General features: G+C 41.0%; 13 protein-coding genes across 15 annotated transcripts; 7 read left to right on the top strand and 6 right to left on the bottom strand.

The window, feature by feature from the left end:
- Positions 1–6,899: 6,899 nt before the first annotated feature.
- Positions 6,900–34,381, top strand: hibch (3-hydroxyisobutyryl-CoA hydrolase). Of its 2 annotated transcripts, none has more exons than XM_071528396.1 (14): positions 6,900–7,029; positions 7,445–7,487; positions 8,178–8,309; positions 9,228–9,312; positions 9,421–9,501; positions 9,659–9,711; positions 17,571–17,649; positions 27,003–27,148; positions 28,563–28,649; positions 28,930–28,988; positions 29,605–29,686; positions 31,063–31,188; positions 31,605–31,638; positions 32,454–34,381. In XM_071528396.1, exons 1-14 carry the CDS (start codon positions 6,998–7,000, stop codon positions 32,567–32,569), a joined length of 1,155 nt encoding a protein of 384 aa, XP_071384497.1. In that variant the 5' UTR covers positions 6,900–6,997; the 3' UTR covers positions 32,570–34,381. The 2 variants fall into 2 exon arrangements, with proteins under 2 accessions (XP_071384497.1, XP_071384496.1); XM_071528395.1 differs by having other exon boundaries at positions 31,063–31,182; positions 32,454–34,379.
- Positions 34,382–39,261: 4,880 nt separating this feature from the next.
- Positions 39,262–39,534, bottom strand: cunh2orf88 (chromosome unknown C2orf88 homolog). Its single transcript, XM_071528384.1, has one exon. It carries the CDS (start codon positions 39,532–39,534, stop codon positions 39,262–39,264), a length of 273 nt encoding a protein of 90 aa, XP_071384485.1.
- A 4,081-nt stretch (positions 39,535–43,615) lies between these two features.
- On the top strand, positions 43,616–47,611 carry mstnb (myostatin b). Its single transcript, XM_071528385.1, has 3 exons — positions 43,616–44,075; positions 44,535–44,905; positions 45,824–47,611. The coding sequence occupies exons 1-3, from the start codon at positions 43,697–43,699 to the stop codon at positions 46,202–46,204; spliced, it is 1,131 nt and encodes a 376-aa protein (XP_071384486.1). The 5' UTR covers positions 43,616–43,696; the 3' UTR covers positions 46,205–47,611.
- Positions 47,612–60,125: 12,514 nt separating this feature from the next.
- pms1 (PMS1 homolog 1, mismatch repair system component) lies at positions 60,126–77,376 on the bottom strand. The gene is made up of 13 exons (XM_071528386.1): positions 77,351–77,376; positions 76,278–76,421; positions 75,473–75,655; positions 75,110–75,212; positions 74,172–74,335; positions 70,085–70,201; positions 67,168–67,290; positions 66,877–67,023; positions 65,746–66,578; positions 63,345–63,824; positions 63,005–63,135; positions 60,621–60,781; positions 60,126–60,495 (listed from the first exon to the last, which is right to left on the bottom strand). Exons 2-13 carry the CDS (start codon positions 76,407–76,409, stop codon positions 60,295–60,297), a joined length of 2,775 nt encoding a protein of 924 aa, XP_071384487.1. The 5' UTR covers positions 76,410–76,421; positions 77,351–77,376; the 3' UTR covers positions 60,126–60,294.
- A 156-nt stretch (positions 77,377–77,532) lies between these two features.
- ormdl1 (ORMDL sphingolipid biosynthesis regulator 1) lies at positions 77,533–82,662 on the top strand. The gene is made up of 4 exons (XM_071528391.1): positions 77,533–77,637; positions 79,268–79,447; positions 80,521–80,672; positions 81,688–82,662. Exons 2-4 carry the CDS (start codon positions 79,274–79,276, stop codon positions 81,821–81,823), a joined length of 462 nt encoding a protein of 153 aa, XP_071384492.1. The 5' UTR covers positions 77,533–77,637; positions 79,268–79,273; the 3' UTR covers positions 81,824–82,662.
- A 499-nt stretch (positions 82,663–83,161) lies between these two features.
- Positions 83,162–88,171, bottom strand: adat3 (adenosine deaminase tRNA specific 3). 2 transcript variants are annotated; one of them, XM_071528387.1, is made up of 2 exons: positions 88,089–88,171; positions 83,162–84,504 (listed from the first exon to the last, which is right to left on the bottom strand). In XM_071528387.1, exons 1-2 carry the CDS (start codon positions 88,104–88,106, stop codon positions 83,416–83,418), a joined length of 1,107 nt encoding a protein of 368 aa, XP_071384488.1. In that variant the 5' UTR covers positions 88,107–88,171; the 3' UTR covers positions 83,162–83,415. The 2 variants fall into 2 exon arrangements, with proteins under 2 accessions (XP_071384488.1, XP_071384489.1); XM_071528388.1 differs by lacking the exon at positions 88,089–88,171 and adding an exon at positions 87,214–87,275.
- alkbh6 (alkB homolog 6) lies at positions 85,901–86,994 on the bottom strand. Its single transcript, XM_071528390.1, has one exon. It carries the CDS (start codon positions 86,988–86,990, stop codon positions 86,286–86,288), a length of 705 nt encoding a protein of 234 aa, XP_071384491.1. The 5' UTR covers positions 86,991–86,994; the 3' UTR covers positions 85,901–86,285.
- A 266-nt stretch (positions 88,172–88,437) lies between the features above and the next one.
- On the top strand, positions 88,438–93,419 carry osgepl1 (O-sialoglycoprotein endopeptidase-like 1). The gene is made up of 7 exons (XM_071528412.1): positions 88,438–88,857; positions 89,767–90,154; positions 90,827–91,031; positions 91,570–91,718; positions 92,128–92,258; positions 92,393–92,464; positions 93,247–93,419. The coding sequence occupies exons 1-7, from the start codon at positions 88,652–88,654 to the stop codon at positions 93,329–93,331; spliced, it is 1,236 nt and encodes a 411-aa protein (XP_071384513.1). The 5' UTR covers positions 88,438–88,651; the 3' UTR covers positions 93,332–93,419.
- A 438-nt stretch (positions 93,420–93,857) lies between these two features.
- Positions 93,858–111,358, top strand: sympk (symplekin). The gene is made up of 27 exons (XM_071528393.1): positions 93,858–93,994; positions 94,275–94,414; positions 95,327–95,392; positions 95,664–95,717; positions 95,922–95,995; positions 96,122–96,248; positions 96,843–97,092; positions 97,519–97,689; positions 98,370–98,609; positions 99,322–99,473; positions 99,575–99,725; positions 100,337–100,556; positions 101,107–101,257; positions 102,158–102,393; positions 102,786–102,867; positions 102,957–103,070; positions 103,194–103,341; positions 104,183–104,343; positions 105,035–105,143; positions 105,548–105,648; positions 106,085–106,175; positions 106,704–106,805; positions 107,246–107,433; positions 108,124–108,300; positions 109,730–109,819; positions 110,523–110,702; positions 110,950–111,358. Exons 2-27 carry the CDS (start codon positions 94,346–94,348, stop codon positions 111,118–111,120), a joined length of 3,675 nt encoding a protein of 1,224 aa, XP_071384494.1. The 5' UTR covers positions 93,858–93,994; positions 94,275–94,345; the 3' UTR covers positions 111,121–111,358.
- Positions 111,359–112,183: 825 nt separating this feature from the next.
- Positions 112,184–118,000, top strand: LOC139651477 (uncharacterized). Its single transcript, XM_071528400.1, has 8 exons — positions 112,184–112,482; positions 113,545–113,634; positions 115,222–115,301; positions 115,402–115,517; positions 116,367–116,464; positions 117,100–117,168; positions 117,268–117,326; positions 117,869–118,000. Exons 1-8 carry the CDS (start codon positions 112,291–112,293, stop codon positions 117,987–117,989), a joined length of 825 nt encoding a protein of 274 aa, XP_071384501.1. The 5' UTR covers positions 112,184–112,290; the 3' UTR covers positions 117,990–118,000.
- Positions 118,001–118,217: 217 nt separating this feature from the next.
- On the bottom strand, positions 118,218–121,173 carry asnsd1 (asparagine synthetase domain containing 1). Its single transcript, XM_071528399.1, has 3 exons — positions 119,761–121,173; positions 119,386–119,567; positions 118,218–118,464 (listed from the first exon to the last, which is right to left on the bottom strand). Exons 1-3 carry the CDS (start codon positions 121,171–121,173, stop codon positions 118,218–118,220), a joined length of 1,842 nt encoding a protein of 613 aa, XP_071384500.1.
- Positions 121,111–128,015, bottom strand: asdurf (ASNSD1 upstream open reading frame). Its single transcript, XM_071528401.1, has 5 exons — positions 127,959–128,015; positions 121,974–121,991; positions 121,677–121,730; positions 121,348–121,423; positions 121,111–121,248 (listed from the first exon to the last, which is right to left on the bottom strand). Exons 1-5 carry the CDS (start codon positions 128,013–128,015, stop codon positions 121,208–121,210), a joined length of 246 nt encoding a protein of 81 aa, XP_071384502.1. The 3' UTR covers positions 121,111–121,207.
- Positions 128,016–129,021: 1,006 nt separating this feature from the next.
- slc40a1 (solute carrier family 40 member 1) lies at positions 129,022–138,217 on the top strand. The gene is made up of 8 exons (XM_071528394.1): positions 129,022–129,252; positions 129,397–129,464; positions 129,864–130,023; positions 130,918–131,033; positions 132,701–132,827; positions 133,353–133,598; positions 133,846–134,496; positions 134,946–138,217. Exons 1-8 carry the CDS (start codon positions 129,219–129,221, stop codon positions 135,260–135,262), a joined length of 1,719 nt encoding a protein of 572 aa, XP_071384495.1. The 5' UTR covers positions 129,022–129,218; the 3' UTR covers positions 135,263–138,217.
- Positions 138,218–140,949: the final 2,732 nt, after the last annotated feature.

Genomic DNA, 140,949 nt, shown 5'->3' with positions numbered 1-140,949 from the left:
TATTAGACCATATATTCTGACTGGCATCTAAGCATATTCAGCCACATATGCATCACTTAAAAATATGTAGCCTATGGCTAAGATTAATTTCTCTTTCATTTTGAGATAGCCTACTTGTTTGAGGTCTGACCATTTTTTCTTCACCTAAATGTAAAGAATTGTGATACAAGCTATTATATTAGGCTACTATTTTTTTATACATATATAAATATATATATATATATATATATGTAGGGGATGTATAAATTAAATATTCAAACCTCAGCTGGAGTTCGATTGTCGACAGCAACGCTGTTGACCGCAGCAGTGATTTCTTTCCATACTGCATTTTTCCGACTTCTTTTGATGCCACTTTTCAGGCTGCCAAAGAGAACTAATTGGTTCAGTTGGACTTGAAGAAGACTTGAGAAGTTTCTCTTCTTGGACATATTACGCATCTCCATGTCGTGAACTCTGGGGGCGAGGCCTCTAAACCGAGAATATTTAGGGGCGTGATATTTAAATGACGATTGTTTTCAGACGCCACATTTATCAACGCCTGATCATTCTTACGCTGTGATTGGCGAGATACAAACGTTTCATGAATCACGCGTGAACCCTGTCGTAAGATGATTTCTGCGCTCGGATCTGCACTGGTTTCTACGTTAGACTGATAAATGAGGGCCATGGTGTCCTTCCACTGCTATGCAAACAACACCCAGCTTTACCTCACCTTGAAGCCCAGTGACCCCAGCTGTCTTGCCAGTCTCCATGAATGCCTTTCAGACATTAAGAGCTGGATGTCTGAGAACTTCCTCCAACTTAATGATTACATTTCAGAAATTGTTCTTTTCGGTTCTTTGAGAGCCTCAGCTGAGTTGGAGATGGTCGTTCATGCATTCCCACAATCTCGCTTCACACTGCCACAATCTCGCTTCATTCCCACAAGAAAGCATGCTATTGCAATCTGCTATTGGCTGATCCATGACAAACCATGACAAAACAGGTAACCTACATCACAGGTAATCAAGTTCAGAATATAGCAGTTGCAATAACATGCTTTTAACCAGTAGATGTCAGTCCAACCTGAAAAGTAGTCTCTGTGTTTGGTTTTACTTTAACTCCCTACAAGCCAGACCGCAGGCACCCTGACGTCCTGATCCACAGTCTAGACTGAAGACCAAAGGAGACTGAGTGTTCTCCATTAGAGCCCCTGTACTATGGAACAATCTGCCAGAGGAGCTAAGGCTAGCTAAATCAATTCAAAATTGCTTTCTGCAACAATTCTTGGAGTCTTAATTCTTTGTTCCTATTGATTGACTAATTTATTAGACTATTATTGTGCTGTTTTTTCATGTGTTGTCATTTCATGCTCTGTAAAGCGCTTTGTAAACTGTTTTTGAAAAGCAGCTATACAAATTTTTACTATTATTATCATCCATTTTGGAACAGATGTCAAGTCAGGCAGACGTTCTCCTAGAGAAAGTGGGTAATGCAGGTGTGATCACCCTGAACAGACCCAAAGTCCTGAACACTTTCAACCTGCCCATGATCCGACACATCTACTCCCAGCTCAAGGTATGATGGAGGGTTGGTTAACGCTAACTACCACTTTTTTACCACAGTTTTGTTTTTTGGTGAAGACTTCCTGTAGTTGAAGAAGTTGTTATCTTTGTTTTCTTTGATTAAAGAAATGGGAGAAAGACGATGAGACTGACATCGTCATTACCAAAGGAGCGGGTGGGAAAGCTTTTTGTGCTGGTGGAGACATCATATGTAAGCAGAAGCACTGGGTTTTTTTTACATGCAATAATATGACTTGTAGCGGAAATGTGTTGCTTCATTATTATTTTGCTGTTGTTGTTAATATTGGCATTTCCTCCTAGTGGTCACAGAAGCAGGGAAGGTTGGAGATCCTTATGCACAGGACGTTTTCCGTGAGGCATACATTATGAACAATGCTATAGGTATGCTCAATGCATGACAATTACACCAATTACAATAGGTTTCTAATAGTCCTTAAGCACATCCCATTTCTTTGGTGCTGAGCCAAACTGTATACCACAGGCATTTAATTTTGTAGAGGAACGGCTCGCGACTCTTGTTGAATGCTCCCAACAATTTTATTAAATTGACACATTTTATTAAATTGACAATCAATTTAATAAAATTATGGGAGCATTCAACTAGAGTTGCGAGCCGTTCCTCTACAAAATTACACCATTATTATCATTCATATCTGGTAGACATTGATGTTCATTCAAATATGCTCACGTATAGTTTCACCGTATAAAATTCCTTACAGTTATACTCTATCAGTTTGTATGTTTAGGATCACAGTTTATTTTCTTCTTGCTTTGATACACACGTCATTCTATTTTTCAAGGAACCTACAAAAAACCATATATTTCCCTTATTGATGCAATAACAATGGGAGGGGTGAGTACACAAATTTTTTGACAAGGTTTCTCCTTTTCTCCTTTCTCCTGTATGTATTTATAAAATGACCCACAGGCCTACATGCACAAACACACAGAGAGAGAAAGAGAGAGAGGGTGTGTGTGTGTGTGTGCAGCCTACTGTTGGCATAATACAGTATCAAGCAGTATAAATGGTGGATAGAGTTCTTTTCATAAGCCCCGCCCCCCCACCTGATCTGAATTTCCACTCCAAATGTCCAGGCTGTCCTGGTCCTTCTCAAAGCACCACGCTAGTCGTGGCTCATCGCAAATTATGTGCTTGTTTTCCTCCCAGTGTCAAACTCAACTCGGCATGAGGCAGCAAAACACAAAATAATTTATTTTTTAATCAAAATTGAGTTATCCACATATTCATTATTTTTGAATGTTGTGTGGTTGTGCTTGTGTGGTATTTAAAAGGGTAATCTGTGTGTAGAGGCGGAGTGGGGGGGGGGGTGTTGGTGGTGGGGGGTGCAGATAGGCAACTCTGCAGCAACAAAAAGTTAACAAAAGTAAGTGAGACCCAGGGTTGAAAAATTATTCAAAGGTTCAATTTATTATTGGGCTGCTAACAAAATATATTAAATAATCTAATTTTATTTTTATTTTTTTTAGTGTTAGGATTATTTACCTATCAGTTAAATATTGATTTTATGAGTCCAGAACCAGAAGCTCAGAAATGCAATCAAAGCCAACTCAAACCAGACACTATTTTGTATAAGAATGCACTCTGATAGGGACAGGTACTGACTCTGACTCTTCGGAGGGACAGGTAGACTCAGACTGCTACTATTATGTGTGTGTGTGCTATAAAAAGTTAAATGGAAAATTCACCAAAAACATGCATTGACATGTTCATTCCCACAAGAAAGATAGTCCAGTTTTCTTGGTTTGTGGACATGGGTAAGCCTCTCCCAAAGCTAAACATCAGAGAGACAATTAAAAGTACAATGGAGCGAATACAGGTTTTGTCTTGACAACATCACAGAGAGGAGCCTGCTTTGGTTCACTACAACCTGGCTATGGAAAACTGTAGATAGTTTTAAACAAACAGGTTTGTCACAAGGCGCTTTACAGAGAACAAGGGACATGTAAGGGACATATAAAGCATGGATAGTGGAAAGAGCAAGTACAACACAATCTCCAAGGTGTGTGTGTGTTTGTGTTAGATTGTAACCTGGGAGTAGATGCGCGATAACAAGGCAAGTCTGGGGTGCCCTGGTGGCTCACCGAGTAGGGCGCGTACCATTTGGCTCAGGCCTTCCCGCAGCGACCCGGGTTCGAATCCGACCCGTGGTCCTTTGCTGCATGTCCTCCCCTCGCTCTCTCTCCCATACCTTCCTGTCTCTCTCTCACTATATCTCTCAAATAAAGCATAAAATGCCAAAAATAAATCTTAAAAAAAAAAAAAACAAGGCAAGTCTAGTGGCATTTCTGTCATCAGTATTAGAAATAATGTGTAAATTATGTTTAAAGGTGGATATTTACTTTAAGAAACACAGAAAACAATATTCTTGTAGTTGAGGTTGTCACAAGGTCTCTTGACTGTGTGTTAAAGATTATACATGCCCACACACACACACACACACACACACACACCCTCATAGGTCATCAAACAAAGACTTGCTGATGGGCGTTTAGTTACTGCCCTCGATGATGGGCATTGGGCTGCTTCCACATGAGGTGTAGCTTCATATAAAAGGACGGACCTTGAGAGCCGACTGACTACTGCTGCTTTGGATCTGCACTCCAGCACACAGTAAGTTCACTTCTGAAATAATACTGAAGATCTGTGGCTCTCTAGGCATTATTAATAAAAAATATAAGTATATGGAAGTGTTGCACTGCCTGTTTTGGAACATTTAGCAAAGTACACTGCCATATCCAGTGTGGACTACAGTTGTTTTTTACTACATATATTGGCAGACAACATTTTCTATTCTACACCTGCTCATATCAGTGCAACGTTTTCAAGCAGTTGTGTGAAAAGTCATGTCTTTGCTTATGTTGAGATGGGATCTTCAACTGCAGGGTTTGGATCTGAAATTTGGAAATGTATCCCCATAACCAAGGTAATTAACAGAGTAGTTTTAATTGTTTTCTGTTCATCCTCCTTCTTCATATGTGTTGAATGCACATTATGTACTTAAGTCTGTGTAGATTAATTTCAGTCCTGTTAGTAAGATGTCCAAAAACAATATAAAAACAAACAGTTGTTCAGTTCATCAGAACTGATGAAGCCCCTTGGATAAGTGGTGAAACATCTTAAACTCTTCATTTTAAGTCCAGTGGAGGTTGTTTTTATATTCTTTTTGGCCATTATGTATTTAACATACACTTTTGCCAATTGCTGCACTATGGTGAATCATTTCTTTTAGGAAACCAACATCTCCCTGGCTACCCTAACCATCCTCAGCCCATGCCAGGGCCTCAATATCCACCAGGCACCGGCCCTCCTCAGCCCTATGGGCCCGCTGGAGGCCACGCTGGGGGCCACGCTGGGGGCCACGCTGGGTGCCACGCTGGGTGCCACGCTGGGGGCCACGCTGGGGGCCACGCTGGGGGGGGCCACGCTGGGGGCGGCCACGCTGGGGGCGGCCACGCTGGTGGCCACGCTGGTGGCCACGCTGGTGGCCACGCTGGTGGCCACGCTGGGGGCGGCCACGCTGGGGGCCACGCTGGGGGCCCGCCTTGTGGAGGCCATGGAGGCCATGACCACGGTCCTGGCCCTGGCTGCGGTCATGGTCAAGGACACGGTCATGGACACAAGCACAAGCACACGCATGACCATTGTCACAAGAAAGGAAAGAAGAGTCATGGGGTAAGATCCAAGTGTACAGGAATTAAAATACTGAAAACCTAAAGCATGGAAAGGTTGTCCTTGTTATTATTGTTTTACTTTTACTATTTGCATTTTTAATTGATTGCCGTTGAAATGTTGTTTCCCTGTTGTGTTTGTCCGTCCTGTAGTCCTCCAGCAGCTCCTGCAGCAGCGACTCTGACTAGATTAAGATTCCTGGATGGGAGGAGAGACGAGACATGGTGCCGCCTGGAAACCTTCATCCTTCTACCATATAATGATCAGTTTATCTAACCTCCTAAAGTTTTGGTATGTTCATATACTGTATATTCCTGAAAAATATCATTTATCACTCAAAATACATGTATATTTTTTACAAACATTAGGCCTTCAAATGTAGACCAGCCTTTTGTCCAAATATACATATATACTGTATATGGCCTTATATCAGGAACTAAGACAATACATTTGAAAGTAAAAATAATGTACTTTACCCATTAGAGATGGTGGATACCAACTACAAACTGCCAGTCTCTGACTCTCTTCTGACAGGTTAACAGTGATGTTGGATGTTTGCTAAAATAATTTTTTAGAAAATCCACTTTATGGCACTTATTTTACTCTCTCTGTTCACTTCAATTTGTTGACATGATTTAAGATTTTCATAATTTTTCTTAAGCAACAACCTTGTTTACCTGGTTATAGGTATCTTTTTGAAAAGTGCTATACAAATAAAGTTTATAATATTAGGCACAAACCATAATTGTATCTGTGATTGTGTTCCTGTGTGTATACAATCAAATTGATTTCTGTGAATAATAAATGCTACTAAACTAAACTGTGCAATGTCTTGCCTTTTTATTACATACTTCATATTTTGTCTCACTTACTGTACCCTTGGTTACTCTATATCTAATATATTTATTGTCTTAAAGTGTGCATTTGTTTCACCTTTATTTACAGAGGGAAGGTTGACTGGGCACATTTGCTCTGCCACGCCTTGCTCCACTCCAACAATTAGACAAATTCCCACCCTGCTGCCAAGAGCAATCACCCTAATCCTATTTTGATAGCCCACATATTCAAAAAAATCTTGTTATCTAATCTTTCATTAGATATTACAAGTTCACATGTCTTTGGAGGCCACTATTTTTTTGTTCTTGCAATCAAAATACCATTTAAACTTTAAAAATATACATAGGTAATGTACTCTACCAATATAAGCATGTGGATGAAACACCATGTTTTATTCTTGTTTACAGTTGTGTGATAATATGCATGTGACTATGCCTCTCACAAGTTCTGTGTATGGAAAGAAAAAAAATTAATCAGGATTAAAAATGTAAATACATTCATAGGATTGTTGGTCTGTTTAGTTGTGATGCAATTAATTTTCCCTTGGGGAAACAAGCTGAATTTATGTGTACTTTTTACATTTGCTTTTTTATGTTAAACGTTCTAAATACAATTTCTGGTCCCATGTGACGAAAGAAAACATAATGAACGTGGTTTTATTTTGAAACTATAAGACTGTGATTGGCTCCTTTCCTCAATACATGGCAGTGTGGGCAAAACAGAGCAGGAGCCGACTCAATTTTTCTTCGATGGTGCGTACGCCCACCTTTACGTCAGCGACACTGACCAATCAGTGGTCGCTTTGTGCCTCTTTCAGGAAGTAAACGTAAACTTGAGAGCAAGCAAGAAGGCAGCTGTGCCTCAAGTGCAGCCACTAAATACACAACTGAAGTAAAAACTAAAAATGTCCTTAACTATTTTGAAGTCTACTTACAGGTACGTGTCAAGAAAGACATCTTATCTGGCGAACTTCTAGGTTTAGTCCGGAATTCTTGTCGCACTCCGCAGTTTGCTAACGTTATCTAGAGTGTTTGAGTAAAGGTGAAGTCTCGTGCATGTCAGTTGGAGCTTGTTTGAAAGTGACAGACTGGAAACGATGCTTGAAAATCAACTGAATACCATTTTACGGATGATCTGATGATAGATGGTTGAACGGACAGATGGTCTAAAGCGAAATGGTGCCCTGTGTGTGTTGAATTGAATCGAATCCTAATTCAATTCAATGTGCTTTATCTAACGGTCATTGATTAGTTGATCGGTTCTCAGTGAAACCAAAGCATTTTCAGATGTTTAACCTCCAGCTTAATAGATTTAATATTTGTCACTATTCTCTCCGGGCTGTTTTCTACAGACTGAGGTCCCTCTGCAGATTGCAAAGGATTCAAGGGCACATGGTAAGTAAAACTATACAGTAAAGTAGTGGTTACTGCTTACTGATGGTCCTTGCTACAGTATTTCCCATCGTTTTTTTTTTTGTTTTTTTTTGTAGCAGTGGGTAGTGAGGGGTAGTTATGGTTCTGCGACTTGGCTTCACTCATGGTACCAAATCCTGTATCAAATCCAGTACTCTTTACAGGACTTAACTCATCTGTCATTTTTTTTAGCAGTGGGGGGATTTTTCCAGCATTGGTTAGCCATCTCTTCTGAATGGCTGTAAAAGAAACACTGACAATTACATTTTATTATAAATTCTGTTATGTAGCAGTTTCCCTATGTTATAAATGTAAGATTTATGTCATGTTACACATTTATATGACACTTCCTCAGCCTATTGGTACAGTTTTTTTTACAGTTTGATTTGGTTTGATTTTGTTGAATGAAGTTCTGTTTTATTCTACTTATTGTACTCTAGTCTAGCGTAACCTATCCAAGTCGATTCAAGTCTATTTGAGTCTGTTAGAGTGATGTTATTCTTTTTAAGTCTATACTATGTTATTCAAGTTTGTTCTGTTGATGTTATTCTATTCTATATGGTGTTATCCGAGTATGTGCTATTCAAGTCTATTGAAGTGACTCTGTTCTAGTCTATTTGAGTCTCTTCTATTGACTTATATTGATGTTGTCTGGAATCCATTTCTGAACAGATGTCAAGTCAGGCGGCTCCAGAGGTTCTCCTGGAGAACGTGGGTAATGCAGGTGTGATCACCCTGAACAGACCCAAAGTCCTGAACGCCCTCAACCTGCCCATGATCCGACACATCTACCCCCAGCTCAAGGTATGGTGGAGGGTTGGTTAACGCTAACTACCACTGGGACAAGTGTCAAGGACTTGAGCATGTCAAGTGCCATGTACTGCAGTGTGTGGCTGATCGTAAACGGCTGCAGATATCTCAGTTAGCTGACAACGAAGATTTTCCCATATTGTCAGGCAACCAAAACACTTAGTCTACATCCTGAAAGATTTATTATTCTATCATGCAGTTTTGACTCCTGTTAGAGTGACTAGGATTTGTCTGTTTTTTTTGAGGTGTGATGTTCAAGTCTGCCTGTGGGTGTCGGTAGATAAATGGCAACAGATATCTCTGTTAGCTGACAACAAAGTAAATGCTTCATACTGTTTGGCATTGTAAAGGTCTTGGAGTTATTGACAGTCAGGTAGTTTTGTAGTTAAACCTATTTGAGAACTTGCTAAAAGTGAAATACATAAAGTCTGTGTAAAAACTCTTTCACAGTCCAAATGCATCAGTCATTTTAGTTTCAAAAACTATTCCCACTTGACTATCAACCACATAAATTATTAGGGTAGCACTGCCACAATAGCAAACATAAATGGGCATTTCAACCATGATACATATGAACTCCATTTCAATGTAATTGACTATCCAAGTGAGGTTTTTGCCTGGTCTTTAGTTCATTTGATATGAAAAGCTTCTCACTGTGCAAATTATATAAGGCAATCATCTTTATTTTCACCATTTAGTAAGCTACATTTAACACTATAAGCTGTAAATTATGACAGATGACATTAAGAATTAACTCATTTACGGTCAGTAAATCTCAAACTCTCAAAATTATATTCAGGACCATTTTCAGATTTGACATGCATGTCAAATTAAAATAAAATTAAAATTCAGTTTTGTTTCTGGTGAAGACTTCCTGTGAATTTGCTTTGACTATGTTTTCTGTGATTGTAGAAATGGGAGAAAGACGATGAGACTGACATCGTCATTATCAAAGGAGCGGGTGGGAAAGCCTTTTGTGCTGGTGGAGACATCAGAGGTAAGAAATGTCATTCTAGATTTGTCATCCGGGTCTGGGGAGACTTGACATGCAATAGCGGAAATGTGTTGGTACGTTGTTGTTGTTAATGTTGTCATTTCCTCCTAGTGGTCACAGAAGCTGGGAAGGTCGGAGATCCTCTTGCACAGGACTTTTTCCACGAGGAATACCTTCTGAACAGTGTTATAGGTATGCTTATATGCTTATCATTCATATGTGGTATATATTGATGTTCATTCAAATTCATTAATGTATAGTTTCACCTTTTTGAAATTTCATCAGTTTGCATGTTTAGGATCACAGTTTATTATCTTGTTTTGACGCACATGTCATTCTATCTTTAAAGGAAATTACAAGAAACCATATATCGCCCTTATTGATGGAATAACAATGGGTGGGGTGAGTATGCTTATTTTTTGATGGTTCTTTTCTCCTTTCTACGCATATTTCTGATTTATTTATTGTTTATCTGTTTTTTTTCATGAGAGTTTATTATATGATGGTTGGGTTAATCTTACACGGCTTCTTTCTGAGCTCTGTGTGGTCTATTCGCATTGCAGAAGATTTTCACATATTGTCAGGCAACCAAGACACTTAGTCTACATCCTGAAAGATTGATTATTCTATCATGCAGTTTTGACTCCTGTTAGAGTGACTAGACTTTGTCCGTTTCTTTGATGTGTGATGTTCAAGTCTGCCTGTGGGTGTCGGTAGAGAGCTGTCTGCCCCTTTTACCTACCAGAAACCAGGTGGCCTCTGATTGGCTGAAATATGAAGTGACATAGCGCATGTTGCTGCCACTCTTTGTTTTTTTTTACTCCCAATGTCAAACTCAGCTGGAATTTGAATTGGTACCTTGCTCCACACTAAGCAAAATAACTAGAACTGTGATTCAGAGAGAGTGTGTTGCTAAAGTGCTCATTTATTGGACATCACTTTGATTGCAAAGGTCTATTAGTTATTATTGCTGTATTTATATGTTCTGTTCACCTGGTCGGAGTGGATGTTTTACTTCTGGACCAGTCTGTCCCTTTTACCGTGACCTTGAGTGTCATTTTTCTCCTGGGCTTCCACCAAGGTCACACACAGCCATCAGTGTCTACAGGGTCACTTTGGCTGGAGTGTGTGTGTATAATTCCAAGTTCACTTTGTGTTCAAGTTTTCTTCTTCAATTTTTAAATGCCAAGAGGTTGCAATTATTTTATTAGAGTGGTGAATGCTCCAATGGTACTTGTGCTGAACCCACCCTAAGTTAAATTGCACATTAAAAAAACATATTCAAACAGCAAATATTAAGCAACATCTCAGTTTTTGATTAAAATCGTTTCTTGTTTGCTGAAAAATATTGAAACATCTGTCTGTGTACTGTATTGCAATTTATCTCGCAACTGCAGTATTCAGCAAAATAATCACCATATGATTATTTGTCAAAGTTATGCAGCCCTACAGGGCACAAACAATGAGAGTTGGGTTTACCCCCAGCAGCGCTCATGAAAACAGAAAGTGTTCCCTTAACATGAAATGGTGTCCGGGGTCGCTTGCAGCCATACTTGGCCTAGTACGACATGCAAATTTATCTACATGTTTGCTGAGTCTGTTTGTGGAGGAGAAGAAAGCGGTCATGTAGAGGTTAGATGGCTGGTTTGGCTTTGACTGATTATGTTACACATTTGGGTGGATTGAAGAGGGCTGTGCTACACCTGCCCACATCCAATGGGACCTGATGAAAGTTCATGCAAACAGCTGCTCCTCAGCCTCGCCACCTGGAGTGGGCGGTTTATGCAATGCTAGTCTATGCCTAGCCTTGTTTTGTCAGTCCTGCTATAAATTGTGGTGAATAGATGAAGTGCACTGCTACTATGGGCTAAATAAAGAGTCGAAAAGATTTTGAGCTTGTAAAAAAGATTCCGAGCTTGTGAAATGATTTGATACTTGCAGTTGTATATCACCATTTGTGAACATGTGAACATTTTGCATGAATGTATTTGAATGTGTGAATGTATAAAAAAGATTTAAGCAAACAAAAATTATGTGTAAATGTGTAGAAAAGATTTGTAGTTGTAAACAACATTTTGTGAATGTGTAAATAACATTCGTGGACAAATGATTTCAAATGTGAGGTTGCAAAAAAAATCAGAGCAAACAGATATAGTTTTGTGAATGTGTAATGAAAGATTCAGAGCAGCAAACTCTGTGTGAAAAATGTCGCTCAAAGTTCAAGTCTGTTCATGTGACATCCAGGTTACAAGCACGGATTTTTGACCCTGTTTTGCGTCGGGAGTCTACATGAAACTTTATTGATCTTTGTGGTGAAATTACATCGTTGCAGCAGCAAAAGTAGTAGGATTCAGCAGGGAAAAGGAAATGGAAGAACACAACTAGATTTTGATTTGACTTTTTTTATTTTATTTTTGAGTGGCTTGCACCATTAACTAGAATATAAAAATAAGCAATAAAAACAGAAAAAATAAATAATAAACCGATAAAATCGATGAAGTAAAATATAAACAATTGCAGATTATGTAAACATAATCTGGCAACAATTTCAATATGTTAAGTAGGTTGTAAAAGTACAGGAGAGGAATGGGTTACTAACATTTATGGATTTACTTAGAATTGTTACTTACAGTCTCAATTATTTGCTTAAATATGTATTACTAAATATGAAACATTTGTTGCGTGTGTAGGTATAAGTTCCACAAATGTTTCATATTAACACGTTACTGTACTCACAGGGGAAAAATCCTAGAAGCTGTGGCATACAAAGAAATCATCAATCTTGTTTACTTGTCCTATCTGTTTGGACAGCCACGATGACGCCAGCAGACCCACTAACCCTCTTCCTTTCAAGGAGATAGAGTCAGGTTAATTCATTTGTGAGAGCAAGATTGAAGTAAAAAAAAAAAAAAATGACCAGGGAGGTAATTATTTTTAATGTATTTTTTAAACCAAACAAGCAGGTAACACCCAAATAAAGAGAGTATTTGCCTTGGTGATGAGGAGGATGCTGCACCATATGGTACGGTATATTGACTGGACGACTCATTTCAGTTCATTGTCCCAACGGGAAAACATAAAAGCAGTGATGTCCTATCTGTTCTGTCAGCACAGAGAGGACAGTAATGTTGACGTAAACCACCCCGGGGTGACGGCTGTTTGATGTGTGTAGTAATAGTAATAATAGGCTAATTCTATATATGGAATAGTCCGAGAGGCATTGTAGCCCCTGTTCCCCGATCTACTCTGTGCTGAGAGCAGAACTCCCACGTCGAGCGGGTATTTTTGCACTGGTAATAACAAACCACTGTTTAGGCATGTCATTAGCAGGTCAAAGACCACACACTCTCGCTCTCTGTCTCTCTCTCTCTCTCACTTTAATAGGATAATACCCGCATAATTCAGTATTCTTCAAGTAGGAAATTAGAATTAAAACCCAGAATACTGAAGTGTGATTATGTTATTAATCCATGTCTGCTGTGCTTTACATTTGAGCAACCATTGCTTTTTTTTGTTTTCTTCCCACAGTGTCTGAGTTCCCTCTTGAGATTTCAAACATTTACATAGTCGGACACCAGGCTCCTCACATTGACTGCAGACCAGAATGAACTGTTTGTAAGTCTCTCTGACAGGCTTGGCGTAGCGGCTGCTGACGAGTGATGGAGATTTGTCCGGGGTTATGTGTGTAATCTCTATCCCCTGGAGAAAAGAGCTCTTGTTTGCTAATGTCCATAACGCCTGACGAGAAGACAGGAGTGGGAGCCAAAAAGGACCTTAATGTGGATTTTGATCCCTGCATTAAGGTTCTCATCTTCCACGGCCCTTGCAACTCTTGCTTTGAAAGCCGATACTTTTGCAGAGGAGTAATGTGGAAAGTACTGCAGCTGTTCTACACAGGGAATAATTTTTCAAACAGATCCTACAGTTTCTTTTTAAGTGTTTATAACTACTATCAATCACTTTTCTCTTCGTTTCTCTTCTCACCTCAGAGGAGGCTTCCACACAAGCCACTCAGGCTTTTGTACTCTCGTACACACAGAAACATTTACTTCTATATGTGCAAAACATCACTCCTGTGCAAAACACCAAGGTATAATAATAATTTTATGGATAGGTAGCTAGATTTCACTTTTCTCCCTGCTTTTATCAGTTCAGGCCTGTTGGGAGTCTTGCAGAGCAGATTTGGTGCACAGGAGTGATGTGGAAAGCAATGTAACTGCTAAACACAGGGAATCTTTTTTTTAGTGGTAGATGGATTTCACCTTCTCCCTCATCTTTTATCGGTGGAAGACATCCAGTAAACCAAATATCCTAATGAGGGCTTTATGAAGCCTTCATTAACCCTCCATATACTTAACCTGTGTAAACTAACCTTGCTGGGTTGTAAATTTTGAAGCCTATTCTATTCGTAAACATGAGAGCTGTAAACAGGCTCCACTGCACACTTTTGTACATTTCCATTGTATACACCAGGTTCTGGAGACATGTTCTTATATGGAGCTTGGTGGTACCATACCAGCACATCACAATGTTCCACTACTTTTATGGTGATGAGTTCATCTTGAGGAATGTGTGATTAAACGCTTCCTCATTCCAACGGGTGCATCCCATCGTCGCTGCAAAAAAAAACTTCTTTGGATGAAGATTCTCCATCAAAACCTTTTTCTTTCCTTTTCTTTTGGTTTTTCTTTCTCTGTATTTCTTTCTGCTTTGTCTCTTCTTTTTCTTTGTTTCTTTCTTTTGTCTGTTTTTTTTTTCACAAACTCTGCTTTTCTACTCTTGTCTCCATGTTGTGTAGCATTTCTACACTTTGGAGAAAATGGCTGCTATGCTGTGTAACTTTCACTTTATACAGTATAAACTTGAGGACAGGAGGGATGCTGGGTATTGTAGCTAACAGGTATTGAATGTGTTGCATTAACCATTTGATCAGAAAGGAGATACCTTACACATAAAAACAATCTGTTCCATGTTAGATATCCAAATGTAAGGAACCTTATGAAATCACAAAGTTAATGCCAGGTCACTGGACAAAAACTGAATATCCTGTGATTTAGATTTCCTGTACATTAATCCTAAACTATGATGGGTTGAGGTTGTTGCTTTGGATGTCATAGGTTCATTTCTGGCCGATGACCTTTGTTGATCACCCCTCCTGTTTGTCTCCCATCTTTCCCTTCTCTCTCCAATGTGTGTTGTCTAATAAAGCATAAATGCCATTAAATAACAAAACGTCAACTCTGCATTTTGTCAGCATTAAAACAAGTCCTCCGCCCTACAGACTGCCCTTGTTTTGTTAGAAAATCAACCCAGCGGCTGTCTTAGCCCTGAGCCCGAGTGCTGACACGTTGACAGAGGATGATCATTCTGTATTTCAGCTCCTTGGCTGAGAAGTCACAGTCTGTGTCTCCTCTGTGTGCCTGTGTGTTTTTTTGTCGGGATCTGGCTCTTCCAGAACAGCAGCAAGTACAAACGTCGGCAGTGGTCTGTTCAGTCTCCGGCGATCAGATATTTTAATCCTCTGTGGTCATTTGTCACACAGCCCTAAGGCGAACCCAGCAGCACTGTTCTGTGGCTCTGTATGTGCTTCTTTTTGCTGTTTGCTAACAGTGAGGAGATGACGGCTTGTCTACTGTTATCACACAAACATAGCAGCCCAAGCGCTGCGTGATCGTTGACAGGGAGGCAGCCCACAACAGGTGCTCGTCAGGGTGGTGACAGCCTAAATTTATCTGTACAGCACATATTTCATGGTTTATAATCCATATTTAAAGGATAAGTTCAGCAATTTAGGACCTGTATATAATTTGTCTCTTACATACCTCTAGTACTTGGGCCTGCAGAGGATATTGGCTCCCAAGTCAACTGTCGGTTGGAATGGCAAGCTCAGTTACGGTCTTTTTTGCATCGTAGGTTTACATAACCCTACAAGTGTTGCCACTGTCTCCAAAAATATCTGCTGCCAGAAAGGTCGTTTTTTTTCTTGGTTCAAAATACAGAACTATTCCCATTTAAGGGGGTGATAAGTAAGGTTTTTACTGCCCCATAGCACAAAATGACTGTAATAGATCTGTGGGGGGTTGATAGGGGGATCAATACCAGTGACTCAATGATTAGGCTACTTTAGCAGGTACTGAGATTTCTGGCTTTCAGAAATTCCCTTTCCAGTTCAAACTTTGTTTTGGAGCAAAAGCTCCCTGTTCATTTTCAAGCCAAAAAACCAACCGAGAAAGAAGTATTATTATTATTCCATTACATATTTTGCATGGTGATATATTACCTCTTCACTAGACATTTCTGTTTGATCTCTGCTCTAATTAGCTAGCTTACTCGTTTCTATTGTGGAAATGTGACTTGTGTATGTGTATTGTTTCAATTACACGAGAGTTGGGGGCTGTACCAGAGACCTTACAATAAAATAGAAGCCAATAGAAGTCATTAGAAGTCATAGATTATTTAATGCACCTTTAAGGGTAGAGAAGTGACTTCATAACAGGAAGGTCACTAGTCACCAGCTGAGACAGTCTAGATGGATAAAGTGAATGGATAATACTCTCCACTTCCTCAGCAGCTACTGCCAAAGTTACTCTTGACCTTAAAGCACTTGCGGTCCTGTTCTTTCCTGAGGTTACCTTGTGCTCCTCAGCTTTATAACTGTCAGGAGTTCAGCTGTTCCAACAACCTCCAACAAGATATCTGAATTCATAGAAGCAATGAAGCGCCATTATTTTCCAGTATCCTTCCCATCCGTACTACAGAGCAGGGTCATTTACTGGTCAGGTCAGAGAAAAATCCAATAGGCCAATGATTGGTGGTGATAAAACATGACTGAGGAAGGCCACTGGATAAATCCCCAAAAGGCATTCACCATAAACTTTCAAAATATAATCCATCATAGCTGAATGATTACTTGAATACATTTCTAATCCATAACATAATCTTCCAGAATACTCAAGGTCAGTGAAGTAATACGATTTTCCCCCCCATTACTTTTGGATTACATTCCCTCCAGAAGCAAAATAATTTATTTTATCTCCTTTTTTTCCAAAAGTACCTATAATCAGTTTTTTGTAATCATATTACTACGTCTATCTACATCTATCTTACTACTATCTATCTGTCTGTCTGTCTGTTCATCTGTCTGTCTAGTCTGTTGCTGTATGGTTATCCTTTCATTTTATTTGTATGTTGATGCACCCCGCACTCTAAATTCATTGATTATTTTCCAGTCTGCATTTTTCCATTGTCTTGTCAGCAGGGTACCAACATATGAAAATGAGAGCTCACTCCCAATGAACCTCCTCCATTTAAATAAAGGATATTTTGATATATAAATAAATGAATTGAAAGCATTGTGTTATTGACATGAAGTGGTATACAGTGTCTCTGCTTATTCTACTGGTCTGGGGGACCATCATTGACTTACTGTGTTAACTATTTCCCTAGAGTAGGATAACTGTCATAGTGGAGCATTGTATGACCGCACACATAGCTAGCGCCAGACAATTAGTCAGCAGAAGATGCCGTTCTGTATGTGTGTGTTTGCGTGCATGCGTGTGGGTGTATTTCATTCAAGTTCATTCATGTTCACTGCACTCTTGACTCAAATAGGTCTATGTAGTGTCCAAAACTGTCATTAGAAAGCTTTTTCCACACTCAGAAGGATGACCAAAGCCGTAGACTGTGCAGAAATAATATTTTTAATTGTGTTTTTCATTACGATAACACATAAAGTGCAAGGTTATTCACCAAGAGCATTCAGGCAGTATAGTGTACAGATGTGTGTGTGTGTCTACATTATACTCTTGTATGCATATAAGTTTTTGTTGAGGATGTGTGCAAGGGGATGTTCCCATGGCAACCTTGCAGTCTGTCTTGTCTCTCTCTCTCTCTCTCTCTCTCTTACACACACACACAGAGAGAGAGAGAGATCACTAACAGTGTTGGAAATGTCCTCCGGCCAATACTCCTCATTAACCTTCACCTCTCTCCCTGTTGGCCTACCACACTCGTTAATCACACACATGCACTCACACGGTTAAAGGGCAGACCTGGTGTTATCCGGGACTTTCTTTCAGGCAGCATTTCCCGCCTTGAACTTCAGGTCACTCCTTCTCTCTGGACATGGCAGTTATTAATGTTTACTTCATGCCCTGCTCTTCCCCTCTCTGCCTTTTCTTTACTCCTGCTGGTCTTATTTTTCCAACCCTTTTGATCGGTGTATTGATTTCTCCTAACCCTTTTTCCTCCTCCCTCTGCAGGGTGTGGGCCTGTCAGTTCACGGACGGTTTCGCGTGGCCACTGAGAAGACGCTCTTCGCCATGCCAGAGACTGCCATCGGTAAGACTGCTCAGCTGCACTGGCCCCTCTCCCCCTCTGGGGAATGCCAGTTGGCCCACATTTTGATGAACGGGTATCCTTCCCATCAATTATGCAGGAGCAATCTCACTTAAAGTTCCAGGCGATTTCAGTTGCAGACCTGATTGGGTCAAACTCATAGACATGTGGTCTATCTTTGTGTGATGTTGAGAGAAATGCATCAAGGGATAGATGAGGTATACACAGTATATAGTATTGTCACTTTCTGGTGAAAACCTTGTATATCCAATTTTGGTGATTGTCATATTGTTACAATTGAAGGATTCCATGCTCCTCTATGGGTTGAGAAAATTCTTCAACCTCTTGGGCTCATGAAACTTTTTCAAAACCAATTGGATAAACGAAAAAAAAACAACAACTCAAAAATACATTGTCATCAAGGTTGTTTTTCTTCTTAAAAAGCTGACATTTTGGAGATACAAGGTTTTCAACTGATAGTGACAATTATGCAAAGGTCAGGATAGATGACCTCACTCTGATGCAATTGCATGCTACAGGGAACTGCCAAAACGGCCTGTATGCTAAAGTGGAAAAAGAATACCCAGCAGGCATTGCACTTTATGGTCTTGGCCCCTCTCCCAATCAAAAAGTTTTAGTCCACTCCAGTCTACATCTTTCCAGCACCGACTTGTGTCCAGTGAAAAGCTGATAATGTTAATGCATACACTGGCGTAACTACAGGATAGACACAAGATGGTGGTGAAATAGGAGGCCTGTAGATTTTTCTGATTAAGCTGCAGCTGTCTCATTGACCCAAATAAAAATAAAATCAATTCTTGCATCATCCAGAAGGTAGGACTTGACATCCAAAAGTAGGGGGATGTCAAGGGGTTGATTTTCCCAGAACCACTCACTAGTGACTGACGTATCCAGCCACCCGCGTATTTACCAACAATTGCAAAGACAACATATTGGTTAAGGGGGTGATTTCAACAAATATTATTCTGCTAAAATGGCAATGAAAAACCATTGCACGAAAAGTTCAAACTTTAGTCCTGCCCGCAAAGGTGCTGATTGGCTTGATTGTTTCTCAGAACACAAACAAACCGTTGACTAGAGCAACACCAGACTCTCTGAATCGCTCAACAAAATCTGAAAAGTGGGCGAGACGTGATTCAGGAGTCTGGAACCAGGCTAGATGTTATATGATGTTATATTTAATCTTAATATTTTATTTTTTAATATTTAAAAAAGTTGAACCAAATTAGTTTCAAAACTCAGTTCTAACAGGCAGAACAGTCATAAAACTGGAGCCTGAGTGGTCAACAACAGCAGCTCTTCTAATTTAAATGAGGTAAACCTGCTGACTGGAGGGTTTCCAGTTCAAGTGCTGTAAACTGGCCTGATTCAGAGGGATTTCAGTAATTCTTTAGTGAGGGAGCCAATCAGGATCAAATCCCAATGTGATGTGTTTACTGGAGTTAGTCTGAAACTGCCTGTAAACAAGGATGGATTTTTAAAAATGCAATCTCTTGAAATTTAACCACTCCGACAAAATCAAAGTTTAACAATGTCTTCATTAAAAAGTTTTGATCGTAAATGTGTGTGAATAAAGGAAAAGTTGAAATCCTATAATAAGGGGCCTTTAATACATTCATATGGAGAAAGAGGCAGAACAATAGGGTTATAACTGGTGTGAGCTGGATGGTTGATACCTGTGAAAGGTTATTTGCATACTCTGACAAAAGCACCACTCGCTCTCTTAAATCGTGCAATGGCACAATTGTACTGCATCAGTTATTAAATGACTTGTGCCTGGTGAAATCATCAAGAATTAATCTTTATATTATATAAGCCAATTACTCTAGAGTAAATGGTAATTTCCCAAGCACTAAGCTATAGTTTGCTCTTTAGCTAATTGACTAGTCTGGACAGATGGCCTTTTCCCGCGGCTCTGAGGAGATTAGTAACAAATCACTAACATCTAACTAATTACACTTGAAGTTATGGCATACAGTAGCTTGTTGTCACTTAAAAGCAGATGGCTCATCACAGTCCTTACAAGATGAAGATCTGCTGGCTAATTGTGGGGCTTTCTAACACCAGGGTCATAGGTCTGATACAGTGGGTGTTTTGATAACTGCTGAATGTCTGAGCCCTGACAACATATAGGTTCTTTTACAATTCCTAGTTATCTGCTTAAGCTATTTCTGAACTCCACACTACAGGTCCTTGGTATACAGATATCATGGGGTTGCACCAAGTCGGGTGTCTAATCATTTTAACTGCATTCAGGGATCTGAAAAGTGTGAAGCTTGTCAAGGCTACAGTTGTATTGACTGTTCCCCTACTGAGAAATAAGACATGGTAACACACAATTGTGTTTTAGTTTTAAGGGTCACAGAATAATTTACTTTTATGGGGGATCACATGCCAAGTGAAGGGGTGTAACCCTGCTTTAGGGCCCACAGTAGTCTTGGCACGGATGCAGGTGCCTAGTGGTGAAAGCAGGACCGGGGTTCAAACAGAGCCTGTCACCCCAGCCTCTGCTGGTTTACACCTGCTACTCAGGGAAGTGGGACTGGGAACAAACCAGCTGCCAGATAGCGCAGAGGGAGCTGCCACGAAGCAAAAAGTATGCAGATGATCATGCTGCCTGGTGCTACCTAAAAAGGAAGAATCGAAGGCTGGCTGTGCTGCCACAGTAAATCAGATGGCTGTTATGATATCTTGGGTCAGGTCTCCTGCAGAGCGCTGGGAGTCAGCCATTGGTCACAGACAGTTAATTCAGGTTTGTGTGTACCCATGTTGCCAGGTTTGGGGTTGCCGCATATGGAGGAGTGCCTTTCATTTTGTTTGTTTTATTAAATTTTTTTAGTTGACTTTTATTTCAGCTGGTTAGTCACGTTGCGAGTAACAGTCTCTCTTTCAAAGGAGACCTAGTCATGAAAGCAGAGTCAAGACAAACATAAATGTTGCAGGCAACAACATACAACAACGTATAAAATCAAAAAATGGTCAGTCACATAAAAAGGTAAAACCATCAAAATCACTTTTCCCCTATTTGCCTCATTGTGCTAATCTGAGATTCAGAGACTTTTGCTGTCATGACCGCAAATCATGTTATTAAATATAATTTATGTTATTAGCTAGGATAAGACCTGAATTTCAAATAGCTTTTTTTCTTTTTTTTTCAAAATTAAGTTTTAGAATAAAACCCTTCAGCCTTTATCCACCCCCATTCTTGAAGGACTGGCTGAATGCAAGCATGAAGGAAGTGAGCAATAGTTGTTCCAGCCATTGAGGACACTCAGAAGTAAATACTCTTCATCTCCTTTTCTTTGTTTGGGGAAGGGTTTCCTGTAGTAAGTCACAACGCCTTGGTCAGATAATATTTGCAAATACTTTTATAGTTTGTTTTAGCCTATTTTGGTGTTGAGTGGGATTGGCCAGATAAGACGCATACAATGTGAGCCAAGAAGTTGAGACGTTCACTGTAAAGTAGTTGAGAAGAAATTTAGCATACTTAATCACTGATGACAGTTTACTGCAGAGTATCTCAATTGTCCCGATGCAAGAAACCTCACCCTTTAAGTACTCAAATTACATTAAAACACTCCTAACAATTATTTGCAAAAAACTACTTTACTAAAGCATGAATCACACTGGTTTTGCAATGAGATGGAGCCAGTGGACTGACCAGACAGCTGATGTCCTCAGTCTCCCCAGTCAGTGTATTCACCCCATAAAGATGGATAATGGATTCTGAAGTGGTCCTCTTGCATTATTGATGACCAATTTGCAGCCCCTTGCCGGAGTTTCTGGCCAAAATTGTGTAATCATCCATCCTGTAATTCATTGCCTCTCAACCTGCTGTGGATTCATTGACATTTCATATTATATAACTGTCTTAACTCATTACAGCATTTTGTGGCTAGGGTCTGGTGACAAGCAGGGAATGTGAAATCCTATGAGAATCACAACCGTACAGATAAATGACTATCGTTTCACCTACAGGCAAAACTAGTATTATTCTATGGAGAAAAACACACTGTTCATCTGTGTTTTGTACAGTGCTAAGCGGTGTATCATCTCTCTGTTACTGAAGCACCTTGGAGGGACGGCAGCACCAGTCAAGCTCAGTACTGACAGTGCTACCATGGCCTTCATGTGAATCTGTTGCTTGTCTGATGGATTGACTGCACTCCCTCACACATACACACTTCAAGGACACTCACGTCATCCTCTGTTTGACACACACACACACTCACCAAGCTTATGCCGGTTCCTTCTGGGCTGTGAGTCCATCATAAATCTTCTAGTGACGCATTATACTGTGTAGTGTTGTAGGGCGGAGTATGACTGAGAATTTGACGGCAGTTGATAAACACTTGGGCCTGTACCCGAGAACAGGGAACAGCGAGGAAGAAGATTATGTTGTCAGTGGATAGGAAATTATTGTGGCAGAAAGAGAAGGCTATCTCATGGTGACACTGGGGTTGCAAACAGCAGTAGGATGTCTGGTTGATCCAGTCTGACTGCTGTGTGAGATTTCCTCCAACGCGGCTACAGAGAAAAGGTCAAAGGAAACGGAACAGTAATTAAATTGCACAGACTGAGGGCCGTCTGTTTGAGAGGGTTGATCCGTGTGTCTGTGTCTATCAGTCTGCAAGCTTTAATTCTTGTGTCCGTGTGCTTATTAGGTTACCACAGTGTCAGCAGTGGTAATTTATGTTTGTTATTATGTTTCTAGGGATTCCTAGTAGTAGTAGTAGTAGTAGTATTAGTAGTCTGTCTAATAACTCAGGCATAAATTGGTAACTTTATATAAGTGACTGATAACCTGGACACAAAGAATGGTACTGACTGGACCATAGGGGGCACTATAATAGGCCCTCAAAGTCAAAGGCTCAGCCTCGCTGCGCTGTTAGTCATACAGATCTGAAGGACCCATAATATCCACCAAAAATATTTGGCCGCTGTTCTGGATTTTTTCAAAAACCTTTAAAGTAAATTAACTGGTTATGCCTTAACTTAGTTTATGAAAAGCTAAGGGATTGGTCCAATAATGGCCAAGTTATTAACCTATCAATTTTTAAAAATTTGCACAAAAAGTTACAGTTAACAGTAAAATCATAACGTCAATCCACTTGAAATTCTACAGGTTGGCCAGAAACATTATTTTAATTATATCTGCTAAACGACGTGCTGATATGTTGAGATTTGAAGAAAATATAGCCATTTGAACTTCTGTTGTGTTGTTGTAATAACAAAGACTCTTAATACCCACAATGCCTTATGGAGCAATCAGAGAACTTTGTCGTAATGCTGTGGTAACCGGTTCATTGCTGCTATATTTAGAAGCTATATTTCTGTTTGATCTTTTTAATCCACATCTGTGTATGTGTGTATGTGCAAGTGAACTAGCACACAAAAACTAAATAAATAGATTCTGATTAGTCTTATGATTAATGCTAATAAACAGAACAAGAATCTCTCAGTATCATTAAAACTCTCCAATCACTGTGAAACCTTGGCAAGACACCTTGGCTAATCAGCTTTGGAGCTGCTCACGGTGTCACTTGAGACACTTGAGCTCCAGACCTCTGAGCCACAAACAGCCTCTGCAGTCAGAAACATTTCATTCACACCACACTGTTCCTGACAGAAAATAGCCTTTTTTTAGCCTTTACCCAGAGATCACGGCCGCCTCCGGACCCCACATGCTTATTTTTAGCCTTGATCCTGTGATCGAATCCTGTCAAGAGCCTCTCTTTGTTTGGGGCTAACTGTAAATGCAACACCCCAACTTCTGTTGCATTGTGTAGACAGGCTTTATCCGCCACAGTATACCAGCATTATAGTATTGAATAGCTCAGTTGGTGGACCCAGGGTTTGGGGTTAGTTTCCCACTGGAGATATTCATGCTAAAAATGTATTCACTCATTTAAGGCACTGAGGATAAAAGTGTCCACCCAGTGACATATGCTATAGTTTAATTTTGCTGCTCAGTGGCCCTCATTTACGAAATGAACGTACGACAGAAAACTGGGCGTACGGTCATTTCCACGCAAAGCTCGGCATTTATCAATTTGGACGTGAGCGGAGGCTACGATCAAATCTCACGTCAAGTCTCAACTCGTGTACGCAAGTTCTGGAGTCAGCATGGACTTGCGGTGCAGCAGAGTAAATCTGGCTGAGTCGGAGAACTGTTAGGATTAGACCATATAGTATTCTGACTGGCATCTAAGCATATGCAGCCACATATTCATCACTTAAAAATATGTAGCCTATGGCAAAATATTATATTTTGTAAAGGCCTACAGCGACTATGTGTCATATAGCCTATCCCTAACATAAATAGGTATTTTCAAATTGTTTGCAATTAACGGGGTTAACAATTTTCTGGTGTAAGATTAATTTGTCTTTCATTTTGAGATAGCCTACTTGTTTGAGGTCTGACCATTTTTTCTTCACCTAAATGTAAAGAATTGCGATACAAGCTATTATATTAGGCTACTATTATATATATATATATATAGGTTATACATATCACAGATGTATAAATTAAATATTCAAACCTCAGCTGGAATGTCGACGGCAACGCTGTTGACCGCAGCAGTGATTTCTTTCCATACTGCATTTTTCCGACTTCCTTTGATGCCACTTTTCAGGCTGCCATATAGAACTAATTGGTTCAATTGGACTTGGCGACGTTAGAGTTTCTATTTCGAGGTCGGAGAAGTTTCTCTTCTTGGACGTATTACGCCTCTCCATGTCGTAAACTCTGGGGGTGAGGCCTCTAAACCGAGAATATTTAGGGGCGTGATATTTAAATGACGATTGTTTTCAGCCTCCACATTTATCAACGCCCGATCATTCTTACGCTGGGATTGGCGAGATACAAACGTTTCATGAATCACACATGAACCCTGTCGTAAGATGATTTCTGCGCTCGGATCTGCACTGGTTTCTACATTAGATTGATAAATGAGGGCCAGTGTCCCTCAAAAGGATGTTATGTGAATTAATGAGATGGATAAAACTTGACATCATTAACCTGGAGGAAATGGAGAAAATGCATTCTGTATAGCTTTGAAGCAGCCAGGTATGAGTCTGAATAGCCAGTTCATCACTACAGTGACCTCTACATGACATAATAAATGTAGCAGAAGTGTGAAAGGAGCTTAAGATAATAGCCGCCTCCCCACCATGTGTTATCCTCAGACTAGATCATTGGCCCAGTGGATGTAACCCCCTGACCCCTGCCAAAACCCCCTCCCTTTTTACACTCCTACTGTATTATCTACTGAAACTGCTTATCCCTCCTCAGCAGAGACTGGGGTTCACTGAGCTCCCATAAAAATTTTTAAAAAGCTGTTCAAAAACATTCCCTTTTACCTCTCTCCTTAGTTTTTATTTTTTTATTTCATTTCCTTGCATTTCCCTCTTACATGATCTGTGATAGGACACTAGGGCTCTGACCCCTGCACTCCTTACTATTGGTTGCTTGAGATAATGATGATCCAGGTAATGGAGTTTATTTTATGTTTTTATGTACTCATTGTAAGTTAATAAGGGTTTCAGCTAAAATGTAACGGTAAAACATCTGTGCACATAAGGGTTAGGGTAGATAACAGTACATGCATCAGAAACGTACAGTATGCATGCCTACACAGTACAGGTCATTCATAATAATTTTCATGGTGCCAGAATCTAATCTTTTCAGTATGAATGCTCCACTTCATATACAGCTGAAACCCTGTATGTTCTACATTTCAAGCATTACTCAAAATCCAGAATTTACTGGTTTCAACAATGTTTAAGTCAGAACATTGAGTGATTGGATTCAGATTGAATGATTAGATGCAGATGCCACTGGCGCCATAGCTTGTACAACATCCTGCTATACTTTCTGTCTTAATGTGTTGCTCTGTGGTGAAGTTTCCCACAAAGGACTTTTACTGTCAAAAGCCGAAGTTCTGTGTGTGAGGGACTGGTGTTGTGGTGCAGTTAAAGAATTATAGATTGGAATTATAGATACCCATCTGTGTACTTGTAGCGTGCAGATGAGCTAACTTAACTAGCGATAACCAAAAAACTACCAGTGTCTCTTTTTACCTGTTAGCATAAGAGTCAGTGCTTACCATTTTACATTTTATGGACAGTGAAGACAGACGAACATGTAAAAGTCGTTGACATGGATAATATACTACTGTGTAATAACGGCCTAACAAAAGTACAATGTAAGTGATGGGCTTTTTGTCCATTTATTTCCAGGAGGCAATTTGATTCGGGGCAAAGATCCATCTGGGATTGTATAACAAGGATGCCCCTCCCCAATGCTACCATCACACACACACATATACGCACACACCAACACTTACCTCTTACATTCATGTACACACCATTCTCTCGCTCTCCCCTCTCTCACACGCACACTCACACACAAACACACTTGCACACCCTCTCTTGCTGATGTTAACCCCCTCGGCGGTGGGATTAACAGATTTAACCCAGTCCTGCTACCGTCCTGAACAGCAGCCATAATCTGCTGCATTTATGATATTACATTTTCAGCCTCAAATCAGGTCAGCCCATCTAAGCTCCTACTGAGCTCCAGTCACCGCCCCCCCCAGCCTCATGTCACGCTACGAAAGCCGTCGGCGAGAACCAACATTGACCAATGGCATCGTCAGTTTGCTAATTTCCCGTTAGGAGCACTGAAATTGAATGGAAACATTATTCAAAACATTTAATAAATTGTGTACAGATTAGGGCCGTGGTATGGATTGTGGTGAGCGGTTTTCTTAAATGCTCATAAACCTCATATGTAGGTTTCTGTTCAACAATAACGCTGCACTCCTTTTGTAGACAGTTGCACTTGAATCACCTGTGGAAAAAGTGATACTGCCTTCTGCCTTGTACATCCAGCAAAATAATGCCAAAGTAAGGTGCTTTAGAAAGTAGTTGGATGTAAATTAATTGTAGATTTTCTTGTCTTGTAGTTGCAATCACACTGTCTTTGAAGCGCCGGCCCAAGCATGCTTGTCATTGAATAACAGCCGCTAAATATGTTGTCATTCATCATTTAAATAATTAGTCATTTGTTATTTGTATTGTAGTTATGCCCAGATAAATTCACTCCTCATCTTGAAGAAACATTGCTAGGCTTTCGTTGACGTGATTAACTAAGGTCTTTCATTGGTGGTTGATTTGATTGAGGACTCATGAGCTTGAGGACCATACAGTGTGGGCTGTGAGAGAAAGTAATGTTTCATGAAGTGACATCTGCAGCTACATAGTACATGTGTACTAAAGCTGTAGTTGTCACAATGCGTTTCAACACCTGTCTTTCTGTTTCATTTTGACAGGGCTGTTCCCTGATGTGGGAGGTGGCTATTTCCTGCCGAGGCTCCAGGGAAAGCTGGGCCTCTTTCTGGCCCTGACAGGCTTCCGTCTCAAAGGACGTGACGTGCAGAGAGCTGGAGTGGCCAGTCACTTTGTAGAGTCTCAGAAGGTATCTCAAGCTGCTAAATAAAACCTTACACAAGAACAATCCCCACAACCTGGTCAGAGAAAGTGAATAAGAAACACTCTATCCTCCCTCAAGAGCTGCTCAGTGGCCAAATGCAGAGGATGGTGGTTGTACTGAGCAGCTGAATGTGTGCAGCTTTGAAAGAGAGTGTGTATGCTCAGTAAATATTTCCTGGATAAATAAAGGTTATAAAAGAAGCAGTAGTACTAACACACTGCAGTTCAGCTTGTTATCTAAACCACCTAACAGCCCATGCATGAAATGAGTGATATGGTGCTGCAGGGACGAGGGAAGGGCAGGAGTGGGGGGGGCGGTGGAGGTCAAGGCTCCACTGGAAAGCCGGATGCTGAGTCACTGGGTATCTCACTCTTGTTTATAGGTGCCAACATGGGCTAGCTGGCCCAAAAGCAATTTCTGTTTGTCCTGGCATGCCCTTGCTGTTGGCGTGAGGTCAGAACAGTGGGTGTTAGAGTTCATATAAGAGCACAACCTTGAATAGAAGTGATTTTCAGAACAGGCGAGCAGAGGGGTAGATTTAATTCTTTATTGTAGGTGAGATAAAAAACAAGATTATAAAAATATCTCGCCTTAATGGAAATGGGGAAATGACTCAGCGTAACAGCAACTAAATGAAAGCAAAATGTTTGATCCACAAAAAGCTTTTTTTACCTATTGACAAAACAAATAATTGAAGGAGAATAATGCTTTTAATTCAGAAAACTCCATTTTGGATGTGAATACTAAACTTCTTTTCACCCTTGTTTGTCTGTTTGTTTGTTTATTAGCAAGATATCTCCAAAAGATATGATGGCCTAAGGGTCAGTTGATTAGAATTTGGTAATGATCCAGATCTGGGATTTCCGCCATTAGATGATTATGATTTTTAGCCATATCCATTATGCTGCGTTCATGTGCTGGTGGGAAGGTCCGACATTCGGGACTTCCAAGTCCGCTGCTAAACAGGATTGCATTCACTTGCTACTTTGTCAGGAAATCAAACCCAGAAGACAAACAATAAACAAACACAGTGTAAACCGTTATGGAGACTGCAGCTTTGCAAGTTGGGGAATTGTTCAGCGTTGGCGGAAGTTTGCGCTCTACCGAATGCCTTCTGGTTATTAAAATTTGCACATAGTCCTATTGTGGGATGAAGGTAGATCTTTTCCTATTTCTTCTCAGTAGGGACTAACTTTTTGAAGAACCAGCAACTCTGGATCCAGAATTTCACCAGCCGATTTATTTTTTTCTCATGGGAAGTCGTTTTTAGAATGGTAAAGACTGAACATAGGCTGACTACCCGCCAAAGTAGCTAGTAGAATCAACAGACTTAGCAGCAGCCAAAATGTACAAGTATTTTTCTGTTGGCTAGTGCTAATTTAAAGCCCCTGCTCCCTAGATCCCAGCCCTGGAGAAAGAGTTGGTGGACTTGAAGTCTCCCTCTGCTGAAGATGTCTCCAGAGTGCTTGATTCATACCAGAACCAGGTAAGAAATTAAGAAAATAAATTATATATGCATATAGGCCATGCAACTAATGGTGAACCTTAAATGCTTTAAATATGGACTAGTGTTGATTGATAACTCATAATATTCATGTTTTCGTGGACGTCTGCAAGTGGGATATGGAGATACTTATAAACAGCTTATCCAAAATAAAACCTTACTGGGACATGACTGGACTGTTACTCGGAAATCGGTTTGCATGTAAATGCTCTCGGTGTCGTGTTTTTTGTGTCGATCAGAGTGTGTTGTTCTCTGTCCACAGAGCAGCCTGGATGCTCAGAAGCCTTTTGTCTTGGAGGAACACAGAGCTGACATTGACAGGTAGACTTTGAACCTCTTGTGTTCCCCACCACAGCACTCATCTGATATCTGCATCAAGAAAATTGTTAGACAGCCAGTCTGGCCAGTACTGTGGCGTCTTTTTCCTTGGATTTTCTTTTGATGAAGTTTTAGTTTTTGCAGGTGGCACTCTGTTCCTTGTCTGTTCAGCCATGGTGGCTATCGCTGCCCGTGCTAATTATCCAGTTCTTCTTCTGTTTATTCCAAAAAAAATGGAAACTGAAAACCTATCACTTCCTGTGCGGCAGAGGGGTTTTCCCTAGAGAGACCTAGCAGATACCAGATATTTAGAAAAGCAAATGTAAAAGCTTTCATGAACTGGGTGTAAGTAGAATCACTATTGCATTGTATCACTTGGTGATAGAAAATAGCAAAACAGACATTTATTTATATGAAAATGTCACTGATTATTGCTTTTTGTGATTTGGTATCTAGCCTGGTATGTCACCTGAGAAGTTGCTGTAATGCATTTCAACTTATTTTATTCAAGAGAGGATATACAGTATAATCCTCTTTTTTGGGTTTTTGATTTTTAAGAAAATCCACCTTCTGAATTGGTTAAACTAAAATTTGCATGTTGGCCTTTACTTCCCATCAGGCTGTTCAGCTCCAGCAGTGTGGAGGGCATCCTGCAGAACCTGAAGACAGATGGCTCACCGTTCGCTAAGAAACAAGCCGAGGTAGGTTCTTCACCTGTGGCTTAATCAGAACCACAGACATAATTCATTTACAGGAATCTGTCAGCATTTGTGCACAGGCATATTGACGACTTATACCTAGCAACACAGTTCGTACTGACACGTAGAACAAGGCCAGCGGGACCTTGAACAGTCTGTATGAACACTTTTATAATGGTGGTCATAGAAACCATTTAAAGGAACATTTATGTAGCCTAGACTACCTCTTTTCCTATCTGCAGTCTAGTTATCCCACCACCAGATGAAAACCTGTTGACAGTACTGGGATCCAGCCAGGGCATTATTTTGCGTTAGCAGTAGCTGTTAGTAATTAGTAACTGCCTCAGTTTAAGCACTGAATGGGGTTAGTAGTCTTGTGCCTTGTTGGCTGGACAAACATCCCTCATGTGAGATTTAAGAGCTCTTAGCAGAACAGAGTGGCTCCATTCCACAAATTTGCTCAATCCCTTTATAAAACTTAACTTCACTCCCTTCATGGATGTGACTCATTATATTGAGTTCCTCTCTCTGACTTTAACCTTGTTTATACCCAGACGGTCCAATCAGATCAGACCTGTGAAGGACAATGCACAACCTCATGAAATAGTGCACATGCCCTGGGTGCCTTGGGTTAGGCACACCTCTCTCTCCCCCCCCCCCCCCCCCCCCCCCCCCCTCATTTTCCTTTTCCTTCTCCTGATTGCTCGAAGTCCACTCTAGGGTAAACAGTATGGTACCACTAACACCAGCTCTTAACGTCTGCCTATGTTGAATGATAATTTCCTTATTATTTTGTATTCCTAAGGCCAAGCCACATGGTTTTTAGAATTTTAAAATGTGTTAACCTGAAAAGTTAACCACTATTGTTCGATGAATAATGGTGAACTAATGTAAGACTGAACAACTACTGTTCAGCTGTCTTTGATCTGTTGGTTACAACAGATAAACACCTCCCAAATGTGTCATAAGCCCTTGTTTATCACAAATATCCTCTGAAGCTGTTGAACTTCAAATTAGGGTTGTGCTGCTGCTGATTGTTTGGGGTTACAATCATGTGGCTGTAAGAGATTTAGTCTAGAGAATCAGATATTATCTGAGCCTCAGTCTGCCTAGTACATTAAAAATGCATGGCCGGGTTTCCTACTTGACATTTTACAGCATTTTCATCAGATAAGGTTACATTCTGAGATTATAGTATTGGAGGGTGAGATTGCATGTTTTTTATTTTGTAAAAGGAGAGTAGGCAGCCCACTCTCTGTAGATGAATTCAATCTGAGGCCCGCAGGAGTGCATTTGATTCCAGAGATAACTGTCTAAACCATCTTTGGACATGAGGGTTGTGTCTCTTAAACAGCAAAGCCCTGTATCCTCCTTTCCAGATCCTGTCCAGGATGTCGCCCACGTCGCTGAAGATCACATATAAGCAGCTGCAGGCAGGAGCCTCTCTGAGCCTGCAGGACGTGTTGGTGATGGAGTATCGACTCAGCCAGGCCTGCCTGGTAAAAGTCAACAGAACTAACTGGATTTTTGACCTCAGGACAAAATATTAACCCCCATTCTCTTAATTTGCTTACTTTTCACACTTTGGGTGTAATTGGACAGGAAAGTGATGATTTCTAAATTATTCTTCGGGTTGAGGAATCAAGATCCCAAGTAATGCAAAATATTGTCAACAGATTTCTCTGCTCTTTTCAGAAATTATAAGGCACCATTGTTCAGAAATGTATTTCTTGACATATTAACTTCCTCTCAAGCATTCCTCTCAAAGGTAAAACTGTAATCTCCAAGATAGAGTATAACTAATCTTTAAATCATCTAATATGTAGTAGTTCAGTTGTGACATATGTTAAAAAAAGTAAAATCTAAAACACTCATTAGGATGATGTCATCTCATGGGTTTGTTGTTTCTGTTGTTTTGCAGAGAGGCTGTGACTTCTATGAGGGTGTAAGAGCATGTAAGTTGTTCAAAATCAAAATGTCTGTTTTAAGTTTTTATGCTTTTGTGCAAATGAGCCAAGAGCTTTTGTATGTGGTCTACAGAATTGATATACGATTGGGCAACATTTTCAGGATATGGGAATGGGCAATATTGCCTTCAGGACGGATGTGAATTTGAATGATGTACCAAAATTATGGATTTCAGAAATACATGGATTGCATAGAGGGCTATAAGGAACCAAAATACAATGAAAAAGAAAATACTATTGATCGTAATTGTTGTTACAGGGGCAATAAGTAAATTTTTTATGGCCACATAGCACAAAATGACCATAATATATCTGCAGGGATGTGTTTGGGTTATTGATCAATGCGAGTGACTGAAAGATTACTTTTCCCCTCCAACACACTTGAGCTACGAAGGCTTATAAGCCTCATTCTCAAGTCAAAAAAGCAAATGACAAAGCAGTGTTACTATAACAGCATTTTGATCGTGATACATTACCTCTTCACGAGATATTTATGTTGAATCTCTGCTCTTAGTTAGCTTACTTGTCTCTATTGTGAAAATGTGACTTTATTTATATCAGAGACTTTTGTAGGAGGAGATAAGTTCTATCAGTGTTGTTGCAGTTCCTACTGGTTGCCCGAAAAGATCACAGCTTACTTAATACAATGTTAAATTACCAGTCAACATCACCGCAAAAATGTTGCCCGCGTATCACTCACATCGCCTGATGCCCCAGATCGTGTAGCAGCCTGCAGCGCTGCTCGGGTCGGACATGTGGAGCAGTTACTGACCTTTTTGTTGTCGATGTCTGTGTGTTGCCAGTGCTGGTTGACAAGGACCAGAGTCCCAAGTGGAACCCGTCATCACTGGAGGAGGTATCAGACCAGAGTGTGGAAGAATGCTTCTCCTCACTGGGAGAGAAGGACCTGCGTTTCTGAGTAACTCTGCTGCTTCCCACTTCACTCACTCACCGCCAAGCCTTTCCCAAAACGGCTGAATCCTAGTCAGCTTCCTGTCCTCTTGTCCCTCCATTCCCAGTCAGTCATATGAGAGGGCTCTAGCCTACTACTGAGGATGGGTGGTTATGAAGGAGACACAGGGTGTGTTTGGATAGTCTGTTATTATGTAACAAGTACACACTGTAAACGTACATCATGTTTAATATACTGATGCGATTTAATTCTAGACTGCTAAATAAAACTTTCTCTTCTTTCACTCTTCACCACTCTCATGGAGGTCAATGACATGTTACAAGAAAATTTACAGTTATAGGATGTTTCAGTGCAGCTGAGGAAAGGAAGTTCTGATTTTTGGTCACAGCCAGAAATAGGAAAAAGCGTGCAACTTTAATTTTTTTCATTTTTGAGTTTTGACAAAAGCCGTTCTTCCTATTGAAGTACACAGCCAGAAATAGAAAACAGTAGCAGTAGAGGCAGCTGAGAGACGCCCTGTATGTCACAGATATAAATATGTATGTGCTGTTAGTGTAAACTGTGTTGGAAGTGGAGTCTATTCTACACGTTATCCATATCTGAATACCCTGCAGCTTACTAAGGAGTGAACCACACAGCAGCATTGCATTAACAAGAGGACATGGGGGGAATATGATCTCACCACTGAGTGCTTTATTACATTTCCTGTGGATGATTGTTGATGTGAAATGTATCAATATCAACTGTACTTCTACTGTGCGCTCTGTTGTTTTAATGTAGGAAATGTATTGTTTTTGTTTCCTTCTTTCTCATCAGTGTTTTCCCCTTATAGACAGTTCCTCCATCAGTTTAGGTGTGTTGTCCAGAGTATCTCTAGTTTTGTAAACATGACATGGATAAAATGTATTTTCTGTCATATCCATCCATATATAGTATATATGGCTGGCTAGGTGACATGGACATAAACAACACTCCCAAGGTAAATGGCGGACTTGAAAGTATATCACTGTTTACACCCCATGCATCTACGTGTTTAGATTACACTGTATTTTAGAACAAATTTGATTTTAGCAGTCTATGAAACTCATTGCACCAGGGAACCATTTGGAGAAGCCTTTTTGATCAAACTCCCTCTCTAAACATTACTTCTCGATAGCTGCAGCATCTATGAGGCAACCAGAGACAGCGATGCTGAAACAAACGGCAATAAAAAGAGTTGGTAATATAACTTATTTTGTGTTTTTGATATATGTACATGCGTGCAGTACAGTTTCTTGGTGCTCATATATTTTGTGGTAGACAAGGAAGAGCTACAGTTGTTAAGGGTAGGACTTTTTATGTCCTGAGTATAAAGTGCTGCTGTTATAAATCTTTGGTAAATTACTTTCTTATCAGAGCATGAAAGCGCTGTGCTCCTGCCCAGATCTTAAGTCTAAAAAAAGTAAACACATTTTGTAAATTTTTTGTTGGCTTATACGTTTGTCTATTCTACCAGCCACTTTGGCAGATAACCTTGCATATTTTTATTTGACTGGAAAAACAGTTTAAAGGTAAAAAGTAATTTGTGAATTCTGCCAGCTGCTGTAGCCAAATGGATGAAAAGGCTTTTTTTTTCAGGCTGAAGAGGAATAAAGAATTAAAATTATCCACTTCTATAGATTGAGATGTACCACTACCAAATAATCCATAAATCAGTTTTCAGCATTATCATTACACTTATGAATGCTTGGCCATCCAGTGGGAGTGTCCCTTTTTTGACCTGTATTTATCCAGAGAAAGTTCTACTTTTTCAGCAACATCTTGCTTCACATTCATACAGTCTGACTTCAACACATTTCTGATTTCAGATGTAGCCTCTCAAAGTCTGTATATCATATTCACTGAGCAACACTTGTACTGCCAAATACACAGTTCCAAGTCTTCCACCGACCAGCTAAACGACTCGATGGCATGACCGCTACGTACTGTAAACAATAAGCTGCCATAAACACTTGAGAACACAGTCTGAGTATTTGTCTTGACGTCACAGATAAGCTCTCATGGTTTATGACTACAATTTTCTCTTTAAAAATGCACTGGCCAGGAGTCATTTGTAATTCCTTTTGTTTGCCCTTCATGCAACTGAACTTTTAACCCTCAGTCTGTGTAAACGCTTAAAGAGGATGTATAACTTCCAGCACATCTGTGTGTCAGTGTTTGAGGCAACACACATCTGTGTTACTGTTCAACACAATATATTAATAATATACTGTACGTTGTGTCAGTATGTGCCACTAACGTTTTGAAAAGTAACACAAATGTACTGTATGTTTGTCTCAAACACACCTGTTCAAGTCTAACATAAAAATCTAGTCAAAGACAAAAAAGTTCTCAAGTTGCGTATTCAAAGGCACAATATCAGATACTTCATTCATGATAGAAGGCATAAATCTCAGATTTATTGGCATTGTTTTTGTCAATCAGTTTTTACATATATGTACAGTTTGCAAGTGAAATGATTATTATACTATAGGATTATGCGACTTAAAATGGTCACTCATTTTATATTATTTTACAATGATATATTAGCTGGGGGGATGTGTCATCTTATGGAGCTGCTTCCCGGAAGCTAATTTACCTCAATCTACCCCTTTGGCAGCAGAAAAAACATGGAAATGGTGCAGGTGGATTCTGTCGCAGCTGTTCACCTGGCTCCTTTGACACGGTGTTTCTCACTCCATCAACCAGTCAGCGTCACAATTTTTACTGCTTGAACTTGCTCACTGACTGCTGCTTTTTCTGTGGGACAGTTTGACGGTCAGACAACCATCGTTAAATGGTGACATAAGAAATAAATACAGTCTCTGTTGTTGAAGCCAATTATCAGTACTATCGAGTTCTTGCAGCCATTCTCCTATGGCCTGTTCCTACCACATCAGTGACAATAATGTAACACTAGCATCATGTCTTTACCTGTTTTTTACAGTCTGATCTGTATTCATCCTCACCTGTCAGAAATAATATATCTACGGCTCAGTTTCTGCTAAGACAGTGGCACAGCAGTGAATTATGGGCTACTAGGCTAGTACCTGATTTTAAACCCTTAAGTTAACTGTGACAATGAAACGTAAAACTTCAAACAGGATCAGTTACATATAATACATTTTTGAAAACTGCAATGAAACTGAGGTAATTTGTACGTTTCCCAGCATTAGATTTGCAGTGGGGGGAAGAAAGGCCTAGTTGTTAGAGCAGTCTAACCAGAGGGGAACAGGTTTGATTCCCAGTGTGGCCACACCTGTCAAAGTATCCTTGAGCAAGACACTTAAACCTTACCCAGGGGCACCGCAGCCTGGCTGACCCAGCACCTCAACAAGAGGGCGAAAAGAGATTTTTCCCCCTTGGACAATGAATAAAGCATATCAAAAGTAGTGTGTGTTGAGTCTGGCCTCTACCGCAGCATCCCCCTTCTCTGTCCAAACACTCTCTTTCTACCCCCTGTTGTAAAATAATTTAAAATGTGTGACCAGTCCCTTGAAGTTGAGAAGAGTTCCCAAAAGGAAGCATTAGCAGCCTTTCAGTCAGTATCTGTGCTAAGTGCATTGATTGGAAGACACAGATGTTTGAATGAAGACGTAGATATTTACACAGGATCAAAAAAAATCTGATTTTTGAGTCTTTGTGAAACAGATATAGCCCCTTTTATAGCTGTATAATTAGAGAAATCAGATTCACTGTGATTGCTCCTTGTTTAGACAACCACAAAAAGATCTGATCTGTGCCAGAGTTCAAAAACGGATCTCTTGTGCCTGTGTAAATGCAAACACAGATGATACCATAATTTATATAATACCATTTTTTGTTCTGCTTTTCCCAGTGTTGACATCACATTGGAAATCCAACTTCATCATTCTGCACAGTATCCAAAAAGCAGAGTTCCTGACATTAGCATCAAGCTCATCTTTCTTCTTTGATGTACAGCCTAGAAAATCAATTGCTATTACCTGGATTGGAGTCAATTCACTTTCAGTTAAGTCAAAATGTAAAATGAAACAGACTAACCCTCCAGTATTTGAATAGTGAAGAAAATCTGCTTCCTTTTATTGAAGATTTTAAAATGAATTGACCCAAACCCTGGCTATCACATTCTTTTTGTGACAGTTTACACAGCATACAGTATCGATGTGGCAGTTCTCTCTTGTGCATAGTGAAACCTCCCTTTTGATTTCAAAACCTCAAGCTTCACAGAAAACAATTTTCAGAGAGACTGTGGCATTAGCTGGTCATTATTATTTTATCTGAAGCAAAACAAATGGCACCCAATTAAAAATTAGGAATGTGGCATGGGGGAGCATTGTGTCATCCCTAATCTTTTCATTGCATTTACACCATGTTTGGGAAGACCCTAAAAGATTAATCTCTCCACAGATTAGTGCAAGTTACGTTTTATGTGTTGATTTTAAATAATAAGTAATCGGCCGGGGAGTAGTGTTTTATAGCACACCGTCATATCACTTGCTCACAACAGCCCTTTTATCAGTCACCACCCAGCCCCCCTAAGCAATACAGTTTGTAAACTGAGGCTTTGAAATGCCACGACAACAATCTTAAGGTAATATTTTGAATGATGCTGCTCTTTACTAGTGGTGGGCAGATTTCTGTCAAAGGCCAAGCCCTGGGGAAGGCAAGTGGTGAGAATACCCTGCCATTGTTTTTTATGGCTTATCAGCTTGTGTGGTGAATTATTTTGATTGATACTGGTGCCCACAATTATTGTTTATCTATACAATAATGTAATTACGGCAACAATGTTGAAAGCATGTATTTTCAGAGCTGAGCAATTGTTGTTGTTTTTTTTAAAGACTTATTTTAGGCATTATTTGACAGAGATAGTGAGAGAGAGACAGGAAGGTATGGGAGAGAGAGAGAGGGGAGGACATGCAGCAAATGACCACGGGCCAGATTTGAACCCGGGTCGCTACGGGAAGGACTGAGCCTTATATGGTACGGGTCTACTCTGTGAGCCACCGGGGCGCCCCAGAGCTGAGCCATTGTAAAGGGTTGGGTGGCAGTTTTCCTTCACAGGTGAAGAGATTAAAGTGTGCCTCATCAATGCACTTGAGATTAGCTAACAATAGAGTTTAGCTAGCAATATGACTTGCAATTATGTGCAAATCCCAATGACATCAGTTTCAGTACCAGCACACACATTTGACTTTATTTAACTTTTGAGGCCCTGGCCTGTAGCCATACTCTCCTTCTGTCTGGTAAACAAAAAGCAGACCCTTCCCCGGATCATGAATCATATAAAACAATTAACAGGAGCCCCCTAAAATTTATTGTGCTTATAGTAACATTCATTAAGGACTTTGGCGGTTGTGATACCCTATTCCAAATATATCAACTCTCCCTCACTGGTGTGTTTATCTGGCCCTCTGTTATAAAACAGCACCACACTATTTTAAGGAGCCATATGCACTGGATTAAATTGTCATGGCCTTTGAGAGTTGCATATTTGTGCTGTTGTCCTCTATTGGGCAGATGGCAGTATTTCTTGGTTAGGCATTATACAATGACACAACATTGAAAAAAAAAACTAGGCCTACAACATTTTGGCCAGAATCAAAAGGGGTTTTCTAGGCCTACAACATTTTGGCCAGAATCAAAAGGGTTTTTTTGAAAGTCCAGCTCTGTTGAGGAGCCAAATCCTGTCAGAAAAGTATGTCAATCCTCTCTTATGCCCTGGTTTCTTTGTGGCTGAAAGACCAGCAGGCCTGGATGATCTGGGTCTTATTGTCATATTGTACGCAGAATATCCCAGAACTTTGTTGGCTATGGCGATATGGTATACACACCATTTCCGGAGCATCACTTAGTCAACGTGACCTACTTTGAGGTCCTTGTCTGCTGGATGGATGGCTGTGGTCGAGGCTGCCTAATGGGTGTGCTGGACAGAGCTGAAAGAGGTGCTGCTCATTGTGGCTGCACCACAGGATCTCCAGGGAGGCCATTAGACAAGACCTTCTGCCCGAGGAACCTTTTGTCGAGGAAGGAGGGCCGGGCAGCCGGGTGTGTTTCTGACCTGGTGACACCAGCAAAAGTTTTCAAGTGAGAGCCCTTGCCAAATGAAGGGGCCTATTAATAACTTCCTTGGTAAGAGGGGAGAAATTTGGCCCCAGGAGAGCATCAATGGACAGGATAGACTTTCACTGGCAGGGAAGAACATAACGATCCATAGCAGTATTTGCTAGAATTTTCTGCTTTGCATTCAGTTCTGCCACGGAGAGATAACATCCAGTGGGATCAGGGACAGATACGGTCCAAGAAAGATAATATCCAACTGGAAACATCTGCTTCAGCAATGCTCAAGCTTTGAAACAGAAATCGTAGGAACATGGCCAGGATCATAGTGCTTGGGTCCTTCAGGTCACTGGCTTTTGAGACGGGGCTTTTAGACTCACTCCAACTATAATCCAATCCAAATGTAGAGCACAACTGAATAATGGCAACAGACAATTAACTTCCAATTCTCGGCAGGCAGATGCTTGGCTGTGTTGGCGGTGGAGGGTTTCATCCTGAACCAAGGAACTGTATTGAGGAGAGACATCATTTGATCACACGTAGACCTGGAACCTCCAGTAAACGAAAAACAGACCCTTAATAACAACCTTCGTCCAGGTTGAAGGAGAGAGAGGGCAGACCCCCAGCGTGTCCCCGTCTCATGGCACGTCACATTCGATGTAGGGGATGTCGCTGTACCGGCTGTCTACCTCCACCCACTGCTGCACGGCCCGGGCCACGATCTCCTCGGACAGCCTCTGGGCGTACTCCAGCAGCACCGGGTTGACCTGGGGCGAGTCCTCCACCGAGCCCGTCTCCGAGTGGACCAAGTAGGCTTTCTCGCCCCGCGTCCTGGCTTTGCCGTCCGCCTTCTCCATCGAGTTTGCATTCTGGGCTGCTGAGTTGCTCCGCTTGGATTTGACGCACCCCATACTCTGGGAAGTGTAGCATTGATTTACTTTAGGGTGGGGTGGAGTGGGGAGGTTCAGTGGCGTTTAAGTGCAAGTGTCTTTGGTTCAATTTGTTTGTCGCTCATAAATCGAATGGGTTTTTTTGTTCACTTTGACTTTTCCATTTTGATTCTGGAAATGAGCAGTCAGTATGTCCCGAAGCCACGCCTTTCAGCTTCCTTGGTTCCCCCTCAACTTCTTTCTGTTGTTGTTTCTTTCGTACAGCTATCATCCACTCACTCTCTCACCCATGTCTGTATGTAAATATGACGGTTATGAGATACTATACGATAGAGGGTGGTGGTTCAGAGGGCATGGGGAGGCCACCGGCTAGGAGGTCCATCCCTGTCTGGGCCCTGCGGTGCTGAAACACTTCTGGTCAGTCCTGCTGCTTTGCTGCCTTGAACTCATCCCTTCCTTAACTGCAGAGAGAGAGAGAGAGAGACAGAGAGGGGGGGAGAGGGAGGATTTCAGTGATTTATTTTCCATCAGAGGCGGCCTAAAAATACCAGATGGTGGGGACGAGGAAAGGATTGTGAACGATTTTCACAGTAGCTGTGGCATCTACGTGACACAGGCTCCAGCGAATTGGGCGAGGCCTCGCTCGGCCCCTGTAGCTCTGCTGACCTCCTCGGGGTCACAGGGCCTCTTTTATTATTATTATGCGAGTGACTACTTTGCACATCAAGTGTGTTACTCACTCATCCCCTTTCTACGTCAGAGTGTTTTATGACTCACTCCCTCTGCCTATTTGGTATAACATGAAATAGAAAGGTCTCCTCTCTGGCCTGAATGCCCTGATGCTGTTTTGTTGTAAGCCTGTGTCTCCATCTGTTCCACTAGCCGAGCTGCACAGCCTGATTCAGTGTGACAGGTCATTTTCTAGGACTAGGCCTTGGTGCACAGGAAACATGTGCTTCATTCAAAAAGCTGCATACTGTAGCCCACAACACGCAAATTATGAATGATTTACGCAGAGTGGGGAGTCGGTCTATGTATGAAATAACGTTTGGATGTCCAAAGAGCATCAGACGCCAACAAGGAGAATTTGAACCCTGGCAGGACTGATGTTGTGTTAATGGGTTTAATGGTTGTAAACGATTATTATATTAATATGCATCAAACTGTGAATGCATCCATTAGCTGTCAGACTGATGGGATTTGGATTAAACCTGATACAGACTTTATAGTAACACAGTTTTGAGCTTTGAGGGTGCGTGGTCTCTGATCAGTTAAGCTTCAGTGGAAATACCAACGCAAATACATAAATTTAATATGTTTAAGTCAACAGCCTGTGTTGTGAACTCCTCGTCTGTAAGCCTACCCCATGATGTTATACATACTTTTAAGAGAGCAGAGTAACCGCGTCACGTTATTCTCCATTCCACCAAAAAATAATCCAGCGAGGAAAAAAAAAAAAAAAAAACCCAAGGTCGTTTAAGTAAATAATAATCCAGACATAAACGGGGGTCGCGTCGGTTCTCCAGGTCTCCTTGGCTCTTCAAACAGCATCCGACCACTTCAACTTTAAACTTAAAAGGTATCGATTGTAGGCAATGTATAGGAAACGAGGCAATGTCCAAGTTGCTGCTGATAGGTTTGGTTCCTGCAGGATGAACCGATGCGCACCAGGCTGTTTGAGAGCTGTAATTCCAAATAATCTGGGGAAAAATCACAGGCGAAAGGAGTCGGGTGGACGACAGATATTTCCCCTTTGCATTGCCGTTGCTCCACACCATGTATGAGCTCTTCAGCAGCCGGCAACATCGGAGGTTTGGACTGACTTCAGTGCAACGACACTCAACGGCAATTAACCGTGCTGCAACGGTCTGTAGGGGAGGCAAACGTGGATCAGACGGTGCGCATTGGACAGCGACTGTCCGCAGTTTGGCTTGTGCAATATCGCCCTCATGCGGTTTTCAAAGTAGGTATACAATTTTTAATTATCAAAAAACAAAGCTGCACAATTTTTTGTGTTTTTTTATTTTTTATTTTTTACCTCATTTAGTCATTTTAACAAAATAATTAACATTCAAAAGTCCGTAAATAATAGGAGTGCATAGAAACAGGAAAAATACTTATAATACAGTGAGTATTAATAATACAAAATGTATACTAACTTTTGAAACATCCAGAGTATGTTTCAAAAGTAGGTATACCATTTAATAATAATAACAAATAATAATAACAAAGTTGAATACATTTAGTCATTTCAACATCAAGTGTTAATTGCCATTATCACCATCATAACTAAATCATGAGTTCATGACTTGTGACTCAAAATTATGAGTTTAAGTAACATCTTGCCCAGTATTCACTTAAGTGATCATGTAACAGTTGAATAAGAAACATTGTTATCTTATTTGCAGACAACCCTTCCTCCTCCTTGTGTGAATAAAGTTACAGGATGGAGACTTGTTATGTACTATGTATGTTAGGTGAAAAATAGCTGATAACCATAATGATAACCATGATGAAATTAGTATCCAGTTCAATCCCTACCCCCAGTACTTTGCAAAATTTAGGAATACTGTTTAAGTAGGCTATCGTAAATTCACTCGGTGCTCTATCTATCTATCTATATATCTATCTATCTATCTATCTATCTATCTATCTATCTGGATTGCATTTAGAGTATTTGCACTTATAACAAGCATTCATTCATCAGGCCCCTGTAATACCAGTAAGGCAAGACTTTTATTGGCACAGTCCCTCAGTTGAAGGGATCCATCATCTTACGGCATGGAGGAGCAACATGAGATGAAAATGTATTAATCGACTTTACAAATTCTGACAAAGTAAGACGACTGTCACCACATGTAATGTTGAATACAATAACTTCAGAACAAAATTATGACGATTTTGAGTCTTTGATTTTACATTGGAGGACTTCTGATGTGATGCACGTCCAGGTAGGCTGATGGCCATATTGTGACTTTATTGTTTTTGTTTTACACTGCCTTGCATGCCTTTGGCTTGCTCACATCGCTGAGCAAGATGAGTTGACACCGTCTATTCGTGATCCTGGAGTCAAAACGCACAAAACTCAATGGCTTTGTAAAGTTCCCAGAGTTACAGCAGTCCTCTTGTCAGATAAACCCAAGGGCCAACGGACCTGCTGTATGCAATATGCAGTATGCTGTATGTATGTGCGTAAAGTTGGGCTGTTGATGTTTTGCCACAAGATGGCACTAAATATCTTCTCTTAAAAAGACATTTGTTCGAGTCAAGATAAACCTTATCGAATATCATTTTGTATTATCAATTCTGTGCTTAAATTGAACCTATACAATCCAGAATAGCTGTATGTAGGTAGGCCTACCTGAACTGCGCAGGCTACAGTAAGGGTTTTACTCTAAGCTCTACTCATTAGACTAGAGCTTTATTTGTCCTCAAGGAGGAGATTCATTTCCACAGAGATTCATCCATAAAACACCATTATTACTCGGGCACATGACTTGACACATCATGACAGAGGGAATGCAGACGTAACAAGAAGACATTTCACATTTGATGCACCCAGAATGCCTGCAGTTTGTACTGAATAAGTGAGGATGCAAGTTTAAGAAAAGTAACCTAAAAACTAACCTTTAAAACGCAGTCTTGTGAAATAGGCCTATTCAGAACCCAAGACAGACTGTAAATATTATTGTTTTATTTCAGTGATGGATTGGACAAAACGTTTTTGTTTCATGAATGTCTCGTGTTATTTTGTAGCTATTAATATACCCATTTGGGGTAGATATAGCTTGTTTATCCGAATATTACATACTACACCAATTAATTTTCGTGGCAGACAGGTCGCATGCCTGCGCTGATTTCGCAATCCCTGTCAGAAATATGAATTTATCCATCTGCAGACACGTTTAGCACATGCTTGCCGTCTCAACTGTTCCCAATCCCTTTATGGTTTGACAGCGAAAAAAAACTTTTCATGTCAGTCGGTTAAATTCATTGTTGCCAGTCCAGCCAATCATAGTATTTGACGACACAAAAGAGGCTAAAGTTGGAGTATATAAAGGTGTGCGCTAATAAAGTATGATGCCTATCAGTGTGGGACATTAATTCAAACCCAGTCCAGTCGCCTATCAACTCCAGCACACACCAAGGGATCCTTTTTAAAGCAAACTTCGCACCTTAGACAATGCATCTGTCTCAGATTGTGGTGTATCTTAGCTTGCTGATTGCTTTGGGTCCAGTGGGTTTGGGTGACCAAGCGACGCACCAGCAGCCCGCAGCCACCACAACAGAAGACACGGAGCAGTGCTCAACATGCGAGGTCCGGCAGCAGATTAAAACCATGAGATTAAACGCGATCAAGTCCCAAATTTTAAGCAAACTGCGACTGAAACAGGCTCCCAATATCAGCCGAGACGTAGTGAAGCAGCTCCTGCCCAAGGCGCCGCCGCTGCAGCAGCTTCTTGACCAGTACGACGTGCTTGGAGATGACAATGAGGATCGGACTATCGAGGACGACGACGAGCACGCCATTACGGAGACTATCATGATGATGGCCACTGAACGTAAGTTTTTTTTTTTTCAGTGTAATTTGTTTTCATTTTCCTCATTATCTGAATGGTGCAAAGGACGCGCCCTCCGGGAGCGCAATCGTCTCCAAAATAGGTTTTTACGCACGGGATACAGCGCACATGTTGACGTTTCCAAGCGTTTACACAAGATCGATAGACTATATTTTGACAACTCGTGGGTTTTAGTAGGTATTCATAGTGGAAATGTGCATATTGATAAGGTTTCAAATATTAGGGGTTCGTAGCCTACATGTGGTGCATTTTGCTAGACAGCATGCGTCATTACGCACAAACAAATTGCCGGATTTTGATTTTTCATTAGTTGTTATAGAATAGATAAAGTCACATCAGGGATGTCTTTATTTTTTAATCAGTTACTTTTGTTTGTGAAATGTCATATGCACAGGATCAGTAAACATCGGGGTCCTTCTTTTTCTCCCTGTCTCTCTCCAGCGGAATCCATCGTCCAAGTGGATCGGGTACCAAAGTGCTGCTTTTTCTCCTTTAGTCAAAAGCTTCAACCCAACCGCATAGTCCGGGCGCAACTCTGGGTGCATCTCCGGCCAGTGGATGAAGCGACCACAGTGTTCCTGCAAATCTCCCGCCTGATGCCGGTCACAGACGGGAGCAGACACATACGGATCCGGTCCCTGAAGATCGACGTGAATGCCGGAGTCGGCTCTTGGCAAAGTATAGACGTCAAACAAGTGTTGACTGTGTGGCTGCGGCAGCCGGAGACCAACTGGGGCATCGAGATTAATGCCTTCGATTCGAGGGGAAATGACTTGGCTGTGACCTCCGCAGAGCCGGGAGAGGAAGGACTGGTGAGCTGAACTTTATTTCGCATTAAATGGAATCGTTATGCTCATGTCTAAGAGTAGCTAGCAGAGTCGGAATTATTGTGCCACTTTAATTCAGCGATAAATGGATAGTAATAATTGTTTTGGTGACATTTATGCAGTAGTAGCCTGTTCACTGGTGTGCGGGTGAATGGGTTCAGTATAGGACTCCAATCCGACTCTTAGCAGACTGAAAAGGTCCTATTGGGCGATCATATAAGACACAAAAACTTTCAGACTCTCTAAAAGTCCTAAAGCTGTGGTTGCAAAATAACGGATTCCAACTGGATTCTCAAAAAACTCTATTGGATTCTCTATTGGACTGTATATGAGCTTTTGATTATGGGATTTGATAGGTTTTTATGTGCAGAGAGACTTTGCAGAGACAGCACAGGGGTACAACCTTTATGTATTTCACTGGAGGAAGAAGGAATCAACATTTAAAAGACCTATGAAAGTTGATAATAAGCACAGACTCCATGTAGGCGCTCACCTGCATTTGGACACATGCCCAGTCCACCAATAATCTCAAATCTTATTGCCTGATTACATAAAAGTTCACCTGCCCCGAATTCCTTAAAGTCTTATGTGTGACTGTGCAAATCAGAGTAATTGCCTGCACACACACACTGGTACTATCAGTGACCAACACATCAGACGGCTCAAATACTGGCACTGGGCTCTGAGGCAATTAGAATACTTAGACGGCTGTGGCTAACCAACCGTCAAATGATCTAATTTCTCCAAGTTTCATAATATTATCATGCTATGTTTGAAAACCAGTTCCCAAAGTTCAAGGGCAGCAGATTATGAGAGATGTAAATCAAATGCTTCCATATACTTCCTTTTGCAAACCAATCCGTGCTATTTTCAGTGTATTCACAAACACTCTTGTCTTTTCAGCAACCGTTCATGGAGGTGAAGATCTCAGAGGGCCCCAAGCGCTCCAGGAGAGACTCGGGCCTGGACTGCGACGAGAACTCGCCAGAGTCCCGCTGCTGCCGCTACCCGCTTACGGTGGACTTTGAAGACTTCGGCTGGGACTGGATTATTGCCCCCAAGCGCTACAAGGCCAACTATTGCTCCGGGGAGTGTGAGTACATGCACCTGCAGAAGTACCCGCACACCCACCTGGTGAACAAGGCGAACCCCAGAGGGTCCGCGGGCCCCTGCTGTACCCCCACCAAGATGTCGCCCATCAACATGCTCTACTTTAACCGCAAAGAGCAGATCATCTACGGCAAGATCCCCTCCATGGTCGTGGACCGTTGCGGCTGCTCGTGAGTCGGGACGGGGGCTTTGGCAAGGAGGCGGGGGCTGTGGCTCAGTCCACTCTCCAACTTCAGACTTGTTGACACAACCGATCCACCATTACCAGTGCTTTCCTGCAGAACATGGTGCAATAGAACCAGAGTAGAGGCAACAAACAGCCTGACCTTCCCGCTGAGCAGCGCTTTCACAACCAACATATCGCATTCTGTTGTTTTTAGTTTTTGTTTTATTTTTCGTTCCTCCAGTAACATCTTAGCCATAGAGGCTTGAGGTCAGGTGGATGCAGGAACACAAACGCATGTTGGACTTGGGAGTGGATGTAGACAGGAATTATAAAGTTATCCAAAAACTCTTTAATCTGTCTCAATGTTCTGTGCTCTGTCCATTTATTCAAACATGCTGACAGAATATACTCAAACATGCACATACGCCGTCCACTCCTCACTTTCCCACTCCACCTTAACTGCTAACCCACTTCCAGGCTATTACACCTTTTGCTAAGCTATACGTTTGTGATAATCATTTTGAGAATTATGTTTTCAGAGTGAAACCAGGAATCCTCATGGACTTTTTGAAAGGGCTTGGAAAACCACAGCTGGAGACTCTTTAAAGTGATATTTCACACTGGTAGAACAATGACATTTTTAGTACACATACCTCTGTAGGAGTCCAAAATTCGCTGGGGAACCGTAGTCACCACCGCGTCATTGCTCTTATTTTGAAAACAGTCTAAAAATTGTAACCGTAACACATCAGGAAATTTGGAATATTTAACGCAGGTAATCTTTGTCATGTACTGGATCAAACTTTTAGAGTACTAACTTTGCCTGTTTTCAATTATTAATATTGAGAGCTGAGGAATTATATTATCCTTGATTGCTCCTAAACTTCTACGGAGGTTTGCACGCTGTAAAGTGAAAATGTTCTACCAATATGAAACATCACTCTAAGTCTTGACTGGTCTTCATGTACCGTGCCATACATACACACACCAACCAACATAACCAAGGAGCAATGTTGCTCAATCATAAAGCCTCTTCACTATCCAACAAAACAGCCTGACCTGCCCGATACACTTGAATTATTCTGATTGTAAATTCACATTACTGGACAGAAGGACTTGAACTGAAGGCACAATGAATGCAGTCTACACATGAAGATGTGTTTAAGACAGAGAAATGGATTATTGAGATCTATGAATGTTGAGATCATGCTTAAACTCTGTCTTACAAACAACACAGTTTGCACTATGGCACACCAATAGAAATAATTGGTTGCTACAAAAGTTGTAAAAACTGATTTTGATATGTTTGCTAATTTGTATTGTATACATATGCCATTTTTTCCATTAGCAGTTGCCTTTCTGAACCACTGTTGGTAAATGTATAAAACCACAAACTAGCAAGAAAAAAGATGTACAACAGCAACTCTATATACTTGTTTAACAAATAAAGTTTCTAGCTTATTTGTTAAGTTCTGTTTCTTTGAGTAGTTTTTTTTCTATTCTAAATCCTATGACCTACCAGTTGCACTTCACAAGAAACTAATGTTGCTCATTTTGTGTAAATCGTGGCTTTAAGACTGTTATCGTTACATAACTGTTCAAGTACATTTGGTCTCAAGCCAGGGTCATGTAAATAGAGTACAGAGCCAGCATGGTGTCCGCTGACTAACAGATCATAGCCAAACTTGATGTTTCATTATCACAACACAACAAGCAGCAGGAACCTTAACATGGTCACATCACAGCCGCATTTCACACTTCAGCAGCTGAGCCATCTTTATGTCTTCAACACATGGTGTAAACCGATGAGTTACATGAGCAATGTGTGAGTGTGCGCTGGGTGCGTGTGTGTGTCTGTGTGTGCAGGGAAGTAATGACAACACCTGATTACACCTGCACAATCCCATCATCGTAAGCCTATTTTATTGCAAGTGTAATTCGGCCCAATTTCCTTGACTTTGCTTTTTTCCAGTGAAAGGGTTTTTGGAGTCAGGGATGTTGAAAGCATTGCAGTCTAATGAGAGGATGTGAACTCTGGTGTGCTCTGACAGCATGACCTATTCGACTGACGGCTTCATGGAGGCTTGACTTCCGCCCAGTAGAGGGCGAACTGAGCACTGCCCCCGAAAGCCACTTCCTTTCCTGCTGGGAGCTGGAAAGCTGCCATGATGATTGGTCGCACCAGATCCAGGGTGAAGTGGATCCACAGAACTTCTTTTCCCTGGGGAAGGTTTTGAAATTCTACCCTTCTCCTGTTGCTGTCTCTGTCTGCTGGGGACGGTGTAAAATAACAAGTGAATGAAAAGCTCTGTACTCTACAGGGGAGTCTTGAGGAAAAGTAAAGGTTAAGTACTCTATGCAATATGACCTGGGTTAATTCTTGGAAGTGAAGCACATACAGTCACTTTAAACTTATATTGTGATAAACCAGTACCAATAGGTTTCCATACTGCTTTTATCATGATAAGACTGCATTCAAATCTGGGTGGCAGGCTAGCTGCATAAAAGGTTGCCGATTCGTTCTCTGGTACCAGCAGTGACCAGTACAGCCAAAGTGCCTCTGGGCAAAGGCACCTAACCCCTATGTAAATCTGCACTAACCTGCTCCAAAATAGGTTTTGAAAACTATGACCTTACCTAAACACAATGGGCAGCTGGTTACAATAAATCATTGTGGCTGTATCAGTCCTTTTAAGATCAAATTAAACTTTAACTTGTGCAGTGCCCATTCACTTTGAGCCCCGCTGCTGCACAGAGCACTGTCCGCTTGTTTATTCAAAGTTTATTAATATTGAACGTGTTGCGTGTCCAATCCGACACTGCACGTCCTTGAGTCCCCAGCAAAACACCCGCCAAGTGTGAAGTAGTTCGGACGAACGGTTCTCGAGATATGTAAAGGACACACATACAGACAGAGATTCCTTGCTTTATAGTATGATGATGGTCCTCCTGTGGAAATTTAGTGTAATTCGTAATACATATATATGACAAAATTGTGTGAAATGCAATGCATGCTTCTGAAACAGATAGATCCTCTGAACCACAACAAAAACATAGCAGCAAACTGGAATTCTCTATGAATCCTCTAGTTGGCAATTTTCAGTTATTTCAACTGGAGAAGTGACGTTACATCACAACTGTCCCTTCAACTATCAACCCTTCATATGCCTGTACACCTATAGGCATGATAATGTAATTAGCCTTTAGTCACATCTCAAATGACAGTAGATATTCCAAAGCTTGTGTGGATAGCAAATATGTGATGACAGGGAAAACTGGCTACTATGAGGCTTAAAACCACAACACTAGTGTGCAGGGGCATAACTTTCTGTCCCAAGGTTAGACCATATTGTTTTACATTGATTTTATATCATGTTATTTGTCATCAGAAACTGCAAATGATGTGCAATTCCATGGGGATTCAGATGCCACAAAGCTGGAAATGACCATTTTCAAAGGTTGTAAGGGCATGGGACAGAACCCTCTCACAATCTGTAATCTCTATCCTCTTTTCTCTATCTGCCTGCAACTGTGTTGTTTCCATTTGCAGTTTATCTGACATGCAAATTAACCCCAAATTAAGTCCTGTACAGGTGCATTTATATATGTCTTAAAAATCTTGGTAGAATATGAAAGCATCATTGTGTAATTTCCCATTTGACTGGTTATTAAGTGAGCTCCCAAGTCCAGCATGTACGTTACTCAGGTAAACTTCATGTCAACTTACAAATGTTGGATACCTGCCATGGTAGTGTACAAGAGAATGCTTTAGGAAATAAAACAAATTAACATTGTTTTCATGGCTTTCCAGAACTGACCTTTCGATTTCCCACATCTTTGTGAATGTACCTTAAGAGAGGCAGAATGAGACAAAGATAATGAGTTGAACTTGAACCCACAACATTGTAAACACATGGTATGCACCTTAGGCAACAGAGGCACCAAGACACCTGAAATCGTTTCCTTCAAAATCGTCCTTTTCACTGCGGCTGAAGGTACGGTTGTGGTTGTGGAAGCAGACTGGACCAGTGCAACCTGTTTTATGTCAGTGATGTTCAGCGCAGCAGGGTGCATCAGTTTGGTCCTGCAGTAATTGTTGCTGTCTGCTTGTTTCAGGCCTCTTCGTGAATAGGAGCTGGGAAACATTTTGACTGAGCATCACTACATCTGTCAAGAGTCAGACCCTGGAGAACTGTATCCGCCAACGACATTCCACCTCTGACAGGTGAGGAAGTGAGAGTGAGAGAACGGGAAGAAGGATGTTGGGGGCGGGAGGGGGTGGGGGAGTAGTCCAAGGCAGCTGGAGACCCCGTTATTGGACTGGATTCCTGTTGTGCAAGGTTCATAGAATCTGAATGGATAGAACCTGCACTCGTGTTAAAGTCCTCATTACTGACTGGTCATATAGCTGGCACACAATATGGCTGCCACAGAGTGTTTGATAATGTTGTCATGGCAAAGGACATGGAAAAACTGCATGAGACTCAGAGCTGATGTGTTACCAGGGGAAAAGCATTGTTTTACTGGACACTCCAGTTTCAGCTTGTTGAACTTTCCAAGTCTCATGCACATGAAACAATGTCATTTTCTTGACAAAGTTATTAGATATTCTATAGCAGCCATCGGGCTGGTAGGACGTCCGCCAGGAGCTGTCGGACGTCTGCCATAGAGTGAACACTCCCTTAAAAGTCAGTTGACCCTGCTACTGTCTGCACTGCGTTGCGTCCGATGGCAGCAACCGAAGAGCGTCTAGCCCCAAGATTCGCCTAGATCCAATTCCCGATGGCTGATGCTAGCATTCATTCCATTTTGTGAATGGGAAAGATTATCAAGTAAACAACAACACATTGTTTCTATTGGCATACAATTATTAAGCATATAGCCTACATGTAAATCCTAAGAAATTAACTTGAATTCAAATAGACTGGTTAATTGGTCAATATAAAATAATCTAGGATGCTGTCGGGGGCTGACAGCAAAGGTATATCCTCAAAATTCCCCAATCCTTGAAGGCCCCATGAAGTCAAATGTAATAAAAAGCCATTCAATTCATTCCCCAACTAGAAGGGCACTTGGAGAGCACAGACCTCCGCCAAGGCCAATAGTCCAGTCTGCTATGATATGCAAATTTCATGAGTCGGATCCGGATCCGCTCCAAAATGTAATGGGTTCTTCCTTGGCCATGCTACACCCTTCCACGAAGTTTCATGAAAATCGGCCCAGTAGTTTTTCCGTAATCCTGCTAACAGACAAATGGCACAGAAAACATAACCTCCTTGGCGGAGGTAATAATACAGGGTATGTACCTTAACTATTTTTTTAATGCTCAGTAATAAATTTAACTACTAATTAAATATAGCCGCTAGCGGCGATGGCTGGGTTCATGCCAGTACAGCAGCCAGAACTGAAACGTGGAAGTTTGCGTTAAGATTACTGTCGGTTTTGTCATATGAGGCTGTTGAGCCATCAGGCCCAAAGCTAACAAGTTCTGATACTGAAGAATGTGATAGCAAGTTAAAAGGTGTCAATATCCAACTTCATATTGGCTTTACTGTGTCTAGCTGTACACTCAAAATGATGCTGTTGGGCAAAATCCAGTCAGATCTGTATGGAAATTGGTGTGCATGTTCCACATAAAGGTTGGAACACGATTGCCAAGTTTCATAGTGATTAGTGAAATTCTGTTTGAGTTATAAGCCAAAATGTCATAGGCCATGCCCACAGATGGTCCTAGAGCATGTGTAGCGAATTTCGTGCAATTTCACCTATTGGATTAGGAGATACAATTTTCTGGCCTTTGTGGCGCCCCCTATTGGTCAATATTTGAATGGCTTTGCACACATGTTCATTCATTATATCTGAACATGTTGTCTAAGTTTCATGATGATTGGACCATCTATCACAAAGTTATAACAATTTAGCTTACAGGCCATGCCTCCTTCACAATTTTAAGAGTTAATATCTTCAAAACTACAGTAGATACCAACAATCTATTAACACAATTTTAAGAGCGTAGGACCATAGATGCTACTGACCGATTTTGGTGGTAATCGGTCAAACGGTGTAGGAGGAGATGTTAAAAATGTGTTTTTCAAATAATTCTAAATATCTCAAAAATTTTCTAGGCAGACATTGAGGGTCCTTATGGCAAATTTGCAGAGTACAGTTAGGTGGACATGTGTACCAAGTTTCAAGTAAATCGGACACACGGTGTGGGAGGTGCAGCCCTTTAAACTTTTTATTTTTGACCTTTAATTATAGCGCCACCATCAGGCCGATTCTAATCATAAACACATCGAAATCAATAGAGTTCTTTCGCTAGGGGTCATCAATGTCCATACCAAATTTTAAAAGATTCTTATAAAAACTGTTCAAGTTATCGCGTTCACACAAAGGATCTGCGGCGGATGACGGGGCGGACGCGGCGGTGGGGTGAATCCATAATATCCCCGAAACTTTTGGCATTTTAATTAGATGTCCACCCAAACCCATATAAGAGCCAAGTGCAATATATGTCTAGTATTTTCAGTTTTATGGTAATATGTAATTAACAAGCTAAATGTTAAATAACCTGTTGCCCAGATCATGATGATTTACATATAATGCATTCATATAATATTACTAAAGCATAATGAGTTGGGAATAGCCAGTGACATTAGGGCAATGGATAATCAGAAGGCTATGGCGTTGGTCGCTGTATTTAGCAGGTAGAGCATCACATCAGCACAGCGCTGATGGCAAGATGCACTCCCTCTGGTGTAGCTTCTCTGTTAGCTATACCATAGTGCTTCAGGAGCAACCTTTCTATCCCTTCTAATTCTACAGCAGGGCCTCAAGATTCCCCCCACATCTGGACAAAGGAGGGGGATGCCCTATCGTGAACGTGGTGCGAGGCCACGGGTAACGGGTGGGGAGGGGGAGAGGGGCTCGCCAGGTGCATTCAAAAACATCTGGAGCCTTGAACAGATGTGCGAACGATACCGTCTGTCTGGAGAAGTGCTGCTGCTGACAGATCCCTCTGCGGGAAAGGACTTCCTCGACAACAGCATGGTTCAAGAGTGATGGTGACAGATGAAGTTGTCAAACCACGAAGAGATTTGAAGTGGCATGACCAAGAGATTGCTGTAATCATAAACATCAACCCAAAGGACGCTTGAAGCAATAATCCGGTGAAGATCTTTTGCTGACCTTCTAAACAGTCTGAAGACAAGACAACTGCCACCTGTTACCAATTGTTGTGTACAACACTATCATGAGGTCAAAGACTCAAGCCTATGGCCTTCACTGGTGGAAAAATCATGGTTGTGATTTTAACCTGGAAGGCCAGAAGTTCCTGGTATGGGGGATGAAGATGAGGCTTACAGACAAAATGAGACTCTTTAATATAATATTGATTTTTCAGCCCTGCACCCAAATGTGAGAAATTTTGTGTCACACTGGCTCATTAAATCATTAAGTCATAGATTGGTCAGTGACCTATTTTAGGTCCTGAATTGTAGTTTAAGAAACACTCAAAAATGGGTTTTATCCACCTGTTACTAAGCCAGATAAATACATTTTGAAGTGCTTTTGACAAAATGTATTAATTTTAAAGGGTTTTGCAGAACAACAAATTATATATTTAACAAACAAATCACCATTTAAGGCAACATTTTGTGCTACCACCAATGTGAGATGAAGCTCGACAGTCAGCAGCTGAGATCCAGTTGTATTAATTGCATGTCTGATTCCTTTTAAATGCCTATACCATTGACCAGGGCAAACACAGTGCACACATTGCCCAGTGCCCACTTGAGCATTGTGCTTAGTAAATCAAATGTGTCCCTGGGAAGCCTTCTAATCTTATCAGCGCATGATGTTCAGGATACCTGTATGCACATTGTAATCACTTAAACAACCAGCAGAGGATGATCACCTCAGGCCAGATGACAGGTTGTTCATGAAAATCTCTCTTGGGTCCAAGGAAAGCAATGAAAAGTAATAAAATCAGCCAGTCTGGGACACGGTAAGGGCCAGATGGCCAGCTGTTGGATGCTACCTGTCTTCACTTCTCAAGTGATTTATCCCTCCCGTCTGCACTCCGCTTGCTTTTTCACTTAGGGATGAGGAATCACTATTCCTATCCTAAAAATGAAAGTGACCTCTGGGAAACTATCGTATGATTAATGACTTTCTAAAGCTACTGGAAGTTTGGACAGGACAAATTTGGTGTTCACTCCAGATATGTTTACAAAATGCCTCAATGTCAGTGTTTGTTTGGAAGGAGGGGTTAGTGACTAGCAAAAAATGTGGCCCCAAGCCATCCAAGGTCCAAGGCAATGAAGCATGGTCTCTCTGGGGACAGTGAGTTGACAGTGATGAAGAATAGATGTTCCTCCAAGGAGACGGAGGGAAGGCAGATTATGGAAACCTCCTGTCTCCCGGTGATGTGCCTATGCTCTTCCCACAGACGGATGTAGAGTAGTATCAGGTATGTGTCAGATGGCTGGATAGATTCTCACGTCTCAGAAATAATATTTATGGTACATTTTTACAGATTACTACACACAATTAATTTTACAAGAAGCTACGGGTTGAGTGACATTCATGCGGCAAGCAGGATTTTCCAGAATTAGGCCTTGGTGGATAAGTCCAGGCAGACTGTCTGGACACAGGTTTGACGTTTATTGATATGGAAGGAAATCCAACTTTTGAAAATGCCTCAAAATGTTTATGGCATGTTAATTTGAAAAGCAATCATTATCTTGGTATTAATACGAATAGAGTATTTGGTAGTACCATGAGTAGAGTAACTAGGGTGACAGGCTGGCCAAGTGGCTGGAAATCGTCCTTCAGCCAGAAAACCTGGGTTCAAGCCCCTGTGTCAACAAGCATCTGCTCTGCTGAAGTGTCCTTGAGCAAAACATTCAATCTCTACCAGCTCCAGGTTCTGTAGCTGGAAGGTGGCAAGCGAAAAGATTCGCTATGTGGTGGCGATCAATAAAATATCACATTATTATTAATTATTATTCGTAAGGACATACAGATTCATTGTTTCTCTTTCTCAAATACCCATTACAAACTGACAAACTGACTGCTGACATCAGAGTAAATGTCACTATGGATTATTTCTTGATGTTTTTTCTCATCTTCTCACAAAACAGTAACATTTTAGATGATTGAAGATTGAAATGGAGCCCTTTATTTTTCCCTTCTATCAAACCTAGCTCATGAGGCATGTGGCCATTTGGCCCTGGATCCATCAGTGTGATAGAAGTGGGAAGTAGTAGTCTGAAATTGCCAGCTCAGAATATCCTGTGTCACTGAATAATACTACATGAGCCAGATCAAGACTTTTCAAAGCTCACGATAAATAATAAATCAATGAAATTCACTGGAGGCTGTGTAAAATTTAGATTTCTAGGTTTGATTCTCTTGAAGGCTGGGAACACCCCATGACGGACAGGCATGCAGCTAAAGGAATACTCATGGCTTGCTAGAGGCATCCTAAGCTATTTGCCCTGTGAGTTTCATTGGTTCACTCTCAACCATACATGTGGTATTTTCTTCCCAGTAGCCCAAAATTCCTCTTTTCTCTAATTACCTAAAATGTATCCCCCCAAGAAGCATGCGGTGGAATATAACTTCAAAACTTGCTCTGGGAATTGTTGACAAGTGATTAATAATTAAAAACAGTAGACTTGATGACCCCGCTGTGGATGCCTTTGACCCATGAAATTGAATGTGGTGTGGCTGTAAATTCTCCTACACTTGCGAACCTGTGGCTTTTTAACACCCATCACATTAGTGTGTGCCTGAAGCCCATAAAAGGAACTAACTGGCTCTTCTGTGGTTGGCAAAAAAGTGTGCAGTCACAGCAAGGCACCACCAATTACCAGCTGAAAAAAAAAACTTAGATGCAACAAAGATTTTATAGTTGGTCCCATGTGGACCATGGTACGGTTTATGGTTTTAAGTTGCTTGATTAAGTCCTTGTGTGAAGTTTGGTGTTGATGGTCAATGTTGGGGTTTGGTGACAGATTTAAAGACCCTTGCTTCACATCTGATTCAAAGATTTTTTTGTCATTCTCTCAATTCAGAGAAAAATTAAGTATTTATAAGCTGGAATGGGTTTCAACAGAATGCAATGTCTGGTCAGATTTTTAGTAGAAGAGCTCAAGATTGTGTGGGATGGAGTGAAACTTTGTGAATGCGAGTGCAGCATTTGTGTACGATGTCATTGGTAGCATTTATGCTGGCATAGGAGAAACATTCATTCATCCGTTTTCTTTACCCACTTGTTTATTTTCAGGGTCTTGGGGGGCTGGAGCCTATCCCAGCATGCATTGGGCAGAAGGCAGGGAGACACCCTGGACAGGTAGGCAGTCTATCACTTCACATCACTCACTTTAACACCTATGGGCAATTTAGAGCATCCAATCCACCTGACCTGCATGTCTTTGGACTGTGGGAGGAAACCGGAACACGGGGAGAACATGCAAACTCCACACATTAAGGGATAGGAACCAAAACCCGGTCTTTCTTCCTGTGAAACCATTGTGAGCCATCATGCCGCTCCATATGAGATACAGTACATTATAAAAATAACCTATAGCATATGCCATTTGGTGGGCATTTTTATCCAAAGTACCTTACAGTGTCATGAATGCCATTCTGAGCATTAGTAGTTCCAACAGGAATCAAATCCCGAACCCTGGCAGTATTTGTGCCATACACTGAGCTTTGAACACTTATATTATTTTACATAGGGTATGCATACCACAGCCCATTAAATGTACTATCTTATATATTTACCAGATTATAGAAATCAGTGGGTCTGTGTGAATTTATGCCTATGATTATTATTATTTTTAACCAAATTTTCTTTTGAATGTGTTTTGAGATTTTTATGTCCTTTTCATATATTACGGTATTCTTGTTTTTATACCTTTTTGTAAAGCACTTATCTTAAACTCTGATTTAAGATAGATGCTACATAAATAAAAATGTTGTCATTCTCTACATCCAGTTTCCTATTTCTAAACAGAAACAGGTGGTGCACCAAGTTCTGGGAAAGGTACTGTATGTGACCACTTCTCATAGCAGATCCAAAAATAGAGTGGGAAGGGGGTTAAATATAGTTCATGTCATTTTATTTTGGATTTGATGAGTTTGTTAAAGTGCTGGGTTACTCTGCTGTGAGAGTGGTGTACAGTTGCCCTGGCTGCTGAATACGACCTGAGAAGCAGTGGCTTTGCACATTAGGGGAGTAATAGGAGAATAAACAACTATCTTGATGACGCTGTACCTGAAATGAGTATTCTTGTTATTCTTGTTATGGGGTCCTGATATTTGACATTCTACATACCATTCCACAATTGATCCATTTTCCATTATTCACACCGCATTAGCCATTAGCAAAGACCTCCATTCAGTTGCAGAAAATGTCAAAAACAGTGTGACAGGTGGTTTGAATGACAGCTGGGAAAATGAACCATTGCTGACCTTTTAAACAGTGTGGTCACATGGTCAAAAGATGATCATCAGTTAATCCTCCCCAATCACTCTGATATGCCCCCTGGGTGCCGAAGGCAGCACGTACAGAGCAGATTCTGCTGCCGCATGCATTTCTGGACACAGGCGCTTAAGGAGCGCATATCCAACAGCGAGAAGCACAGTTTCAAACAAGAGTCCATGCAGGAGATTGCAACCTGGAGGGGGATGGGGGGGTCTCACCGGCATTTATCCCCTCCCAGAGGCTCTTCACAGAATCTTGGCCCTGCGGCAATGCTGAAGCCATCTGTGGGCTCACAGCAGAGGCCATGAAAAACAAGACCTGTGCTGTGGGTTGACCTTTCACTGTCCTAACTATAATATTATCATAGGATGAGCGATCGGGTTGCACTTTTCCCTGCGGTGGGATTCAGTGTCCATATGAATAGGTGGTGAGTGATAACCTTGGGTGGCTATATGTATACTTGTTATCCAAATGTGATTCCATCAAAGTCAACAGTATTTCATAGAATGCATCGAATAAGAAATAATTAGGGTGAGAGGTGCAGTAAAAACAAGTCCGATTTGGCACACGGAGAACCATGCTTTGGACTGCACTGTCACCCAGTTACACAGGACTTTAGATGTTTTAATCTGTGCATGTGTACAGTACATTCTATACAATACATTTTCTGTCCTTAAAACCCTTGTTGAGGTGACACTATTCCTCATTGCATCATGTCTATTGAAAATGAACAAGAAATGACAGAGAAACAATCATTTGCCTGTCGACTACAACTGCTGTCAATCTTTTCCCCAACGCTTAAGGTTCAAGCAAAGCCTAAATCAATTTGTTTTTCCACAATAAACCCCAAGCATAGAGAGAATCTTGCTATAATGATTTAAATACTTACAACGTTGCAATCGATAGCAACACTGAACACCAGAATGACTCAGTAATGGGCTAATGTCTTTAGGAAGTGGCACCACTACAAGTTAGCACAGTGTCAAGGATTTGCTAAACTTTGTGGTTGGAATTACAGTGCAAATCTCTGAAGCATTTAATGCAGCCAGGGATTATATACAACTATCTGTCAATACTAAAGGCCGAGCAGCTGGCACTAATTGAGGGAAAGGAATTATGGGTAGTAGCTGGCACAGTGCACATCGCAGCTTTGGAGCTTGCCAACTAATACCCATTCCAAAAGTGCCACAATGAGGCTCAGGGGTAGTAAGATACTGTAGCTTTTGGACAGAAATCAAGTCAGGGAGTCAGATGTCACTCTGCAATTCAAAGAGCAAGAGGCATTTCTAAGACCGCTGTTGTTCATCCATGAAAAAGCTAACAACGCCAGATATGTAACAACAAAACCACATCACTGAATGTGTGGGCATGATTCAAACAGATGGGAGGAACAAATTTGCATATGGGAAAGACTGGCATCACTGTTCTTGTGAATCTAATTGAATCTCTTGTGAAGCAGGTTGATTTATTTGTGATTTATTTGTAATTTGAAACTAAAGAGTGACCTTATTTGCCACAGAAACATCGGAATGCCTGCCCAAAGTCAGACTACTGTGGGGCCAAAGCAAAACCCAGATTTCATCAAACTCCTTACTTTGCTGTTATCAGCGCTCTCAAACTTGGATTTATTTATGGAAGTGTTTTGCTGAGCATACATGCGCTTTCTCAGCACCGTTCTGCCTCACATTCACACCTGGGAGCTGCCCAGTGCAACCACAATCTATTAGCCACCGAGCAGCTACACTGGAGCAGCTGGGTGTTCAGTGCATTGCTCAAGGGCACCACAACAGTATAAACGGAGAGAAGGGCAGCGTTTCCCATTCACTTTCCTCACCCAAATTTTTCAAGCAAGTCTGGGGATTCTAGCCATCGATCTTCCAGAAATACTTTCCAAAGCTCAGCGAACCCCTTTCTTTTCATGCTCAGGACAGTTTCTAAATTGTGCTTAACATTTTACCAAAGAGCAACTATAATAGGTTTGGCTTGAGCTACATTATGTTTGGCTAGCGTTAAGAACAGACTTGTTAAAGGCCATTTGTGATCTGATTTAGCTTCTGGAAAATGTATGGTATTTTTAGCCTCTCAATTTAGCATCTTATGAGGCATAACTTTAAGCAAGCTGACAGCCAAAAGGTTATACAAATTTCTTTCTTCTTCAAATAGAACTAGACTTGAGATTTGATTTGGACTCGAGCATTAAGACTTGGACTTGAATGAAGTGATGATAAAAAGTCTGTAGATACACCGATTTAGGCCATTTATTAAATGAGTTCTACCCTCAAATCCATTTCTAAATTTGTTAGATTTATTATGACTCAGTAACATTTCATGATCTATTTTGTGTGCCATCAACTGTATTTACAAACATAACCCATTCAAAGTTTACAAAATGAGTTAAAAGCACATAATGTGAAAAAATAACATTTATTGTGTTAAGGTTGAAGCAAAGTTGAAAAGCAAAAGAGTGGATTAGTAGTAATTCAGGTAGCATAGTTTGAGAATAATCAACTGCTTAAAAACAAGTTGTTTCAAAATGGGTCATAGTTCATACATGACTGTTTCTGTACAGTAATTCTGAATTTCCATATATGTGTCTACTTTTCACAACTCCAAAGGCCTGAACAGAGCCTTAGCTTCCTGGTCTGTGGATGGGACGTCAGACAGGTGCTGGAGAAACGGCCGTCTGTGGATGCAGGTCTGGTCGCTCTCACCGAGCTGCTGCTCCATCCGTAGAAGGGTTTCCTCCACATCTTCCCTGGTCAAATTTGTAGGCAGCTGACGGGCAAGTCGAACAGCTTCACCCTTTGAGGGAACAGTCACAACACCATCGATCAATAAATGAAAGAAAATAATAGATACAGCAACACATTTTTTGCATGACCTCAAATCAGATGTCACTCTGGTGTTCAATATCTAACATTTCTCACTTGCAAGTAGTTTGTGACTTTGAGCGGCCGGCACTCCTGCACAGTCTTAGCCTTCCTGCGCAAAACTGCAGTCAGGATCTCCCTGAGGTCCTCCACGCCGAGGAAAGGCACGCAGTCTGCCATTGCTGTCACTTCCAGATGTCTCTCGGCTGACGGGAGGCCTGGCCAAAACAAGCAGAAAACAAGGATTAATATACTCCAGACACTATTACTATCTCCAGGAAAGAATAATAAATAAATATTGTGGTTTACGCCCGGACCGGTGACCAAGTTAAACAAGCGAAGGGCCAAATGGAGTGTTAAATGACTATTACAAGCCCTCAGCAGACTGGAAGGAAGTTGTCTTGTAGGGAGGGAGAATGATGGCTTCGCTCTTCATGAGGAATTACTGCAAATAGTGCACAATTCATACCTCTGATATATGACTTCGGATGCGAAATGAATTCAGAAAGGTATTAAAAAAATCTAGAGATGCGGAAACAGTTACAATATTTCTTGCATATTTTTCCTTCAGAGCAAGAATGATTTTGACGGCCTTGGTACTTACAGTGCTGCTGGCTATTTTGCCTGTGCTAGACCGCACAGTCCAGTACATTGCCTATGAAAATTCACGTGGAAATAAACTATGACAATATTATAACTGACGGTAACACATCTACTTAATATAATAACTGCATATTTAACTCCCTACAGAAATTTGCTGTTTTGTTTGTGATCTTCACTTTTATCGTATTTCATAGTCAAATAACATGTCAGAGAAATCCACACAACTGACCCCAATTTTCATGAATTTCTGCATTTTTGCCACAATAAGACATAAACATCTGTATAATCAAACCAAGTTTTGGAAAATCAACAGCAATACATCTGCAACATCACACATTTGCAGCAATCACTAGAAAAAGCCAGAGAAATTCAGCAGAGATTGTGCGATGAAACCATCTTACATAGTGTTACCTCCAGTCCCACGCACACCCACTGAGGTTGGCAGTGCCAACTGAAAATTCTTAGAATTTCCTAAAGGGCAACCATTCTCATCACCTGCACACTGGGGTACAAACCTACTGTGAGACCATATTGTCTGGCAGAGTGACAATGTCAACTGAGGTTACTCCTCCAGCACCAAAAACAACCAACATTCAGACGACCCTGTAAACCCTTTGCAAGCGAAAGGAGAAATAACGTCACTAAAGTGAGGAAAATAGCTGGCAAACACTTCAAGATTAGTTGCACTTATGTATAGTGACTGGCACTTATTCTGGCTCATGAGGACATTATGTCTATAATTTGCATTATCCTTGGTTTTCAGTCTATTTACCCCGTACAACATAGTTAAACTACTTTGATGCATATTCAGGCAGATATTAGTGCAACGAGTGTTCATGAAGTGCTAAGTCTTGAGAAAAGTTCTTACCAACACAAAGTATTCAGGTTGCCTCTGAATGATCCCCCCCACAATGATGGCTATTAGATATAATAATGAGAAAAGGAAACTTGTATAAATCACAAAACAATTTGTGATCAACCTTCTGCACTAATTTAACTGGTTGATTTACAAGGACACTGTTAAAGTAGGCAATTGTTGAATTAAAAATAGCTTTGTTCAAAAACAACTTTGCACTGTTTAATGAACCTTACATCTTGTATGTTGTATGTCCAAACAGAAATCCAATAGGTTTTCAAGAGTGTTGTAGTTGAAGTCTGTGATTTGTCATAAATTGTCATTTCATATTGGAGTAGTAATTAAAGTTGCCACAGTCTGCCAAAAGTAAGTAACATATCAAAAATTGTAAGAAAAAAAGAAAAAAATGAACTGAGAGACAATATAATATATCTTAAGCTTCTGTCTTATATCACAGTCCCTCAACATCTAAAGCTCTAGAAGATCTAAAGTCCCTCTTTCATTGTTCATTGTTTTTGCATTGTGGACAGGTTTTCAGAGAAAAAGGGATAATTTGTCTTATCCACAACTAATCCAATACTGACACAGCAACGCTATCAGAAATAATTGACTATAATCCGGTTACTCAAGACTGTACGTTTGACATTTCTAAATGATTGGTGAACTATGACATTAATGATGGCCAATGGCTCCAACCTTTGTAAAATAAAACTGGACAATCCATGAGACCTTTAAACAGCATGAATCAAGAAATAAGAAAGGCTTGTTTTCTCTCTGAACGATAGTGTGTGCTGTAGACTTGTATGTTGTACTGTTACATGTAAATAACGTACAACTATTTATCAAAAAGAACATGTCATACTGAAAAAGGATGGAAAAATATGCTAAAAATCAGCAGCTGAATGCTCGGTCAATCAAAAGCATATTGGACTGGCTCAAACCACAGGGGTGGGGTCACAAATTTAATTTCCCATTAATTTACCTGGAGTGAATCTGATTTTAAACCCATTCGCCACAAGCCTGGGATCAGAGAAGAAGGCCCCTCCGTTCAGCTCTGGGCTTTCTTTCTCCATGTTGCACAGAGCCTGAATATACTCAGGCCCTCCTAGAAGTCTAGAAAAGAGAGACCAACGTATGTTTAATATATTGTATGTTGGGAAATTAGATCAGATTAATAGAAACCTAGGATTAGGATTTACTTGTATCTAAAAAATCATCTCAAAAATCTATATGCATGTTAAAGAAATTGGATGAGCCTGCAATTCTATGCGACTGTCAGGATTGGCATTTTGCTGGTAGGTGAGAAGTGAGTGATATGTTACCCATCTGTTAACTGTATAGGGTTCTGCAGACTCACTGCTGGAAGTATATTATTCTCTAGAAGTCTCTTAAACAGCAAGGCCTCCTCCACCCGAAATGGATTTAACAACATGAGCTTTCGACCACATAAAACGACCCAGGCGCTCTGAGAGGCCAGCCGGTTTACAAGACGGAGGCCCCGCGGTGCCGGGCGGCTCTGGGATGAGAGGCGGCGGAGCTGCAGCCGAAGGGCAGCCACGCTGCAGGGGAGGGGGTGCGAGGGCTTGGGCGCGGGGCTCCTCGTCTTCTTCTGGGGCTGTGCAGTGAAGAGCTGGTCTAGCAGCTGCTGGTTGGAGAGCGGGGCCTTGCGTTTCTGGCCCTGCAGATGGCTCCTTTGGGTGCCAGCGCTCGGCTGCCTCTCGGGGGCTTGCACACCTTCAGCAGAGGCCAGCTTGGTCCGGTGGTCGTGGTTCTCCACGTGCTTTTTTGCCTTCTCCTCATACCTGCAGAGTTCAATCAATCAGTCATTAAGAGTGGCAATAACAGCGAATACCATCTTTCTTTGGAATTAAAGCTATTCCAATTTGTCATGTTAACCCTCCCTGATACTAGTTACAAACCCAAACGCCTTCATTTAAAAGAAGTCATTCAGACTGCTGACAGGCCAGACAGTTCTTGTTTCATATATTGTGCCTATTGATAACTAACTAGTCAGTTAGTTTCAGCAATTTCGTCTGTGTAGTACAGCTGCTAATCTATCTGTTGTCTGTTGTTGTCTAGTGACTATTTAAGTTTCAAAAAAAATTATTTAGCTACTGGGACCAACTTGTTAGCGTCATACTTGTTGCTTGAGAATCCGGCATACATAGGCTGCTCGGACACAATACTTTCCTGGGCAAAATAGGGATTTGCCAACTCATGCTTCCATAGATATTCATATGTTAAGCATTAAGGCTTACACTTCAGCACCCCATTATTCAACTGACCTGTTTCGTGAACTCGTGTAAGTATGATTCCTAGAAGTGGTGTGCCACTTAACAGTGGCGGTGAAAGGAGCCAAATATTTGCCGCATCTTATTTCATGTTTAAGACAGCAGTAACGCAAGGCAGGATTCTAAACAGATGTCTTTTTCCATACACTCTTCCATACCTTATATAAGGCCCAGAGTACTGCTGATACACATTTTCCACCCTTGCAATTACTTTAAATTGGTATGCAGTAATCTAACATAATTGGGTTGAAGTGCTTTCAGTGCAGTGTAATGGTGTTATTCCATGATGCTAGCTGAGTGGCTCGGTGGATAGAGATCAGAAGATAGCACAGTTTGTACTTTCTTTTACTGGCGTGTCTGTGTGCATCTGGATATTGTTAGAAGTTACTAATGACTGCGTGACAGGATTTACTTATAGGCCAATTTGATATATGGTTTTGATGCAATCCATAGAGTGAAAAGGTAAAGATGACTTGCTCATGCCCTGTGCATTGCACTATGCTCTCTGGTCTCCTCATATCATTTCATAAATATTTTGTTCCCAGCACAAGTGGATAAAATGCTTAGCTCTAAAAAAAAAAAAAAAAGCACACCTTGAACATGGAGAATGGATTGGCTAGGTTCCCTACAAAAACTGCATATCCATCTGATTGCCTGGGCATTTTTTTCCAATAACTCTTTTTCAATCCCTGTCTTATGTTCATTGATGTAAATCCTTTGACTTTGAAGGGAGCAGGGGTCAAACACAAATGCTCATTACCTCCATCTGTTCTGGGCCGATTCTGTTCTTGGCTAGCCAACTAGGTGCCATTCTTTGTATCACTTAAGAAGTAAACATAGGGGAGATTTCAGATGGACAAATAGTCATCTCATGTATGGAATTTTTTGGGTGTGACGAAAAATCACAGTAAGGTTAGAAAGGCAGTATGATTTAGGTGAAAAATCCACTTGTCGCTGTGCTCATCTAATGTACACGTACGTTGGATGAATTTGAAAATTGGGAGACATAGGATCATATCAATCAACTTCACATGAATCAGTATTTGTCTTCTTGGTGCCACTGTGAATGCCTTTACCTTTAGGAAACAAAGTAATCCTAATGGGTAGTTTTGGGGTTAAATGTTGAATGAATGTTAAATGAAACCAGCGATGAACGTAAGACTTGCGAACGCTCTGGATACATGGCATACTTTGGAAACAGGGAAGACATTTCATCATGCAGAATACCTGTTTTACTGTGGAAAATGTTGCCTACCTAACCTAATATTAGGCACAGTTGTCTGGAAAATAAAAACATAGCTCATATCAACAAAATTTCCAGGCTATGTTTTACACATGCAAATGACAGGTCAATCTTTTTTCCCCTCTCTCTGCCTTGCAAATAACAAGAAATGGAAACAACTGCTTGGAAGGCGAAGGTCTGGAAACTCACTTCTTACGGTCTTCCTCCCCCAGGTTTTTCCATCTCTCGTGAACGGCGGCGCTGATATCCTGGAGGCTGGCTGTGGGTTTCTCCCTCAGGACGTCCGCTCTGGCCTCTTTCTCGAATAGCGCGGCGGGGGACAGCGGTGCCCTCATGGCCCGGTTGCTGATCAGGTCGTAGGCCGTCAGAGCAGCCCGTTTCTCCGTTATGGCATTGAGCATCTTTTTGTTCAGGCTGCTGTGACCCTTGACCTCAGCCGAGTCAGAGTTATCGTGCCTGGAGGGTTGGTGGATTTTGACGGGCTGCAGGGTGTCTCCTGTTAAGGGGTCCGTCAACGCAGTCCCCCTGCTCCAGTCCTCAGCTGATATCTGGTCTTTGCTTGTGTCTGCGCCTAACTCCGCATTGTCCACGAGTCTCTCAGGAGACTTGCTTGCTGAACCTGTTTCTGTTGTGCCGCTCAGAGCCATTTCATCATCAAAGAGGGAGAAGTTACACTCCAGCCCTCCTGGGACCTGGTTGACAATCCAGTCCTCTGCTACAGAGGAAGACGAGCTGCTGTTTGTGGTCTGGTGGTCCAGTGATGCCTCAGTGCTCGTCCCTGTTGACAGAGCTGTGTCACAGCGTTTGGGCGCAGCTTTGACGACGTCCACATCATGTTCGGCGAGACTGTCGTCCCGCTCTGCACTTCCTCTGTTGGCTGCTAGTGAAGCCTCAGCCTGCAAGGGACTGGGTGGTGAGGAAGATGCATCATGGCGGAGTTGGTCCCCAGGTCGGGGCTCGGCGGTAGGCCGGTAGCCATAGAGAGAAACCAACAATGCCTCCACTGCAGTCAGCACAGCCTCCTGAATGGCAGACAGCAGACAGTTGGCAAGCAACATCTTGATGCTGAACAGAAGTTAATCTCCATTAACACGGTCTAGGCAAGGTTTTCGGTTCATTTTGCAAATGAAGATCAAGACTGTATCATGAGTGAAATGTTCCCTGTTGCTGAATTAATCAAAAAGTGCCTGAAATTTACATGGCATCCTACAGAGTCTGACCAAAAAAAATGACGTGTTCTTTTGATCAACATTTTGATTAACTATACTCACAGTATCATTTAAAACACTAGCCCTTAAGGTAGAAAATGATAATAGCTACCTTGTTGTGAAGAAGAACTTGGGTCTTGTCTGGTGTCAGATTGACGTCCACTGAGGAGGGTGGGACAGTGATTTTAAGCATGAGGTTGGGGTAGCGATTTCGGGTCGAGTCTGCCGGATACTGAGCCGTGTAGTGTTGACGCAACAGCTGATGATCAATCACAGAGTCAAATCAGGATGATAATTGTAGACGATAGGGAAACACCACAGAAAAGAATGGTATTAGGCTCTGTCAAAGCAAAATATTGTCTGTATCACATTTATTCTATTGATTTATCGACCATTATTCTACCTTCATTATGTCTTTCTGGTGGACAGGCCGGTTGTTGACAAATATGAATGTTTTGTCATGGCTAGTTGAGCTTGTAGAACAGTAATCCGCTCCAGGCTTGGGAAAGAAGCCATCTAACAAAATCTAAGAGAAAAAAAAAATTAATTAATAATACAGAAAACACGAGACAACCACAAGGTGTGTGTCAGGTATACAATACATAAAATTGTTGATTCAAATGTTGTGTCCCAAAGCTGTTTGGAAAATACACTATCTTTAGAGTAAGTATTATCCCTACTAACCAAGATTTATGACAAAATTATGTCTTCGGTCAAAATCCAAACCAATTAAACACACTGGCAAACTATTACACCCCATGCTAAAACGCTTGGAATAATGAATTTTAGGGGATTTTCTGAAATGAGAGCTTCAAATTACTCGATATAATACACAAAATGCACCGGGTAAACAAATTAACATGCTCAGCAGTCGGCTGGCACAGGAGGCGTCTAATTGGACTTTTAACGAACACTCTTAATTATTAGTTTTGAAACACTGGACAACAGGGGTTTACATTACGTACACTTTACCATTACAACATTTTCAATTAGAGTGACACGGTGGATCCAGTCCACTGACTGCACAGTCATGAATGAGGCCATTAATTCACTCAGCACTGGCAGCAGCATACAGTGCCACAGCATAATTAGGAGGAGCAGCTGAGGAGGAGCCGCGAAAACGTTCACTGCACTCATTTCATACATCTTTTGCTGACCAAATGTCAAGATTAATTTCATTGCTATTTCTGAAATATGACCAAGGAAAGACTGAAGTGTGATAACGTTGGAGAAAAGATGTTCACACACAATATGTATCATCTACATGCAGACTTCACACTGAACATGCCCAACCAGCTGCTGTTGAATATTTGTCTCTTAAGATTTGCATCTTACCTGATGACTGATCGCCTAGAATCACACCTGAGGCAGTTCTCATGAGCTATAATAGATGATTCGACATAAAACTGAACAATTTAACTGTTATAATGTCAATGACTGTTAAAAAACCATGAAGAATGTAAGCTAGTTTGAAATTATGGAAAGCTATTAACGTTCTACAGATTGTAGGGGGTGAATACCCGCACATTTTTTTTCACATGGCCCAGGGCTCATTATTAGCAGCAACGCAAGCCAATGAAGTTAATAAATGCTCTGCAGTTTCAGGTTGGGGCACATATGCTTCTCTCTATTTCTGCTCATTAGGGTCACTTTATGAGAGCACGAATGGCACCTTTGGCCCCGAAGGGCCGCGGCTATGTGTAGTCACGCTGCCAAAAAGGAGTGTCACATTTTGTTCTGCAGAGGAATGGCTCTTACAACAACTTTCCCCGAGCGAGGCCCCTGTGGGATTGTCAACCTGGATTCCGTGATCGCTAAGCTTCGGTCTTGGGGACGGAGAGGAGAAAAGTCCTCTTTCATTGCTACAGGGAGTAAGGGGAAAAGGTGAAAGGTTGTTCTCATAACTGGGCACCAAAGTGCTGCAGCAAAATAACAACAACAAAGAGAAAAAGGAGAGAGAAACGGGGTGAAAAGGGCTGCTCCATATCTGTCAGACCAGATTAGTTGGGAGCCTTGAGGCAGGTAACAGCCACATGACACCTACCGTGACCAAGCAGAAAGTTACCGCTCAACAGTAATTCAATTACGATCAGCACAGCAAAGCTTGGCTAAGAAAAATCACTCACTCCTCATCAGGAAAAAACACGAGAGAAAAGGGCAAGGAAATAGTTGGCTAGCCACCAACTGACCACATTTGCTGGCTTGAGACCAGGCGTTCATGATGAGGTTATTAGCTCACGGCCAAGTATAACTTGCGTGCTGATTTTCACTGCAAAAAATATCCAATATCCAAAGTCATTTAATCTAGTATCGACTCTTAAATTCTTATTTTTCTAAAATCAGTGAGACAAATCAGTTATCGGGGTGAGACCATTTAACTTATTTCCAATGCACATCAACTTGTTTCTTGTCATTTTCTTAATAATAGTGGCACACAATGTCAAAGATGTTGACACTAATTTCCAGAAAAGTCCTGAAACAAGTGAAAGTGCATTGGAATCAAGGGCAAATATATCACGCACTTGACAGAATTTAACCTGTTTAGGGTTTTAATGACTTATGATATAAGAATAAACAACATGTTACAATGGATTTTTTTTTGCAGTGAGCTTCCTATGAGGGATAAGACTGTCTTTGCTGCTGAATTGCCATAATACCTCCATAATGAAGGGCAAAAGGGCATGGGAGCAGTGAACACAACGGTATGGGAGCAAGGAGTGCAAGAGGTGTGTGTGTGCATAGGCAGGGAGGGGTAACATGTGGCTCTGTGCCAGGTCAGCAATGGTATGTGCCGATGACGCTCATCCATCAGAGTGCACTGCACTCCATGCGGTCTCTCCAAATTCACTGCATCATTCGTTACAATGTTCGAGGTGACTTTGTCCAGCTGAGTTATGGTCCATGTGAAACAATAAAAATAACAGATAAATATGAAACCTGATATAACAAATACCTGTCCAATCAAAAAAGAGAACCCTAAATACTGTTATATGACTGAACTCCAACTGAACTCCAACTGCTTTATATTGCATGGTAAACTATATCAAACTGGCCATGCATTTTCCTAAAATGTGAAATGATATTTTGACTAGGACTGCTGACCACCAGGAATTAATGAACAAGATTTTGTTATGGGATGTCCGAGATACTCCTTGCAAGCAGTTCTAGAATAGTTACACAAGCATGAAACGCTGACAAACTCTGATACTGTCCCTACACTTGAAAATATTTTGTTATTGATGAACAGTATTTTGACAAGAACTACCTAATAGAGCTGCTCCATGTTCTTTCTCATCTTGGCATTTTTCCCCTCAACTAACCTCTGGTTGCTCTTGGTGATGGTGGCAAGGGAGCAGGTTGGCAACAGCGCTGGGCCCCAGTGTAGCTATGAGGGCACTTCTGTGATCGGCCGCCTTGGCCTTCTGCCAAACCGCCACCTGGAACAATATGACACCAGTCAACTTCAATCAGTCCACATCAGGAAAACCAGATTGCATACCCACCTGTCAAGATAGCTAACTGGGCCACCAATCCTGGGCTCTGGGGTTCATACCTCGTCTGTGTAGAGACTCAGCAACATGTGGGCACGAGGCAGATTACTGTTTTAATGTTCAAAATGTTTCAGTACAAATCCCAGAAGTGAAATCTGAAATCATGTCCCATTTTATGTCCAAGCTTTACTAGACTATTTCAGAAACCCGGGCAAGGAACACCAGCAGAGATGTTGAGATGTCTTGTGATTCTGCAAGTATTCAACTTTATGCCCCTATCAGTAATTGAACATGCTATGTGTTTTCACATTTGTATATTGCTGTGAAAGTAGTTGAGATGACACATTCTAATGCTAAGAGACTCATGTCATTACAAACAGTGGCCCAAAAGTTCTACTTTGTACTCTCATTTGGTCCAGGCCTTGAAGAAAAAATCCCTCCCACTAAACGGTCTACTGGTAAATTATGTATTGAACATGGAGGGTTCAATACATACGGGTCAATAATGAAATATGCTGAAAGAAAGCAGTAGGCAGTGGCTAGAAAAAGATTGTCCTTATCACAGGATTTTACAATAAAGTTTTGTCCCAGAATGTGATAATTTTTTTAAAAGTGACATCTTTTGTAACAAAATGATCAGTGTCACAAAATTAAAACAAATTATGTTACTTTTTTTTTTAAGGACAGCAGGTAACTTAAGTCATGATTTTCTTCCAAAATGAATCTATCACGTTTTGGATAATCTTGCATATGTACCATTGAATATAAAAGCAATTTGACATCCTTAATACATGACAATTGTAATAACATTAACTTTCCAATCATGCTTGTGGAACTGCATGAATGTAATGATCCGGTCAGATCTGAAATAATTGAAGATATGAAAGCAGGACACATATTTTGACACCCATGGGTGGGCTTGTCGTTAGCGTCCACCAGTGAATATATCTCCCGGGTGTTGATTTCTGAAAGCATGCACTCTGTAGCAGGGCATGTCTCAGCTATGAAATATGCAATTTGGCGCATGTAAACGGATCACTCCTGTAAACAGTTCTTGAAGAAGCTGTGAAACACGACACAGGCCGAAGAGCAAAGTTCGAGATACAGGATAGGGGCGACCGAGTGCTGATGGTACAAAATGGGGGCACTATCCTCCCTTGACGAGCTCGAAATTGATTTCAATGAAAGTTATACGGTGGTCGTGTGCCCCCTCCCTGACTCACCCCTCAACTCGTCCCTCCTGTGACCCCCCACCTCACCCCACCCCACCCCCCCTATCCCCTTTTGTGTACAAACTGGCTGCAGCATGAAACAGAATCTGGGGCCGGTCTGCAGCTGCGTTCAGCAACTTACTCAGGCGTCATAATCTGCCAAATTCAAGTTCACAGTCAGCCATAGTTGTGCTGCGGACACCCAACAGTTAGCTGTGGGAATGGGCGTAAGGGATGGGAATTTCTAATTACTAACTAATTCCACTGCCGGTTAATCTAAAATTAGGTAACGGACCAAACAACTTGTCTAAAATGGGCCAAAAACAAGCATAACTGACAGCTTTTTTATTGTGTATACCAAAAGTACGCAACCCCTGTACAACCCTGATTTTTTCCCCTCGTAAAGTTAACAAATATAAAATCTCCTATTGTCGACTACCTCAGCCAGCAACTAATGGACTAGTCGTTTAACTGCTCCCATCGCTAATGGGCATCAACAAAAGCTCCTCAAGAGAAACACTTTGCAGTCCATGCTGTTCATTTGCAGACCTGTTTCTTTTCTCTGTATTCTCTTTTTCTCCTGTACAATTTTCTTCTACAATATGGAATTCATCGATACCTCAATGACTGCGAGCCGTCCAAGCCCTGAGGCAGCAAAGCAGCCCGAAACCATGATGCTTCATGGTTCAGATGAGGTTTTGGTGTTGGTATTCAGTCTTTTTTTTCTCCTCCAAATATAGCAATGTGTCTTTTTGCCAAAAAGTTAGAGAGCTAGATAGAGAGCAGTGGTTTCCTCCGTGATATCCTTCCATGAACACCACTCCAGTTCAGTGTTTTTCTTATAGTGGACTCATGAACACAGATATTAGCAAGTGCAAGAGATGCCCGCAGATCCACAGCCATTACCTCCCGGAGCATTGTACGGAGCGCCCGGTCCTAGGGAGAGTAGCTACAGTGCTGACTCTCTTCACTTTTTCTTCACTTTCCTCACTTCACTTTCTGCACTATCTGCCTGACTGCTGATCGACGGAGGCCCGGCCGAGTCGTTAGAGATCTTTTAACCCAGACCTGAATGTCATCACATTGGCTGAAATACCTGACTCCAATTACTTCCTTTCATAGAAGCATTATCCAAGAGGTTCATACGTTTTCCATCCTAGATTGTGAATGGTTAAACAATGTCTCTGATAAAGACATGAAAAAGCACAACTGTTTGTGTGTTATTTGTTTATTCAGACTGTGTTTATCTATTATTTGACTCAGCTGAAGATCAGACGTCATTTTAGGAGAAATTAATGCAGGAATCCAGGCAAGTCCAAAGGGTTCACAAACTCACAACTATATGTTCAGATGAGGTCATTAAAATCATTCAATTTGGTTTACAGGTTGAAAAAGCTGTATCAAATGTTTTTATAACTAGTTATAATAAAAGCTCCATATTGCTCTGAATATATTATTTATAGCTGATGAAATGTCAACAGCAAAACAAAGTAGAATTTGTTCTTATACTATCTGAAAATTGATGAATGTCTGCAAATGATCTGAGCTGCAGCGTGCATTCAAAATTAATTTACACACTATTTATGCAAGTAGATGTGGTCTCGAATTGTTGTACATTTTGTGTGCACCAAAGAAAAAATATGAATGTGTGTTTTATGACCAAACTTGTTTGTATGAATTAAATGATGTGATGATATGATGATTTTTGACTATTCCCCTCAAAAATCACGTCCACTCCCATTCAAACAGCCCTACAACCAATTTACAACTGTAGGTATATTTAATTGTGTGCATGTGATTTTTAGAGCAATGGTTTCATATCCCATTGACTTACATTAGCATTGCCAACACATGGTAACAAAGAGGCTGGTGACAATTTCTGAGGAAAAAAAAAACTGGCATGAAAATGTTTGGAATATAAATCCTCAACCTTTAATTTAAGGGGATTTATATAGAAAAGCACAGGTTTCTATATGGACGCTCACCCTAAAAAGCACAAGGAATCCTTTGTATTGTGTATTGGTAGATATAGGAGCACACTGGTTGCATTAGCAGTGCATTTACAAATATCAGTTTTATTACTGAGGTTACCACAAATGTGACGCTATATTGTAAACACTCCAGGCTTATCAACCGTAATTGAATGGGCTTTCAAGCCAATACTGGTGGGACATGAGACATCTGAAGACTGATGGGGACACCTTGTGGTTGCTGTATGAATATGTAGCAGACTGAACGCAAGCAGGGATAAAAGTCCTTTTTGAAAATGGATTTCAGGAACATTAAAACCTCATTCTATTCTTAAAATCATTAAAATCAATCTACAGGAAAGGAAAATAATTTGTTTTGTAATCCAAACAATTCAGTAGTAGACTAGCTGGTTGATTGCTGGGGGGTGTGCTAGTCGACAACAGAAATATTAGTCTTTACATTAAATTTGGAGTTGCCTAAATATTAATAACAGTTTGTAATTTATATTTATTACATTTGTTGGGGGAAAAAATGGGTTATACTTTGCCTCCTTGGTACAGGTTGTGTGTTCAGGGCTTACATAATAAAACAGCTGCCAATTACATCTGTTTTCATATTCTTCTATTTTTAGATAAGTTGGTTACATAACTTTCGATTAATCACCAATGAAAGAAATCTCCAGCTCACTAGGTAAGTCTGAAAACTGATGGGAGAGTTACTGACTGCCACTGTACCTTATTGTGAGTGAGTGTGAGCCGCAGGTCGGGCTTTATAACGGCGTAGGCCATCAGCAGGTCCTGCACTTTCTTCAGTTCCTCCTTGCACTTCTTTGTGCTGGCATAGTACTGCCGTCTCACTGGAAGATTCTTGAAAAGCTTCAGCACACCCACCGTGGTACCTGGAAAACACAAAGGGCAGCGATGGGCGACCTTTCCTGGTATGAGATTTACTTTTTCCTGGGACAAGGCTGCACAAATCTACCAATGCAGATTCAGTGAAAAGCATGACTATTCATAAACAAGGAGGAAAACGAGAGCCAAGCCACTCCAGAATGGGTTAAAAAGCCTTTATTCTATTTGGCTATTCATTATGAAAAGTTTAAAAACTGTGCCCTGAATAAAGGCTTTTTACTGTGCCTTGGTTGATCGGTTTTTCCTATTGATTAGAAGACCCTTCTTTCCACAGAGCACTCTAACCTACTATCTTTAACATCAGAAGATAAGAAGCTTTCCATTCTCCTATTCAAGATATTCATAAACAGTATTATGCAAGCATGAAATAATTCAATAACTTCATATTCATAATAAAGTAGAAATTCTGGCTATTGAAGGAGACAAGCATGATGCAAACTATCAGTGTCATGGCATCACATTTCCATAAATCATTACACACAATGAAACTTGCTATCAAAACATCCATGATGTCTCCAGCTGTGATGATTTCTACAGCTTTTGTTTATTTACACTTCACAAAGCAACGCATTCATTCATTTTGTTGCACATTGGTGCTATCATTTTTTAGCATGAGGGTGATGATTCAATCAGGGTGCCTCTGGCGTCCTGCTGGCTCAGTGATCTAATGTAACCACGTGTACCATGTAACCACAATCTAACCGGGATTTGAACCTTTGTCGCATGTCATCCCCTAATAATAAAAAAAAGGGGTGTCTTGCCTTGACCCAAGTGAGACGGCTTCTGAGAGACGATCTTCCCTGTGAAGTCAAGTGTGTACTGGGTGCTGATGTCATCCTCCTCTGTCTTCGTGGTGACAGCCACCTGAGGGAAAACCGCACAGTGAGACATCAGATCAACCTCACTGCTCTCTGTTTCAAGTCCAAGCTCCAAAGGGAAGAGAAATGAACAGATCGATCATTGCCCAACGCAATGCATTTAAAAAGTGAGTCAAGCAACATCGTAAAGCATCTATGAATTCGTATTTGAAACAGCTGGACCCTAGAACTGCCTGGAAAGCAGTGACAAATCATACTGCTGAGTTAACGGTCGTATAATAACTACAGTGAATGAACACTTCTGACCTCGGCCACGGCGCAGATGGAGCCCAGGGCTTCTCCCCGGAAGCCGTACGTCTCCAGCCGCTCCAGGTCGTCGTGGCTGCAGATCTTTGAGGTGAAATGTCTCACGGCCATCACAGGAGTATCTGCAGCTTTGATTCCATGGCCGTTGTCTCGTACTTCTATCCGGTCCAACCCGTAGTTCTCCTGCAATGTGAAATTCAACACAGAGAGAACAGTAACAGTAAAGTTTAAGATAACATGCTTCCAATTCAGTAGGAAGGGAAATTATTGAGTCTATCCTGTGCCTGAGTTGTGAAAAGCAAAATCTGGTCTGAGATTAAACTACAGTTTTACTTCACTGACCTGCAGGAACGATATGGTTTGTTTGTTTTCATTAATATCTTTACAATTATTTGTTATGTCACTACATGCTTTGATACAAAATGGGCCAGAAAACATATGGTCACATGGTCACACTTTCCTCTGCCAGTGTACAAACGATTAGCCATGGCATCTCCATCTACCTTATCAAATAACCTCAGATCTCAAGGTTTGTGGAGTGACCTTTTTATACTCATGCAGAAAGATCAGTTTCAAGAAATCACTAAATATTCTGACCAACTCCTCAGATGCAAAACAGTAAACAATAGATGTGCCCTGATGCATTTCTTGGGTATCAGCCTAAAGCCTAGACTAAAGCCCACCATCCACATTGATTTTAGCTCAGTTAGTCCTATCCCTACTACAGATAAAATTGTCTGTCTCCATTGCTTAAGAAATCTCAATTGTTCTAATGGGTAAATCTGTAGTCTGTAGGACACTTTACCAGTTTGATGTCAATGCTTGAAGCTCCAGCATCCATGGAATTCTCCATGAGCTCCTTCACAACATTCACCACAGAGGTGACGACCTGGGAGCTGGACAGAAGCCGCACGGTGTCTGGAGGCAGCTGTTTCATGATGCCAGGTTCCTGCTAAGGCAAACAGCCTGGTTTCAGTTTAGGACCGAGTGTGACATTTGGTCCACTGAATACAATCAGGGCCATGGCTCGAATAGGACCGGTAAGGGTGCAGTGAGAAATGTAAAGATTTTGAGCCGGTAGCTTCCCAGTCCAAAACCCGTCAATCAACCGCAATCTAGATTCTAGTGTACACACCATGCCATAAAATAGAAGGAAAACAATATTCAAACACATTCAGGTTTCCTGCTGGAGCCTAGGGATAATGGGCATATTAACAGTAGCACATGCTGTTAGGAAAAAAGTAATTCAGCACGGCACATTCGTTATTGTTTAGAGAATGAATTGGCAAAAATATGGAAAATGGTAAAGATGACTGTGAGCACACCCAGATGGATTTTCTGCATATATGAACACATTTCTGACGGGAAACTATGCAAATACAATCAGTGAGGCGACAAAATCTGTGGAGCGTCTCCAGATTTTACATCTTGATGTTGAAGTCACAGATACAAGTCTTGATTTCTGGCTTTAGGAGAATTCTTCATTGCACCAATACTGATTTACTACCGTAGATCTTAGAAATAACGTGAATTCCTAAAGTAAGGGCTTCCAGTTTAACTAATGAGCACGCATGCACTAGCAATGACACACTGACGCATCAACACCAATAGTTACATCTAGTAACTTTCATCTAGTTTGGATTAGAAGTTACGCTCTTTCAAACAAGCCAACTAAAAGGATCTCAGATGTCATATGTCATGTTGATAATGCCCTAATTCGGTTGCTGGGTGTTTTGGAGCAGCAGCTCAAGCTAGCTAGCTGCTCTGCAACTTATCTGACTTGGTTAAACTAGTTAGCTTACGAGCCCGTTTCACATAAACTGCTAGCTACATAGAGATTTACGAACCCAGATGATGATAAACTGTTAATTTACTGACTCGCTGGAGACTCTGAGGCGACGGCAGTCCTCGTGGGATCTTTCATCAACAAACAACACAGCGGAAACGACGTGAATTTCGCGCTTTACGCCCCTCGAATAATCCAAATCGGCGATTGGTTGGAAGTAATGTTGAGGCGGGTTCAGAACGTGTTGAACCCACGTCTACTTCCGTTTTTGACAGTCGGCGACGTGCTGTGCCTCGAACCACACACACATTAACAGGGGGATAGCTTTTCTTTGTAGCGGTTTGGTTCTAAAATACACCCAGTGCTCGCTGCTACTTGAGTAAGTATGAAACTCTGGGTTGTGTGGATTTCATTTTACACTATTAACGTTTGACGTAACGTTACTTATCCCCCTAATGCTGACCAACTTGGTTTGTGGATAGATAGTGGTGATTTGGCTCAGACTATGTCCTGGAAGCGAAAGCATTCCAATGGACGTCCCATGTCTGCACAGCTAGCAATGCGAGCTAGAGTATTCAAATGTACCAACTGTTTTAGATAACATCAGTTTGCATTATTTTACTTAAGGGTTTCATCATCTTAATTTCATGTTGTTGGAACAGGGCCACGTCAGTCTGCTGTAGCTACGCCAGTTAATCAGCAAATAGACTAAGCCCTGTGAGTTTTGGGGAGCTTGCTAGCCAGTGACAGCGGTTTGAACAATAACATATTAACGTATCTGTTTAGTAATCCTGTGAATTTTCCCCTGCAAGTGTCCACCAGCCAATGGCTGCGCAGTCGTCTACAAACGCCTATACTTTCTAAAAAGCAAATGACCCTATTATCAGATACCATGTTATCAGCACGAGACGAGTATATCTGCAACTTAATGTTGCAACTTTGAACTTTGAGTCTCCATCAGTCAACTGATCTGGGTACCAGTAGGCCAAATCTAGAAGTTGGCTTCATGTTACAGAGGATAGATAGTTTTCAATGCTAATTTGACAAGTGCAACTTTTGTACTGAACGTCATAGCTTGAAACTGTGTCTATGTGTATGGGTCTGGCTAGCAGCAGTATCACTATTAGAAGTATAACAAGGAGGATGTAAATGTACATCTGTACATCAAACTGTACATCTTCACTGAGGCTGGTGAATTTGTCTTATCTACCAGCATCTTCAGTCAGCTGTTATTTGGAGGTTGTTTTCTATTCCAAAATGCAGTTTGGCAGACGAATTTTGAATCATTCAACCCCTGTGGGTTAGGAATGGAAAATCTGTCATCATCACCGCCTTTAATTATTGCAAGCCTTGCTTGTTTTCATGAATCCAGTCTGCCAGCTGAAAGTGTGCCAGAGGGCAAAGTTGAACAAGATTGCACAAGGTGTTTTCATGTTGTTGGTCTTGGACGTGCAGTTGGGGCAAAGTTCTACAGTGCCACCATTGTAGTAGCATGTGCTTCTAAAAATACATGTAGGACACATAGAAAATTGAAAATGGTGCACCTTGGCAATTAAGATTCAAAGTAGGGATTGTCATTTGGAAATATTACACAGGGTAGGCTATGCTGCTACATTTGTTTTCTGTGCTCCTATTTTTCTTCTAGGATTCAGTGCCTTTTGAAAACTTATATTTTATAGTCATCTTCTGATGTTACTTGCCTCCCAGAGTGTGTGTTCACAACCAGTTTTCCAGCTTTTACAGACTCTGTTTTGCAGTTCTTACAAATGGGCACATTTGCTTTTTGGCACCGTGACACAGAACGTAGAAAAACTGGTATGGCTGATGGCAGTACAATTTCCAGATGCCTTCAAGTGAAATAGGTGTTACAATGTTATATCACCACTGATTACCGGGACAACCAATGATGGAAGAAGGAGAGGGAGAGAAGTTACAAAAGCTATAAATGTTACACCAAAGTGGAATATGGTTTTAACATGAATCAATAACTGTTCTCTTCTTGTCCACAGACCAAAATGAATGTGGGTGTGGCACACAGCGAGGTGAACCCAAACACTCGGGTCATGAACAGCCGAGGGATCTGGCTGACCTACGCTCTTGGTGTTGGAATGCTTCACATCGTGCTTTTGAGCATACCCTTCTTCAGTGTGCCTGTGGTGTGGACTCTCACTAACATCATACACAATTTTGTAAGTTACATTCTCACACTGACTGGGCCGGTTTTCCAAAACAAAATGGGCTTGTATTCCTGATCCAGATTATCGACAAATCCCGCTCCAAAACCTTTTACCGTTTTGATTTCAGAGTGTTTTAAAACAACATTTTAAACCACCAGTCTAGAATAAGAGGTTTGTTAGGGGTTAAGGTGTGATAAACCACTGCTTGTGCCCTTATTTATGATTATTACCATTTCTTCACTGCAGGTCTTGCCTAACAATCACCACCCAAATAAACTCATACCTCAGTAGATTACTTATGCACGCTTATCCTGCAGGCCGAAACACAGTCTGGTCTCTATTTCCCACTGCGGAGTCTTTGTTTTGCTGTGACTACTTGTTAAGAGTTACGCTCTATTTCTGGGAAGCGATCCTTGTGACAGCCTGACTGGTGACCCATTATGATGATTTCCTCGCTCCGCACCATGTCCGCACACAAGACTAGCCTTTCATTGTTATATGGATGGCCTCAAATAAAGAAACAAGGTCAACGTGCGTGACATCATTTACTAGCCCAGGCTTGAAGCACTTAGCAAGGATTGTGTATCGCAGCAATATGGAAGGCCATGAAAAGTAACAGCTAGAAGTGTGCTAGGTGAACTATAGCCGATTGTTTCCCACACAATATAACACCAGTGTGCTGATTATGCCTTGGCTGCATGTCAGCATTTTGAATTTCTCACTTTTCCCTCCCCATACTTCAGCCTTTCCATTTAAAAAATGAATCCCACAATGTTTTGCAAGTTTTCTATCTACACCTCTAATTACAAAGGAAAGAACTTAATTCACAAGCTAGCTAAATTAGTTTGCAATAATCTGTCATCCCACCCAAAATTAATTAGGCTCTTGTAGGTGTATTGTTAAAGATCTGGAGCTCAGAGACCACAAGTCCCAGAGCAGAGAGACGGAAACAAAAAGGCCCTTCCGCCTATTGATTGGCCAATCATAAAGCACAATCTAAATCCTCCATAGTTTTGCTTTCTGTACACAATGATTAGTGATGTGAACTTTGACCCCTTGCACTAATTACTGAATTGTCTTTACAGGGGATGTATGTGTTTATGCATGCAGTGAAAGGCACGCCTTTTGAGACCCCCGACCAAGGAAAAGCCAGACTTCTTACACACTGGGAACAGCTCGACTATGGCGTGCAGTTCACTTCATCCAGAAAGTTCTTCACCATCTCCCCAATTATTCTGTATGTATTAAATATATTATCATTTTCATTTTGCCTTAGATTTGACAGTCATTAAAGGATAATTCAGACCTTGGATATGCGCTGCAGGTGTAGATTACCAATCGCAAGCTTTGGGTGATTTACTATGACCACCAGGGCTCAAATCACAGATGAAGTGCAACAGCAAGAGAAAACAAAAAATGTAAAATGTAAAAATGATGATTATGCCAATCCCCTTATATGGTTTTATCTACCCAAATCGAGAACTGGGACATTCAAATCGACTACCTACAGAAAACCTAAAATTTCATCATCGATACTAACAAATGTTGATCATAGAAACTGTATTATATATCATGGAAAAGTCATAGAAATAGAAAAGCAGAGATGTTTAGGAACCTGTGCAGTAGGGCTGCAACTAACGATTATTTTCATTGTCGATTAATCTGTCGATTATTTTCTCGATTAATCGATTAGTTGTTTGGTCTATAAAATGTCAGAAAATTGTGAAAAATGTGGATCGGTGTTTCCCAAAGCCCAAGATGACGTCCTCAAATGTCTTGTTTTGTCCACAACCCAAAGATATTCAGTTTACTGTCATAGAGGAGTAAAGAAACCAGAAAATATTCACATTTAAGAAGCTGGAATCAGAGAATTTTGACTTATTTTTCTTAAAAAATTACTCTGGTGGCTCACCGAGTAGGGCGCGTACCGTTTGGCTCAGGCCTTCCCGCAGCGACCCGGGTTCGAATCCGACCCGTGGTCCTTTGCTGCATGTCCTCCCCTCGCTCTCTCTCCCATACCTTCCTGTCTCTCTCTCACTATATCCCTCAAATAAAGCATAAAATGCCAAAAATAAATCTTTAAAAAAAAAAAAATAGTTGGCGATTAATTTAATAGTTGACAACTAATCGATTAATCGTTGCAGCTCTACTGTGCAGTATATCAAAATAAAACCAAGGCCTGCATGTTAACCACTGGCAGGTACAGTATGTGTGGTCTTGAGGGATTTTAACTCCTCTGTTTTGCTCTACAGATATTTCCTGGCGAGTTTCTACACAAAGTATGACACGACGCACTTCGTCATAAACACTGCCTCACTTTTGAGCGTGCTGATCCCCAAGCTGCCACAACTACACGGAGTGAGGATCTTCGGCATCAACAAGTATTAAGATGAGTGTTATAAAGTGCTGTGCCTCCATAGCAAGATTAGTTAACCCCCTGTAATCTGTACCACCGACGTGTGTACTAAGCTGTTTTGTACAGTTTGTGTAAATGTCACTGTCGTCGTTTAGATATATCAGGTTTAAGGTGAGATGTTTAAAAAAAAAAAGAGGAGTAGATTTGTAGAAGACAGGATGCCATATGCATTACTAACTTAAGTGAATATTTAATGATGTTTTTTTGGTCTGCACAGACCTGGGCTGGCCCGGGTTTCAGCGGTGATGCTTTTGGTTGTTCGGTTGTTTTTTTTGTTTGCCCTCACTTCACACTGTGACACAGAGACTGAGTCCGAGTCACAATTTCTAGCCACGAAGATGTCCTAAATGTATTTTTAAAGATGTTTTCTTCCTAAGCGTAGGAGCCTATGGCTCATTGTGTATTGGTACACTCTCATTTTGTGATGGGTGTCAATCTTATTCATGCTGAGCGAAGAATGAAATCATACTCTTTATTTGCATGATTTCCTTGGTATGTGAATCATTTCTCATTTGTAACTCAATCAAATAGGGCAAGCATTTTTCATTGTACATAGTTTTTTTGGGACTGTTATGTCCTGTATGTTTAAAAAAAAGTCTTGTATGTAGAAATGGAGACAATTTATTGTTGCCAGATTAAGTGTTTACTGAGGCAGGTCTACAGTGTGTCTATTATGTACTTATATTCATGTAGCTGCTTTGTTTCGATTATGACCTTTTGCTATCAACAAGGCAGCTAGTCCTGTTTTGTTTGGCTATAGCTCATAGTAATCTTGAACCCTTTTGTTCCTAACCTCATTAAAACATTTTGTGCCCTCAAAGTGTTGCATCTCTTATGTGACGTGTCGCTCAGTTCCCACTGGTCATGGTGTTTCTGGAATATCATTGAATTTTCAGAGGTTTATTCCAGACAGAAAAGTCAGGGAATCTGATAAATTCTGTCAGGGAATATTGAGGAATTTTACAATTGTGCCACTTTACAGGAGTTTACTGTTGTAGAATGTGTTTTACAACTTGTTTCAAACATTCATTGCATTAAATGTTGGTTTTCAGCTATTTTTATACATTGTATGGACAGTTCTCCATAGCAAGCCCAACTGTAGTGGAAACCAGACTGTTTACCCCTTAAGAGATTTCCTGAGCTGAAAAACAACATTAACAAACCTGGGAAGCAAAACATTTTTAGGTCATAGAAGCACTGTGGCCTACTCGTGGAAAGTCAGGGCCACAGTGGGAATCTTGTCATTTGTACTCAATTATACACACGCTAGCAACATAGGAATAAAAGCTTTATTACATATGAATGGTGAATGAAGTTTAAAAAGTACAGCATATTCCTGCAGTGAAACGTTTGAAAATCAGATCCCCAAACTGTCTAGCTCATGTAATTACAAGTACCTGTTTCCAGGGGTGCTGCTAGGAATCCCCCTGACAAAAGTACACTTTAAACAAATGTACAACATAATATTAATTAAAACTGACAATAAGAATCTATAATCCCTGGTCCATGTCTGTTTCCAGGCCCACTGACCAAATGTAAAAGATAAACACTACAGCTTTTATTCTCAATTTCCCTGTAAACTTTCCTTCTCAATGTGGTTCTCCAGCCCGTTAAGATCCTCACACTGCTTTCCCAAGACTCCTTTAAAAACCTCAAAGCGATGATTCAGGTCTTTCTGGGTGTGGATTTTATATTTGGTCCCAAAGGCCCCGTCAGCAGAGGCGGTCCCATAGAAGACGCGACCGATCCGGGAGTGGACCAGAGCCATGGCGCACATGACACAGGGCTCCCGGGTCACGTAAAGGTCATAGCCGGTGCATATGTATGGCTGACCATCCTCCTTTGCAACAGGAACGTCTTGCAAAGTCTCTGAGTTTGGTGTAGAAGTGGAGCCGGGCGATGTGAACCGGCAAGCAGGGTATTTGTCAAAAGAGTACGCCCCGCCGCCCTGACCCCGAGCCACAAGGTCCACACAGACCATGACCGCGTGATGGAGCGGATGGTCGCTCCGGCAGTCGTGGCCCACGGCGACGACCCTCTCCGCCTTCGGGTCGACCACCACGGCCCCCACGGCCTCCGTCCCGCTCTCCCTCCCCGCTCCGGCAGCAGCCACGGCGGCCGCCATGTACTCTCCCATCCTGGCTTTCTGAGGCGGGCTGAAGAGCTCTCCTCTCAGGGCGACGGTCACCTGCTTGTCTTCGTGGAAGGAGGTGGGCCAGTGTTTGCTCGCCAGCTCAAACTGGGGTCTGGTCAGAGGAGGGCATGCTGGGACCTGAACCACAAAAGGCTGCCCTAACCCGTCACGTCTGACTCTACCTGCGGGCAGCAGGGAGTCGACGCTGACCGGCTTCTCGCTGTCCGGCGCGTCGCTGACGAGGCACACGATGACCTCCAGGGGGTGAGGGCCGGCCTTCTCCTTGCACGCCCGCACCCTCTTGATGTGCTGAAGGCCGGGTAACGGGTAGAGGGAGTTCAGCTCCTTCACGATACGAGAAGTCTGTTTCTTGTCAGTGATGGGCGCAGCAAACGCCTCGATCAGCTCCGTGTCTTGTGACTGCTCGTCCGACAGAACGGGATAGGCGACCCACGAGTCGGTGTCACCTTCTGACCCTTTCCTGCGTTTTGACTGCGGCTCCATTTCTGCGGCGTCCTCCTGTTGATGTTTGTTGTAAACCAAAGTGAAACAAAAGTCAGTATATTTACAGGACAAAAGCACATAGATCATAATGTCTTTTGGTTATGTGGATAACTGATAATGTCTGATCTGTATAAACAAAGCAGCTTTAGCCCACAGACCGTTGCAGTGCTGCTTTGCATATTTTTGTATTTCATTTTACATTTACATCAATTCACCCCGTAATTCATACAAAATCACCCTTAAAATGACTTCAGGGAGTCTTTAATGAAGAAAAAAGACCTGCTTACTTTCTAATATAATGAAAAATTCAGGGAGACAGAAACTTTCCTTTAAAAACTCATTAATAACCCTGTAAACCTGCACAAAAGGCATAAAAAAATCCCGTAATTACTAGTGTCTCCATGAATCAACCCACAAATAGATCCCTTAAAAACCCATGATAACTAACCCTTTGTTACAGCTGTTATTTTGAATGGATAATTCGTGTTTATGTAATGGAGAAATTAAGGACATTTCAGGGATAAAATTAAAGGGTTTGGTTTCGTAGTGTTTACAACCGTTTGTTGTTTGTTGATTTTACTGTCCCAACAGTTGTGGCAGATTTTATAATGCTAACATGAATTAATCAGTTGTCGGTTCAAGGGAACTTGTAACGGTGAACTTGAAATGAATCCTACACTATGGTTAATATGAAATTACATTGCGACGTTACTCATTTTTGTTGTGTTTGATGCATTTTAAGTTTGACTCATTCTGACCGATTTTCCAGCCATAAATTACAGTATAGGACTTTTTTGAATGGTATACCATCTTCTTTCCATGTAATCTCTAAAACACATTAAGAAGAACTAATGAACATCAAAATTGTGTATGCACTGTAACTGTAAACGCGGGTTGGGCTATAACAGTACCACAGACAACATCAACTGTGCCAAGTGTAGATTTCTAATAATCACCATTAAGTGAACAATGCATACAGCAAGCAATACCAATAGGCTAATCATTTGTGATTTAAGTTCTTCTCTCATCCTTGATCATGTCGAGAAAAGGCACTGCAGCTCCTGAGGTTAAACACTGAGGAACCACTGAGACTATTATATGGACATCCAGCTAAGAAACTGAACCAATTAATATAAACACACATGAAATAGTGAGTGTTTAGAGCGAAAGGGGCTAACTTCCTAATTTTATAGCAGAGCAAAACCAAAAACTTGAAATGACTGCATCTCTTCATTCAAGAGCTCAACAAGAGCTTTCAAGTCATATATAGTGATGGGACGATACGTTTATCTCACGATACGTTTCTATACGCCATATGGAGTTCATGATTAGATACAACCACGATACAATGTAATAAATAAAAGGTGACAAAGTCTGACTGTGCAGAATCATGTTTATTAATGGTTTTCTAGAAAGTAAACAATTTAAAAATGTCATTACAAAGTGCAAATAATATAATTGAGATGGAGAGCGTGTGAAATTGTCTCATTTGTGATTACAACAGCAGAATAAAACTGAGCTAATATTGCGATTGCGGGATTTTTCTGCCCCACGATACGTATATTGTCACATTTTTGTTTTGCAATATATTGAATTTCAATATTTTGTCCCACCCCTAATGATATATAATACTAACATTCAACAAAATGTCACTTCTGCACCAAACCCTCCATATCATTCTCACTGCAGCCTACTGACTGTCATTGACATTAAGCTTCATGGTGTCAGTGGAACCTGATCTTTACACACAGTATGTGATGTTATAACCTATCAGTCCGATAAGGCAACTTCTTTGTTCATTTCCTCCCTAGGAGGAGCTTTGCCTTCATGACTTTGGGCACATGCCGTACGGTGAGAGACACTCTGGTGCCTCGGGTCAGTGTTTCCCCCGGTAGCGCACCGGCAGCCGGCAGGTTCACCACCCTGTCAGTCAGGGTGTCCTGGTCGCAGGCCTGGATCCCGTGCAGGAGGTTCTGGTACGTTTCCTCCTGCAGGATCAGGAGGCTCCGTGGCCTCACCAGCAGAGAGAAGACATAGCGGCTCTCCTCCGTCTGCGGGGCGTCCCCCCCCTGGCTGCTGACGGGTCTGTAAAAGTCGAGGAGGGTGTGGGAGCCCAGGCTGACGGTGGTGACGGTGGGGTGGTACAGAGGCCCATCTTCGTGAGGCATAATCCCCTCTCCTTGCTTATACTCATTCACCAACACGTGATTGGCCGTTTTCCCACTGAACGCACCCAGAGAGGAAATTCTCTCACAGTACTGCTGAAGCCAATCAGGAATCTTCTCTGCCAGCATCCCCTTGGGGTGTGGCAGTCCTCCCCAGTTCTGCAGCCGTCTCCCCGATAACTGAGTCCATTTGGTTCTGGGTGACTTGTAAACCTGTTGTAAAAGATAGGCCTCCTCTTCCTCTGATATGAAATCTGGAATGTAATAGACTGTTGGTGGAGCATCTTTTAGGGCAAATTGTTGCAGTTCTTCCACAATACTAGCCGGCTGCTCCATGCCTCTTGGTGAAAAGTCATGAAATGCTTGTTAAAACTCAGGTTAGTAGATCAGGTGCTTCTTGGTAGTTTGCTAATGCAGGCTAAGCTACCCATCTGGTGGTGGCTAACAGTAAGTAAGTGGTACCACAGCCATCTTTTGAACTTGTAACACTATAAGTTTGAACGTAAACAACCAAGAACTTAAGTAAATACAACTTCTACAGTCTGCGATCAAAACTTACTGACTGAATACGGAGTTAGTAGTGAAAAAGCCGGGCTATCTGTTAGCAGCAGGACGTTTCTCCATCACCCGCAGTAGTCCTCTCCTCTACGTCATCGCTGCACTTCCTTGTTTTCCTGAGTTAGCTAGCAAGCTAGCAACATAGCATCTGGATCCTCCGACACCTCAAACACAACACAGTCAAGCTTTTTGGCGATTCATTTACATATCGACCAGAATGTAGGATCCATTACAAGTTCACTGACACCCTTTAGATGAGTATTGATTTGTCTTTTGCTGTTATAAAGCAGCTATAACATCTGCGACAGTAAAATCAATGGACGGAACGATGCCTTCAGGTGCTCCTCATCGGCTCCGACTTCTTACTTCTATAGTGGTAAATTCGACTTCTCGCACATTCTAGTGCTTTTAGTCGTAAATACTATCAAAACGGACCCTCTAACAAAACTATTGTTGGTGGCTGTTGTTTTCTGATATAAATCAACCAGCACATAGATAGGTTGTGCTGCAGTGACAAAAACAAGAGAAATGTACATCATGTAACTGATGAGGTTTTACTTCATCTAATAGCCAAATGTTGTGGTATATATCACTTTTACAATCAGTTGTTGATAGTAAAATGTACCGTGCCCCCTTATGTCGCATGTCGGCAACTCTGCCAACTTTCCCAGTTGTATTTAGTACATTGATGTGGGAAATCCGACATTTCTGATAGCACTGAAGGCAACTTAGCCCACAAACTGCATGGGAAACGCAAATTACAAAATGTGAAACAGCGCCACGCCTGTATTGTATTATAGTGTAAATTAAAGTCGCAAAAACCAAAACCAAAAATTGATTCAGTTTGTCAAAGAAATGTTAAAAACGCTCCATTACCTCTTTGTACAGCGACATCGATACTTAGACGAATATATCATTGAATTTCTCAGTAACGATTTGACTCCATGCTTACTTGAGTGTGCAACCGACTAAAACATCCCCTAAACTTGTGTCTATTCCTTTGACCCATGCATTATTTTCTTACCGATTCGCCAACGTATTCGCTATTCAGCACATAACTATTAAAGCCGATATTGCTAAATAATTTTACATGAAAAATGTACTCGTTTTTTCGGCAGTTTTCTACTATCTCTACTTCACGTTACCATTCTTTCTTTGCTGCTAGACGGAATTATTTACATGCGACACAGCCAGACAGCACTGCATGAAACAGAAAAGACAAGATTCAAAGTGACCTACCGCTTTCTGTTAGAAACTCAAGGGCTTCATATGTTGTCTATTACAGATGTGTTGCTCTGAAGCCCAATGTGACGCTGTGGTATGTTGGTATATTTGTCTTTATCGTGCTTTTTGGCGTGAATTCATATCAGAGGGAACTTGGTCAGGTTACCTCAAGTTATTAGACTCTTACACGGTTGGCAAACACAAGCCACTATACTATGTTGCCTTTAAGAGCTGTGAACCTGCACAGACTGCCACACTTCAGACTCAAACCTTCATGCACTTCTGCCTATGGAAAAGCCTCCTGCTCCAGACTGGTGCTGGGCATCGAGACGAGCTGTGATGACACCGGGGCTGCAGTGATGGACGAGGCCGGGCTGATCCTGGGAGAGTCTCTGCACTCCCAAAAAGAAGTGCATCTGAAGTAAGTCACAGACATAGGACTGGGCGATAATTCAATATTATCGTTTGTCGTCTTTCAGTAGAAACATATCGTCATGATATGGTGATTTTGGGATATCCTGACACACAATTCTGCTGTCTAAATTGATGATAACAAGCAACATTTTATTAAAAAACGGACAAAATTAGATATGGTAGGAATATTACCCTATTAGAAAATTTCATTTTTTTTATAATTTTAAAATAATATTACTTAAAATGTTTCCTACCCCACTTTGTCAGAGTTTTTAAATACAATTTGCTTGTTATCATCAATTTTGACAGCAAAAGTGTGTCAAGATATCCCAAAATCATATCATGATGATATGATTCCACTGAAAGACGATTAACGATAATGTTGTCCAGCCTTATATATAAGCTATATAAGTCTGGAGTTTTTCACTTTGTTTTAATATACTTATTACTGTATTTGTCACATTAATGCCTGTACATTATTTATATCAGGTCTGTTTGACGATAATATAATCGCTTCTTTTTTTAAAGTAATAAGATAACCTTCAAAAGTAAATTAAACATCAATAACTAAATTTAGAGATGGAAAAAACGGAACAAAACTGAAAAATAAGGAAAGTTTGAAAAACGTGGAAAAAAAGAAAAGGAAAGAGAAAAGAAACTTTTACAGAAGAGGATTAGGGCCACATGTGAAAAATGTATTTGAGTTCTGAGTTTAAAGTCAGAATTCTGAGTTTAAAGTCAGAATTCTGAGAAAAAAGTCAGAATTCTGACTTTAAACTCAGAACTCAAATACATTTTTCACATGTGGCCCTAATCCTCTTCTGTAGAAACTAAAATAACTAAAAAAAAAAAAAAAAAGAACAAAATATCAGTAAGTTTTTCACTTTGATTTCTGCTCTCCACTTGCATGTCGCAGGACCGGTGGCATCATCCCCACCGTGGCGCAGCAGCTGCACAGAGAAAACATCGGCCGCGTGGTGCAGGAGGCTTTGGAGCGGAGCGGCGTGAGCCCGGGCCAGCTGTCGGCCGTGGCCACCACCGTGAAGCCCGGCCTGGCCCTGAGCCTGGGCGTCGGCCTGGACTTCAGCCGGAGCTTCGTGAGGCGTCACAGCAAGCCCTTCATCCCCATTCACCACATGGAGGCCCACGCCCTGACCGTCAGGATGCTGCAGCCCGTCGCCTTCCCCTTCCTGGTCCTGCTGATCTCCGGCGGCCACTCGCTCCTCGCCGTGGCCAGAGGAGTCGACGACTTCCTGCTGCTGGGCCAAACGCTGGACGAAGCTCCGGGGGACACGATGGATAAAGTGAGAATGTTTAAACTAGGCCACTCTGCAAAGTTTCATGCATTTCAGTTCATGGGAAGGCAGTTTTACTCTAAAGAAAGAAAGAAGAAGAAAAAGAAGATGCAAGAGAAGAAGAGAAGAGAATACTTGAAACTTGACTTGACTTGGGTTCTGGTGACTTGGGACTTGAGTTTGACTTGTGCTTTGATGACTTGAAAAGGTTTCTAAAGTCTTGACTTGAGATCTTGTGTTTGTGTAAATGACTTGGATTGAAAGTGATGATTGAAGTTGAAACTGATTATAAAAATCAAACTCATGATGCTCTTACCAAGTTCTTATCCTATTAAAACCATATTGCATTGAAAAGTCCTAGATATTTAGTTTTCTTTAAGATATTAAATTGATACTGGACTCTTGATTTGTTCTGACTTGACTCGCTGTTCTACATTTAGACTTGAGACTTGACATTAATGACATGGACTTGACTTGGTAATCCACATTTAGACTTGGGACTTGATTTAAGACTTGTGCCTCAAGACTTGAAACTGACTTGGGACTCTTGCAAGTTGACTTGGTCAGACCTCTGGGATATAAGTATTCAGGGCCTTTAAACTTGGCTGTTGTTGCTTTTTTCTGGTTGTGATGTTCAGCTTGTGATCATAACTAAAATGAATCTTTGTTTTTCATTCACAGGTGGCAAGACGTTTGTCGCTCATCAAACACCCTCGCTGCTCCACCCTGAGCGGGGGACAAGCTATAGAGCTGCTGGCAGCGGACGGGGACAGGAGGAGGTTCCCCTTCAGGACGCCCATGGGACAAAACTATGACTGCTGCTTTTCTTTCGCTGGGCTGCGGAATCAGATTACAATGACTATAATGAAAACAGAGGCAGAGGAAGGTAAGAGGACAGTCGGTGTGCATGAAATGATTAATGCTCTCCTGAATGACAAACATAACCATGTAAGTCAGTGATTGTCACCATGGGGATTAAACATTAGATGTTTTTAGAACTTTATTTATTGTCTGATGTCTTTGGATGAGTAAGACACACTGAAATACCCAGTGCAAAACATTTTGAAAAAATTAAACAGGAATATTCAATTCAATACTGATTCAAAAACACTTTGCAGTCAAACAACTGGTACTGGTTGTGCATTAGGGCTGCAACTAATGTTTTGTTTCATTATCGATTAACTTATTGATTGAGATCGATTGAGATCCATTTCTATATGACCAACTTTTGATTTTGTGCCTCTGTATGGGAAACACTGCATCTCACAGTCAAAAACGCCCTTTAGAGGCCATCTGATGAAGCGCATCATCTCACTGAGTGTTACCTGACTGACTGACTGACTGACTGACCTGAATTCGCCTGGTGATGCCCTCGGCTGCGCAGTGGGACAGACTCACCCTCCGTGTGTTTTTCTTCTCCCCAGGTGTGCAGCAGGGGGCGCTGTTGTCCTGCGTGAGCGACATCGCAGCTGCCACTCAGCACTCCGTCGCCGCTCACCTGGCAAAGCGCACACATCGCGCCATCTTGTTCTGTAAAGCCAAAGGCCTTCTGCCAGCATGCAGTCCCACCTTGGTGAGCACGTTGCTTCTTATTTAATGAAATAAACTGATGTATTGTATTGTATTGTATTGTATTGTATTGTGTAGTCACATATCAAGAGAAGAGAATTCACTGTTGTTTTCCTTTTTTTAATTCATTTTGTTATTATTATTTCTGTTTATTTCCTGTTTGTTCAAACATTGATGAAGCCCTGATGGGTGAAACATCTGCCAAATTAACCAGACTTTTTAATCTGCATTTGAGAGTGCAGGTCTTCTCTTCTCTTGATAAGTGATATAGGAATTGAAATGTATTCTACTTGCATTAACTGTAACTTCAGCTAAAAGCCTAAGACCTAACTGTAACTGAGAACCTTTAAACCGGAAACACAGCATGTTTATATGTGAAGCTTTCATCAGAAACGTCTCTTCTTCTCTGGCAGGTCGTGTCTGGAGGAGTCGCTAGTAATCAATACATCCGGAAGGCTTTGACGATCATCACCGAGGCAACCGGACTGCATCTGCTCTGCCCTCCGGCCAAGTTCTGCACCGACAATGGAGTGATGATTGCATGGTGTGTATGTGTGTGTGTGTGTGTGTGTGTGTGTTGGCAAAAACATCAGTAAACAGTTTTGACACTGAATTCAGAGATTTTACCCGCTTTGGAATCATGTTCATTTAAGACAAACACATGTATGTATATTTTAGGAATGGTGTTGAGCGGCTGAGGGAAGGGAAGGGGATTCTGCCTCATGATGTGGATGTGAGCTACGAGCCAAAGTAAGTCAGAACTGAGTGAAGATTTCCATTTACAATTTCACAGGAAAGTGAATTGCAAACCATCAATTGTTCTGAAGTGGCTGATCAGAAAAGCATCACCTTCCTTCATAGAAATACTCAGGGTTCCCACTGGCCTAGAAAATAAGGCCTTTTGAAAATGAATGGATGGCCTTAAAAGTACTTGATTTTTTAAAATTATTATATAGCACCCAGATTCAGCAATGTGCCTCACATCTCTGGATCTTTCGGATCAATGAGGAAAACTCTGTGATGGAGATTCAATTTGTTTTAAAATGAAGGATTTCTCCAGGATTTCTTGAATTAACAAGATCAGGTGTAAAAAAAAAATGAAGCCTCTATGATGTCTATCTTGCACCAATGTCATGTCTTACACCAAAACATGACAATTTTGAGTCCTTTAATTTCACCAGATAAGACACCGAAAGTCATTGAAAACACCTTGAAGTTGATCTCCAAGTGAGTTTGGAAACCCTGAATAACTTGGTTGCCATTTTTCAATCTTCTCAAAGTACAAGTGTTAATCTAAATGACAGTTATTTTTCTCACAGACCAATTTATATTTCTCTGACATTATTTTTATGAGAATTTTATCCCTTCCATGAATTAGGCCTACAGAAGCCATTTCAGAAGAAGACATTTGGTGTTCTGTTGTGTGAAAATAGATGTTATGATCTATACAACACTGTCAGACTCTACTGTGTTCTGATGAATCTGCACTGCTGATTAAATCACCACTGGTTCACGTCGGTTTTGTGTTGTAGGGCTCCCTTGGGTGTCGACATTACAGCAGAGGTGAAGGCAGCGGCGATCAGGGTGCCACCGGTCAAGCTGAAGATAACCAACTGACAAACTGTTTCATATGTTTTGTCCTGTGTGAAAAAAAACCCTAAAATGTGTACATATTGTATACATACTGTATTTATGAAGCACATTACACAGCTATTTATTATTAAATCTTTTTTATTACATCTTAGCAGAGTATTTTTTCCAACATCCTGTGATTTTAATCTCAGCTTTCCTTTTCTGTCATCCTGATTTATTCAAGACACAGGGTTCCCACGGGCCTGGAAAATCCTTGAAAGTTTGTGGATTAGAATAGAGGAATAGAAAAGTAGGAATAGAAAATAAAGTATAAATAAAGGCCTAAATATTTGTGTATATATTGTGGTGTTACTTTTATCTTGTGGAACAGTTTAAACCACTGGATTTCCTGTCATTCATACCATCTAAAAGTGGCCAAAAATAATGTTATGGTTTCTGAAGCCGCAGAGAGGAGTTCATCCCCCCAGCAGGTGGCAGCACACAATCACATACTCACACATCATGCGGCGCACCAACGAAGAAGAAGAAAAAGAGGAACCGCTCTTTAGTTAAACATGGCTGCCTTCATGGCAAACAGAGTTGTTGTGCTCATTTAACAAGTGAAAAGTGATAGATTTGCAACTTCGTCACACCAGCCACGTTTGATGGTTTCCGTTACGACGAAATAAAAAGTCTGATTAGCGATAGGTATCGTAAATCTATCATAACTCTCCGGTGGCTTGTAAAGTCATGGACGCTACTGTTAGCTTTTGGCTAATGCGTTAGCTGACCTACATGTTTCTTAATTGTGATGATTGAGTTGTTATTTAAGTTTTTAACTAATATAATTGACTGTGCAACACGATAGACACGATAATAAACACTAACGTCAGTATGAATAATTACCCTCTTGGTAAATTATTGTAACGTTACGATATGTATCACAATGTTATAACACTAGCGTTTATACCGTTTATGTCTTATCCAGGTTCGTGTGTTTCCTGAGGTTTGAGGAGCATGTTATCCAGGTAGTGCAGCCGGGCCTGGACGAGCAGCAGCATGGAAACACATTTCTCCCCGGAGGAAGAGGAGGCGCCGCATGTCGTCGACATGACCACCAGTGAAAAGGTGACAGGCCCGCCGGGCAGGTGGCAGCTCCAGACAGACTGCAGGTGTCTGGAGGTGACATCATGCCTGCGTGGACCCAAATACAGTTGTGAAAAATGACTCTTTGCTTCATTGATAAACCTGCGTGTTGCGTGATATTTGAGAATTATACATATTACATTAGTGAATATCAGTTAAATTCAGAGGTGGAGACTCGAGTCACAGTTTTACTTGCCTGAGACTTGACTTGGTGTATGAAGACTTGGGTTCTGGTGCCTTGGGACTTGACTTTGACTTCTGTTTTGATGACTTGAAAAAGTTTCTAAAGTCTTGACAAAATATCATAGAAATCAAACTTGTGATGCTCTTACCAAGCTTTTATCCTATTAAAGCCATATTGCGTTAAAAAGTCCTAGATATTTAGTTGTCTTTAAGATATTAAATTGATATTGGTCTCTTGATTTGTTCTGACTTGACTTGGTAATCCACATTAAGACTTGAGATTGTACCTCAAGACTTGAGACTGATTTGGGACTTGAGCAAAGTTGACTTGGTCACATCAACAGTTAAGTTTACTCTTATTCCTGCCAAATTGTTTTATTGCAAAAGATCAGTGTGCACTATGGAGGGGGCAGTACACGGTTTTGAAGATGAAAAGTAAAAGCACGTAAAAATCGTATGCGTTATTTACAGTTAATCCCTGCAAGTGCACGATCTCCAGTTTTAAAAAGGTGTTTGTGTTGAGTAGCTAAACCGGCCACAGAGAAGCAAGATTCCTGGCAGGAATAACAGTGACCTATTACTCTCCTGTGAAATATATTAACATCACGGAGATTTAGGATAGGAGGCAACCAGGCCTCAAATTTCATGTAGTTACTATATAAATAAAAGTTTAAGGAGTAGCTCATGTTGTCTTTTGACTTCCTCTTACAGGTGGTGGATCTTCTGAATCAGGCCGCTCTGATCCCCACAGATGAAAAGCTGACGGTCCTCAAACAGGTTCGTAATCTGCTCTCTTCCAGTCCGGCTTTCCTACTCTGTTGTGTGAGATCCACAAGGAAATGTGAACAAAAAGCAGTTGGGAAATCATTTAAGAGTTTGTCTAAATACTAAAGGTTCTCTAAGCATCACTTTGTTATTTTGCGTTGTGATGGACTGTTTCCCTGCCTTCAGCCCAATGCATGCTGGGATATGATCCAGCCTCCTGCCACCATGAAAGGGATTGAGCAGGTAGAGAACAATGACTGACTGAACTTTATGCCATTTTCAGGTCCAGGAGCTTATCATCAACAAGGATCCTTCACTACTTGACAATTTCTTGGATGTAAGTAAGCATGAGAGCCACAGTCTCATACTAACTGTATCTTTATCTGGCCTGAAATACACTTGAATGTGAGGCTATACGGCCAAAGCAGTATTCAATATAAAGTAGCCCAATATGCAATTGTTTTCTTTATCTTTACATATTCATATATTAAAATTCTACTTCATAAAGCCTCTTTTTCACCCCACCCTGTTTGTCTTGTAGGAGATGATCGCTTTTCAAACTGACAAGTCTATGGAAGTGAGAAAGTTCGTCATTGGCTTCATAGAGGAAGCATGGTGGGTTATCAGACTGCAGTGTTTCCCATCAGCATCATGCATGATTGTAAATGTAAGGTGTGTGTGAAAGAAAACATTTTGCAGGTTTCTCAAACTTTTCATTTGTCATGTTTTTTTTTTTTCCAGTAAAAGGGACAACGAGCTGCTTCTCCGACTGATCGCTAACCTGAACATGTTGCTGAGGGATGAAAGTGTTAACGTGGTGAAGAAAGCCATCCTCACGCTCACTCAGCTGTACAAAGTCACTCTGCAGGTACAGAACTAGGTCAAATCCACAGGCCTCATTCATGAAAGGCTCTCAAGTACAAGCGTTGCACCCGGGATCAAATCCAAACCAAAATTGTGACTTACACTACCAGTCAAAAGTTTGGACACACCTGATTGAATGTACTATGTTTTTCATTCTCTTAAAGCCATTTTGATCTAAAGGCTTATGCTTAAATACTTGAAATTTGTTTCTTAGACAAATATAAATAGTGAAGTTGATGCCTGTGTATGAATTTCTGAAATTCTACTTTAAAGAATCTAAAATATACGATAGTTTTGATTTGTTTAACACTTTTTTGGTCACTGCATAATTCCATTTGTGTTTGATGTCTTTACTATTATTCTAAAATGTGGAAAATAGTAAAAATAAAGATAAAGAAAATTTGAATATTACATTAGTTTCCCCTGTTATTTTGTGATACATCCACAAAACATATTTCTGTCGTTATCCCAAAGAAAGAGAGTCAAATACGTTTTTATATAAACATGGCCCAACATAGACATGTCTTTTCAAACCTCGTGCACGGCTGGCTACCATGTGATTTTATTTATCCTCGATTATTCGTCTCTTTTATGCCAGTGGCTGGTGCGCTCCAAAGCCGTGTCAGAGATGCAGGAGGCATGCTGGGATATGGTCACGCAGATGAAAGGCGACGTTCTGGCCTTGTTGGACTCCGAAAACGACGGCGTGCGCACTCACGCCATCAAGTTCACCGAGTCGCTCATCATCACTCTGTCGCCGCGGACGTCAGACTCCGACATCCCCAAGCGGCAGGAGGGCGACATCAGCCTGGACAAAATACCCAGAGATCACTCCTACATCCGCTACGGTAACTGGGTTCATGTTCACTACAGCAGCTGAAGGAGGGCTGGGCAATAAGTCAGTATCATAGTTTATCGTCTTTAAATAGAATCAGAACGTGAGGAAATGATAATGTTGAGTTATCATGATGCACAATTCTGTTGTCTAAATTCACGATAAAACTAATTAAAATCTCACAAAATGAGATCTGAAACAAATTAGGGAATATATTTTTAGTTTTATCACACTTTATTTAGCCATGCAGTTAATGGGATCAACATCAGTTTGATTATTTAACATATGATTCTGCATATCTTAGCAGATGTTTTACATATTGATATTGAAAAAAGTCCTTACTTTTTTAATTTGTGTATGTGAAGTGTGAAGCTTCCCATATGAAGTACCGCCATCTGTGATTAGAGCTCATCTAATCGAACTGAATTGCCCTCCGTAGACGTTCTGTGTGAGGAGGGAAAGGCTGCGCTGGAGAAGCTGCTGAAGTTCATGGTCCACCCGGCCATTTCCAGCATCAACCTGACCACAGCGCTGGGCTCTCTGGCCACCATCGCCCGCCAGAGGCCCATGTTCATGTCGGAGGTGGTGCAGGCGTACGAGACGCTGCACGGTAAGTAAGACTGAGCCAGTGTTGTCTTGGGTCTCAGTGAAAATTCAAAAGTCAAGTCTCTAACCAGTTTGAGTCCCATTTGAGTCAGTATGTGTTGAAAACATACAAATAAATAGAGAGAGCCCATTGTGGTGTCAGTCTGCCATTGATCACAGTGGAAAAAATAAGTGGACAACAACACGTTTTGGCTCCAAACTCGTATTGTTTTGGATGTGAAATGACATTATGACTATGAGGTTACAGGTTAAGTCGCTGTAGCTTTAATGTGACTGAGAAAGAAATAATGACATCTTTTGTTGGTATCTTTTTTTAGTGCAACTCTATTATGGCCAAGTTCAGTTTGAGTCGTATACTGTTGACTCAAAGTCAAGTCATCTATTTTGAAAATTTAATCCAAACCAAGTCATGAGTTTGTATCCCACCCTCAGTCTCTTATTCTTTAAAAATTGAAAACACTTGTTTAATAAAAATTCACGAGGTGATAATAAAAATTTCACACTTCAACCTTTGATGTGATGTTTTTTGTTCTATTGATGTAATGTGATTTGTTTTTATTTGTTTTATTGATGTGATGTACATGGATGTGATGTTGTGTTTTAATTGGTGAGACCAAAACAATGTTCCTGCCTTGGTGGGACGATAAAGTTCTATTCTATTCTATTCTACTCTACTCTATTCAGCAAACCTGCCACCGACTCTGGCCAAGTCTCAGGTGAGCAGCGTGCGGAAGAACCTGAAGCTGCACCTGGTGGCGGTCCTGAAGCATCCCTGCTCCCTGGAGTTTCAGGGTCAGATCAGCACTCTGCTGCTGGACCTGGGAATGCCCCAGAGCGAAATAACCAGATCCACACCGGCGCCACGCGAGCAGCGCAAGAGACCGCGCCACGAACAGTACACAGAGGGCAAGAAGATCAAGATGGGTTAGTATGGTGATATCGCAGACATATTGACTTATTGTTTGTAGTCATTAGACCGGGAGACCAGGGTTCATACACAGATCTGGAAAGCATGGACACAAATGGAAACAAAATTTGGTAATTTCCAGGTTTTGATACATTTTTACATCAGATAAGAAAAGAAAAAAGGAACTTTAGCACACCTAAAAGTCTTTAAGTGACAGATGCATAGGACAGAGGCAGTTACTGAAAAATAAATCCTCCACACTGTCTACACTTGCATAGTGCTTTATTACCAATTATTGTATATCATTATTGTAATAAAGCACCATGCAAGTGTAGACAGTGTGTGGGATTATATTTCTTTTTCAGTAACTACGTAAGATAAGAAGAAAATTCACAAAAAAAGTGGAAAAAAAATAGGGAAAAATATTCCCGTACTGTTCTGATACACATACAGCTACACATTTTCTGGTTTTAAACCCATCTTCTATACTCTAATATTTCTTGCTGTGAAGAATAGTCTTTATCTATAGAAGCAATATGGCATAGTCATTAGGGTCAATCAGTATAAATCATACTGAACACCAAAATCTTCAAATGAAATCAAGAAATTAAGGTCTGGAACAAGTAGGAACCCAATGAGCCACATTTTTAAGTCCCAATGCCGTAAGACCTGCAGTTGCATACAGTAAACAACCAAGACCACCAACTGTATTCGTGTCTCTGTGTGCAGAGCCGACCCTGATGGAGGATGACGAAGACAAAGAGGAGCCGGCCCCGCTTTCAGTCTCTAAGCCCTCCACTGTGCCGGTGGCTCAGTCAGCGATCGACCTCACAGCTGAGTTCCTGCACCCGCTGCTCAGCCCCGAGAACGTGGCCAACCTGGTGAGCTGCAGCGGATGTTTTTTTTTTGGGACAAATCTCTCGCTTTGACCCCAACAGTACGACCGTTCAGCTCACGTCTCTGTTGTTCTCTCATCGTTTAGGTGCTGATCAGCATGGTGTATCTGCCGGACGTCATGCCAGCCTCCTTCCAGGCCACGTACACACCAGTCGAGTCGGCAGGCACCGATGCCCAAATTAAACATTTGGCTCGGCTGATGGCCACACAGATGACGGCAGCTGGGATTGGTCCAGGTCAGTAACAGAAACACGTGAGCGTCTACAACTCGAAGTAGGGCTGGGCAATATGGACCAAAAATCATATCTCTGTATTTTTAGGCTGAATGGCGATACACGATATATATCTCGTTATTTTCTACGAAGTGGGCTAAATGTTCAGTTGTAAGTAGGGCTGGGCGATATGGACAAAATCAAATATCACAATATTTTTGACCAAATACCTCGATATCAATATTGCGACAATATTGTAGGGATGACTATTGGTGCTTTCACAAAATATTTACACAATGAGATTTTTGATAAATAATCATCAGTAATGTGGATATAATGACTAAGTGGGTAAAGGCAAATAATAGAACAGCTAGAACAGTCTGGTAAGTTCAAAATTACATCACTTTACTGTAATGCAGCCTTTAAAACCATGAAAAGACAACACGTATCTAAAATCTAAGATGATATCTAGTCTCATATCACGATATCGATATAATATTGATATATTACCCAGCCCTAACTCGAAGGCTTGAAAATTTTGTACAGCATGCGTGATTTTTGCCACATTTTTTGTATTCACAGCAAATAGAAATGTTCTATTTCTGTCAACTAAAAACATATTCTTCCTCTCTTAGGACTCGAGCAGTGCCGAGCTCGAGAAGAAGACGCCGGCAAAGAGGAAGGCAACGATGACGACTCTGTCGCCAAAGATCTGCTCATCAAGCGCAAAGTGCCAGCCGTGATGCTGGGCCAGGCGATCTCTGTGGTGGGAGGTTACGCAGAGAAGGTTCAGGCCGCCGAGGCTCCGCTCGTCAAGAGGCTTCCTGAACCCATCCTTCCTTCTGCACCAACCAAGTGAGTTCAAGGCTCTGACACACAGGGCGACTTTTGGGCAGCTCAGAGCGGCAACGGTGCCCAAGGATTTGTGTTTATCACATATAGGAGCATCTTGTTGCTAGCTAGATGTTAATTTTCACAACATTGAACTAAAGTAATAACTTTAAGTTTTTTATATAAATAAATGCCTCTATTGCTGATTGATACTATACAATAGTGATTAAACCTATGACCAGTTCATGAACGCTTTTACATTTGCTGTTCTCGACACCTATGAGAGGGTCCTTCTTTGCCGGGAAACACCCTCCGCTGCACAGGAAGCGATGCGTTTTATGTTTACAGATGCAACAACAGTGGCTTGTTTGGCATAAATAAGAGAGGATAGAAGAAATATAAGAAGATGCACTCTACATTTAATATCTTTATTATTGCAGTATGTTGGGTCTGTGCCTACGCTGTGTGCAAAAGGCCAAAGCAAAAGCAACCCAATAATTGTTGTTTGTTTTGTTCTTTCCCCACTTTGGTCTAAACCCCATTTATTACCTTGTTTGTTTTCTTTCTCTTCCAGAATGGCAGGGGCAAGCGGGAGAAAAAAAGTGTTTCGTTTGTCAGATGTCGTCCAGCCTTTATCGGACACCCAGATTGAGAAGTTAACCTCCTTGTCAGTCAAACGCATCCTGCATTCAGAAAAGGCGATTGCACAGAGCGGCATGTCCCATGTAAGTAAACCAAGCCATGACACATATCTCACTGAAATCCAAGATGGCGTAATACTTGACTCAGAAGAGCACTGGGAGGCATCTTACATGGATTTAATGCATGTAAGAAACGCAAATGCACTCTTCTCGCATAAGAACTGCATCAGAAATATTACCCTCATTATAATACCCTATGACATAAGTCACAAATACTAAATGGAAATTTTCCCTGCTGTAAATATTTGGTAGAGGGAGAAATTCACTGGCACCTGGATAGAGTTCTGCTTGAAGCTGATTGGCTTTTGCTTTACTGCATCATGTGAATTTCTCACTCTAGTTGAAAAATTTCAACACAAGTGATCGCCTCTTCGCCTCAGTTGGTGCTTAGAAGTTGCAAAGTTGCATCCATCGCACTGTGTTTGCCTCCTTCCATTGACTTAGTATGTGTTTGTGGCGCCTATACATTTTTGTTCTCTCTAAATGTAGAGTTACTGCACAGTGTTTAAATCAAGGTCTCATTGTGCTTATAATGAGCTTTTGTTGCCTTAAAATGACTCTGAATAGCACTTGAAGTTCAGTTATACTGGAGATAGTTAAATAATAACAGGCAAAAGAGGGAATGAAGCTCATTGTTTGTGGTTAAGAAGGCTGACCTCTCCAAAAGAATATTCCAAGGCACACTTCTTTGTTGAAAAGGTTAAAAAGCCTTTAATATATGGGCTACACCTACACTACACTAGCAACTATACAGTCTTCATCAGGGCATGAACTATGAACGCAGTTAAATAATACTTCTACTACTACTCATAATAACCTTTATTTGTGTAACACATTTCAAAACGGAGCTATAAAAAGCGTGCATGCTCAAACCAAGTGCCTGTTCCATAAGGATAAGTTAACCGCAGTGAACCTGTGCTGCAGGTCAGAGTGAAGCTCCTGTCCCGGCTGGTGACGCAGTTCGAGGGGATGATGAAGGAGGACGTGCTGGAGTTCATCCTGGAGGACATCAGGACCAGGAGCGACCTGGCGTTTTCTCTCCTCTACCAAGAGTACAACACCTACCTCAGCCAGCTGCCCACCGGGCTGCTGGACAGCTACGACCACTGTCTCTACACGCTGCTGTCCGGCCTGCAGGAGAAGCCGGAGCAGAGGGACGGGTGAGGGTTTTCCTTTACGTTCCCTTTACCTCACGTTCTTAAGGTTTATGAGTAGACAATGAGCAGAAAGGATTGAAATGTGTTTTATTATGACTGAAAACTGGAAAAGTGCTTATAGTATTGTAGCATTAGTACGCATTATCAACTTAAAATAAGTAAGTATAACATATATAACATATATATAACAAGTGTTTTCTGTACTGCCAAACAAACCCTGTAATACAGACTCCAAGCTTGAATTTCAACCTCTCGGCCTTGGCCCTGCTTTTTAAGTTTTTCATATTCAAAGATATGGACTTGACTGGCCGTAGAAGTAACAAGCCACAGGAATGACATGTTGTATAAATCTGAGTGCTGAGTGCTGTTTTGTTTTAACTTCCCATCTCTTCCAGGCTTTTCACAAAGCTGGTACTGGAGGCTCCCATAATAACAGAATCAGCGCTGGAAGTAATACGGCGTTACTGTGAGGACGAGGTAAACAAACAGGATCAAATTGCGTCTTGAATAGCGCTTGGTCGTAACACCTGCTTGACTCGACTTTAATGTTCTAACCTGCGTTTCAGTCTCGGGTGTATTTGGGCATGACGACTCTTAAGGAGCTCATCGTCAAACGTCCCTCAAGGCAGTTTCAGTATCTCCATGTGCTTCTGGACCTCAGCTCACATGAAAAGGAGAAGGTGATGAATATTGATTATCCATATCTCTCAGCGTATCTATCGTATGTGCAATACGCACAATCACAGTTTGCTGAAGTGATTTTCTAGATTCTCATATTTTTCACACGTGTTTTTTATTTTCAGGTGCGCACCACTGCCTTGGCTTTTCTGAAGCGCATGTACGAGAAGGACCAGCTCAGAGACTACATCGAGAAGTTTGCGCTGAACTACATGCAGCTTCTGGTCCATCCCAACCCTCCGTCTCTGCTCTTCGGGGCCGACAAAGACACAGGTTCGGCTTATGTGTGGATGGCAATAAAATTACTTTTTTTCCCACTTACCTAAAATCCCCAAACAAAGCACCCAGAAGTACTAGTATCTGTCACTTATGCACTTTCTATCATGTGTTTTACCTTTTATTTATCCAGTGAAGGTTTTGCTTAGCAAGTGTGTATATTTTCAGCAACAACCTGCTACACACTCACATTTACACATTACTTGCACACCCCACCTTGACTGTAAAACCCTAAAAAAATATTGAAAACTCCAATATTTGAGTTGATTTTCATTGAGACCAGAGCCATGTTGAACACAGGGTTCAACCGCAACGTCACATTGTGCAAATAATTGTTGCAACTTCAGCCAATGTTAAAGGCATAATATCAGCATGCCCTGTCCAAAACGTTGGTATTTTGGTCCATTAGAAAGTAAGTCAGCTAGCAACCTGTTTCCTTCCTCAAATAATTTCCTTCCCATTTTTTGCGCTGCCTTCCTCTCTGCATTTACTGCTGTATTTCTTTAGCAAACAAGTAAACTGACACCAATTTTACTTTTCAAATGCAATTCAAAACTAATCAAGTTTATTTCCTCTTGTATATTAAACAGAAATGCCACATAGAAAACGTGCAGTGTGCACATTATTTAGGTATTCAGGTCAGTCAGCTCCTACTTTGACTAACATGTTTTCTGTGGGAAACGCTGGTAGTTGTTGAGGGAGGGGAGGCCAGTTCTCATTCACTTTCCCTGCACAGATTTTCCCAACCAGTCCAAGGATTCAAACTGGCAGCCTCCCAGTTATAAGTCCATTTCTCTGACCCTGAGTTGTTGTGTGTTTGTGCTGTTTGTTGGCACAGAGGTGGCGGCTCCCTGGACTGAGGAGACGGTGCGACAGTGTCTGTTCCTCTACCTCTCCCTCCTGCCTCTGAACCACCGGCTGGTCCATGAACTGGCCTCTGTCTACACCGAGGCCATCGCTGACATCAAACGCAGCGTGCTTCGAGTGATAGAGCAGCCTGTAAGTCATTCTTCACTATCAGCATATCATCCTCTCTTTGTCGGGAGTTCCCCTCAATATTTGTTCCTCAGTTTAAGAAGTCATAGTTTGTTATTCGTATGGTCTAAAACATTGTTTGTTTGTGAACATGGAAAAACTCCCCTAAAACAACTAGGAACAAACCAGAGAACTATGGGTGATTTCACACTAAGCATGTTTGGAGCAGTTTATTATTTATTAAACTCTGGAGTGTTTTACTCCTATAGTTCGGTTCATTTGTGCAGGTGAGAACAATGCCATTCAAACTCAGGAGGCACCAAAAATAAGGATAAGGGATAAGGAGACGAATGTGGACATCTGATAGCCAGCAGTTATGCATGCATGGAAATCCTAGCATAACAAAATGAACTGAGGGCAAACTGCAGTCTGGACTGATGCTCATCATCTTCATGTGATCTTACCGAGAGGAAAATGAACTGAAGGTTCGCACCCTCAGACTCAAACCTGTAATATCATCAGAATTTTTAAATCTCTGGTTTCTGGGTTTGTGGGAGAATTGTTCATGTTCACAAAATATTGAATGGACACTTACAAGATAGGAATAACATATACAGATTCTTAAATGTAGTGGTGTTCTATATTAAACTGTGTGTAGATGCTTGTATGTTTGATCGTCACTCAGCATTCATTAAATCTGTCACCACTATTTTAGATCCGTGGAATGGGGATGAACTCTCCTGACCTGCTGCTCCTGGTTGAAAACTGCCCTAAAGGAGCAGAGACTCTTGTCACTCGCTGCCTGCACATTCTGACAGATAAAGGTAAAATAAATAAATAAATAAATATGGCATGTCTGTAATTTTGGTCTGTACAGTAAGATTAGATTTGACTTTATTGTCCACCATAGTAGAAATTTGCCTTTGGCTTCCCCCACATACAAAATCCATAAAAACAATAACACATACAATAGTATAATACACAAAAGTGTATTGTAGTCAACCAGTGCATAAATAAAATAATTGCCACAGTGAATGAGTATTTTCAAATTTGAACTGCAGTTCACATACATAGTAATGATAGTGCTCTCATTCTCTATAATATGTATATAGGAGATTTCCAGTTATTGAATTTTGAAGAAAACTACTTCTTGAATTGATTCACTTCTGTACTGTACTATAGAAGACACCGAGATGAAAAGAGTGTTTTCCTCTCTTCTCCTCTTCAGTGCCTCCTTCTCCAGAGCTGGTGGAGAGAGTGCGAGACCTTTACCACAAACGAGTGCCGGATGTTCGTTTCCTAATCCCTGTCATAAACGGCCTGGAAAAGGTAATGATCAGAAACTCGCCTCAATAGTCTAATAAAGGTAATAGATTGTGCTTAATTTTGCATTTAGAGCATTTACATGGAGACGGTACTCTCTGTATCCCCGTTAAGATCTTATGTTGATTAAGATACTGCCTTTGTACCACAAGTATCACACTTTACATGAATACACAGAATATTCTGAATATCACAAACAAAGCTTATGCAGATGGAAAAATTCAACAGAAAACCCAACAAGGCAGTATCTCGACTATTGGTGTATCCCAGCTATCGTATTCATGTTTCATAATCATAATGAGAGCTTTATCAAAAGCTCTCATTATGAAAAATGGGGTATATAGTTCACCTGAAGATTAACAGGTTACTGTTGTACATGAAACCACACTCACTGTTGTAATGTGTCATACCTGACCCTTTGTTCTTCTTTCTTCTTCTACAGAAAGAAGTCATCCTGGCTCTGCCCAAGCTGATAAAACTCAATCCGATTGTAGTGAAGGAAGTGTTCAACCGTCTCTTGGGCACTCAGCACAGTAAGACACAGTCATATCTTCCACTGTTGGATGTCAGGTGTGCTTTTGACACAAGAGGGTTTCCTCAATGTTATTGTTTTCTTTTACATTAAGGACTTCCAAACAGACATCTGACCACATACCCACTTTTGATTAAAATTTTCTCTTAGGGACCCCAATCTGAGAAGACATTTGTCATTGGATATGAGTTGCATAATAAATACATTAAGAGCTAACACTGGGGAATAAGAAACTTGTGATACAAATTCACTATTTTGATCATATATATTCACTATTTTGATCATATATATGATCATTCTTATTTCCCACTGTTATTCAACTAGTCAACATTTATTATATGACTGTTTACCTTTTGTCATTGTGGAAACCTGTGTCTATAAAGCCTTTAGTGCAGTCTAGAGACCTCAAGTGGTCCTAAGGGGCCACCAGCAAAATGAGAAATGGCTTAACATCATTATTATTTAATTCACTGGATTTTTGGTCAGTTTAGACCTCTCATGTATTTGCATTGTTGTGTGTTTCTTTCAGGTGAGGGAAGTTCATCAGTGTCGCCTCTCACCCCAGGAGAGCTGCTCATTGCCTTACACAACATAGACTCAACCAAATGTGACATGAAGTCTATCATAAAAGGTTAGTATTCCTCTTCAAGCCCAAAGCCACCCTAAAACAGAATGTATATTCCTTATTTTTGCTCTTAGGCAGCCTTTCTGAACATCAATGATTTGTCAAAGCTAGAAACAGTAGAGTCGTGGCTGTAACCTTGTGCTCTCGGCAACCTTTTTTGTGGTATATCCTTTTTTTTTTTTTTGTCTTACATTAAAATGTGTTTAAAAAACAGAAATGTCTTGTGATTGATATGATAAATTATTTTTCTAAGTAATTAAAGCATATTACAGTACTGTTTTTAAGGTTTTCAGTTTTCATCTTATTAATAAATATTGGGATAATATTGTATATCGAGATAATTTTGACCAAGATAATCGTACTAATGAAGTTTTCATATCGGCACAGGCCTTTTCTACATGTACCTGAGCTGACGTTCAAATTCTCTCCCTGTCTCTGCGCTGCAGCTACCAACCTGTGCTTCGGGGAGAAGAACGTTTACACATCGGAGGTGCTGGCGGTGGTGATGCAGCAGCTGATGGAGCAGAGTCCGCTCCCCATGCTGCTGATGAGAACCGTCATCCAGTCGCTCACCATGTATCCCCGCCTGGGCGGCTTCGTCATGAACATCCTGTCCCGCCTCATCGTCAAGCAGGTCGGCATCCAAATCCAGACAGACATTCATAGTTCCTACAGGCATTGACGTCCTGGATTAGTCATGGAATTTTGATTGTTTTTTCCACACCTGGAAATGTTGTGGGAAATTATCCATATCTTCAAAATTTTGAAAAAATGTTATGAATTTTTTTTTCAGAATCTCATTTTCGACCTGTCAAATTGCTCTTGGTAGATAGATTACCTTTGAAAGAATTAAAAAAATGCACAAATTTATGAATACTATTACTGTTAATACTAATTATAAAGCTAATAATAAACACCTTCATTTATAAAGCACTTTTTAAAACGGTTTACAAAGTGCTTTAACATTTAAATAAAAGCAATCATTCTCATAAAATACATTAAAACAAGTACACAAGACACAAAACAAGAAAGAATTACGTAAGTCCTAAGTAATAGTTGTTGCTTTCCAAGACAAGGCCTGGTAACTTCAAATCAGTAATTCGGCAACAAAAAAACGCTAACATCTGAACGAAGATGCTAATGGATATCGATCAGGTATAGTGTTGGGAAGTCATGGAATATGATTAGCACAAAAGTGTACGAACCTTCGTACCTAGTTTTCTGGGATAATCAGTGACGTTTAGGATCATTTTCCTTTGTTAGACTACAGAACAGTGATAACCCAGTCTTGGTGGATAACACCGGTCCTTATTTTCTCCTGCAGGTGTGGAAGTATCCCAAGGTGTGGGAGGGCTTTGTGAAGTGCTGCCAGAGAACGAAGCCGCAGTCGTTCAGCGTGCTGCTGCAGCTGCCGCCCGCCCAGCTGACCAGCGTGTTCGAACGCTGCCCAGAGATGAGAGAGCCTCTTCTGCACCACGTCCACTCCTTCACACCTCATCAGGTACGAGCCGTTTCCACGTGATCTCCTGCACAAGTATATATATACAAGTATAGGCCTCATGGATCATCAAGTACAGCAGTAATACCTGACATTATGGGTATAATAATAATAATATAATAATAATAAACTTTATTTATATAGCACCTTTCATATCATAAAATGCAGCTCAAAGTGCTTTACAAGAGAAACAATAAAACAATCTTAAGATATAAAAAGCATAAAACAGGTATAATAATAAAATAAATTAAAAATAATAAAGAACAATCCTAGAATAAAAAGCATAAAACAAGTACAAGTATAAAATAAAGTGAAAATAATAAAGAACAGTCCTAGATATAAAAAGCATAAAACAAGTATAAGAAATATAAAACAAGTATAAGAAATAAAAGAAGTATGAATTAATAACAGTGGTGTTAAAATAAAAAGATGGAATTAATTAAAAGCAAGATCATAAAAATGGGTTTTGAGCTGTTTCTTAAAACTATCAACAGAAGTTGCTTGTCTTATTTGTAATGGGAGTTTGTTCCAAACCTTTGGTGCATAAGAACAGAAAGCTGCTTCACCATACTTTTTGTAATTCATTCTTGGGACATTTAGCAAGCCAGCACTAGACGACCTAAGGGAACGGTTTGGAACATACTCAGATAAGCAGTCATAGAGATATGAAGGTGCTAAACCATTTAGGGCCTTGTAAACAAGTAAAAGAATTTTAAAATCAATCCTCAGCGTTACATGGAAGAAGTGCGGTAAAGAAGCCCTCGAGGTTGTTATGGCTTTCATACAACTTTTACTGACGCATCTGCAGTACCTGTTTTCTTCAACGTAGTGTACATAGTGTACATGGAGAACAAAAACAGTGGAAAGTAAGAAAGATCGCCAATTTACCCCCTGGTTACCACATAGCAACATATTCCATTTTTATCACAGCCTTCAAGAGCCAGAATCAGAAAGCAGAAAGAGTGGCACTCTGTTCTTTATTGAGCAGTATCTATTTTAAAAGAGAGTAAAAGTTGTATTGTTGTGAAAATCTAACTTAAACTATAAACTCCCATAATCCTCTTTTGTATGCAAATGAGTTTTGTTAAACGTCACACAACGGGAGAATGTACTTCTGGGTTCTTCATCTGTTGGTTTATATGGACCACTGTATATGGCACATTTCCATGTATGTAATATCCTATAAGATATGTTTGCTAACGTTGTAGTTGTTGACATTAACTAGCAACTCAGAAATCCTAATGTTACTGTAAGTTTTTGTCATTGCCACAAATGATCTGTGGGACTGTAAAGAATCTAATCTTCTTGTTTATAAAGCGCTGTTAGTCTGTGTTAGTTTTCCTGGTTTTCTCTTTTGCAGTTCAAACTAAAATCTGTTGTTTCTCTTGTAATTCTCTTATTTAAAATCCGCCTCTTCTTTTCTTTGTTACAGCAAGCCCACATCCCCGCCTCCATCATGTCAGTCCTGGAAGCCAATAAAAAACAGGAGCCGAAGCCCGCAGAGCCCGTTGTGGAGAGAGAGGTAATCGACATCACACAGGCCTTGAAAATCCTTGACAGTTTGTGGATTTGAGAAAAGGCCTTGAAAGTACTTGATTTTTATTCAAAAATAGCTTCCAAATGTATCAGTATGGCTCTTTGGATCAACACTTTCCAGATTTAACATGAAGGTTTTCATCATGAGGCTCTGAGTATAGTTCTGATCATGTCTTACCCTAATCACGACCATTTGGAGTCCTTGAATTCCACCAAACAATACATTGAAAGTCATTGAAAAATCCACGAATTTGCTGTCCAAATATGGTGTGGGAACCCTGATCATAGATTTCTGCTTCATTAAGCCTCACACAAACATTTCCTGGCAAGAACTTGCATACTTTGACTTTTTTTCATTCTTTGTTATTCCTACTAATTAATGAGTAAACATGTTCTATTAGTGACATTAGTATCTCTAATTTTAAATCAAATCAAATTTTATTTATATAGCACAATTCATTCAATATGAAGCTCAAAAGTGCTTTACGAAATGAGAAAATAGGAGCAACCGATTAAAACAATTTTAATTGGCTTCTCTGCATAATTGTAAATACATTGAATTGTTTGTGTAAATGAGTGTTACACAAGTTATATGTTGTATAATTGCTTGTGGGATTGGCTATGAACATACAACAACCATCCCTTCACTCATTATTTGTTGTTCTGTCCTCTTTTCCTTTATCCTACAGATTGAACCGATCCCCCCTCCAGCTGCCCCTGTTGCAGCAGAAGCTCCTCCTGCAGTGCTGAAGGATCCAGAGCCGCCAGTCCAGGAACAACCAGCCGGTCCGAAAGACGAGGAGGAACCCATGGAGCAAGAAGAACCAGAACCAGTCAGACAGGAGGAAACTGTTCACACTATTACACAGGTAACACTAAGCTGCGTTTGTCCTCAGGCCTTTTTATACGTAAGCCATATTGTGAGATATATATCGATCGAAAAAAGTCCTTATGATTTCAAAAATATCGCCCAGCCCTAGTGTACTGTGAATCCATACCTTATCAATATGCATGCAAACTTCTAAATATCTGACAGTGTTAGTGCAATGCTCTATCCGCTGAGCTAGACAGGATCACAAAATCACTACAATCACACTCACTCGTGATTCTGCTCAGGTGGAGTCGGCGAGAGCGGAGGAGACCCCGTCGCCTCAAGCAGAACCAGCCGAGGAACCGATGGAAGCGTCTCACCCTGAACCTGCAGACCTCAGGGAACCGGAGAAAGACGTTCCTGAAGACGGCGTCACCGACCTCGAGGCCGGCAGCGGCAGTGAAAACACAGAATGAACCTGCTCAAGACAGATGCACTCAAAACAAATGAACAGTTATATCCTCTGCAAACACCCTGAAAATGTTCTTGTCAAGCAAATTGCTCTGTGTTGTTTTTGTATTTGTAGAAAATATAAGGTTAATGTATTTTGGACACAAAAAAAGGAAGGTAAAATTGTGTATGAAAGCATTCCATACGCCTTCATGTCATTATGAGTTTGCAAATCAATAAACTAAACACAACTAAATTGTCTCTTTTAATTCTCTTTCATTCTTTAATTCCACTGCTCCTCAGATCTCTGTAAGCCTGTGATTAGCATGTCAGAAAGTTTTACAGAAAATGTCCAGATAAAAGTTTTATGGTTTCCATTGCTTAGAGCGCCCAGATTTTGTGCTCCTTCCACCAGGTGATGCATCTTTGAAGTTGAAGTCTCCTGAGCTTTGACTTGCGACCACTGTTTGTGCTTACTCTGTGCTTATACAGATGGTCTTTGTTTCTTTGGCATAAGTTATCATGATTTTTGAGACTGTTCCCCTTGCCACGTTAAATCATTTTGCAGCTATTGTGACCAGGCACCAACTAGTCAGCCCTATTTTTAAGTTGACACATTCTGGCATTCAGCTTCATCTGACTCACCTAGCTGTATTTGCATTTATGATTAGATGTGTTTAGTTACTTCAACGTTATTGGGTAGCTAGATCACATTAAACAAAAAACAACAAAAAATAGCATAGTACATTTTAAATAAACTCAATGAATATTTTGTATTTTTCCACAGTAGTAGGCTTACTACTATACTGTCATGCCAGAACATGTTTTTTCATCAATCTCTTAAAACATTTTCAGTATAAGTTACTTTCTAGTCATATCAGTGAAAGTCAATTAATTTATTTAAAGTTGATTTCTAAAATGGCTACTTAACATTCGTGACATTAGTGAAAAATGCTGGAGCTAAAAGGAACATTTTTAAAACGGACTTTTATTTTGAAAAGTACGCGGTGCAGCTCGAACGGTGGCCCCCGGAAGAGGCTGAAATCTCAATTCCTAACTTGACACTTGTTTCTGTCGTTAGCAGTAACCGCTTACTAGAAGTTCCATCGCCGTTGACTAGTGTTTCATAACGTCTCTTTTAACCCACTAACGGTTAACAACTTTAGCCAGCAGTGCCTCTCCTAGCTTAAATTTCAATGAAAGCAGTTATTCTCGCCGCTGGATACGGAACCAGGCTCCAGAGAGATGTCGCTAACGACAGCAGCGGGCGGTTCACACACCTGGCCGGTACCGCCAAGCCGTTACTGCCGGTGGGCCGCTGTGCTTTAATCTCACACTGGGTCCATGCGCTGACAGCCGCGGGGTGTGTGGACTGCATTTATGTTGTTGTAAGTAACGTTAGTGCTCTAGTCTAGTGTAATGCTGTTGTAACGTTACACCGAGTACACGTTCAACCTGAAAGTGGACTGTGACCTCCCAAACGGTGCTAGCCAAAGGAGATCAGGGGCATATCACACACTAACGTTACCAGTCAAAAGTTTGGACAGACACACATGTTTCTGTTTTTTTTGTTGTTGTTGTTGTTTTTTACTATTTTTCACATTTTAGAATAGTAGTAAAGACATCAAAACTATGAAATAACACAAATGGAATTAAGTTATGCAGTGACGAAACAGTTAAATCAAAACTATCTTAAATTTTAGATTCTTTAAAGCAGCCGCCCTTTGCTTTGATGGAAAGGCAAAGGCTTTGGAAATAATTTAAAACATAGGCATCAACTTTACTATTTGTATTTGTCTTAGAAAGGAATTTCAAGTATGTAAGCATAAACCTTTAGATCGAAATGGCTTTAAGTTAATGGAAAAACATAGTACATTCAATCAGGTGTGTCCAAACCTTTGACTGGTATAGTGTTTATTGAATAGCATAGTGTAAAAGGATACAATAAATCTAATAAAATAAAATACCCTGGGCAGCAATATATCTTAGAAATGATAAAAATGCAATAAAGACTACAAAGAAGTGCATAGAAGTGTATAGAAGAAAGATCATCAGACTGTGAAACAATTTGTTTTTGAAACTAGGGTTAGACCGATATTTTTGAAGGCTGATACCGATACATTTGCATATCTTTAAATTTCAAAGTATTTGGTTGTTTGGTTGTTGAATTTCTTTTTCTTCCCAGGGTTGAAAAGCCTCTGAAACCATATTTACACCATGGGACACTAAAACTCTCCATTGAAACCCATATCAATGAAATTACTTAAAATAGGCTTTCACAACAGTAAGGAAAATCCTGGGATACGTTTTACTGCTTGTCTTAAATGAAGAATTTACAAAGAAAACATTTAGACAATTGAATAATAAAATAAAATGTGCCAAGAAAATAGAATTTCACTGCAGGTTTTACCCGAGTTGACCTCTTTCCTCTGTTATCCTCTCCTCTACAGACCAATGCTCTTTACCAAGCTGCATTTGAAGAATGGGCAGCAGAGTTCTCAAATGTCAAGATCCTCAGCGATCAGACAAGGAGCAACGAGGTAAATCAAGTTTTATCATTATTATTTCCACAGCAGAGGGGACTCGAGTCACAATTTGAATTGCTTGAGACTTGACTTGATGCATGAAGAGAATACTTGAGACTTGACTTGGGTTCTTGTGACTTGGGACCTGACTTTGACTTGTACTTTTATGACTTGAAAAGGCTTCTAAAGTCTTGACAAATGATCTTGTGTTTGTGTAAATGACTTAGACTGAAAGTGATGAGATTTGTTCCACCAGACCACTGAATTTAAATTCTGTTTTCTGATTATAGAAATTAAACTCATGATGCTCTTACCAAGTTTTTATCCTATTAAAACCATATTACATTGAAAAGTCCTAGATATTTAGTTTTCTTTCAGATATTAAATTGATACTGGACTCTTGATCTGTTCTGACTTGACTTGGTGTTCTACATTTAGACTTTAGAGGACTTGAGACTGACTTGGGACTCGAGCAAAGTTGACTTGGTCACACTTCTACTTAAATTTACTCTTAATTACATTTAGACATGAGACTTGACATTAATGACATGGACTTGACTTGGTAATCTACATTTAGACTTGTGCCTCAAGACTTAAGACTGACTTGGGACTTGTGCAAAGTTGACTCGGTCACACCTCTGTTTCACAGTCATCATAACTACGGTAACTTTGTTTTTTGTGCTAGGAAGTACAGACCTTTGAATCAGTGTACCTGTAAACTTCAATGGAAATTTTCTAATGTTTTTCCTCAAGCAAATGTAAATTGATGTGGACTTTATTCCACGCTGGACTGCAGCTTTAACCTCTAACTTCCCAATGAACAGCCTCACATGCCAACCTTACTGTAACTGAATACTAGTTTCAGGTTCATGAAGTTTAATAGTAAATCTTGGCTCTTTTGACCGTAACTGGACATTTTTAGTGTATTTCACTTCTCCTTCTGAGGTTCAGAATTTGCAAGAGTCCAAGTAGATAGTTCCTTTTATGAGCCACAAGTCCTCCCTTAAAAGTAAAAGAATGACCTGTGCAATATATATATTGTTTTTAATTTATCCTTTCTTTAACCAGGGACATCACATGGAGATTTGCTTTTTTTTCAAGTGAGCCCTCACCAAGAAGGCAGTATACATTGTTTCAGAATTATAAAACATAAAAGACAACAAAACATGACATATGAAATTAAATAGATCAACAGATAAAAACATTACAAACATCTCAGACCCTAATACATCCTTAAAAGCATGTGCATCCCTAAGGCAGCAGTTCGGCAATCTGGATTTTAAAATCATAAATTGGTATGAAATGGTCCAGCTGTAATTCCTTTTGTAAATTATTCCAAGATGACTAAAAGCATGTTTACCAAACTCTGTCCTTGTGTTTGGAACATTCTATTTATATAATGTTCCAAACACAAGGACAGTTTGGTACAACTGTTTGTGCTCAGGCCTTACCTTGTGGGATCAATAACGAGTTTAAATATATTCTTTTGTTAGGAACAGGAGAAGGGACTAGGGCTTAGGGATGGAGTTCTTTAGATTGGAATGGATCCAGTTGCATCCCAGCATTTTGTTTTCAATAACTGAACCTCTCTTATCCCACTAGGAGCGTCTTGGTGCGGTGGCCTGCTTGCAGCTTGCAGTAAAACATTTCAAGATAGAAGATCACATCATAGTTATTGGAGGGTGCGTTCACTGAACTTATGCATTGACAATTCTAATATAGATGTCAAATTTAAGTCCTGCTTCTGACAAACTGATAAAATTCTCTCTCCATCTGAAACAGCGACACGCTCTTCAGAGAAGATTTCAGCCTCAGGAAAGTCAAACTGAGGTTTTCTGACCTACAGGCAAAGTGTGAGGAGAGCTGTCTAGTGCTTTCCTACCAGTGTAAAGATGAGGGTGAGTGCTCCTTTATTGCAGCATTTACATACCTAAGTGGCTTCTGTGCTGCCTCTAACATCTAAATGTGAAGGATGAATGTGAAATGCTCAGAACATTTATGCTAAACAACTTTTTCTATATGGAATATTTAAAACACATTTAAAACCCTGCTTCACATTCATAAATTTTAGCAGCTTCACTGTAGCATTTTTGGGTAAAGTGTAGTGCTGAAACGATTGGTTGATTAATGGATTAGTCGATTGATAGTAAATTAACTGATAATAATTTTGAGTCATTTATCAAGTAAAGATACCAAACATTTGCTGGTTACAGCTTCACAAATGCGAAGATTTGCTTGTTTTTCTCTGTTTCATATCATCATAAAATTTATACTTAGGAATTTTTAGCAGCTGGTCAGACTAAGTAAGACATTTTAAGAATCACTTTGGGCTCTGGTAACTTGTGATGGGCATTTGTCATTATTTTTGGCATTTTATAGACTAAATGATTAATCAGTTAATTGAAAAAAAAAGAGATCTATAATGAAAATAAGTTAGTTGCAGCCCTAGTTAAATGCAGTGTTTCAAAGCTCCTCTATAGCAGTTAAGGGAGAGAGTCACTCATCACTTCCCCACTCAAAATTTCCAGCCCAAAATTTCAAACACATCCTGGGTTCAAATCTGGCTCAGGACCTTTGTCGCATGTCATCCCCCTCTCTCTCTCTCTCTCCCAGTCTTTCCTGTCTCTCTCTACTTTGTACTATCTTATAAAAGTAATAATCTTCAAGAAAAAACAAAATTCAACCACAGCTTCATGCTCAGAAGTAGTTATGGATTGTTACAGTGTTATGTGTCTGTTTCTAAATAGAGACCCGTAAATATGGAATACTGGAAGTGGATGAAGATCTCCGGGTCGTCCTTATGAAGGAGAAGCCGCTTCCTTCTGAGACGAAATCAAGGAGAGCAGTAAGTCCACTGTAACCTGCAGTAGTAGTAGTAGCTTCTGCTGTACACTGATGCAAGATTATATTCACACAGGCACAAAAGATCAGATTTTTAACTCTGTGTGGTGCAGCTCACACTTTTGCATGGCTGTCAAACAAGGAAGACTCTACATGAAAACAGATTTTTCTTGTTTCAAAAGCCATGAGATGATTGAGTTTATGCAAAATCCTAGCGTAAAAATGCAGCCAAATTTGTGATTCCTGTTGTTCTGTTTGAGTTATCCAACACACACACACACACATAGGGAAATCTGAGTAGCTCACCACATCCTCATCCAAGTCGGGGAACACAGAATGCCAACAAGATCTATCAAATCTCTTGACCATGAATTGGAAATATGAATCAACCAGGCAATATGACAATTAATTTGAGATTAAAGCCTTAGTGTGCAGCTTTCAGTAAAACCATCATGTTACATATTTCTGTGGTGGGACTGGTCATAAATGCATTTTTTGTAAGCAAATACTGTATGTAATCACCATATCTTAAAGTGTGTATTTTTACCTCACATCTTTTGATCAGATTGTCTGTTCCTGTGTAAATGTAGTGCATCAAAAGCAAAACCCACCTAATCATTTCTATTGTTTGTTTTGCAGTGCCCCTGCTTCTATTTGTTTTCAAAGAAAAGCCTTCTCCTCTTGGATGCCTTCCTTGAAGAAAAGAAGGTAGATCAAATAATCAGTATTCCTCCATGTGATGTGAATTCAGGATAACTTGTGTCTTTTGTAATTTAACTATAATGCACAACTTTTTTTTCCCCTTAGGAAGCTCCTATTGAAGAAAAGGATGCTCCAGGAAACTTTGTGTCTTGGCTCATTCCAAGGTAATTCGTCACTCACTAATTGAGCCAAAATACTGAGCTGTGAAAAACTGTCAAGTGTCTCTATTGGCAGCATCATCACAGCATCCAATAGGTCTTGTCTTTTTTCAAGTCAGTGGTTCTTGGCTTTGAACACAAAGCATGACCTGGAAGCACTTGAGGCCATGTTTGAGTATTTTACATATATGTAAAACGATGAAGATACTAAGCTAAAACCTGTGAAGGAAATAATCAAGGAGTCAGGAATTTCACATCTAAATGCTCATTATGGAGGCAACCCAAGCAATTTCCCACTGCAAAGTACATTTTTGCAAAACAGCCAGACCCAATTTGGTTTCCTGCTTTTACAATGGCTTATCAACAGAACATGTAATTTAAATCAAAAGATGCATGCATCTATTAGATTTGCAAAACAAAACCTTTTTGCTTGTGATATCCATTTTAAAGGCTAGTTATTGTCTATTATGCAGCAATGCACTCTGTATAAATTTGTCAGTGTATTCCTTAATAAATTAGCCCAATGTTTTGTGTTTTTTTTATTTCAGGAGGCCGGTCTACATCCATGAGATCTCTGGGCGTTTCGATGTTGGAAACTTGCCTTCCTATACTGACTGTGACCTGTATTTCAGAGAAAAACTTCAAGATGTTGAGTCTTACATGGTGTAGAGGAGACAGAGATTTAGGAAAACACCATCTTTATTATGCCATGTTGCAAAATCATTTAAGGCAAACACAGGAAAATTACATCTTAGCCGAGCTTAAGAATCTGTAACAAACAAGTAAAATATGAATTATGACTGTAAATATACCATAAATCTATTGACTGTAATTTTATAATGTACATTTTCTATTAAAATTAATGTTCTATTCTTTCTATTAAAATTAATGACTCGTCTACCCTGTGAGGAGTCTCTTGCATTTGTCCGAAGCCTTTTCGCGGCTGTTCTCCAGCTTGGCGATGCGGGAGCCGAACTGCATGGCTCTCTTCGGCAGGACGGCCGAGGAGCCGAGGCCCAGCCGCTTCGCCGCCAGCCGCAGGAGGAGTTTCTCTCCGACGCCCCGGGGCAGAGACAAGTCCGCCTTCTCCCACACAGGCAGGGAGTTCAGGTAGCTCACCACATCCTCGTCCAAGTAGGGGAACCTAGAATGCAAACAATGATATTTGTCAAATCCCTTGAATGTGGTGATATGACAATTAATGGAATTGAGAGAAAAAAAGTGTGCAGAAAGTACAACTTCTCTAACATTTAAACTTTTACGCATATAATCACTATTAATAGCTTTACTTGCATCTTTAGATCAGAAAAGTCAATTCCTTCAGTAAACACTAAAGAACCGGTTTCATATTGCTGTGCTAATACTGTTGCTACTTAACTGTATGTTCCAATAAAAAACATGAAGCCTGTCTCATATTGTATACTTAAATTTTTGTTTACCATTTGTCAGACGCAGGCTGAGAGAGGACACAAGCACTTTTTCAGCAATGTGCTGCTTCACACTCCACCCAATATAACGACAACATTTTATGGCTGGCTGCTTAAGTAGTGTTCAGTGCTTTGCTCAAGTATAAATCAACAGTAGTTGCTCAAGCAGGGGATGGAACTGACAGTCCCAGCATGCATGAGGCAGAAGGCACAGAAACACCCTGGACAGGTCAGCAGGGCGAATGCAGATAGACACTTATACACTTTCATAACTATGGGAAATTTAGAGTCTGAAAACCACCTGATCTGCATGTTTTTGGACTGTGGGAGAAAACCCCAGCAAACATGGGGCAAACTCCACACAGAAAGGGGATTTAACCTAAGTGTTTCTTGCTGTGACGTGACAGTATTAACCACTGACTCACCAACTCACATTTTCCCAGCCACACTGTTAATTTGAGCAGCAGTCTCCCCATCCCAAGGCCACTTCTTTTACCTCTACAATAATACTACCAACTTCTTTTGCATAAGCCATTTACTCTTATTTATTTAGCAGTTTAAGGCCATTCCAGCACTTAATACTCATTTCATGCCAATGCCAAGGTACATCCAGAATATGAAACAACTTCCACTCCTACCTAGCTTCCTTCCCATGGTCTCCTATCACTCGGTCGTCTCGGCCCAGGTTCCTCGAGGAGATCCTGCCCAGCTCCATGGCCAGTTCCTGGATCAGTCCCTCGTGCCCGGACATCTTAAACCGGACTCTGTGTCTGGAGTATCCTGCCAGCTGCTCATCTGCTCCGATGCCTGTCAAAATGACCTGCAGGCAGAAAGTAGCAAGACATGAACAAATTAATGCAGTTGTTGAGGATTGTGAAAACTCTTTGACCCCAACAGTTTTTTTCATATAGCCCAAAAGATAGTTGCATCAAATCCCATGCATTAGTAAATGTTAAATAGCTCTCAGAAGCCTTTGTCCCTGGAAAGGTCAATGTTTGATCAGTGAATTTCACCTTTGCTGACGACGTGAAGAGCTTCTGGTCGTCCTCAGTGAGGAACCCCGTCCCTCTGGCTGCAAACCACACAGCACATCCAATGCTGTCATCAAGCACCGTCTCCAAAGGGTGCACCAGATGACAAATGCGCTCCTGCCGCATTTTCTGAAGCTCCTCCTGTGTTACGTTGATTTCGACAAAATTCCAGCTTCTCTCGGGATTCAAGTCCTGTAATTCCTTGAGACCGGCTTTTCCTGTAATCCTGTCTGGGACATCAAAGGGGCCGGATGTTTGGGAATCGGCTCGAACAGTCGTAGAATCCGTGGGCTTATTTTTGTGCTTTTTCGGTTTCTTTGTGGACTCTTTCTGTGTCTTTGGGTCCTGCAGTTTAAATGCTACATTGAGAAGGTCTATTGGCTGATGAGCAGGTATGTGACGGTCAGCCAAGGCAGCCAGAATCATTGAATCAATGCCTCCTGAGAAAAGTATGGCAATAGCAGCTTGGTCATTAGCAGGTGCTGAATCATCTTGCACTCCTAAAGGGAGACACTGAACGCGTCGCCGTACTGCCTCACTGAGCACATCGACAAGACTGTTCACCTCTTTGTTTTGCTCCCTGCACGCCAGCAACTGCTCCAGATCGTCAACAGATGGATGTGAATTCGGATGAAGTTCTGTCTCATTTAATAACTGAGGGATCGACATATTAAGTGGGCACACAGGTGAGGTGAGGACAAGGCCTGATTGGTTCATCACCGCAGTGCAGCTTCTAGGAAGAGACTCCCACTTTGCTTCACTGCAGCTAGAGAAGAGGTCATCTCCCACATGAGCCCAAGGATAAACCTCAAAGGTGACTGAGCCGGTTTCTGCAGCCGCTTTCAGATCAATCCTGTACACACCGACTGCTGGGACTTCTTGCCACACGGACTGATCCAGTCCAGAAGCACAGGCGGCCACAGACGTCAGAGTCAAGGTGTTCCCCTCCGCCTCAGATTTCCAAAGCAAACTCCGCCTGCCGAAGAAGTCTCTGCCAAACCAGAGGAAGTCTCTGGCCTGCTGGTAGTAAACGAACGCCCACGGTCCCCGGATAGCGGACAGGACGGACAGGATCTCTGCAGGTTTGCTGCAGGCGGACAGCTGCCGAGAGAGGACGGCGGTGTCGTTCTCCTCCGGCGTCACCGGCAAACCTCCGAAAACCTCCCCGTTCCACACCAGGACGTTTCCGGTGCCGTCCCGGACCGGCTGCGGGGTCAGGACGCCCCTCATGTGAAGCACGTGGGCCGAGAATACACATCGATAGCAGAGATTGGTGCCTGTGACGGTGAGGTCCTGACTTGAGTTGGGTCCTCTTCTTTTCAAATGTTCATAGACGGTTTTGTCCGGCTCAGGCTGAGGGGCCGACAGCCTCAGCAGACAGAATATTCCACACATGGCTGTGGTGAACGTCTCGCAGATAGTGTCAGCTTTACATGTCCTGCAGTTCCCTTTTCATGTTGTCCAAATCCTCTGTGGACAGAGAGTTTCACATGTTACTATATGCCTTTATCATTTAGTTAAACCATTAAAATTATCGTCCTTTACTCTAGGTTTGGGTTTTCAACTTACTTTTGCATGAACTAAGTGTCTGTCCTCTGTCTGCCAGGAAGAAAATGTTACTGTTGCGCTGCTGGACGAAGACTTTCTGAAAAAATTAAAGGTGTAACATGCATTAAAGTAAAAAAGACAACTTAAACTCCTGGTTCCTTTACTTTTAATCTTTCATGCTATTATGTGTTGTATTTGCTGTCTTTTGTTACTGCCTTCTTTTTGTGAATCACTTTGTAACTTGCTATTATAAAGTTTATTTTCCTAGTCATCAAAGCACAATAACATCCTAAATACATTTAACACCAGTCAGACTTTGGCTATATTTCCTTCAACACAAGGCTACTCACCCTGTTTTTCCTCAGATTGGACAGCTCGTCCACTACAACCTTCTGCTCCTTGATCTGTAGCAACAAACAATTTCACAGATTTGGTAAAATGATAACTTCTTTGGCATCAAATTAAAGTTGCTAACAGATTATTTATATAGTTTATATAGTTCCTATAAGAGTCTGTACTCAAAAATAGTCAAATTGTGAACCAAAACGAATCCACTTATTGTTCACTTCATCAGAGATAAAAACACATTATAAATATAGCTGTTATCTAGCTAACATTTGTTAGCTACAATGTTTGGCTAACGTTACCTTTTTGTTTAATTCCTCCTTGATCGTTGACTGTCCTTCAAAACTATTTTCGTTATCTCGGGTTTTAGAAGACATTTTTGGTAAAAAGGTTTACGTTGACAAACACAAATTACAGCTTGTATAAATCTAGTTGAAACTAACCAAACTGAACCAGCTCAGAAGTAAACCATAAACACATGCTGGGTGAATAATGTACTTCCGGGTCCAGTGAGCATTTGAGTTTTTCTTTTGCTGCCCCCTACTGGTAAAAGTGACGCTATTTCTCACTTTTTTACACACGAGCAATTTTTTCTTTACTTTCTTTACGCCTACTTCACTTGAGTTGGCAAACTTTTATCTCTGAGCAATTCATAAAAACACCATCTGCCATTTACACTTAATAATAATGACGATAAACGGTATTGCTATGGCACTTTTCTTACACAGGTACAACATGTTGCTCAATTAAAGGAATAAAAAAAACACACATTCACATATAAGACTTACATTGGGAAAGTTACAAGGTGCAGCAAACATACGGACAAATGACGACTGCCTAATTTCAATGCAATACTAAACAACAATACAATCATAACATAAAACAAATGGATGCAAGTCTATAAAAGTGAGTTTTCAGTTGCCTCTTAAAAGAAGATACAGAGTTAGATTCATGTATTTCTTCAGATAAATTGTTCTTAATCCACCCTCCTTATGTCAGCCATGCTTTAATTGTAGGATTGTGTGTGTGTGGACACTTACACACAAAATCCCTTTATCAGCCCTAAACTTTCACCTCGCTCCCCTCTCTCCTTTCCTCCCTAACAATTAAACAATTAAATTAGTCTTCAACTATCTAAAATCCCTGAAATCTCTCTGAAACTTCACTCAGTAATGAAATCCATTTAATCATATTTTATCTTGCAGAGTAAAACCTGCTTCTTTATATCGACCAAATCAAGCTCTGTAACTCTGAATGCACTTTTGTATTTTATTTTATTTTATTTATTTTACCTTTATTTTACCAGGCAGGTCACTTACTGTAAGTACAAATTCTTATTTACATGGACAGCCTGGAAAGAGGCCTCTTGTGGGAAAAGGGAAGAGATCAAATAAAAACTCAGAAATGACCTCCTTAATCATCAGTTTAATTTTCTAGGGGTCAAAGGTCAAATATGGTGTCATGCCATATTGAATATTTAGATAGCTTTAGACCAGATGACCTCAGTAAGTCTGTATCAATGCACAACCCCTGCTGACATATCACTGGAGGAAATTTAAAGACTGATTTCCAATTTTTTGCTTCGCATTTCACACAAAAATATAATTGCAGAGGCATCGGCTGGTTTTCCCTTCGAGTTGTGAAAACAAGAACTCTACTGTTCCCCTACCAAAGTGGAAACTCAAGTCAGATGACGAGATAGACTGAAAAATCACTTACATATAATTAAATATTCCCTCTTGTGGCGATAGTGGTTGTTGTTTGTTTCTACCTGGTTGAACTGCTGTATTTTTTTTATCTAAAGACTTTACAACATCAGGGATTGAATAAAGAATTGTCCCTTCAATGCCTTTTTTTATAATCTATGTATCTCTACTTGTACATTTAAGGATTATTCTATGCATACTTTTGTCTTAATACCACTAATACTACTATATAATCAAGGAGATTGCCTATAGAGAAGATATTTTGTTATGAAGAAGACACTTCTCATGTATTTGTTTTGTATGCTATATATCCTCTTTGTAATATAGAACCTGGATAATAATTCACAAGGTGTGGCTATGTGTCATGTGACTGTCTTTTACCTATATAATGGGTTCTGATATTGGATCTGGTAAGACACTGATGAAGATGTAGTATCGAAACATTTATCTGCACTTCTGCACTTTTTGCACATTTTGGTGAGCAGAGAATGGTGTGAAAATACTTTTTAGCCTTTTTGATTTCAAGTAGTGTGCAGATTCCTTGCCTTTTCTCATGAGCAGTCCCACTGAAGCGGCTGGTTATTGCTCAATGGAAATGTTTGCAGTAGTTGTTGAGGGAGGAGAAAGCTTAAACTCAATCCATTTCCCCCCATCCAGATTATCCCAGCTGGTGTTGGGAATCAAACCGGTGACTTCCTGGTCACAAAGTGCCTCTTCTCTACCCTTCAGCCTCCCAGTCTACACACTATAATTCCTTTGCGTTCACATTTTCAATTACAGAGATATTTTTGAGCATGTGAGATTCACCCAGCTCACAGAGGTCAACAACTGGTGAAGAGAAGAGAAATTACCCCTGATGACACAATGTTGATGTGGGTCCAGCGGGGCGGTCAAGCACCTACCGGACACTGCTTTCTGTAATGTGACAGACAAACACACCTGTCTGAGGTCTCACGTTGGTCTGCTGCCCAGTGAGCCGTGATGTTTCAGTATTGATCTGAAACAGCTGTCAGGTGTTTACACTTTTTTGTTCCCGGGAAAGCAGGACTGTCATTTGGGGAAGATGGCCAGGTCACCGCCAGACAGTGACCTTTGATGTTTATCGTTCTCTGGCCGGCTGAGGAAAAGCTGTCAGGCACACATCAAAGTGGTGGAGCCACAGAAACAATAAGCCAGTGACTCTGTTATGTTCCAAAAATGGCTAAAGGTAATAATTATAATCATTGTTTCTAAGGACTCTTTGGTTACCCGTAGCTCAAATGGAGTGGTAACTCTGACTGTATCCAGTGTCTTGAGTTTCTGGTAGACCTCACAAGTTATTCAAAGTCACACTCATTGAATTGTCTGAACCAAAGATAATAGAGGTTCAGCTGGACTGGGGAATCACACTGCCCATCTTTTAGCTCTATTGCAGCAGGGTGAGAGAGCTCAAAACAAAAGCCGTGCAGAAAACAGAAGCCCTGCATGTCTTCTGAAGAATAGATGCTTCATGAGTAATCAGATCCAGCCTGGTACACATGGTGCTTTAGGTTTAGATTTCAACCCCCACCTCCACCTCCACCTCCCATCCCTTCTTCACGCTGCGGCTTGTGAGCATCAGACGATCGAGGCCGCAACCGGCAAGTCATGCTCGTATTTTCGTCCTGGAAGTACAAATTTAGCCGACGTAAACAGACATGTTGTTCCACAGCCGGAGCTAAAAGGGATCCTGTCAGGAAGACATGCCTGCAGGTCACATGACCACAAAATGACACAGCACACGTCTGACCGCTGATGACAGGTACCTGAGCCCGGCTGACACACCGGCCCACTAATAGAGCCGCTGGTAATCTGTTTTTACCTCCTCAATAGCTGCAGACTTTCAAACGGCCGAGCTTCTCTCTGTAATCCATGAATAGATCACAATGGCCTACAGATGCCTATTGTCGTCACTTGGCTCAAAATATGTGCTTATAAACAAAGTTACATGCTCCCTCATGCAGGGAGACTAGGCAGAGTATTTGTTGCTTGTGGTACAAATAAAAATTTACAAAATCCAGCTAGGTGTTTGCCGTCCACATGTGTGAGAAGAATGAATCAGAATCTCTTCTTGTGTTTGTCTGCAGGTTGAATGTCATCAACAGCATGGGTTTGGAGCACAATGGGGAGATAACATGTTACATGAATGTGCATTCACACAGTACTGCTACTAAAATACAATGATCATATTTGGATAATGACTACACTATAACTATGTCATACAGGGTAAAAATAGACAATACTGGCACTCAATGCAATGCTGGTTGTCTCAAAAGCTAAAGGTTGTATGCTAATGAGGTTTTAATAAGATGTACAATCCTGCATTAGAACTAAACAATACACACTACTATAACTAATAATGATAATAATAACAGTAAGAAGAAGAAGCAGCAGCAGCAGCAGAAGAAGAAGTAGAAGAAACTATATTTGTGCAGCACTTTTCAAAACAGAGTCACAAACAATACAGAACAATACTAAATAAAATCCAGTAAGACAGACAACACCCATTGTAATGCATTCTGCACATTTGGTTTTTCTTCTGTTTTAGTTCAAGTTAGGAAAGCCAACTATTGTTTGAGAGAGTTGTGCAATGACATAGCTGCACATCCCTGAGAAACCAAATCCTCAATCCAAATAAAAAAGAGGATAGTCTTGCCTCTGCAAGTCAAAAGATGGGAGACGATTTTTGTTCTAAAACTAGTTGACATGCCACTTCATACAACATACGTTATATGACAGCTGCATGTGACTTTTCAGTACATTTTGAAGCAGTAAATGTTTTTATGTGCACATTATCTGTAAGCATTAGAGCAGAATGGACTGTATTTAGAACGGTGTAAGAAAGTTGCAAAAGCTTTAAAGCCCGTGGGTGTATACTTAAGGTATAACTGATACTTAACAAATATCCAAGTTTGGGGTCTAAGTTGGTATCACATTTCACATTATGTTGTAAAAGGATTGGATATAATGAATGTTTATTAGATCACTGTGATTGCAATGGAAATATCACACATGAAGCAATAGCTGGCTCTGTTTCAGCGTGTGTCCTCATTCGGGTGGATACAACTGAAGTTTTTGGTGTTTGTGCGTGTGTGTGTGTGTGTGTGTGTGTGTGTGTTGGGGAGATTGGGGCAACTGATTTGAGTGAATTTGCGTTGCCATACTTAAGCTTTCATGGCACATTACCTAGGGATAATATCAAGAAACTGGAATGATCAGCATGCAGTATAGTACTATACTTGCACATTGAATGCATGTAGAGTTTCACTGTGAGAATATGCACAAAAGGAACCAAAAAGACCTTCTTATGTACCTCAGATCCACCTAAAATAAAAGACTTAATCTTGGTGGAAGACAGAATAAATCTAGAAACTGGTCTGGATCAAATTAAGGAGAGGAAACCAGCTGCTTGTCAGGCAACTGACCAATGCAATACAGTTCCGTCCTCGAAAACAACAAAAAACCAGCTACCACACTCACAGAATACTAACTAACGTGTTATTAATAAAGACCAGTCAAATTAAAAGCCAAGCCACTTCACTTGAGTCTATTGTTAGATGCAAGGGTGGAAGTAACTAATTACATCTACTCTCATTACTGTAATTGAGTAGCTTTTTTGTGTACTTGTACTTGAATATTTAAGTCCGTAATTTTACTCTTACTTAAGTACATTTTTACTGAAGTATTGTACTTTGCTCCATTTTAAATCACATCCATAACAGAGTACAGATGTTGTGGCTCTGCATCAGCATCGGAAACTGAACCATCGTAAATTGACAAATTGTGGAGCTATTTGCACAATTTGAAAACAGTCAGTCAGCAAAGAAGAGAAGAGTTTGTTTTTACTTTGTTTGTGCACTTAATTTTGTAATTTCCAAATTTTCCCAATGAAGGAATCTAGTTTGAACTCTGTCCTCTCGTCCTTTTAGAAATGCATGTGAAAGATCACAGCTAACAATGTTCTCTTTTCTAATTTTAAATGAACTACTTTTTTACTTTTACTTCAGTAGGTCTTACTTTTACTTCAGTACTTTTACTTCTACTTAAGTAAAATATCAGCAATGTAACAGTACTTCTGCTTGAGTGGGACATACTAGTCCTGTTTCAAACATTAAATGTGAGTCTTCAGAGGGCTGAGGAGCTACAAAACTGCAGACAATAGCCTTTTATATTCTACTGTACATCCAGCTACAATGTGAATTTGAATGGAATATATGAGGCAGTGATCAGTGAGCCGGTGTTTGTTATTACTTTTTATGGATGCAAGCCAAAGAGCGCTCATCCACACACCTAGCAATTACAGCTATGATTCTGTTCTGTTGACATACATGGACAAATGCAAGTCATCCAAATGTGTGCTTTGTATTATCTTTGTCCATGGCAGTGCTGGGATTGCAACAGACATTTTCTTGGTAAATAGCTCCTCAAGGTCAGGGGATGACTTGGTTTTTCTTGTTGCTGAGATAAAATGTTGGAGTTTAATTTCGATGGCAGTTTTGCACAGTGTGTAGTGTGGCATCACACGCATGTAGCAGCTCAGTTAATCTTTAACTTTTTGCAAACTCTTTGCTCTCTTCTATTTACTCCTTCTTCCTGCTTCTGCATTTTCTCAGAATCCATTCACATATAATATGAAAGTAAAAGTTACACCAGGACATTAATTTAATCAAACTATCACATTATATTACAGGATTCAGCAAAGGTGGAGCTAAAAAACGACCATCTTGCTTCATGGCACTAAAATGAATCAGCCAATCAAATCCCTCCTCAGATAGGCAGCATTTAAATTAGTGACACAGTTTCTGTGTAAATCTGACCTAATTTAACCACTTTGACTCAGCAACAGACTGAAAGGGACCGTAAACTGCTGTAACTGAGACAGGTGGCTGCAGTAAACATCTATATTCTGTTTCAATCAGTAAAGAAAACCACTAAGAGAGTAAGGGAGCAAGAGTAAGTAACCAGTAGGAGAGTACAAAAACACACAAACCAGTCTCTCAACAATATTCCCTTCCGCAAGTTAGGGAAACACAGTTAGGAGCAGAGCAGGAACACCATAACCTATATACATATGTAATGAGACAGGATCTCTCTGGAGAACAACACATCTCTTATCAGTTATTGATTGGCGTTTAATTGCTTCTCATCATTCCTGTAATTAAAAAAAAACACACACACACACACAGTAGCACACCTTCTTATTTGCTGGACCGTTCTGTTATGTGTTTGAATTCTTATTCAACCAGGCCAGGTGACTAACATCCATATTTACAGCAGCAGTGTGTGTGTGTTGGAGGAAGAAGAGGAGGAGGAGGAGGAGGAGGGGGGGGGCTGCAGTGGAGCATGAAAGGCCAAACCCAAACAAAAAGATCACCGATGAAGAGCTTATAATATTGTCACCAGCTACACCTGCCCTTTGTGCAGCAGTGCAGGCCTTTGGCAGCAGAGAGGGTTTTTGTTTACGACCCAATGTAAATAATGACCGGTCACGTGGGTGTGACGTCGCAGCACCCCTAGAGTATATCCGAGGCGGGACGTAAACAGAGAGGAGCAGTGCAGACGGGAGCGAACCTGCAGCAGCGGCGGCACAGGATACGTTTTTATCGCTTTGTGTTTCTTCTAACCGGCCGTTAAGGCTAAAAAACATTTCTTTCCAACTTCAGCTACAGTGATAGCTAAGTTTGGAAAGGAGAATAGGGGAGATAAGCCGTGCGTGTTGCCGATAGATGCAGTGTTAGCGCGCGTCGACCGCCTTTACAAAAGAAGGGGAGATTAAAAAAAATAATAATATTGACCTGGTTATTTTTTCTGGACGTCTTTACAATGGATAACGCTGGACCTAGGAAAACATGCTGTGGTAGGTTATTGTGTATTGCATGCGCATTTTTGAAGTGGTTTGCACGCAAACACGTTCTGCACAAAACAGATGGAGACATACAGCCTCACATATATAATATTTTTACCTTTTTTTTTTTGACACTTTGAATTTTTGTCTTTACAGAGTCTGTCCGAGACTTCTTCACATCAGCAAAATTCCTTATTTACATGGGTCATGCTCTGTCAACATGGGTAAGTGAAATATTAATTACAATGACAATTAACATAATATCATTGGCTCTACACTGTTTAATTGACAGACCATCACACGTTTGTATATTTGTAAATGCTCATACCTAGCTTTTCCGTGTCAAACTAGGGGTGAAATAACATTAATGTGTTATAACACCCGACATGTTTTTCCCTCACTAATAACTAGCATCACTCTCAAAGGCTATATTTCCACAAATAGCTCCCATGGCTAAGGCTTTATCCTAAACAGAAAAGAGAGTCTATCAGTTGTCCCTCTTGTATAACAGCCCTTGAAAGCAGATAGGGTCTATACTATTAATGCAGCACCCAAAACACATCCACTCTTAACCAAATCTCCAGCACCAGCCTGACCTAAATATGTGTATCTTCACTTCCCAGGGTGACCGCATGTGGAACTTCGCCGTGGCCGTGTTCCTGGTGGAGCTGTACGGGAACAGCCTGCTGCTCACGGCCGTGTACGGCCTGGTGGTGGCCGGGTCCGTGCTGCTGCTGGGGGCCATCATCGGGGACTGGGTGGACAAAAACCCTAGACTCAAAGGTAGGGTTCCTGTGTCTCTCTCTCTCGTAAACACCCATTCACTGATGTAAGGGAGAGTCCAAGACGAGATGTCACACACGCTTTGCCAAAGGTGGCACCTGGTTCTACGAAATGATTAAATAACGCAAAATCAAAGCCAGCTGTAGTGCTTCTTGGGGGATAGAGGTCACTTGAGCTCCTGGTAAAGTGACAACACTTTTACAGACAGAGATATTGAATGTGGAAACTCGAAGTTGTTTTCCAAAATGTCTATGCAGCACTTTCTGGACTCGTACATAACACTATACTACACTAGAGTCAAAAGTTTGGACACACCTGATTGAATGTAGCCTACTATGTTTTTCATTCTCTTAAAGCCATTTTGATCTAAAGGCTTATGCTTAAATGCTTGACATTTGTTTCTTAGACAAATATAAATAGTGAAGTTGATGCCTAGGTATGAATTTCTTTCCAAAGACAAAGGGCGGCTGCTTTAAAGAATCTAAAATATAAGATAGTTTTGATTTGTTTAACACTTTTTATAGTCACTGCATAATTCCACTTGTGTTATTTCATAGTTTTGATGTCTTAACTGTTATTCTAAAATGTGGAAAATAGTAAAAATAAAGAAAAAATGCGTGTGACTTTTGACTGGTAGTGTTGTGTCATATCCAGTCTCGACATGTACAGTGACCACTTGCTGTTTTATTCTCCAACCATTACAGTTAAATGCACCTCATGTGGAATGTTTATCCAGAGGAATTTGGCAAGGACAGTATTAGATTAGATTAGGGAGCGTGAAATATGTCCAACCATCTCGTGGAAGAGCTCTAATGAACTAGCTTCTCGGGACAGAAATCTATTGTTTTTGATCAGATTTCTGTCCCTAATGCTCGTCCTCCCACTTTCCCCCAGTGGCCCAGACTTCGCTGATTGTCCAGAACTGTTGCGTCATCTTGTGTGGGATCCTCCTGATGGTTGTTTTCCAGTTCAAAGGACAGCTCGCCAGCCTTTACAATGGATGGATTCTGGTAAGATCCCCTCTCTCTCTCTCCCTCTCTCTCTCTCTCTCTCCCTCACACACACACTCGCCACTGCTGCATCTGTAATCTCATGGGAATTTGCAGTGAAAGCGTTTACCTATTTTCTTCAAGTGCAACACTCTGACCCCAGATTGAAAGAGCCGTTTTTCCATTGCTGATATGGACTCCCACGTGAATACGCTTTATGGCCACCGGAGCAGCTTTTACAGATCAGAGAGAGGAGTGGAAGACCTCTGACTGTTACATTAACTTACATTAACACAAACGTACACTTTATTGTCAAAAGCTGTATTACCATGCCTGTTAAGAAGACAGGCAGCAGGAGTAAAAGGCTTGTTTACACTTGTTGAGCTATGTGGCTTTAGATGAACTCCCTCACCACAAAGATTTGGACCCGATTCTGTTTCCAGCCTGTCAGATTGCATTTCGTCCCAAAAAGCTGATCGAAAACGGAGATGCCAGGTTGCAGATAGGTTTCGATCTGTCATGGAAGGCTGTCAGGGTTATCTGCAAAACACAAAAGCCTTTCTGTCGGGGAAAACGTCTCGCAGAGTTGCAGTCCCTCTTTCTGCAGTCCTCTGCAGAAAGGGGGACTTTCGCCATGTGAGGGAGAGCAGAGAGGGAGAGAGCGATGGCTGGTATTTGGCTGGTATTTGAGTGTTTGTGGAGGTGGGGGTGAAACACGAGATTGAGTGTCTTGTTTGCGGCTGTGTAGTCAGCAGGTTCTTCTAGGCCTGTCACATGAGAGAGAGGGAGAGAGAGAGAGGGAGAGAGAGAGAGAGAGAGAGAGATGTGGACAGAGCAGCTGCCCTACAGTGAACATACAGACCAGCAAACAAAGTAGCGGGCCAGTTTTGTTCGACAGTCACTGCTGGCCCGCGGCTGACAAGCATTGTCGCGTTCGCCGTTTCTAGACAAAATATGCTCAGCTTTTTTTCTTTTTCTTTTTTTTTTCCTGTCGTCCAGTACTTCTTTACCGCTGCTACAGTTGAAGTCACATGTCGCGTATTAGATTAGCTTCCATGCCGAACCATATTATCAACAACTGTTCCTTCTTTTGAGAAGTTATTTTTCCACAGAGAATGTTGATTTGTTTTTTTTCATAGAATGTCATTGATTTTTTTTTCTTTTTACATAAAATGACATTGATTTATTTGGAAGTTATTGTAGTGCTGGATCATTGTATTTAGTTAATATATATTTTGCATATCGTCGCTGTCAGGTGTTGACCTTGTTTCTCCAGAATGTTAATTTTTCAGGAACTGAGAAAAACAGCCTTATTTTTAGATTGTTGACAATGCATTTTTGTTATTCTATAGGGTTTGAATGGGAAACAGACAAAGTTCAAGAATTTTCTCAACCCACAGAGAAACATGTGATCTTTTAATTCAAAATTTACACATGAAAATCACCAAAATTGGAGATGCAAGGTTTTCACCTGACAGGGACGATATGTAATGTGTAATGTATGAGTGTATATAGCATGTGTTTATACATTCATGTTTATTGATACAAAATTGAGACAATTTCAATTTAACAATTACATTTGAATGTAAAAATCACACTAGTAGCTTAAGATTACTTTACAAAGTCTTCATTAATAGATTTAACATGCAAATCATCAAACTGAGGGAGAAAATGATTTTGTTTTGCAGACGACCTGCTACATTATGGTGATCACCATCGCCAACATAGCCAACTTGGCCAGTACGGCTACATCCATCACCATCCAGAGGGACTGGGTGGTGGTTGTGGCTGGGCAGGACAGCAGCAAGTTGGCAGGTCAGTGACCCAACAGCAGCTACCAGCTCCTAATCGATTTAGGCCTCACATGACCGGTTATCAGCTCTGTTCAGTGGGGCAAACTTTGAACGCTGAATCACTCTCGTTTTGACGTTTTGTTTTTTTTATGGCCTCACAAGTTCATCCTGGTTGATAAAGTCCGCTGAGCAGATTTTCTCACACAGCGGAAAAAAAACAAGAATTCCCAGCAGTTATCTCTTATAAATGTATTCACAAGCCAATAAGGTTAGTCAATAACTGGCTGTGTGGAGTCTATGAACTCGATGACCTTTATCAATCTGCTGTGATATTAGCATAATTCATGGAACTAATAAAACCTGCTGACATAAGAATTACTGTAAAAACTATCAAAATAAGAGGATTATAGTGTTATACTGGTTTTGTGCTTTAATGTGCATTTATTTTTTTGTTTTGTTCTTTTTTCATCACATGAGGTTGATAAATGTAAATTGACATCTATCAGCGTTAAACTTAATACACTGTACTCTACCTTCTGTCAAACAGACATGAACGCCACAGTGAGGATCATAGACCAGCTGACCAACATCCTGGCTCCCATGCTGGTGGGACAGATTATGTCCTTTGGCTCCCACTTCATTGGCTGCGGCTTTATCTCGGGCTGGAACCTGTGCTCCATGTGTCTGGAGTACGCTCTGCTGTGGAAGGTCTACCAGAAGACTCCGGCGCTGGCGGTGAAAGCGGGTCAGAAGGAGCAGGACCAGGAGCTCAAACAGCTCAGCACCCAGAGAGGTAGCAGGCCAGTTCATGCTTATCCTACCTAGGTCCTTCCTAAAAACTCTCTCCAAATAGCTAAGAACTGTGATGATTTCTTTTAGACTATTTGAGAGTTCAGAGCAAAAACAAAAATCCTGGTAGAAATTTCTTACGGTCAAACTTTACAAATTGAGTGTTTGGTTCATGGAGCTTGGTGCTCTGCCCGTTGCGACGGTCCTGACAGAATCCTAACCTCGTTTTTCCTCCTTCTGCCCTTTTGCAGAGTTGGAGAACGGCCAGAGTCCTGAGGAGTCGTCCCAGCCGCTGATGAATGAAACCTCGGTGGTGGCCAAGCCCGACTCTCCCAAGCAGAGCGGCTGCTGCTACCAGGTGGCCGAACCTGTGCGCACCTTCAAGGCCGGGTGGGTGGCCTACTACAACCAGAACATCTTCTTCGCCGGCATGTCCCTGGCCTTCCTTTACATGACGGTGCTGGGCTTCGACTGCATCACCACGGGCTACGCCTACACGCAGGGCCTCAACGGCTCGGTGCTCAGCCTGCTGATGGGCGCCTCGGCCGTCTCGGGCATCTGCGGCACCGTCGCCTTCACCTGGGTTCGCAAGAAGTGCGGCCTGATTCGCACGGGCTTCATCTCGGGCGTGGCCCAGCTGTCCTGCCTCATGCTGTGCGTGGCGTCCGTCTTCGCCCCCGGAAGCCCCTTCGACCTCAGCGTCTCGCCCTTCCAGGACATCTACACCCACCTGATCGGAGACCAGAGCCCGCTGCCCGAGGCCGACCACAGCCTGACCAGCGTGCTGACGAGCGACAGCTTGTCTGTGAACGCCACCGCTGCACCGGCCCAGGAGCTGCCGCCCCTGCAGTCCTACATGTCCGTCAGTCTGCTGTTTGCTGGAGTCATTGCTGCTAGAGTTGGTGAGTAGCAGTTAAAGACGGCTTGATTTACGCTATAGAAAAATGTCTCTCAGTATGTAGCACTGGGATAAACGGTTCAAATTTTGCCTGAGGATATTCCTTTATTTTTTTGGGTGGGGTGTATCCAGGCTTTGTTGGTATACTGAATTTTCTTTTGGAAGGTTGTAAAAGGCTATTTTTTCAAATTATGACTTCCTAAAGTTGACTCAGGCGAGTAAAAGCAGGTCCACAGGTTGAACTTTTACACTCATCTCCGGCATTAAGCGGAAGGCCTCTCCGGATCTGCCACGCATATCTGAGCAATACTGGCAACCTTTGATGCCAATAATATTGCCTGATAACTACAGCCACAGCCATGATTGTCTTCTACAGGCATTTTAAATGTGGCTGTAAAAATACGTTACGAATGACTGTTGATTTCTCTCTCCCTCTCTCTCTTTCCCCTCAAGGCCTGTGGTCCTTCGACCTGACAGTGACCCAGCTCATCCAAGAGAATGTGATCGAGTCGGAGCGGGGGGTGATCAACGGCGTCCAGAACTCCATGAACTACCTCTTAGACCTGCTGCACTTCATCATGGTGATTCTGGCTCCCAACCCCGAAGCCTTTGGCCTGCTGGTCATCATCTCCGTCTCCTTCGTGGCCATGGGTCACATCATGTACTTCCGGTTTGCTCTCAAGAGCCTTGGCAGCCGCCTCTTCCTCTGCTGCTCGCCGGAGCAGAAGGCCGAGGCGGTGGACAGCCCCTCACTTCCTACCACCGTCTAACCCCATTAAAGAGACTGTGTCCCCGGGTACATATTTCTAAAGCCTCTCCGCTCCCCTGCTCCTATTTATCCAACTAACATGCTTGCTTGTAGCTGCCAGGACGCTGATGCTAACAGAAGTTCTCAGAATGGAAACCTAGCATGTGCTGCGTGTAGCCGTTGATATAGCATTAACCATTAGCAGAGGGATGTGAGTAGTACGCCTGCAGTCACAGAAAACTAATCCCTCGTAAAACCCTGCCTTAACCAGTTTGGATAAAGCAGGGTTTCGTTTTCAGCCTGGGAGCCAGATGAGATGTTTAGCCTCTCACCCTCGGGTCCAGGCTCTTTAAAACAGAAGTACTGTCATGAGAGGATCCATCGGCTGTAGGCCTGCGACAGTGTTTTTGGGTCCTGGCCCACAATGAAAGAAATCAGGGGATAAGGCACTGTAAAATAAATATCCTTCTCCTCCTAACAGCCTTGATCTAGCTGTAAAGGTTTATCACAAGGTGCTTCAGCTAACAAAAGGGCAAAATGAGGGAGAAATCTTGCAGGGACAGCTGCTTTTGGCTCCTCAAGCACGCTCTGCGGCTCGAGTGAAGGGACAAAACCGTCCCGGATCCTGACAGGCAGAACGCTCCTCATTGTTTTGACATTTAACTTGTTTGTTTCTCAGTGACTTCATTGGTGCTGTTGCCATTTCTGCTAGCTGTTTCTCTAATAGCCTGTCCTTAGTTTCGTCAGCTTAGACAAACGAGCAAGTGACCTCTTCCTCCTCCAGGGGTAAAGACACTCTTGCTTATTTAGCCAAACACAAAACTGGGATCAAGTCTCTTTAATACATGGTTATAAGGGTTATGCAAATTATTTATTCAGGAAACGCAAACGGTGGTTTTTATAAGAAATGTATCATCAGTATTGTCTTTCGCGCTAGCGGTTGTGCCATAGCAAACAAAAGAAAAAAATCCTATGCACCCTCGTCAATAACTCTAAATTACCAAAGTGGAAGTTCTTATACTGCATAAAAGGAAGTGAGGGAAAATCTGTCGGAAGCATTCCAAATATATATTTTTTATGTCAGGTGACAGTAGTGGTATAGGTTCACTAATGCTTTCATACTCCCCGAGTACACCTAAATATTTCTAACCCACTTTGAGATTGTACTTAAATTTCGTTTGACCGGTAGTTTACATTGTGACAGTGTCGTTTTTTCACCATTTGATTTTTATGTTCGAGTTCTCCAAGGTGATTTTCAATCATGATTGTTGTTACACAGGCACTTTAAGATTGATTGACATCTGTCATTAAACCTAATAGATGATCAGGAATTTCATCAATATTTTTGCACAAGGCTGAAATCCTGGCCGTACCCCCCCCCCCCCGTCCCATGCACAATCGCGTTCCCCCAGTTTCAGGCTCTCTTCCAGTCTGGTCATTTGCGGGGGGATTGTGGTTCAAACAGGCACATATCACAACGCTCAGCAACAACTGTACCAGCTCTTCTCCTGTGAATAACTTTGAAAACGTCCCAAGTTTACCTCAGACACCCCATTTCCTCTTGAGCGACCAGCCAGGGAGCCCAGTCAGCAACCTTCACCCCATCTCAGTTTACCGCTTCTGACTGCCAACAAACCATGGACCTTAAACTGAATTAGGGTTTTTGTTCTTAATGCTGTAACTTGAACAGAGGTGGAAAGCACTGAAACATTTTACTCAAGTGAAAGTGCTGCCACTTGAGTTAAATTTTACCCCTTTGGAGTTAAAGTACTTCGTCTAGAAAATTAAGTAAAAGAGTATCTCACTAAAAATAAAAGAGATTGCTTTTGCATGTACTATGCTCTTCCCAAAATTAACATCTTAAACATTGGCTTAGTCCTTGCAAATAATCTGATGTGACATGATCAACCCAAATTTGGGGATATGGGATGTAAAAGTCCAGAATAAGTTTTTATATGTCTAGAAAAACGTACCCAAGTAAAAGTAGGCATAAATTAAAAGAACAATCAGATGTAAACGTACAACCATTTGGAAAACTAGTATTATTTTTTAAAATCTACTCAAGCACAGTAACTATTAACTATCCACCTTTCCACCTCTGACCTTAAAGTACCACTTCAATGGTTTCTGACGCCTTATTCCAAACTAGCCTTGACAGCTGTTACACGCACACACAGGATTGGCTACAACAGAACGGTTATTATTCGCACACCCCACCCACGAAAACCACAGCCAGTCTAAGCCAAAGTTTTGCCGACTAGGAGCAAAAATATTTGGGTTGGAAACACAAGTAGCCGCACCAGATGTAGAGAACAGTAGGCCGTTTTTCAGCCGAGGGTTACCGTTAAACCTCTTGGAGGACGGTGTCGAGTCTGAGCCGTCTGCAGGTGTGCTGACTCACCAGCAGTCTGGACATCTGAACAAAAACCACACATCTCTCATTAGTTGGATTGCTGATTCAGGAATATCACACATGGCCATATACTATATATTTTTTAATGTAAATAACATAAGCTGTCAATCAAGATAAACAACTAAAAATGCTATTGGAAAATGTAAAAAAAAACAACAATTGTGTGTATGCTGTTGTCACATTATGCTGTTGTCTGGAAATGTTGACTTTTTTTTTTACATCTGTTTTTATATACCTAGTGTTAACAGTTTGTGTCAAATTGAGGTTTTCTGAAAGATTTGTGAAATTTTCTCTGCCTCCTGTGTACAAATCCTCTTTCAAAAGGCTTTTCACTTGAGAACAAAACGCCTATGTATCATACTGCTTAAATTGGAGAATATATATATATATATATCGCCAGTGTTATTGTATAATTTACTAGTCCAATATACAAAAGCATTAAATCATTGAGTAATCAAAGCTTGTAGCGTTGGAAGAGTCAAATTCATTTGTATGTAACAATCGCACTCCATTGAATATGAGGACATGGATACAGCTTGTATTGCATGAGGTCTCGTAAATAAAGAAAACCTTATCAATCGTCTGTCTCAGTATTAATTTTTTTTTAACGCAGTGTAATAGAATAACAGGTGAGGAGCTCTCTGAGCAGCCTAATCTGAGGGTTTCTTAGCCTCGGGCCTGGCTGCTGCCGTGTGAGGTCGCATACCACAGCGGGGTCAGCTGGTAATTTCCCCCCAGAATCCCTTTTTCTCAAGCGGCCAGTGTTAAACGGACTGACTTTAAGCTGAGCTGGATGATCTGGACTTGCATGCTTGGGGAAAAGACAAAGAGTGACCTGGTTTTGCACGGCAGGACTGACAGAAGACTTTTTAGCGGCCGAGCGGCGAGCCTTGGCTCGGTCTCGTGGTTTTTACGTCACTGCTGCCTGACTCCCCCGACACTCATGATTATTATTACTCTTTGTGCTGATGCATTTTACTACTTACTCTGTTTATACAAAGCATTTTATTTGTTAATACAGCTGATACAGTACGGCAATTTATTGGAAGCTTTAATGCATGAAGAAGTATCACTTTCAGAGGTTCACATAATGCCAAATACAAACGCACTGCCAAACAAAACTACTAATGAATACAATAGCTGTATCTTCTTTAAATCACAACATTGTGGGTGGCTGTTGCTTGCCAAATGGTCCGATCGCTGCATCAGAACTCACAGAAATATGACACATCACGTTTTCACAGCCGCCTCCTTTCCTTCCTTCCTTCCCTCCTTCTAATTCCATGTTGTATAATAATAACCAAAGGCCCAGACAATATTAGATTACAAGTCATATATGCCACACAATGAATTCAGCCTGCTGCCATCATGTAGGCTCTTTCTGGTTCCCCAGTGTTAAGACAAATCAAAGAAAAAAATACCTTTTTACCAGAAGGAATACAAATTTTAAGTAAGAATGTGAGGTTTCCAAAACTGGACAACTATAAACTATTATAATTTCAGCTTTATGCATTTGACTGCTGAACTCTGCCAGCACTGTGCAGTTTAATAGCGCAAATATGCAAATGGAGAACTGTTAATTTAGTAAACTATCCTGTCCCTCTTTGTTATGCAATATGTGCATTCTATTTTTGTTTTTAATGATTGTTTGTACCTGAAATTGCGTCCTTTGAATTGCTCCATATGGAACAAATAAAGTTGCACTGAACTGAATAATGCCAACATTGTCTTTCCTTTTTATTATGCAGACTCTCATGAGATTCTGCACATTTGGCAAAATGTTCTGAGCTGCGAGACAAATGTTGATGATACAGTTCCTGTTTGTATCTGTACTAGCTGTACTCTCTGCACGAGTTTTCTTTTTATGATGAAGGCAGAGTTCCTCATGTAGCAGCTTGGTGTGGGAGTATAAGGCTCAACACAGCTCTATCTAGCCAGGGGAAGCACTGTCTAGCATTAATCAACCTTGAAAAAAAACATTCAAAGCCATTATTCAAGCCCCTCCTCATCTTGAGGAACTACACACATGTGAGAGGGAAAAGGCTGCCTAGTTGAAGAAGTCCAACGTCTACAAAAAGGAACTAGGACGCAAGATAAGTGTGCAGAGGAGATAAGATCCTATTCATGCACATGATCTCAAGTAACTGTTGAATGAATGCTCATTAAGAAATAGACTTTTTTAAATGTTCAATCAAATCAAATTTTGCACACACTGTAATACCAGTTGTGTAGTTTCTCCCTTCAAGGCCTTGTATTGACAGGGAAAGTTTAATAGGTTTGTGGAAGCTGAAGTTTCCAGGAACAGTCTCTTTAACTGTAATTTCAAAGGTGACAGCTGATACCAAATGCTGATAGCGAAAATCAATTGTGCCAAGCTAAAACATTGCTCAAGTTCACACATCAGAAATATTAAGCAAACAGCTTTAGGTGCCATCAGTGAACTGTAGGAAACACTGGGTTCACCTGTACCTTGCCGAATTATTATTGACAACACCGATTCATGATGTTTTGGTCAATCTGAGTGGTACAGCACAGACGGATTAAACTTGCTTGTTAGTGAGGGATGATCCAGTTGAACAGAAAATCCAAGTTTCAAATCCTACCTTCACACAGAGAGCCTCAACACCAAAACTGTGAAGTGATTTTCAAACGTATTTAACCTCTGTTGTACAGACTTCATTTAAATAGACTAGAACACCGCAAAAGAGAATCCCGAAAAATTTAGATTTTTGTCTTATTTTTGTCTGATTGTACTGCATGACAAATTGCCTCTATGAGTGTATCTAAGTTTCTTCTATACATTCTTTTTTTATAAGACAGTAATTGTATATAGTTTGTTTTTATAAAAGTGATTGCATTCAGACAGTTGAAATAAAGAGACAGAAACACAGGTGTGCTATTGTTATTATTATTATTATTATTATTGTTGTAAATGATGGAATGTTACAGTATTATAAACAAGGATTCTGAGGATGTCTTCTGCCTCCTTGAACCTAATGTAACTCAGTTAGGGGACTGTTATTTGCTTTTACAGTGACTGTATTCAAAGATTTGAAATGGAAGACAAACAGATGTCCTGCTATTATTATAAAGGATGGAACAGGTTCAACAGACTGCTCAGCAGTACAGTCAAAAGTACAGTTTTTGAAGAGTCACTCGTAGGATAGGTGTGTATACAGAATTGTATCACAGAATTCTGAACATGTCCTCTGCCTCCTTGAATCCAATGTAAGTGCCGGTGGGGGAGGGGGACTTGCTTCTGATGGCAGCGACGATGCAGCTTGGCAATACTCTTC

Source organism: Centroberyx affinis, unplaced genomic scaffold (assembly GCF_046629955.1).
Source record: "Centroberyx affinis isolate AG114_WGS23_722 - 3 ecotype Tasmania unplaced genomic scaffold, CSIRO-AGI_Caff_v1 ptg001669l_1, whole genome shotgun sequence".
NCBI lineage: Eukaryota > Metazoa > Chordata > Actinopteri > Beryciformes > Berycidae > Centroberyx > Centroberyx affinis.
This window is presented reverse-complemented; position numbering and strand designations above follow the sequence as displayed.

Excerpts from the sequence above, each read along its gene's own strand:
- hibch (XM_071528396.1), top strand. The coding sequence starts at position 6,998 with ATGTCCTTAACTATTTTGAAGTCTACTTACAG. Across the intron at positions 7,488-8,177 it reads AAAGGATTCAAGGGCACATG|ATGTCAAGTCAGGCGGCTCC; the intron begins GTAAGTAAAACT and ends ATTTCTGAACAG. Across the intron at positions 27,149-28,562 it reads ACTTTGTAGAGTCTCAGAAG|ATCCCAGCCCTGGAGAAAGA; the intron begins GTATCTCAAGCT and ends CCTGCTCCCTAG.
- cunh2orf88 (XM_071528384.1), bottom strand. The coding sequence starts at position 39,534 with ATGGGGTGCGTCAAATCCAAGCGGAGCAACTCAGCAGCCCAGAATGCA.
- mstnb (XM_071528385.1), top strand. The coding sequence starts at position 43,697 with ATGCATCTGTCTCAGATTGTGGTGTATCTTAGCTTGCTGATTGCTTTG. Across the intron at positions 44,076-44,534 it reads CATGATGATGGCCACTGAAC|CGGAATCCATCGTCCAAGTG; the intron begins GTAAGTTTTTTT and ends GTCTCTCTCCAG. Across the intron at positions 44,906-45,823 it reads AGCCGGGAGAGGAAGGACTG|CAACCGTTCATGGAGGTGAA; the intron begins GTGAGCTGAACT and ends TTGTCTTTTCAG.
- pms1 (XM_071528386.1), bottom strand. The coding sequence starts at position 76,409 with ATGAAACAGCTGCCTCCAGACACCGTGCGGCTTCTGTCCAGCTCCCAG. Across the intron at positions 75,213-75,472 it reads CCATCTGCGCCGTGGCCGAG|GTGGCTGTCACCACGAAGAC; the intron begins GTCAGAAGTGTT and ends GTTTTCCCTCAG. Across the intron at positions 67,291-70,084 it reads ATCACCAAGAGCAACCAGAG|ATTTTGTTAGATGGCTTCTT; the intron begins GTTAGTTGAGGG and ends TTTTTCTCTTAG.
- ormdl1 (XM_071528391.1), top strand. The coding sequence starts at position 79,274 with ATGAATGTGGGTGTGGCACACAGCGAGGTGAACCCAAACACTCGGGTC. Across the intron at positions 79,448-80,520 it reads CTAACATCATACACAATTTT|GGGATGTATGTGTTTATGCA; the intron begins GTAAGTTACATT and ends TTGTCTTTACAG. Across the intron at positions 80,673-81,687 it reads ACCATCTCCCCAATTATTCT|ATATTTCCTGGCGAGTTTCT; the intron begins GTATGTATTAAA and ends TTTGCTCTACAG.
- alkbh6 (XM_071528390.1), bottom strand. The coding sequence starts at position 86,990 with ATGGAGCAGCCGGCTAGTATTGTGGAAGAACTGCAACAATTTGCCCTA.
- osgepl1 (XM_071528412.1), top strand. The coding sequence starts at position 88,652 with ATGTTGCCTTTAAGAGCTGTGAACCTGCACAGACTGCCACACTTCAGA. Across the intron at positions 91,032-91,569 it reads GAAAACAGAGGCAGAGGAAG|GTGTGCAGCAGGGGGCGCTG; the intron begins GTAAGAGGACAG and ends TCTTCTCCCCAG. Across the intron at positions 92,465-93,246 it reads GATGTGAGCTACGAGCCAAA|GGCTCCCTTGGGTGTCGACA; the intron begins GTAAGTCAGAAC and ends TTTGTGTTGTAG.
- sympk (XM_071528393.1), top strand. The coding sequence starts at position 94,346 with ATGGAAACACATTTCTCCCCGGAGGAAGAGGAGGCGCCGCATGTCGTC. Across the intron at positions 95,996-96,121 it reads GGCTTCATAGAGGAAGCATG|TAAAAGGGACAACGAGCTGC; the intron begins GTGGGTTATCAG and ends TTTTTTTTCCAG. Across the intron at positions 98,610-99,321 it reads GGGCAAGAAGATCAAGATGG|AGCCGACCCTGATGGAGGAT; the intron begins GTTAGTATGGTG and ends CTCTGTGTGCAG.
- LOC139651477 (XM_071528400.1), top strand. The coding sequence starts at position 112,291 with ATGAAAGCAGTTATTCTCGCCGCTGGATACGGAACCAGGCTCCAGAGA. Across the intron at positions 113,635-115,221 it reads ATCAGACAAGGAGCAACGAG|GAGCGTCTTGGTGCGGTGGC; the intron begins GTAAATCAAGTT and ends TTATCCCACTAG. Across the intron at positions 117,327-117,868 it reads GTGTCTTGGCTCATTCCAAG|GAGGCCGGTCTACATCCATG; the intron begins GTAATTCGTCAC and ends TTTTTATTTCAG.
- asnsd1 (XM_071528399.1), bottom strand. The coding sequence starts at position 121,173 with ATGTGTGGAATATTCTGTCTGCTGAGGCTGTCGGCCCCTCAGCCTGAG. Across the intron at positions 119,568-119,760 it reads TCTTCACGTCGTCAGCAAAG|GTCATTTTGACAGGCATCGG; the intron begins GTGAAATTCACT and ends TTCTGCCTGCAG. Across the intron at positions 118,465-119,385 it reads GACCATGGGAAGGAAGCTAG|GTTCCCCTACTTGGACGAGG; the intron begins GTAGGAGTGGAA and ends TTTGCATTCTAG.
- asdurf (XM_071528401.1), bottom strand. The coding sequence starts at position 128,015 with ATGGATTCTGAGAAAATGCAGAAGCAGGAAGAAGGAGTAAATAGAAGA. Across the intron at positions 121,424-121,676 it reads CCAATCTGAGGAAAAACAGG|AAAGTCTTCGTCCAGCAGCG; the intron begins GTGAGTAGCCTT and ends TAATTTTTTCAG. Across the intron at positions 121,249-121,347 it reads GACACTTAGTTCATGCAAAA|AGGATTTGGACAACATGAAA; the intron begins GTAAGTTGAAAA and ends CTCTGTCCACAG.
- slc40a1 (XM_071528394.1), top strand. The coding sequence starts at position 129,219 with ATGGATAACGCTGGACCTAGGAAAACATGCTGTG. Across the intron at positions 130,024-130,917 it reads CAAAAACCCTAGACTCAAAG|TGGCCCAGACTTCGCTGATT; the intron begins GTAGGGTTCCTG and ends ACTTTCCCCCAG. Across the intron at positions 131,034-132,700 it reads TTTACAATGGATGGATTCTG|ACGACCTGCTACATTATGGT; the intron begins GTAAGATCCCCT and ends TTTGTTTTGCAG.